The sequence below is a fragment of the Ylistrum balloti genome, unplaced genomic scaffold (assembly GCF_031769215.1).
Source record: "Ylistrum balloti isolate Yb309-2 unplaced genomic scaffold, AGI_CSIRO_Ybal_v1 Utg370594, whole genome shotgun sequence".
Classification (NCBI taxonomy): Eukaryota; Metazoa; Mollusca; class Bivalvia; order Pectinida; family Pectinidae; genus Ylistrum; species Ylistrum balloti.
The window spans coordinates 268857-390000 of record NW_026782368.1 but is presented as its reverse complement, the minus strand read 5'-3'; the positions used below and the strand labels follow the sequence as shown (position 1 = coordinate 390000).

Here is a 121144-nt window from a genome sequence, read left to right as displayed (position 1 = left end):
TGGTTCACCATGACCTTAAAAGCAGTGGTGAACAGACGATCATCTCAATGGTTCACCATGACCTTAAAAACAGTGGTGAACAGACGATCATCTCAATGGTTCACCATGACCTTTAAAACAGTGGTGAACAGACGGTCATCTCAATGGTTCACCATGACCTTAAAAACAGTGGTGAACAGACGATCATCTCAATGGTTCACCATGACCTTAAAAGCAGTGGTGAACAGACGATCATCTCAATGGTTCACCATGACCTTAAAAACAGTGGTGAACAGACGATCATCTCAATGGTTCACCATGACCTTTAAAACAGTGGTGAACAGACGGTCATCTCAATGGTTCACCATGACCTTAAAAACAGTGGTGAACAGACGACGATCATCTCAATGGTTCACCATGACCTTAAAAGCAGTGGTGAACAGACGATCATCTCAATGGTTCACCATGACCTTAAAAACAGTGGTGAACAGACGATCATCTCAATGGTTCACCATGACCTTTAAAACAGTGGTGAACAGACGGTCATCTCAATGGTTCACCATGACCTTAAAAACAGTGGTGAACAGACGATCATCTCAATGGTTCACCATGACCTTAAAAACAGTGGTGAACAGACGATCATCTCAATGGTTCACCATGACCTTTAAAACAGTGGTGAACAGACGGTCATCTCAATGGTTCACCATGACCTTAAAAACAGTGGTGAACAGACGATCATCTCAATGGTTCACCATGACCTTAAAAACAGTGGTGAACAGACGATCATCTCAATGGTTCACCATGACCTTTAAAACAGTGGTGAACAGACGATCATCTCAATGGTTCACCATGACCTTAAAAACAGTGGTGAACAGACGGTCATCTCAATGGTTCACCATGACCTTAAAAACAGTGGTGAACAGATGATCATCTCAATGGTTCACCATGACCTTAAAAACAGTGGTGAACAGACGATCATCTCAATGGTTCACCATGACCTTAAAAGCAGTGGTGAACAGACGATCATCTCAATGGTTCACCATGACCTTAAAAACAGTGGTGAACAGACGATCATCTCAATGGTTCACCATGACCTAAAAAGCAGAGGTGAACAGACGATCATCTCAATGGTTCACCATGCCCTTAAAACAGTGGTGAACAGACGGTCATCTCAATGGTTCACCATGACCTTAAAAACAGTGGTGAACAGACGATCATCTCAATGGTTCACCATGACCTTAAAAACAGTGGTGAACAGACGATCATCTCAATGGTTCACCATGACCTTTAAAACAGTGGTGAACAGACGGTCATCTCAATGGTTCACCATGACCTTAAAAACAGTGGTGAACAGACGATCATCTCAATGGTTCACCATGACCTTAAAAACAGTGGTGAACAGACGATCATCTCAATGGTTCACCATGACCTTCCCACCAAGTTAAATCACGATAAATTTATGAGTCATATTTTCGGTTATACCGCTTTTATTGTAGTGAAAACGTCCCGGAAATTAGACATTGTAATGTTCATCGCCCGATAAATATCAGATAAAGTTTTCTGGGAGAGAATGTCCATTTCATGCTGCCGATCATGTGATCTGGAAAAACAATCCGGGCCTTCTCCACAGCCACCTGCACCAGATGTCACGTGACCAGGATGTACCATCCATTCACATGTTATCACTTGATCCTTCGAACATACACATTCTGTGACGTCATATACTTCAGAAAGACATGATGTCACCTTGTCGATTGTCATATTGGAACCCATGGTTCTCAAACCTATAAAGTCATCACAACTCCTGAAAGATCAAAAAGGAAATGTGAATCTTTGAGGTGTAACATTGTGTTAAATTATAAAACAAGGAAATGTCATGAAGGTCCCATAAGTGTTTGATGAATTAGCAAAGCTGTCAAATGTGACCTTTGACCCTTTAACCTTGACCAGTAAATATTTGTTTAGATGTTCACACATAACATTGGCTTTGAACGGGACGCCGCGATAGGGAAGGGCGGGCATATGTAACATTAATATTCTCATATCCCCATATAATGGTGGGGCATTACAGTTAATCTTTACAAAATACCGTCTATAAAATGTCTGATTGGTAGTTGTTGTATTTGCTAGCGATCATTCTCATCAGTAATATTCCAGTTATTTTAACAAGATCAAAAACTGTATTTTACTCTCAATATGCTTTGACTATTGTATCAGACATAGATTTATCCAATGGGCTTAAAAAGAGAGTCCGGGACAACAGGCGTCGAGTCAATATCGACGTACCACAATTTGTGTGTGGTGAACACCTTGCTGGCAGATTCGGCATGAATTACAACCTCTTTCATGAATTCGGCCTGTTCGGGCGTGGCCCAGACCTCTGCGACCACGCCACTTTCCTTTGGTAGACGGGTTACTTTCACGCCGTTCTCACTTAAAACTGCCGCGAATGTCTCCGCGACACCTGTAAACTCAAACCACATATTAATTAATCATGATAGGAAAATATAGATATATGAACGTTAAGTCTTTGGCAATACAAAAGGCCAAGGTCGGACCAACGACGAGAAGTTTGACATATGACCTTTACGAGTGACTTTGGCTATGAATTCATGCACGTGCTGTAGTTGTGTAATCCTAGACTTCTTTTATTAAATTACAACCCGAACAAGAAAAAAACTTCATCCTTTTTCGCGACATCGAAATAAAAGGGAAAACCATTTTATTGATTAGAAACAAACGCTTTCTGCGTAAGGAACAGCGTATTAGAGCTTCAGTTTCTTAATTAGATAGAGAACCTATAATTATATCGATACAGATAATTAAAAAGTCCCTCGAATATTACTGAATCCTCCCCGGCTGTTCTGTTGTTTTACATTTAATAGTGGTACATAACTGTGGTTTCTAACTTCGGGTTTAAAACATTGCCTTGCTAGTGCTGATAAGAGTATGTATTTGTGTGTTCGTCTGAATGTAAATATGTAATATTACCGGGTATCACATGTATATGCTGGTGTCCGTCTGCATGGTAGGGTATTTCTCCCGTCAGCTCCCGGTACCTATCTATCTGAACCTGGATCTCACGCCGAACCTGTCGAGCAAACGGTTCATTACACGTGTCAGTTTTGGCAGAATTACAAATCTCGTATTTCAGTCTCGTTCATTCAGTTAACTTGGACGAAGTAATATCTTTGAAATACCTAACAGTAACGGACGTTTTAATCTCGATTTCGTTTCGGCCTAAAGTTGAAATATTTACTTTATCATTTACACGCTGGAGGTCGACAGAGGCTATATCAGCATTCCCCATATCTTATGTCATAAAACATCTGAGTGGGATGTACTTGTCCTTGTAATAATTCTTGTATCCAATATGCAGACAAGTTACAACATTGCGATGGAAGCATGCAAAAACTAGGAATTTTCAATTCAACTGGCATGGAAAAAAACAGTCTGATTATTTGAAAATCATGTCTTGATCTACTCCTGTATGGTGCCTCGGGAGTGTTGTTTACTGAACTGGGAAGAAATTCGACACTGTCCGAGACCCATGCATTTAAACTGCCTATACGTTATATGCATTACAACAAAGAGATCATAGGGCGTTATGTTAAAGAGACAATAGGGCGTTATGTAGCCTGCTACATGTGAACCTCTGCGATGTCAAGCGTCCTCTCCTTGACTGCCTTCCGGAAACCGAATTTTCCTAGGAGACATCCGTTCCGAGTCAGTGTGGTGTACCCCTGCCCTATGGCATGGCCTTCCGTCAGGTTCACGTGCAGACCTAAGTACGCATACACACACAAGAAAACTTGATATTATTTATGTACACTAGATTCCATCATTACAAGTTTAAAAGTCTAAGAAAAAAAAAACCCATTGCAAAATAGAATTTAATACTTAATTTCAAAATGTCAGTAATAAATTGTGAAGACGACCGTACAGCACGAGTTTTTTTTTTCAACTGACAATCCCATAGGATCGTCACCGGGTAATATCCCCTAAAGATTCCTTATAAATAAGGACAGGAACCGTTGGCCCCGCGTTGCTCTATCCAAATATTCAAATTGCAATATTTTGTTTTTAGTTTTTTTGCTCGTATACATATTATGATTTATCATTTTATCGCTGCAAATTAATAGACATCAATGAATCTTAAGCATAAAATTACACTCCAGGCAGCTAGCTATTAAATCAATATCTAGGTTATAATGTATTCTCCATCTTGATGTGGGAGAAGAGTTCAAAGGTCACCTGATGCGATGTTGTATCGTTTGGCTAGTTTGACCGCACCCTCAGCATGGACGCCATTAACCAATAGCGATACGCTACTGATATAACCGTTCCGATAACACTCCACGATCCCAGTGTCTCTCTCGTCGCTGTAGCCGAAATCATCAGCGTTAACCACCAACAATATTTTCTTCATATTCGTCGTGGCGTTTCATCCCGCTTATCAGTGATCATATTAACTTAGAGTTATTCCCCTTTAACCTGCGTTCTACATCAAGTGAACGCCAGTCAGTTAAATTTATTTCTTCATTTCTCACTTGTATTATAATCATAATTAGAAAATATATATACCCCTTCGGGCTAAAACTGGATATAGGAAATTAACAGTATCGCAGGGCAATACAGATTAGCGATAAAAAATCAACCCGAAATATAGCATTGAAAAGCATTGCACCTTGGATATTGCTATAAAATTCAAATGTCTGAATTATTGGCTTTTTGCAATTTAAGACGACATATAAAATCAATCAGTATCAAATGTTTCAATACTGGCTTAGAATAGCATGTATTGAAGTATAGTATGTACATGCCACTCAGCGACTGTGACCTTATTCTGTAACAATGCAACATTGTCTTTATGTTTAAGGGCACGTGTTCTTGGTTTCGACGTAATTGTATCTAATTGTATCACGTTTTCATGTAAATTTTAATAAATCAATTCCAATGGTAAAGCTTTCATTTTGAAAACGACCCACCCCCAAGTGTCCGATTCTTTCAAAATGCAGGAATTTCCACCATGATCATTTCTATTAAATAAAGAGAACTGAAGTTTAAAAAATGAATGTTAAACTTCCAACGCACTTCCTGAGAAAGTTTATTCAACAATGGCTTTTCATGAAAAAATGATTTGATACTGGAACATAACTTTGCCAAAATTGCATAAAATCTTACCAACTGTTTTTATTCCACAATTCTTTGATAAAATCAATCTTTTGAAATATATATCTGGATGGCAATTTCAAATTAGAATTCAAAAACATCCAAAATATCTTAAGAATTTGAAAAAATGTACAACATGACCATTTCATTAACAACATCAACAGAGTAAATGAATTTATTTCTATTTTTGGCATCATGAAGTTTCTCTCATAACGTAAAGGCAATTGCCTCACACACCAAACAAACACCTATAATATCTTATTATCGATCTTTCCTCCAAACACCCATACTATCTTATTCTCGATCTTTCCTCCAAACAGCTATAATATCTTATTCTCGATCTTTCCTCCAAACACCCATACTATCTTATTCTCGATCTTTCCTCCAAACACCTATAATATCTTATTCTCGATCTTTCCTCCAAACACCTATAATATCTTATTCTCGATCTTTCCTCCAAACACCTATAATATCTTATTCCCGATCTTTCCTCCAAACACCTATAATATCTTATTCCCGATCTTTCCTCCAAACACCTATAATATCTTATTATCGATCTTTCCTCCAAACACCTATAATATCTTATTCTCGATCTTTCCTCCAAACACCTATAATATCTTATTATCGATCTTTCCTCCAAACATCTATAATATCTTATTATCGATCTTTCCTCCAAACACCTATAATATCTTATTCTCGATCTTTCCTCCAAACACCTATAATATCTTATTATCGATCTTTCCTCCAAACATCTATAATATCTTATTCTCGATCTTTCCTCCAAACACCTATAATATCTTATTATCGATCTTTCCTCCAAACACCTATAATATCTTATTCTCGATCTTTCCTCCAAACACCTATAATATCTTATTCTCGATCTTTCCTCCAAACACCTATAATATCTAATTCACGATCTTTCCTCCAAACACCTATAATATCTTATTCTCGATCTTTCCTCCAAACATCTATCTTAATCTTTCCTCCATCTATAATATCTTATTCTCGATCTTTCCTCCAAACACCTATAATATCTTATTCTCGATCTTTCCTCCAAACACCTATAATATCTTATTCTCGACCTTTCCTCCAAACACCTATATCTAATTCACGATCTTTCCTCCAAACATCTATAATATCTTATTCTCGATCTTTCCTCCAAACACCTATAATATCTTATTCTCGATCTTTCCTCCAAACACCTATAATATCTTATTCTCGATCTTTCCTCCAAACACCTGTAATATCTTATTATCGATCTTTCCTCCAAACACCTATAATATCTAATTCACGATCTTTCCTCCAAACACCTATAATATCTAATTCACGATCTTTCCTCCAAACACCTATATCTAATTCACGATCTTTCCTCCAAACACCTATAATACCTTATTCTCGATCTTTCTTTCAATCTTTCGTCCATTATTTTAGACCCTGATACGAAGAATTCATCTCTCTTCATCAGCCGCTCATATTATTCTCATATAACATACATGAGGCCACTTTAGCCTGTCTCTAGTGCATTTTGACTTTACTATGCGCTGTCATCTTTCAACTCTCTTTCACAAAGCTGCCTGGGCTGGCCATTCTACGGTTGGATTTGACTTAATGTTATATAAATGTAATAAAGCGATATAAATCACGCGATTCTGTACAAATATTATTGATAACAAAAATATTAATTAAAGGCTGTAACAAAATTAGAAAAACCCGTATCAATATGCAATATAATCACAATTTCATTTTCCCTTATCACATTAGGTCAGGTAGTGTCTAAGTCCGAACTGGATTAAGTAGATATTGAAGCATCGGACTCGAGGAGCCTGGTTTCCAGAACTGTATATTCTGGTACACTGCTAGCTCATATCATTATTAGAGTCCAGTTAACTTCAGGTTCGTTACAAGTCATAGCTTTACCTTTTGATGTATTATAACGTTTGTTTTTATTATTATTATTATCATTATTTCAATTAACAGAATAGGATAAATCAGCAGACAGGAAGTCGTTGTCTGTTGGCTCCACACGGTCATCATCTACTTCCGACTGCGCATTCGCCTGTTCTGTTAAAACATATAGGTAGGTCAAATTAAAACAACAGAATCACAAAATATTACACTACGGAAATATTTAGAACATTTTGAATATATTTTTAAAGTTATCTAATCTCAACGGTGTAAAATACGGAAGGTTTTGTTTACACCGTCAACGACACTGAAGATAGGCCGATCCCCAGACTCTGTAATGAAGGCGGAGTGGTCAAAGAGCCGAAATAATATAGTTCCGTATGTTATCATTAATGTTAATCTTATGAAGTAGTTTTACCACAAATTTCCTGTTGTTATCTAATGAAAATTGACTCTCAACAACACTAAAGTGGTCGACGTGATCATGTTGTGTATCTACATAACTGTCGGATCCACGTCCAGAAGTACGCTGGTAAACTGAGAATCTATTATGTCATAGTGCTAATAAAGATTTTTTGACAAATTACTTGTATAACAATCAATTTCTTCTATCAAAATTCCAGAGCTTCGTCAAATTACAAGTTATATGTTGATCAGTTTTCTTTATTTCAAGTCCTCTTATTTTAGTCTCACAACTAAGTTAGAGTGACTGGCGGCCCGTTTTGTTTTACATGTATTCCTACATAGACAGAACTATACAGTCTCACATACTACAATTTAGTATACTATGACCTACAGGCAAAAGCAACAAAGAAATCGTATATGACTATATACAGTAGATGAGGGATACACAAACAAGCATGTTTATAATAAGTACAACTGCACTCATGGAATATGACAGAAAACCTAAAAGCCTTCAAAGAAAACAAATGTGATGCAGAGATAATATTAAGATGTTTGAAGCATCCAAACAGAAGGAACAAGCTCATTTATGTCGGAAGAATGGTAGTCAAAGCCATTCAATTTTCTAGTTGAAAAAGCATTGTGCCAGTAGATAAAGGTATTCACGTCTATTTTACTCTGACATCACAACTATCATCCGTTAAATATTGTTTTGTATAACATACAAGCCACACTAAAGCAGCGGGACTAAGTACAGGCTTAACTAACCTGATCCCAATGGAAGAGATGTCTGAAGTACAATCAAAGAAACATGACGAGAACACCGTGTCGAGAAATTGAATTAAATCATCTAGAACTTAGCACCGGTCTTTGTAATACGGTTCGCTTGTCACATGGCCATTTAAATATTTTGAAAATCGAAACTTGTTTCTTTATTATCGTCTTCATGATTTATTCTCACTTCGCTAATTTAAACATCTGTAGTTTCATATTTGAATACTGCAGCAATGTTTGATTAACCGATAGGCTATAGGTACCCAGCGAGCCAAAAATTGAGTATTGTGAGAAAATGAAGTGGGGAACCTAGTTACGATTGTAAACCGAAATATTCATATAAAGATGTTAATTCTTTACAATAAAATATACCAGTTGTTCAAATCCTATAAATTACCTACTCAGAGATAGCTTAAGTGTACCTCTGCGTCTGCGTGCTTTTACATATGTATATACATATACACAATGCATAACATTAAATATATATATAATCTAGTAAGTAGTATCGACGGTAAGGTGAAATATTGGTACTGGATCATAACAAATAAATGTTCGTTGGATGCGTATTACTGGCAACAGATATATGATCAATGAAGTAATAACGAGAGTAAGTGAATTGTCAAATTTTCGAGACAATCTGCCCCTAATTTGACAATTCACTTGTCCGTACTGTCGTTACTACTACAATGATGATGACATATATATTGTTCTGTAGTCTGTAAACCCTATTGCTAGTGACCCCCTGAAATAATGCATGACGTTCTGACTTCAACTTTTTTTTCGAGAAAGGAATAAAACCAAGAAAAAAATTCTTCTTAAATAAAATTAGAAGAGAAAGCGAAAGTTCATTAGTTCATCATATCCGTATTTTTTTATATTTATTTACACTTTTTGTTAAAATTCTGAATCAATAAACACACTTTCTACAGCAGTGTAATCATCAAACCTTGAAACAAAAGAGGATTCGTTCATCACTCAAGACAATGGAACCCTAATCCCGGGTAAGTAAGTTTGGTTAATACAATTACCGATACTTACCTGTGATATGTTTGGCAGTCTCGCGATCCTGTACCACGAACAGTGAAGCGGCCAGAAAGAAACTGCCTCCTAACACACTAACGAAGGGAGTGACGTACAACGCCACCTGTAGGGTAGCAAACTGAACAGACGGTGTGGTGGCCGGGTGGCTGTAACCTTTGGCCAGGGCGTCAGATACCTTGCAACAGACATAAGTATATCACAAATAAGTTAAAGGTGTGTTTATACATCATGTAATTGTGTTCATTCAAAACGAAAATTCAGGAAATAAATATAACATACAGTAGATCAATAAAAAAACCATATCAAGCAGTGCCCTACAAAGACGTACGTTACGATTTACCGATTTATTAACCAAGAGAGACTACAATATGAAAAGATCTCCAAAATTGTGCAGTCGCCTCTAAACATCGGACCAGCATTTCAACGACATCAACATCATCGCCAGCCAACCCATACGTACATGAACCGGGAAACATTTTTGTGGTACCTTACAGAATCGGCAGGTTTTCTCATTAACTTCTTCTAAGGGGACTCCGAGAATTGGTAAAGAATGATCTGCTGTCCTCATTACAACACTTGGGATCTTTTCTTTTTATTGCTATGCCTGCCAACTATGCATTGTACCTTGCAGTGTCTTTCTTCCTTGTCAGTGTCCCCCTAGATACCTGTCCTTATATGATTCTAGCTATCAATGTCACCCTCGACACCGTCTATATATGATTCTAGCTGTTGGTGTCACCCTAGACACCGTCTACATATGACTCTAGCTGTTGGTGTCACCCTAGACACCGTCTACATATGACTCTAGCTGTCGGTGTCACCCTCGACACCGTCTATATATGACTGTAGCTGTCGGTGTCACCCTCGACACCGTCTATATATGACTAGCTGTCGGTGTCACCCTAGACACCGTCTATATATGACTAGCTGTCGGTGTCACCCTAGACACCGTCTATATATGACTAGCTGTCGGTGTCACCCTAGACACCGTCTATATATGACTAGCTGTTGGTGTCACCCTTGACACCGTCTATATATGACTCTAGCTGTTGGTGTCACCCTTGACACCGTCTATATATGACTCTAGCTGTTGCGAGGACGTAAAATCCAAACAAATACTAGTAATCATTTCCTTATACAATCTCATCGTAATCTTTTGCTTAATAAACGGATAGTTATATCTTGAATGTAACAAACAATTGTGGTCCAAGCATGACGCCTAAATATTTACATGAAAAGGTTATTCCAGACAATGATAATGAACAAGTCAATTCACCAAGACCAACTGCTGATACGTACCAGACCGATGATGTAAGGACTTCCTGCGTCCCCGAGGGCGTGGCAGAGGAAAATCTGACCAGCTGCGGCCAGCGCACGTCTAGTTGGGATCACAACGTACTGGGGAAACAAATATTTATAGGGTAACTTATAAACAAGGAAAACAAAAAACTTGATATATATAAATATATATATAAGCTATTCAATGAAAATAGTAAGTTCCCACCGCGGGTTGCAATGCACTGGTAGGATCTGCAAACCAATATCGTAGATGACACGCTCTTTCATGAAGAGAGTACAAGAAAAATACACTTTTATGAACAAGTACTCGAAGAAACTGAATACAAAATATGGTCGACGAGGTACAATACATCACAAAGAGATGAAGTTAAGAATCAATACATTCTAAACAATGAGTATATTATCTAACGGCCTGGCATAGAGAATATGTGGAATGTATGTTGCTTGTGTGTTCTATGACCAGAATAAACAATTACAAATCTGGAAAGAATATTGAATATGGAACAAATACGACACACACCATCCTCGATACTCAAAGGGTTACGCTCACTATCGCTCTCTGCACCCCTGCAACATGTCATGGCAAAGCTGAATGCTTAAACGAAGTATCGGTAATCTGAATTGTAAAGAGCGGGATCCGGGAGAAAAAAACTGACCAATCACAGGCTGATACCGTCACCCAACAACAAAGCCGTTACAACATACCGCTACGAGACCTCGAGATTCGTTTGATGTACACCAAAAGATCAAACTAGTCTTGTTCACATGGTGTCCCACATGAAACCTTCAATCTTGCCATGACACTTTCCTGGGGAGCGATGGTGAGCGTAATCCCTGGAGTATCCAGGATAGGCAGACACTAACAGGAACTTACAATCGGCACAGAAATACTGGAACATTATTTTATGCTTTGAAATTCTCAAAGACATCTACAAAATAAAGAAGATCGTTATGCAGCTAGGATTGACCAGGAAGTATATTTCTGGCTAACTTACCAGTAGTATATCATTGACAATTGACCAATTAATGCATACTGCTGTCTCTCCAAGGAAGATGAGGACCTTCAAAATAAAACCAAATACACAGAACATCAACACCAGTAAATGCCCAAGTCAACAATACACAATACCGCTTATCTTATCAGGATTGTCCTCATATCAGCACTAGGGGTTTAAATTTATACTTTGGCTTACACAAACATTTACCATGAAATGCTCTCTCTATTGTATAAAACAAGTTCAGAGTCCATCTCATGTTTGGGATTATTTCTCTGTAAACTTCGTGTGTCCATATTCAGAATGACAGTATTTTTGATAATCAGTTTGTTGGTAATCGGTAAAGCCTCGGGATAATTTTGAAGGTATAAACCCTTCGTAAAAAGAATTCGATATTAGAAAATTATGGCTGGAATTAGAATTAAAAAAAAAACACCAGGATTAAATCTGAAGTAAGTGATGAACAGTATACCCAGGCGATAGTCGTGCTGTAAGGCGACACGTAGAGGGCGAAGAAGAGAAATGGTGTTCCAACTAGCATTCCAACGGCACATATGATGGGGTCGGCCCGGGGGTACCTGCCCTTAAGTCTCCGGGAGGTTTCCCCACCTATAGCCACGCCTGTCAGGCCCGCAACAACCGTGAGTACACCGAATATCAGACTAACACTGTATACCAAACAAAATGTAGTTTTTAAGAGATATTCCTGACAAAAGGCAAACTTCTGCATGTTCCGATTAAGACCAATTTGAAAGTATTCTCATCAATAAATACTTTGCAGCAGTCAGTTACCACAACGAAATCGTTAATTATCTAGGGTCAAGGGTTAACTTGTCCAATACTTCATGAAACAGTACAACACTGACTTGTGCCAGTGAGAGTCATGTCCGTTATGTTTAATCGATTCCCAAAACGGGTAACACTACATCAGGTCTTCTCTACTTATATACTAAAATTCAACAGTTATGATATCATACCTAGATTGATCCCCTTCTCTCCCCTGGACTTTGATGGAGTCAAGGATAAAAATTGGGGACCACAGAGCCAGTGTCCCGGTCACGAAGGCCACACAGGTAAACCCAAAGGATGACAGAACTAACGTCTTACTATAAAACATAACATATACACACAAATCAATGACGTCATATACTACAATATACAGCGATTCCTCCCCTAGAATGCATTTCGCCCCCGGAACACTGCACAAACTTGTGAGAGATTGCAAATCTACAGAACAAAATCACTTGTTACTAGCACAAAGACGCAACACCCTATGACCTGTGATTGTCGTACCAACTAATTTAAATATCTTGCTTTCAAATATGTGAAACTTTTGTTATCAAATTACATAATATTTTCAAGTAACTGACCTTATCGTATCCAAACTATGTCACACTTTTAATGGATAAGTTAGAAAAATTGATAAACGGTTCACAAGTATGATTATAGTTTCATCCCAACCTGTATTACTTATAACATGTTACTTTTTGTCATTAATTACGTCTGAGTGTTGTAAAATACCAGCTGGAACATATCCATAATTAATTGAAATCAGTTTGTGAAACTGCAGGTTAATATCTGTAAGGAGAACGAACCTAGGAACAACGATTTGCTAATCATCACATCCCGCATTTCATACATGTAAAAAATGTATTTTGAAATCAAGTGATAAACAATCATTCTTATCATGATGGAAACCCTGGGTGTTAACTGTGATGGCCGAAATGTAATGCTATCAATACAAATAACGAAAAGTTGTCAAAATATATTTAGAGAAATCTATTCTAACAACACATTTCAAAGAACAATTTAACAAACCTTTACGTATTTACAGCAGCAATACAGATACAAAAAAATCTCACTTTGTCAATAGTTCTTTAAGGTCACGAAGGAAAGACGTGTTGCTGAGATTGGTCCCTCCGTCTGCTGACCCGCGAGTGGGCTCGGGGAGAATTAGTATCAGTATGACACAGATAACGCCAAACCCTGGGGTCACCTACAAGACAATAAATGTCAAAGGTCAAGTCCATCTAGGGTTATTCTTTTTTGAACAAAGACTGTACATTAGAATGTTTTCGACTTACCCGTAATGCCCACTGCCAGGCGCCGAACAACTTGGCTACATTAGACCCGACAATATATCCAAGTCCACTGAAACAGCATATTATAATGAGAATTTATAAAGCTTATTAATCACGGTAGGGAAATTTAGTAGAAGACTACGTTTTTGGTATTGATAGATAATCACATTATCCTTAACGACCACCCATGATTTTCTAAGTGAAATACTTGGACTTAATTGTACAAAAGGACACAGTTTGAAAAAAATCTATATTTGCTAAAACGCCTTTTGAACTTTCTTCTTTATCCTTTTCAATGCTTTTTCCTTTAACGTATTTTCCATCTTGTTGCAATTTACCTTCCACATGGAACAGCCACATTGAATACGATAAGCATTTTTGTACGCATTCTGTCATGGAAAAGGTCACCAATTATGGTAGTTGAGACTGTGACATAGCTAGCCTCTCCTACACCTACCAGGGCGCGCAGCATCAGAAAAACCCAGAAGTGCTGTAGAAAATTGATAAATGATATTCTATGAAAATTATTCACGAATTGAAAGGTATCAGGGACATATGAAAACAAAATATCGAAGTGCAAGATTTCCAATTCGTTTCGTATAATTTGTAATTTTCATTTTCAACAGATACATTTCTTATACAGATATAACGGAATTCGGCTTTGAATAAATCACAAGTTATCAATTATGAAATATAATTTTATATAATAAAATATGCAGACAAAAATGATTACACTTAACTTACGTTTTTATCAATGAAAGAACCAGTAAGCGTGACACCAGACCAGAAAAGGATGCCTCCTGCCATGAGGTACTTCCGGGGGTATCGGTCGCCAAGGTAACCGAAAACCGGAGAGAAAATCATATAGGTAACGACAAATACAGTTTGTAGCAGTCCGTCTTGGGAATTGTCCAAACCATAGTACGTTTGAACCTGATCCAAAACACCTGAACAAATACGAATTTGTTATTTAGAACCGGTGTGAGGTGATAATGTCATCAAGCATGTATATATTTATCAGACTATGAATTAATCATGTAACAAGTGATTCATGTAAAGCTATGTGTTTAAAGAAAAGAAAATACGTTTTTGATACACATGTGCCGACCACCAAACATTTGGCGAGACTGAGTTGACGTGTTTGAAAATACTGTAACACACTGAAACAAAACAACTACTAGTGTTAAAAGTGCCAGTCTTGTTGCAGTCCGTTCATATATCTAATGTTTTCAAATCCTTTATATATCCGTTCAAAAACTCTCCTATTTACCCGCGATGTCGCTAAAGCCCACTATAAAAAAAACTATGGTCGAATAGGCCCAAAATTCGTCAACTTGCTCACAGAAAAATCTACTGCTGGAGTAGAATTAATAAACGGTGCCAGGAACGAAAGTACACGTAGCGATTAAATTAAAAGTGCGATAAATGTAGAAAGTGAGTTTAAAATTTAAAAAAAAAATAAGGGAGGTGATACTATACTAGTTGCCACAGTGGTAGCTCGACCTACCGACCGCCGATATGTCTGATATGCACAACATTCTTTTTGTCTGTACACTGTGTAAAAATATTCATGTTAAGATTTTTGAGTGTTATTATACAATTAATACGCATTTAGACTACATACTGCTATCTTGGTCATACATCTTTGGACACGATAATAACTTTGAATGCAATTTCCTTAAGCTTATTCAACAGTGGGCATTGCGTAATCTTTTCGGAATGACCTCTGGATGTTGCTTCCGTGTTCAATGTGAACAGATTAATTTTGTCACACTGACATTTTTATCATTAATATTATCCTTATTTGTATGGCTAAAAGTTTTCCTGATAATCAACATTTATTTGCGTTAGCTTTATTGGGTAAAACTGTCATTTACACCTCAATTACCGATAGCTTTATTGGGTAAAACTACCATTTACATCTCAATCACCGATAGCTTTATTGGGTAAAACTACCATTTACATCTCAATCAACGATAGCTTTATTGGGTAAAACTGCCATTTACATCTCAATCAACGATAGCTTTATTGGGTAAAACTACCATTTACATCTCAATCAACGATAGCTTTATTGGGTAAAACTGTCATTTACACCTCCATTACCGAGAGCTTTATTGGGTAAAACTACCATTTACACCTCCATTACCGATAGCTTTATTGGGTAAAACTACCATTTACATCTCAATCAACGATAGCTTTATTGGGTAAAACTACCATTTACACCTCAATCAACGATAGCTTTATTGGGTAAAACTGTCATTTACATCTCAATCAACGAGAGCTTTATTGGGTAAAACAACCGTTTACATCTCAAACACTAATAGCTTTATTGGGTAAAACTACCATTTACACCTCCATTACCGATAGCTTTATTGGGTAAAACTACCATTTACACCTCCATTACCGATAGCTTTATTGGGTAAAACTGTCATTTACATCTCAATCAACGACAGCTTTATTGGGTAAAACAACCATTTACATCTCAAACACTAATAACTTTATTGGGTAAAACTGTCATTTACATCTCAATCAACGAGAGCTTTATTGGGTAAAACAACCATTTACATCTCAAGCACTAATAGCTTTATTGGGTAAAACTACCATTTACACCTCAAACACGGATAGCTTTATTGGGTAAAACTACCATTTACACCTCCATTACCGATAGCTTTATTGGGTAAAACTACCATTTACACCTCCATTACCGATAGCTTTATTGGGTAAAACTGTCATTTACATCTCAATCAACGACAGCTTTATTGGGTAAAACTACCATTTACATCTCAAACACTAATAACTTTATTGGGTAAAACTACCATTTACATATCAATCACCGATAGCTTCATTGGGTAAAACTATAATTTACATCTCAATCACCGATAGCTTTATTGGGTAAAACTACCATTTACACCTCAATCACCGATAGCTTTATTGGGTAAAACTGTCATTTACATCTCAATCAACGACAGCTTTATTGGGTAAAACAACCATTTACATCTCAAACACTAATAGCTTTATTGGGTAAAACTACCATTTACACCTCCATTACCGATAGCTTTATTGGGTAAAACTACCATTTACACCTCCATTACCGATAGCTTTATTGGGTAAAACTGTCATTTACATCTCAATCAACGAGAGCTTTATTGGGTAAAACAACCATTTACATCTCAAACACTAATAACTTTATTGGGTAAAACTACCATTTACATATCAATCACCGATAGCTTTATTGGGTAAAACTACCATTTACACCTCAATCACCGATAGCTTTATTGGGTAAAACTATAATTTACATCTCAAACACCGATAGCTTGATTGGGTAAAACTACCATTTACATCTCAATCAACGATAGCTTTATTGGGTAAAACTACCATTTACACCTCCATTACCGATAGCTTTATTGGGTAAAACTACCATTTACATCTCTATCAATTGGGTAAAACTACCATTTACATCTCAATCTTTATTGGGTAAAACTACCATTTACATTTCAATCACCGATAGCTTTATTGGGTAAAACTACCATTTATACCTCAATCACCGATAGCTTTATTGGGTAAAACTACCATTTACATCTCAATCACCGATAGCTTGATTGGGTAAAACTACCATTTACATCTCAATCACCGATAGCTTTATTGGGTAAAACTACCATTTACATCTCAATTACCGATAGCTTTATTGGGTAAAACTATAATTTACATCTCAATCAACGACAGCTTTATTGGGTAAAACTACCATTTACATCTCAAACACTAATAACTTTATTGGGTAAAACTACCATTTACATATCAATCACCGATAGCTTTATTGGGTAAAACTACCATTTACACCTCAATCACCGATAGCTTTATTGGGTAAAACTACCATTTACATCTCAATCACCGATAGCTTTATTGGGTAAAACTACCATTTACATCTCAATCAACGATAGCTTTATTGGGTAAAACTACCATTTACACCTCAATTACCGATAGCTTTATTGGGTAAAACTACCATTTACATCTCAATCAACGATAGCTTTATTGGGTAAAACTATAATTTACACCTCAATCACCGATAGCTTTATTGGGTAAAACTATCATCTACATCTCAATCAACGATAGCTTTATTGGGTAAAACTACCATTTACATCTCAATCACCGATAGCTTTATTGGGTAAAACTACCATTTACATCTCAATCAACGATAGCTTTATTGGGTAAAACTACCATTTACATCTCAATCACCGATAGCTTTATTGGGTAAAACTACCATTTACATCTCAATCACCGATAGCTTTATTGGGTAAAACTACCATTTACACCTCAATCACCGATAGCTTTATTGGGTAAAACTATCATCTACATCTCAATCAACGATAGCTTTATTGGGTAAAACTATAATTTACATATCAATTACCGATAGCTTTATTGGGTAAAACTGTCATTTACATCTCAATCAACGACAGCTTTATTGGGTAAAACTACCATTTACACCTCAATCACCGATAGCTTTATTGGGTAAAACTACCATTTACATCTCAATCACCGATAGCTTTATTGGGTAAAACTACCATTTACATCTCAATCAACGATAGCTTTATTGGGTAAAACTATAATTTACATCTCAATCAACGATAGCTTTATTGGGTAAAACTATAATTTACATCTCAATCACCGATAGCTTTATTGGGTAAAACTACCATTTACATCTCAATCAACGATAGCTTTATTGGGTAAAACTGCCATTTACATCTCAATCAACGATAGCTTTATTGGGTAAAACTACCATTTACACCTCAATTACCGATAGCTTTATTGGGTAAAACTATAATTTACATCTCAATCACCGATAGCTTTATTGGGTAAAACTATAATTTACATATCAATTACCGATAGCTTTATTGGGTAAAACTGTCATTTACATCTCAATCAACGATAGCTTTATTGGGTAAAATTACCATTTACATCTCAATCACCGATAGCTTTATTGGGTAAAACTACCATTTACATCTCAATCAACGATAGCTTTATTGGGTAAAACTATCATCTACATCTCAATCAACGATAGCTTTATTGGGTAAAACTATCATCTACATCTCAATCACCGATAGCTTTATTGGGTAAAACTACCATTTACATCTTAATTACCGATAGCTTTATTGGGTAAAACTACCATTTACATCTTAATTACCGATAGCTTTATTGGGTAAAACTATCATCTACATCTCAATCAACGATAGCTTTATTGGGTAAAACTATCATCTACATCTCAATCAACGATAGCTTTATTGGGTAAAACTACCATTTACACCTCAATCAACGATAGCTTTATTGGGTAAAACTGCCATTTACATCTCAATCAACGATAGCTTTATTGGGTAAAACTACCATTTACATCTCAATCAACGATAGCTTTATTGGGTAAAACTACCATTTACACCTCAATCAACGATAGCTTTATTGGGTAAAACTACCATTTACACCTCAATCACCGATAGCTTTATTGGGTAAAACTACCATTTACATCTCAATTACCGATAGCTTTATTGGGTAAAACTATAATTTACATCTCAATCAACGATAGCTTTATTGGGTAAAACTACCATTTACATCTCAATTACCGATAGCTTTATTGGGTAAAACTATAATTTACATCTCAATCAACGATAGCTTTATTGGGTAAAACTACCATTTATACCTCAATCACCGATAGCTTTACTGGGTAAAACTACCATTTACATCTCAAACACCGATAGCTTTATTGGGTAAAACTATAATTTACATCTCAATCACCGATAGCTTTATTGGGTAAAACTATAATTTACATATCAATTACCGATAGCTTTATTGGGTAAAACTATCATCTACATCTCAATCACCGATTGCTTTATTGGGTAAAACTATCATTTACACCTTAATCACCGATAGCTTTATTGGGTAAAACTATAATTTACATCTCAATCACCGATAGCTTTATTGGGTAAAACTATAATCTACATCTCAATCACCGATAGCTTTATTGGGTAAAACTACCATTTACATATCAATCACCGATAGCTTTATTGGGTAAAACTACCATTTACATTTCAATCACCGACAGCTTTATTGGGTAAAACTACCATTTACACCTCAATCACCGATAGCTTTATTGGGTAAAACTACCATTTACATTTCAATCACCGATAGCTTTATTGGGTAAAACTACCATTTACATCTTAATTACCGATAGCTTTATTGGGTAAAACTATCATTTACATCTTAATTACCGGTATAATTATTAGATAAAACAATATATATATATATCTATCAATCAGTGACGGTTTTATTGGGTAAAACTTATTTATACCACTCAGAATAAAATTTGTGTAGAGAAACGCCTCCGTCTGCATGCAAGCGCACCACCCAACCATATACTACTTGGTAAGACCTAAAGACGTTCGTACGTTCATGTTGACAAAAGGAGTGCGTTTGTACTTAAATATTATCGTGTAAATAGTGTAATCGGCTAGGGAAATGTCGTAGCATTATACGTCTCATAATATACCTACTGAAACTAGATAGTGTTGACTCGGTTCACTAACCTGCAAGGGTATAGCGGTCCATGTAGTTGATAAGATTGACCACAAACAAGAGACCTACGATGAAGTATGAAGTCCTGCGGGATACCCTCCTCTGTCCTTCCCCTTCCCCGACTCTCTGGTCATCGTCGTTTTCCAAGAGGGGGGATGTATCAGAAAAGTCTTCCGACTTCAGCATGGCTCCTCGGGGTACTACTTCTGGCAATGTAATCTGTTGCGTATATCTCGTCACGTTACGTCAGCCATTTTATATCACGAGGAGGTTTGAACTTCCATTTGTGTTCCAGTTTAGTCTGTATACCGTTATAGGAACCGCATCGGATCACAAACGAAACATCACCTCAAAAACACTACTACATCCGGTACGAGTGTCGACTCTCGCTTTGTTATTTCTATATCTGCGTGAACTTTGTTATCGTTTGACCCGACGTTAGAGACGCATGGTTAGCTTTTTGTATGAAGGTAGACAGTATTTCTATGTAAATTCAAAAAGGCGTTACAGACAAATTGAAATAAATATCATTAAATTATATGAAATCTTTATATGACCCTCTGCCTATTAATATCATGGGCGTATGTATGTCCTGGTAAATATTCAATGCTTATCTCTACAATTATATTCCTCACTTAAGCTTACAGCGCTTTGTGTTGAGTTGTTTGTCTCAACACTAATACACGGAGCACCGGTGACGGACCGTCACGGGGTTCATCTGATGTTATTGTCAGATAGTGTTCACACACCATCAGATTATCGCTAAATAAGAACAGATTTTCTCTCATTCTGAAAGTTATTAATAACTTGTAACAATAAAATAAAATTGTTTCGTGACAATATAACGACTGATAACTCCCGTTTTGTTCGAATTTCACATAACTATCAATCATTTATTCTCAGATCTGTTATCATAACACCATATTGACGTCAGTCACATTGACATCAGAACACCACATAGACGTCTGTTTATAGTAGCAACAGAACACAACATTCTTTGCTTATAGTGACATCAGAATAGCACATAGACGTTTGTTCAGTTTGTTCAGTGACATCAGAACAACACATTAACGTCCGCTAGTGACATCAGAACACATTGACGTCCGCTAGAGTGACACCAGAACAACAAAACCATTGACGTCCGTCACATTGACATCAGAACACCACATAGACGTCTGTTTATAGTAGCAACAGAACACAACATTCTTTGCTTATAGTGACATCAGAATAGCACATAGACGTTTGTTCAGTTTGTTCAGTGACATCAGAACAACACATTAACGTCCGCTAGTGACATCAGAACACATTGACGTCCGCTAGAGTGACACCAGAACAACAAAACCATTGACGTCCGCTAAAGTGACATCAGAACAACACATTTACGTCCGCTAGAGTGACATCAGAACAACACATTGACGTCCGCTAGAGTGACATCAGAACAACACATTGACGTCCGCTAACGACTGATAAATCCGTTTTGTTCGAATTTCACATAACTATCAATCATTTATTCTCAGATTTGTTATCATAACACCACATTGACGTCCGTCACATTGACATCAGAACACCACATAGACGTCTGTTTATAGTAGCAACAGAACACAACATTCTTTGCTTATAGTGACATCAGAATAGCACATAGACGTTTGTTCAGTTTGTTCAGTGACATCAGAACAACACATTAACGTCCGCTAGTGACATCAGAACACATTGACGTCCGCTAGAGTGACACCAGAACAACAAAACCATTGACGTCCGCTAAAGTGACATCAGAACAACACATTTACGTCCGCTAGAGTGACATCAGAACAACACATTGACGTCCGCTAGAGTGACATCAGAACAACACATTGACGTCCGCTAGAGTGACATCAAAACAACACATTAACGTCCGCTAGAATGACATCAGAACAACACATTGACGTCCGCTAGTGAGACATCAGAATATCACATAGACCTTTGTTCAGGGACATCAGAACAACACATTAACGTCCGCTAGTGACATCAGAACACATTGACGTCCGCTAGAGTGACATCAGAACAACAAAACCATTGACGTCCGCTAGAGTGACATCAGAACAACACATTGACGTCCGCTAGAGTGACATCAGAACAACACATTGACGTCCGCTAACGACTGATAACTCCGTTTTGTTCGAATTTCACATAACTATCAATCATTTATTCTCAGATCTGTTATCATAACACCACATTGACGTCCGTCACATTGACATCAGAACACCACATAGACGTCTGTTTATAGTAGCAACAGAACACAACATTCTTTGCTTATAGTGACATCAGAATAGCACATAGACGTTTGTTCAGTTTGTTCAGTGACATCAGAACAACACATTAACGTCCGCTAGTGACATCAGAACACATTAACGTCCGCTAGAGTGACACCAGAACAACAAAACCATTGACGTCCGCTAAAGTGACATCAGAACAACACATTTACGTCCGCTAGAGTGACATCAGAACAACACATTGACGTCCGCTAGAGTGACATCAGAACAACACATTGACGTCCGCTAGAGTGACATCAGAACAACACATTGACGTCCGCTAGAGTGACATCAAAACAACACATTAACGTCCGCTAGAATGACATCAGAACAACACATTGACGTCCGCTAGTGAGACATCAGAATATCACATAGACCTTTGTTCAGGGACATCAGAACAACACATTAACGTCCGCTAGAGTGACATCAGAACAACACATTGACGTCCGCTAGAGTGACATCAGAATATCGCATAGACCTTTGTTTAGTGACATCAGAACAACACATGAACGTTTGTTTAGTGACATCAGAACAACACATTGACGTCCGCTAGAGTGACACCAGAACAACACATTGACGTCCGCTAGAGTGACACCAGAACAAGACACTGACGTCCGCTAGAGTGACATCAGAACAACACATTATCGTCCGCTAGAGTGACACCAGAACAACACATTGACGTCCGCTAGAGTGACATCAGAATATCGCATAGACCTTGTTTAGTGACATCAGAACAACACATTAACGTTTGTTTAGTGACATCAGAACAACACATTGACGTCCGCTTGAGTGACACCAGAACAACACATTGACGTCCGCTAGAGTGACATCAGAACAACACATTAACGTCCGCTAGAGTGACACCAGAACAACACATTGACGTCCGCTAGAGTGACATCAGAACAACACATTATCGTCCGCTAGAGTGACATCAGAACAACACATTGACGTCCGCTAGAGTGACATCAGAACAACACATTAACGTCCGCTAGAGTGACACCAGAACAACACATTGACGTCCGCTAGAGTGACATCAAAACAACACATTGACGTTTGTTTAGTGATATCAGAACATCAGTGATGTCCGTTACAGTGACATCAAAACACCACATTGACGTTTTACTTTTGTGCACGAAAAATCTCTCACGTGGAAATCTTCAAAACGTTGGCAAATAGGAGATAGACAAAACCTTCTGACCATTGGCGAATTTGTATTCCTTCTCGATGTTCAATCAGATTATGTGGTATAAGTGTACTACTCAAACTCTCGACTTTTCAAATCCACGCTTTCACCCTGGCCTGCTTGCATGCAATATCGCACCTAATCGTTCAGAACTTAATACCAACGTTGGAAAATCTTCATGAACAAATCGGTTAAAAATAATAGAAAATATCAAAAGCACTTCCATTTTTATTCATTATTTTAAAATATTCATAAATATCATACTATAAAACACATTAATGACCATCCATAATGGTAAGGTATGTGATTCCCCATCCTCGATATTCCAGGGGTTAATGTCGTTCTGCACCCCTAAAACACTCCAGGGCACTTGTGGATAAGATGAGAAGACTAGTTTGATATTTTTATGTATAACAAACCAATCTCGTGTTTGTATAACGTTTTGAACTGGATTTTAAGTTGAGTGTCGCTCCTTTGTAATCGTCAAAGGAGTATAGAAGTTTGAGATTGGTCAAGTTTTTTATGCCCCCCGGATCAAAAGATCGGGGGCAAATGGTTTCTGTGTTGTCTGTTTGTGTGTCTGTTGTCGAATTTAACCTTGCCCATAACTATTACACCGTATGAGGTAGAGCTTTTTGTATTTGTGAAAAGACGTTTCCAGTGGAACCAAAATGTTTTCACCGGCCAAAGTTACTGAACTGAAACTGTCAAATCATTACCACAATGAAGACAGAAGTGTTTGACAAAGGTGTGTATGCAATTAGCACAAGCCTTACACAGCACAGTTTAAGTGTCCAACTTAAGAATTTTGTCGCAACTGGGGGCATAGTGTTTCATAAAAAGTCTTATTTCTCCTATAGACCAATCAAATCACTGTTTGTGCCTTTGATTTTGTCATCAAATGTTTCGAGGATGAAGAGAGGATAGTGGGAGTAACCCCTGGAGTATGGAGGCTGTTTATTTCCCGTGTATTTTGTTCTCTATCGTTTGCTCTGATATCCCAGTATTAACCTGATACATTTATAGACCTGTACGGACCATGTTTTTTTTAACATCTGTTGTGTGGTTATGTTGTACATTACAAAGTGATAACATCATACATATGCCTTTCAATGGTAGAAGAGTGTGAGGCTAAACCGAGAAGTCCTGTGAGAGTTAAATGTGTAATCCAACAATGGTATGATATAAGTGATTAAAGCTGTGTTATAAAACTTTAAAGTCTTACTTCATTACTGGAGAAACTGTACATGAACATTACAACATGGGGTGACAGGTATGCATGTCCTTCTCACCAATGTTGTGTTTGGATAAATGTTTTACACAGAAATTACTTTTTATAAAGGAAGATTTTTCTATTTCCCTAGTTATATTCACTATAAATCTACAAACTAATCTCATTTTACAATGTATTCCCAATGTTTTTTAAAACTTTAAACATACAAAAAATGAGATTAAGACAGTTTTATCTTCCTAATAAAACAATTCAAATAAAACATCATATACCATAACTTCCCAAACAAGCCCCTATCTCCTAACACAACCTCTTAAACATTCCTTTTATTGGTCCAAAGGTCCCATCATAGTTTACAAAATAGCTTGAGTAAAAGCCCAATTTTTCATAATGTTGGGAGATTCTGCCAAATTTTCAATTTCCACAAACCTTTAATAATATTAAAGTTTTCATCCACAAGAATCAAATTCATACAGTTGATTATAGAGAAACTCATTGTGAGACAGCTGAAAGTTTGCTTCACCCAAGTTACAAATTACACTGGGTACAAACTATACAGATTGTAATTTTTTTCCAGAAAGAGAGAAAAAACATACCATTGTGTTTTTACAGGTCATTGAGTATAAAAGAAGCTGCCACCAAGTTTATAACACACTGACCCCAGTGAATTGTTCTACTGCCATATAAAAAGTGGATGACACAGTGACATGTCATTAAAATTGACTGGAAATAGCAAGACAATATAAAATAATCTCATTTAACAACACAAGGTTCAAACTCACAGGTGTATACTGTCATTCTGCTTCATTCTTTCATTCCATCTTATTTCCAATTACAAAATTAATTTCTGTTACAATATAAATACCTTACTAGCAGAATTACTTTCCCTTCTTTTGCATCCTCCATTTTCTCTGAAAATTCTCAAATTTTTTATCACACACAATTTTTTTATTGTCTATTACACGAGATCATTCAAGCAACCAATCTATCACTCATCATAAATACATAGGATGTATAGACTCTCTCGAGCACTTTTAAAATGCTATTTAAAATACATAACAAAACTGAATCCACAACAAATGTGAATCACACAAACTGTGTTAGTTAAAGAAAGGTCTTCCACTGGTGTTATTTACATCAGAACTAGGTCACGCTGACCGACATTGAGTTACCTCCCCTAAATAGAATAAATAGAGACTACATACAAGAGGTTGTGGCATATGGTATTTCTTTCACCCAAATTAGTTATTTTTCAAATGTTACAAAAAAATATGAGCTTTAGGGAGTGTTGCTTAAACTTTTGAAAAATAAGCAGCTTGAATGAAAGAAATACCTTATATAACAACTGGGATTTTGTGTGACCTGTGTCTACACAATAAAAATACTATTCTGAAGTTGAATGGACCTGTTCCGTATTCATGTCTATTCTAGTTATGTCATCTGTTGGGGCGTATTGCTATGACCTTTCATACCATGCTGCTAAATAATAGGCAAAACTGACAATATCAGAAATACATGGTAATATTGTAACTCATTATAAATTGTAACTAGAAATAAAAAGGTTTGTTTTCTTCAAGGCAAAAAAAAAAAAAAAAACAGTCTAGAAATCCATATAAAAATCAAATTACCAGGTATTACAATACAACTGTTAACTACTTATTGCATATTCAAATTCCTGTAAGTGTGTGAAGCACATTTTCATTTAAACATGCTAAACATGGTATAACATACAAACCAGTAGAAATGATTGATGTGTCAAAAATGGATTAAATCCACCTGTTGTGGTAGAAAAATGTATAATTTTCAAGTTTCCTTTAAATTAAAGATTTTTTTGTAAATGAGATTTATTAATCAAATCTCAAGTTCTATCATCACATTTACTGTTTTTCTTTCCCTATAAATGTTGGTTTAGGAATAATCATATTTACAACTATTGCATGGTTTTTTGTCAAACCCATTGCAACATTCAGTTATGGAGCACTCTTGTAAAAATAAAAAAAACACTTAAATATTTTATGATTGGCTTTAACTATAGGGAATCCTGCATGTGTTTATATTACTATCACAGGAGACCAGGTAGGCATAAAAAAAATCATTGAGAGTATTGACAACTGTTTGAATTCTTTTCAAAGACAAAATCAAGACTCCCTCAGTTTTCTAATGTGTATATTCTTTTTCATCCTGCAACTGGCGCTGCCGTTGTCAGAACACACCTGGTACATATATTTTTGCTGTATTCGACAATGGCAGAAAACATGTCTGTATTTTAGCACATGCAATAATTCAACAAAATTACTCTCTGAATCTACTTTAATATTATGTTTAGAAATATCAATGGTTTTTGAAGTAGGTGATTTTACATTTTACATTTTGTAATGCACGTGTTGATTTATGAAAATTCATAAAACTGCTGTTATATCTGATGAAAATTAGAACTTTGTTTCTCACGGAGCAATTATTTCTGAATCCGTCATCACGCAAAATTCAGCGTAACGTCAATGTCAGGTAAACACAGATTAAACAACAAATCTGTTTATTTCAATAGTCTGATTTTCAGTCAATGTTGCAGGATAAATAGAATACATGGTCAGTGTCTTAAAATACAAGCTGTATTTTGGCTTGCTAATTTGGTCTTTCTTTACGCTCACCAAAATACAGCTATTTTAAGACAGTTTTACACATCATATATGACAGCAATGAAGATGATATTGTAAATGAACAATTCTTTCCTTCATGCAACTGTTATAAACCGTACAATTTGATTTCGTAAAAACAGTTGTAAAACTATTAAGATAATATAGATGTTGATTTGTATGCATAATGTACAAATGAATGAACAACAAACAATGTATTTGGTGTACAGTTTGAAACACAATTTGAAACACAAACAAAAGAATATCTACTCCTTTGTGTAGTTTAGTGTCTATAAATTTTCACTTACTTTTGCAAATTTCCAAATCTTAGAACATTTATTACATGGAAGCTAAATAATGAGACAGACCTAAACATTTGTAATATTGATTAACAACTCCTATTTCCTCCCAAATATAACAGAGTCAAAAGCAGCATTACACTATCTTTAATATCATTATCTGATACTATCAAAACCATGTTAACAAACTCTCTATGATGTTAATAAACTCCCCATGTAATGAAATGCCTTACCACCTTAGCTAGACATCTCATGCCAAACCAAATACATTAATATGGGACACAATAACAAGCATTTCATGAGCACTGTCTTGTCCTCCAATCTGATACAAATTTTGTTGCATAATATGAATTTCTTTTAGAAAGTTTCCTGAAGTGAATTTTATGTAATAAATTCAACTAAATATTTCAAATATTCCACACTTCTAGACTCAGTTAAAATATTTGAAAGTATTGAAAGAATTCCATATCATTTGTTTATTTTTGGCAATTCAGTAAAACAAAATTCTTAAAATTTCAGGATAGGTAAAATATCGCATAAAAGATTTCAAAATTGTTTTTGGTAGAAAATGAAAATTGTGCACTGAATCCTGGAATGGTCATGAAATGAAAGGATTTCAATTGTCCACAAAAACATTTCTAAGAAATCAATTTTTGTGGCATAATACCAAATTACAATACCTGCATATCTATGCTGGTGAAAATGAAGTTCAGAAATTGGCAAATGATTCAAATTATTAGGTACTCATATTTAGAGTATATAGGATTTTGCAGCCTGGTGTCATCTGTATATCACAGCTCGTACACAGAACTAGATGGTCAGGAGTAGTCAATATTATCCAGTCCTTGGTAGATGTAACCAACGGTTGCTGACGTCCTCGTCAAATGAAACGGACGGTCTTGGTCAGTGATGGATGTCTGCGGAGACATGGTCCACTGATTTACAGACAAATCCATAGTGATGACTAGTAACTAGTGGTCACCTTAATGAAGGTTCAAACTACCAATAAAGACTAGTGACTTTAGTATGAATTATGATAAAGCTTTCTGATAAGGATCACTTTCTTGTGAAAACTTGCGTCAAAATTGTTACATTGACAGTGGTCTAAAACATGGCCCCTAGCAACACTTCAAAGTCTACTAACAAGCTTCAGTAGTTGGATTTTTCATGGATGACTTAGTAGTAAAGACTATCGACCTTGGTGTGTACATTGGCTCTATGTGGATACAATAGCCCTCAAATCCCTGTTCGTCCATTGGCTGCGAAATCATAGTCAACATCATCTCTTGCGATTGCCTTCAGAGAAATGTCTCCATTTGTTGATTTCTCCTTATTCATAGCTGCAAAATAAAACACTATCAAAGTAACAAAATCAGGTCATTACATCTTTACATCACAACAAATAACATCATATCACATTTCCATCTTCTATGCTACGTTTTCTACAAACAACATGAATGCAATTATATACCGGTATTACTATCCTCAGTATGTAAGCAACAGCATTCTACTTCTGACACCAAACATCTGACAAAAGATGACTTTTAACAAGAAATAGCACTATCTAAGTTTTTGTATATGTTTTACACGACCTTTTGTATTTAAGAAGAAATCAATGTGTGATGTCATGGCTACACATCTGCCATTGTGTGATGTCATGGCTACACACTGACCATTGTGTGATGTCATGGATACACATTGACCATTGTGTGATGTCATGGTTACACATCTGCCATTGTGTGATGTCATGACTACCAATTGGCCATTGTGTGATGTCATGGCTACACATTGACCATTGTGTGATGTCATGGTTACACATCAGCCATTGTGTGATGTCATGGCTAACCATTGACCATTGTGTGATGTCATGGTTACACATCTGCCATTGTGTGATGTCATGGCTACCAATTGGCCATTATGTGATGCCATGGCTACACCTTGACCATTGTGTGATGTCATGGTTACACATTGACCATTGTGTGATGTCATGGTTACACATTGACCATTGTGTGATGTCATGGTTACACATCTGCCATTGTGTGATGTCATGGCTACACAGCAGCCACTGTGTGATGTCATGGCTACACATCGGCCACTGTGTGATGTCATGGCTACACATCAGCCATTGTGAGATGTCATGGCTACACATCCACCATTGTGTGATGTAATGACTACACATCAGCCACTGTGTGATGTCATGGCTACACATCGAGCATTGTGTGATGTCATGGCTACACATCAGCCATAATGAGATGTCATGGCTACACATCCAGCATTGTGTGATGTCATGACTACACATCAAGCATTGTGTGATGTCATGGCTACACATCAGCCACTGTGAGATGTCATGGCTACACATCCACCATTGTGTGATGTCATGGCTACACATCAGCCATTGCGTGATATTATGACTTCACATCAGCCAATGTGTGATGTCATGGCTATACATCAAGCATTGTGTGATGTAATGGCTACACATCAGCCATTGTGTGATGTTATCACTACACATCCAGCATTGTGTGATGTCATGGCTACACACTGACCATTGTGTGATGTCATGGCAACACATCCACCATTGTGTGATGTTATGACTACACATCAGGCATTGTGTGATGTCATGGCTACACATCAGCCATTGTGTGATGTCATGGCTACACATCTACCATTGTGTGATGTCATGGCTATACATCCACCATTGTGTGATGTCATGACTATACATCGAGCATTGTGTGATGTCATGGCTACACATCAGCCATTTTGTGATGTTATCACTACACATCATCCATGGTGTGATGTCATGGCAACACAATAACCATGGTGTGATTTCATAGCTACACATCAGCCATTGTGTGATGTCATGGCTACACAGTAGCCACTGTGTGATGTCATGGCTACACATCAGCCACTGTGTGATGTCATGGCTACACATCAGCCACTGTGTGATGTCATGGCTACACATCAGCCACTGTGTGATGTTATGACTACACATCAGCCTTGGTGTAATATCACCACTACATATGAAACACATTGTTAATGATGCCATGAATGAACTACATCAACTTGCTACAACATTTTCAAATACATGTGTATTACATCAACCAAACATCTGCTTACGTATTTTTATTATCTTCAGTAACTGTCCAAATTTTACATTCAATAAATTTATCAATATACAAAGATCAAATACATCAGGCAGTTACAATAACAGGCTATACTTGAGTTATTATGTGTGTTATACAAGTCAAATCAAACATGCAGCTAAAAAGAATTGTCAGTAGAGGCTGAAACACTGAAAACTGATGTTAATAAAAGCTGAAACAGAGTTAATAACTCAAATTAAATAAACGAAGTGAGTAGCAACGCCCATAGATAATAACCCAAAGATAATAGCCTTCACTCCATGGTTTTTCTAATCTTACAATATCTGTTCAAACTTTTATGAGATATCTTTTACAGGAGCTTTCATTTCAAAAGTGGCCAAGGGTGACCTTTAACCTTTAATCTGATCCAGAACTTGATGGTATGATGTTACGGTGTAAAAAAACTGTTGATAGGTTGACAAGATGCCTTGTATAAACACAAACTTCCATTTTAAAAGTGGTCAAAAGTGACATTTGACCTTTAATCTTGACCTATTACCACCCCAAATCTATCCATGAAAATGTTCCTATTAAATTAATATATCAAATTACCTTATGCCTTTTAATAAGCCAGCCTACATTTTAATATAGAAAATAGGAAAAATACCAAGAACTATTCACTGCCCTTAATATACCTTGGGTTAATGTCAGATAAATATCATAAGCTTTCCCTTCTAACAACCATTCAACATAAAGCACTCATGCAACAAAATGCCCCACATTCAAAAAGGGAAGTAGATCTCTTCTAACAGGAACTACAAGATGAATATTTTCAGACCATAATTATACCTGTCATGCTAAACTGAAGTCAAATTCTCATCAGTGTTACCACATTAAGATTTCATGTATATCCCTCTGCTGTTTGTTCTGATCAAGTGCAGTACAGAAGTATAACAATTGTAATCTGGACTTCATGATTATCACTGTATTCATGATTGATTTAATATTCCTCATATGAAAATCGCATTTAATCTGTCTGATTAGTACAGGTCAGCATGACAGGTTGTTTTGGTCTAACAATCATATGAATAAAATGATAAAAAGCCAAATAAAAATACAAAATGTTGCAGTTAGTACACCAATGACACAGAGAGGTGAAGGAGCACAAGTCATATTAGGCCTAGGGGAATCTACAATGCAAAAATATATATTACATGTAGATGTTAGTGGCATACACTTGCTTGCTATGCCAAAGGATCAAGTCGCTCTGCCTCTCCAGACCTTAGAATGATGGGGTCATCGTAACTATCTGTGTCACCAGCTTCCTGTACAGGGGCCTGGCCTGTTACATTGACAGAGACAGATATCACAATACAAGTGACAGGATATCATGTACAAAACTTAAGTATTACACTCTACCAGTCAGTGTCTTAGAAATCAGATATCAGACATTGTATTGTACAGTAATATAATGTTCCACTCTTTACAAACCAGTATTCTACAAAGTGGACAACAGACCTTATTTTACAACAAATTGCTATTGCTATGACATCGAACTGATCCCCAAATTTACTGAAATAATGAAATTATAACTTCTCTAAATTGTTATGATCTATTTTATAACTCTCCCAGAAACACATGCATACCTTGTGTGATTTTCATGGCATTGCTCTTATCCTTTTCTATAAAGAGTGCTGTGGCTAAGAAGAATCCCCCACCAAGGACACAAATAAATGGTGTGACATAGAGGGCTAGCTGTAACGTCTTGTACTGTACATATGCAGAACGGGGAGGAGCATTGTAGTTCTTAGCTAGAGCCTGTGACACCTAAAAATAAAAAATATATCTTCATTAACATAAATGTCAATCCTGATAAAATCGAAGGGGTGTAAGAATTTACTATTCACAGCTGGCCATTTAGTTAGTTTAGTAAGTAAGTTTGAAGCAGTTTTCTGGAAACATTGAAACGATACCAAATATATTACAAAATACATCATTAATTTGCTTCGTACTAGCACATGGAATAACATTTCTACTGGAAGAATGGCTTTATGAATTATATAAAACTGTTTGGCTGTCAGTAGTTTGGTTTATTATTTGTTTGTACTAATGATGTCTCAGAATGCATTCATGATATCAGGTTGATACAACAGTGTAACATATGGAAGTAGATCAATGTTAGTTCACTATCATGGACAGAATTTGAATTCTTCAGTTTATTTTCACTTTTAATGTTACCATATACATTGTTATTACTTTGTTGATCATATACCAGTAATACACATCCCATGAACATTTTTTAGTTAGGATCTAGCACCAATATTGGACCATACCTTCCATATTACCTACCAGATTATATATATATATGTAATGCAGACCTACACTAAAAATACATTGCTATGAGGCCCTAACTAATGTGTTAATACTGTTCTGATCAAATTCAATCCCCTGATGTTTACAATATCCATTTCTGAATTATCCAACTTTTTGTCTGGCTACCACATTACATAATATTCATTAATTACTAACTCCAGGCCCTATTGTGGTGAAGAAGCTTTCTCCAATAGAGTGATCCCTACACTACAACCCCAAAACTACAAAGGTCATTGTAATTTGTATCAGTAATATCACTTCATCACTTTATATAATAACATGTTCTAAGATACATACCATTTTTTGAGGGTTAATAGAACAGTCCCTTTTTCCTTTAACTATATCACATGAACCAGAAAGTAAAATATACCAGCAATCATTTCTTATCCGTGTTGCTATACCAACTCACCAATCCGACGATGTATGGACTACCCGCATCACCGAAAGCATGCGAAACCAAAATCTGTACAGATTCAGCGGTCGACCGCCGTGTGGGTATCACAACATACTGAAAACAAAATTCCAGGTTATTTATATCACAAAAGGCACGAGATAATTCTATAGAGGTAGTTACTGTTAACATAATTATTTCGGAGCAATCAAATTTTAGCACGATTTCGAGCAAATAAGTGCTATAGTAAAATTTGCACATTCACAAAATATGTTACATTAAGGACATACAGAAACTGCACAATCAAATCTAATGAAAATATCTTTATAGCAAAAAAAGTTTCAATATGATTATTGCTAAATTATGTCTGTTTACAGTATCCTAGTGATGAAAAATCCATTTTCGTATATGTACTTCAATTAAATCATCACTTTAAACTTGTAGTAAACATGTCTATAGATTAAATGCACTCTATTTGTGCAAATATTTAGGTATATGTGTATTTGTTAGCTGCAAAAGACAGTACATTGTAGTTGTAATTAACCATTAAGTCCATTTGTGATTCCCTGCATTCGAAATGTATATGCCAGGCAATATCCCCAAAAAGAATTATTGATATTTAGTAACATTACCAAAAATTAATTCAATGATCTGTAATAAGCTCTCCTCTTGACTTTGATTCAGAGGCCAAGTACTTTTGTAGAATAAATACAGTCATCAAAATTCCAAATATGTCATGTTAGCATGTGTTTGGTGTGTGATGAGCTTACCAATAACATGTCAGCTATAATAGACCAGTTCAAACATAACATTGTCTCCCCAAGGAAAATCAGGATCTGCAATAAATAACAATGCTTGTATACCTCCATCATCAATTCTTTTCATGAGAACAAAATCAGTTTGATTTTCTGTATGAATAGTGATGCCTGCTTGAAGGAGTCATTCCAATTGTTTTCTTTTAATTTCTACTTAATATTTTCTGAGGTACAAGTAAAATTTTTTCAACAGAATTTATCCCTTTTCTAAGGTGCTGTTAAAACATTTCAACAAAATGTATTTAACAAAATGTATTCCTTTTCTGATGTGCAGGTAAAAACATTTCAAAAAATTTATCGCAAGATTAAAAATGTCTTAATCTAGATATTCTTATTACATTCTATCAACATACAGCAGTTTGAGGATCAAAATTACAACTCATGAAATTACTGATGTCTTTTAAAGCAACTGAATATTTCAAAGTTAAATAGTTATATAGAAAAAAATGTAACATAGATTATATCAGAAATACGACTGTATAAGAAAGGAGTCAATCAATATTGTTTGACATGGACATAGAGGAAATTAATGATTGTATCCATTAATAATCATTAAAACTACATCATTAATAACAACATCTAATAAAATCTGAATCCATTAAAAACATTCTACATAATAGCTACAATTATAAATAACAATAGCTATATCCATTGATTGCTATGTTAATTAATGATATGTCTAAAAAATGACTAAATTCATCAATAATTTGATCCATTGATAAAATTCATTAATGACTTCATCCATTACAAGAAGGCCGTGGGCCTTCACAGTCGTCTGACTACAAAATTTTTCAGCAGGGAGAAGGGTTATTTTTCTCTTCTTTGAATGAAATCTTACTAAGAAGATGTTTTCCATGATGCAGATGGTAGTTTTGGTGAGGAGTAGCTAACTGTAACAAGTGTTACCTATTTTTTGACAGTAAAGTTGAAGCTCAATCCAACGGGTTAAGAAGTTTGAAAAAGGTGTTAACAGGAATCATGTTACAAAATGGCCTTCCTGGCTACCATGTCAAAGATTTGACGATGTTGGAAAATAACAACACCTTGTTTGCTACCTTTCCTTAACATTCCCATTAATTTTCAGCTCAATGGCACCAGTGAAACTGGAGAAGAAGTTTAAAATATGTTTTTCAAGATGGCAACCATCATGGATTTCAGACATATCAGAAAAGTAACAACACTTGGTCAGGACCATTTCATACAAGTCTGAACTCAATCCCACTGGTGGAACTTGAGAAGAAGTTTAAAATGTCAAATGTTTATGCAAGACGCACAACGATGGCAAAGCACAATGACTTTAGGTCATCAGATGACTTAAAAAACTAAGTATAACATGTTATATGATTAGGATAAGAATATCAACACACTTCTGACAAAAAATTTATATATACATATACTTACATAAGTTGGCACTGTGTACCACTGAGATAATACAAGAGCAAAGAAAAGGAACGGCACACATGTCAGCAGGCCAAAGGCACACACCAGGGGATCTGCACGTGGATTTATTTTCTTGTAGCGCCGTGAAATCTCAGCACCCAATGCAACACCCACAAATCCAGCTAGCACCGTGATTATTCCAAAGGTGAATGCCACACTGAAAACAGAAATTAGTAAGAAAGGATGAAATATATGATAAGTAGTACTGAATACTCAATGAAAGTGAAAAAAAAACAATGAGAAATTACTTCTGTTAACAAATATGATAAAGAGATTGGAAACACGAGGTGCACATAATAATCTAGCATTTTACAAGATTTTCATTTTTTTAAGAGAGTGGTGAACTAATTCCAAGAGCCAGAGGGTCAGTAAAATGGAAAATGGACATCAAATTTCATTAACTACTTAAAAGGAAATACAAACAAATTTAAAGTCAACTTAACAATGGATCAATTTTGTTCTTTTTTTTTTCTTTTTTGGTTAAACAAAAAGAAAAAAGAAAACCAAGTTATTACACTATTCTGCCTTATAAATCAGTAACTACATATATAATCATTCATATGCAATGCAGAAACTATAAAATTTCACTTAAATCATAGCAACATAGCCAAACCATCTATTCACTAGTGAGGAGCTAAAAACATATGATTGTTATTCTTTTTCAATTCAAGTTCACCAGATCAATATTTACCATGCAAATCTATGGTAAAAATTTAGACATTGGCAAAAAATCTAGTATACAGTAGGATCACTTGAAAGCTGTGATCCCAACACATAATCAGAAGACTTCTGGTCTGAATATCCAGCGGTTTATAACAAATATCCAAATGTATTCTTACTGAAGTGAAGGACAAAGATCTCAACTTTCTCTGATTCCTCACATGAACCTGCAGACAAAGTATGATCCCACAACAGCCTCTATAACAATTTTAGTAAGTCTGAATTTTTAACAGAAGTGGTCTACTGGTAGATAAAGAGATAATACAAAAGCATTCCAGCTGTGTTATCATTTTGTAGCCAGTCAGCTAGTAAACAAAACTGAAAGAAAACCTACACTGCATTAGTTAAAGAGAAAGGCAATGAGGCAACTACTCTATCTTAATTACAATAGAAAAGGTAAACTGGGCAACTTATAGTCAAGAAAACTTATACAGAAAACTGCCACCGTCCAATGGTTGTGGTACCAATAAGAAAAGTAGCATTGTCAAAATACATCCAAAAATAAAGGGTTTAATTACTACCACCAATATGTACCAATAACTTTAACACTTTATTCATTTACGTGTATCATCAAAAGTATCCTTTTGTCTTTCTCTCTTAGATAAAAAATACTAAATATAGCACCATGCAATACTTTATCAATAAGTAATGATGAAGAAGTAAATGTCATGCACATATTACTGAGATTATCATCATATCATAACAAAAGTCAAATAATTACAATTTCCCAAACCCTCTCCCTCTAAATAAAAAATACAGCATGCACAACCAAATCTGTGTTTTTCAATACTTTTTTTGTAAACTTATAAAAAAAAACATCTATAAAGCAGAAAAAAAACCCATTAAAATTACAAATTGTGCATATTCTTTGGTATGCAAGGCTTAAAAACACCAGGGTTTTAACATAAAGCTGGAAAAAAAACTTGGCTGCCTCAAATCATACTTACCAAACCTTTAGAGGTTCTCCAGCACATAAATAGTTAGGCCTACCAAAGGATGAGCAAGGAAGTTAAAGTAGGAGTGGCCATGGCTACTATCAGTAAACAAGGTTTAGGTTCAGTATGAATGTTAAAAGATCAGTAACCAAGGTTAGTATCAGTAACTAAGGTTTAGGTTCAATATGAACATGATAAGATCCGTTACTAAGGTCAAGTATCAGTAACCAAGGTTAGTATCAGTAAACAAGGTTATGGTTTAGTAATTGTTAACACATCAGTTTCCAAAGTATCATTAACCAAGATTAAGGTTCATTATGAAGCTTAATTTATTGATAGCCAGAGTTAAGTACTAGAAACTAAGTTAGTTTCGGTAACCAAGGTAAAGAATCAGTATAAATGTTAAATGATCAGTAATGAATCTTTAGGTTCAGTATGAACGTTAAATGATCAATGATCATGGTTAAGTATCAATAACTAAAGTTTAGAATCAGTATGAACTTTAACTGATCAGAAAACACAATTAAGTGTCAGTAACCAAGGTTAATACCATTAACCAAAGTTAATATCAGTAACCAAGGTTATGTATCAGTAACCAAGCATAAGTATAAGTAACCAAGGTTACATATTAGTCATCAATATTAAGAATCAATAACCAAAGTTAAGTTTTAGTAAGCAAGGTTTAGCATTGGTGACCAATGTTTAGGTACAGAACAAAGGTTCAATATCAAATGGTTAGTTACCGTATTTAAAAAATGGTAAGTAAAGTTAAGTATCAGTACCAAAGATTAAGTATTAATAACAATACTAGTATTGGTACAAAAACAGGGTAGTTACCGGTATATATCAAGATTATGTTGGCAGCAACCATAATTGATCAGTGTCAAACTCAAGGTAAATAAATCATTGCTTTAGGTCAGAAGGGCAGTTACCAAAAATAACCAGCCAAATTACTGGAGTTAAAAAGACTGTAACCAAATGTGAGTAACAACGCACTATGTTCGATCAGAAACTTCTGTTCTTGATATGTAATTGTGAATAAGTAGCCTTATTTACGAAAATGTTATTATTTCAGTAATTTCTTCAATTTAATGGACAACACAAAACCATTTCAAGTGTGTTAGATCTTTCCATCACACTATCTATAACTTAATTATAGAATTAATTTTAACGAATACTACTTCCTTTTTTCATTTCAAAAAAGCAAAATGAAGAAAAAAAACTTGCTTTGTTCATGCAGTTTGCCTAACTAATTGATTAAATGTTTAAAAATGTTGAATTGATTATTATATCAATATATGACTGATGACTGACAATATTAAGCTATGAGACACATCATTGCGTTAACATATCTAGTAATATTATCCTCAATCTATCAGGTATATTTTGCATTGTGCCTGCCCTGTCATGTGGTGTCTGCCCTGTTGTGTGGTGTCTGTCCTGTTGTGTGGTGTCTGTCCTGGTGGAAAGTGTCTGTCCTGGTGGGTGGTGTCTGTCCTGTTTGGTGGTACCTGTAGTGTACCTTAAGTGCCGTGTACTTACCCAGCTTGAGATGCTTCTTTTCCCTGAGCCTTAATGGAGTCATACATAAAAAGAGGAGCCCACAGTGCCAGGGCACCTGTGGTAAACGTCACACAGGTAAATCCTATGGTTGCCAACACAAAACTGGGACTGTAAACAAAACAAAATAACAAGAGAATATGAACACTAAATCTCAGCAATTTTAGAGAAGATTCTAATGTAAGGCTTTCAGTAAAGTGGTTAACATAGCTTTCAGAAACTGTTTCATGAAACATTTTTTTTTCCTAGTTTCTTTTACTTTTTTTGAAGTTCAATATTGTGAGCTGAGATTTACAAACTTTTTCATCTGTACAGTCTTTTTTTAACACTGAGATTTTCTTCAAATATTGAATAAATTACTTACCCAGAATAAACTCAAGTATGATGCTTTTCTGATTTAGAATAAAACTGAACTCTATAAAAAAAAATTCCAAAAGTTTACAAAAATTTCTGTTTTGAAAAGACAGGCTTAATAACATGACAATTTCATCGATTGATAATTCTCGGGTCAGACATGAATCTGTAATGAATGTCAAACCACACATGGATGATACTTACATCTTCATGACCTCCTTGAGGTCTGTGAGGTAACTTGTATTGTGGAGTGTAACTCCTCCTTCAGACATCCCTCGCTTGGGCTCCTTGAGGACAACAAGGATCAAGATTACACACACCACACCAAGAACTGGAGTTACCTGGCAAAACAAATTACATCTTACAAAACCAAATTTCATCAGGATAATATTTATATCAACCAGGTATGTTAAAATTTGTAAATGCCAAACCAAAACCAGTACAACACAACAGAGTCCTAATGTAGATCTTGAATTCTATCCAAGAATGCATTAATACTACCAGAAATGTTTGAAGACAAGAATATTTGGCAAAGAACAATGAGAGCCTTAAGTCTCATGAAACCATGTCTTAGTAGCTTGAATGAAAATATTCAAAGTTGATAAAGCTATGAAAATGTGATGAAGAATACTGGTCCTTACCCGTAAAGCCCATTGCCAGGCTCCTAAAGCTTTAGCTATATTAGAACCCACGATGTAACCCAGGCCACTGTAATAAAGCACAAGCAAGTATAGATAAGACAGTATGGGGTAGTGTATCATATCTCCACAGTAATATGAAAACAAGTGCAATGCATGCTACACAAAATAGAGGTAACACTTGACCTTTTTTCAAGGGATTAATGTTTCAAGACATCCACATACAATTTCAAAAGAAAAGAATGATAAAAGATTGAATGGAAAAGGCATGTTTTAGAAGTGTTGTAGCAGATTTCTTTTGTTACTTTATTGCATCTTTTCACTATCCAACAGAAAGTTCAGTGCCCCAGACACCTCAAAAAAACTCAGGAGATAGACATATTACAAGATAATGAAATAACATTGTTTTTTTACCATGAAAAGCTGACTGTTTGTAGTCTCTTTAAAGTCTCTTGTGAGTCCCCTTACTGCCCATTGGAAGTCTTTTAATAGCCCTTAGAAAGCTCCTGTACAGGGTCTTTTGTGGCCGATTATAATAACATGTTACAGACTACAATAGGCAACCTTATACAGATGTACCTAGGAAACAGTGTAAAGAGATACAAACCTTCCAACAGGAATGGCGAAGTAAAATATCATGAGCATTCTGGACCTCATGCTTCCAGTAAAAAGGTCTGCTATGATGGTTGGGGCAATGGTGGAGTAACTTGCCTCTCCTACACCAACCAAGGCTCGCATTAATGCAAATGCATAAAAATGCTGCAATAAAACAGAGATTTAATACTTAAAATCATTGAATTAAAAACAAGTACTCATGGAGTTTTGTGCCTTGCCATCCAGCTTGGCTCCTTAAATGAAACATTATGTACTAGAAAAAAGTCTCCCTCACATAAAATTCAATGTTTTCATCTAATAGTATAACAGTATTATAAACATGAAAGCTTGTACGTCAATGCAAGCAATGTTAAACCCTGTAGACAAGAAGACAAAGTAGGTGAGGGTCAAACTGCAATGAAAGTTCCACATATACAGCAAATTTATATGTTGCAATTATGTGCAGTTTTAAGAACCTACACCAGGTAATACTCTTGAAATATTGTTCAATTTTCTTTTCATTAATTTTAACATCACATTAATATGAAGGCAAATGGAAAATAGGTGCATTTTTGAGTTTGTGAAATTAATTGCAATATATGTTACCAATTTAACTTTTAACAACTGATCTTTGGTAATCCATTTAAAATTTTGTCAAATGAATTTTTGAAGAGATCTGTTTGTAAAAGTTATGAAAATTTTCTATAGTTTGTCTATTATTCATAAATATTGCTTATCGGAATCTTGCAGGAAACTAAATAAATTATCTACCTGGGGTAATATAGGATTATTTTTGAAAACTTATAATAATGAAACCCTCATTAAATAGGTCAGATCAGCATACGTAATTACACATGACTGATCAACAAGCTGAAGTGATAAACAACAAGCTGAAGTGGTAAATCATAAGACATGCTTTATTGATACTGTATTTTCAATCTATCTCAAGGCCTGTTGTTAGTAAAACCGTGGGTACCGTACATTCTTCCCCTATCAATGTATCTATATTGAATAGCGTTTGAAAACTAGTGGTACAAGTTGAAACCTTATTTAAACGTACTGGGAAACACTGTATTGTATAATATAATATTCCAACCACATCATTTTTGTACTGAATTTCTATTTTAAATGGCAAGTATCCATTCCATTTGTAAATAAGAGCTACTAATCAAAATCATTCCTAATAAATTACGGACATGTTTGAAATTTAGATAAAAATGTGAAAATGACATCTTAAGAAACTAGTTCTGCAGAAATTAATGATATATATGGCAATTGAGCTTTGAACAGTAAATCTTTGAAGATACACTGCAGTAACACATGTCTACTACAAACACTTACATCTCTTGGTATCATTGATCCCAAAAACGTAACAGCTGACCAGAACAATATACCAGCAGCCATTAAGTATTTTCTCGTAAATCTATCACCAAGGAAACCAAATATAGGAGAAAACACCATGTATGTTATTACAAAAACTGTCTGTATAAGGCCATCTTCTGAGTTCTCTAATTGGTAGTAGTCTTGGATATCTTTAAGTACACCTGTTGATAGATAAGAGACACATCATGATTATGTTATCAGAGTCCAGACATGATATCAACAAGTGATGAATTTTCATGGTAATCTGATTTACTTACAAATTATTAATACCTATATGTAAATATTATACAATTACTGACCCATTTTCAGGTGAATATGAGAATTTATAAGCCCCAGGTGATATATCTCTACTCACTAGTGAAGATGATGTAAGAACAGTTTGTGAAATCAAACCAAGCAGCAAGGCTCTAAGAAATATCTCCGATATCTTATATGTAATCTGATACAGCAATGTGATGGTTAGATTTGATATGAAAGCATTTATATAAAGTACAGTACAAAAATACTACCAAGTCAAATCCTGACATTGTTTGTACATTAAGGTAATAACATTCGAGAATGGAAACCAACATTAGTCCTCTAGAGTCATCAATCCTGAATTGTAGTCTGGACATGAAAAATAACATAAAACAAGATATCCAACTATTGATTTTTTCAAAAACTTTTCCAATACAATGTAAAGAAATGAGACATTTGTATACCATATTGAATTAATTCATCACAAATTATAAAGTATCTGTGTCTGGCATTTCTAGACCAACATATTAATCTGGCAATTCACACATGTGTCTTAATAAACCCAGCATTATATAGAGCTATTCCAAAAATTGCACACCAGTGTTCTTTGATTGTCCTGTAAGAAGTCTAGATCTGCTCCTAGACTTTGTATCAGAAGTATTGCCTTGTATTTCACCTTATATGTAGTGATAGAAAATCAGCTGAATTCGGATAGACTTAAGACGTTATTAATCCAGTACATAATCAGCTGGCTGTGTATTTAATAGTGCATTCTCTGCTGTAGTTACATTTTTATATTTTGTAACTGTAACCTGAAGTACCTCACTTACCTAGAATTTGCACAATATTAATATTACTGTCAATAGCCATCTTTTATTATGCATAATACAAATTTTGTTTTTGCTTTAACACAAAACATAATGCAATACTAATGATCAAGTATGAAAAATTATAATCACATTAAATGAAGTTAAGTTATTAGATGATTCTATCTGATCATGGTCCTATCACTACTAATTAGCCAAGGCTCTCGATCTGTCAGATTTGTGACTGAATCCTAATGCAAAATGGTATCTTTTTTTCCCAATTTAGACTCCAAGTTTTCCCAATTCTAAGGAAAACGCTGCTATTTTTCCCAATTCTAAGGGCCACGGGCCCCAGTTCAAAAATAGGGTGTGAGAGCCCTGTTTGCATACTGTGTGCTTACAATAGCATTAAAGGAGCGTGCTTAATAAACATAATTATCACATAAAAAATGAAACTTGGGTAATAGTAATTGACACTGTTTTGTCATTAATGTCTGATAGTATAAAGTTGACAAACCCTGAGACAGTTATATAATTGTAGACGTTGGGGATATCATCACTATGATTTATTGTTACAAATTTCATCTGAATAACCAAAAAATAAGATGTATATAATATATATAGTCTATATCTAAGGCCATCAAAGTGAAACCAATGAAATTAACCTGTTTTTAAAAACAGAGTAAATCACATTCATGCCAAGCACCAGACAGGAATCAATCAAACATAAGTCTCTGTGGCTTGACAAATTAGATAAATAAAGCAACACCGAATTTCTCCTTTTATCCTACCCCTCCCAACTTCCTTCCTGTTTTTCATGATATTTAATTCCCCTGTCTGTCTTTCTACTCAACCTGTATTATTTCTTTTAAGTGTGGATGTGAAAGAATAGGAAAAATAAACCAAAGCACTTTAATGTATAATGTCTCTTTTTCAGAGAAAGAAAATGTGATTTAAAGATTTAAGATTTAATCCCTGAATCTCTCTTATTACACAATCTGTGTTATTTCTTTTAGAATGGATATGAAACAATGGAAAAAAATACATTGCTGCTGAGACAAAGCCACAGGCCACACCAACCCAATTCTTTTACAGTATTACCAGAACTATTCATAAACAGCAGCACTTTAAGGTATAATGTCTCTTTTTCAGAGAAAAAAAATGTCTGCACATGTTGTCAAAGATAATAAGTTCAAGTGCTTTCTCTCAAACACTAGATTGTTCCCATCTTGAAAGAATAAAAACGGAAATAAAAGGAGTGTTTTGTTGAAAAGATAATAGGATTATAGCTAATAAGTCGAACAATAAAGAACATCGGTGCTGTTTTTGCACCAACATAATCAAAAGCAACAGAAAACATGCATCTCTCAGTATACAAATTATCACAGGCAGCTATAACACATATTTAATACGAGCAGAGATTAAAGTTTATAAATAATAATCTAGTGCTATATGGTTGGAATTTTTCTTCACCTGCTACTGTATATCTGTCCATGTAGTTGAGAAGATTGATGCACAAAAGAATTGCGACTGATGCATATGCTGTAGCTCTCGATATGGAATCGTTATTTTCTGATGCCACAACGACATGGTCGGGAACTTCAATCTCCGGTCGTCGTTGATTGCCATCGTCATCAACGATTGGGGCAGTATCTGAAAAATCAACAGGCATATCATCCAGTTGAACGGTGTCGTCGAACGGAGGGATGAATTTTCTCATTTGTCCTGCGTAAACATATCACATGGGCAAAGTCGGCGGAACACTGACTGTCAGTCACAAGTGTGTTGTAACCTTAGTAATCAAGTGCTTATCAACGAGTCTTCAAGTCCTACTCAAACGCGTTTCGAGAATCTTTAATGTTTGTTACCGGAAGTAGCGTGATTCAGGAAGCAGACGCGCTACGCTGAATTTTAATCCTCGTTGAGCCGTGGGCATGTCCGTTTATGATGACGAACTGGTTTGTCGAATATTAAATGTAACATTACAGACAGAAATCGATACAGGCATCGAAAGACTTTTTAAGGCGCGTCAGAAAAACAAATAAGCATAAGGTCTGCGACGTTTACTGAGCACTGTTTTGTGAAACCGATACACGAATGTCGCTTTTGTTCTTTATCAAAATCTTTTTCTTAAAAATTCGCGATAATTCGCTTAGACAATGCATGATATATGACATCACAGACAATAGTATATCTATGCCACAATGACATTTTTCAGTTACGCGTTCATGGGTTTTGTATGTGTGTTTGTGTGTCATCACTTTAGATAATTGAATGATCACCTATTCACAGATTTTGAAATTATAAATCTTATTCATAATAAACGTACAATTTCTTCGCGTGTCGGTGTCGGGTCAGACTTGGCATGCGCATAGTGTTGGAAACAAAGCGTGATTGTCTAGGTACTTCTTTACACTTTAGACAAATTTTACTTCCATACATAAACTGGCATTAGTAACAAATTACAGGCTACATCACTGAAGCCTTTTCTCTAGAAAAGAAATTAAGCTTACAATTTTTTCCAGTGCAGCCTCGCACATAAAACTATACAACATTCAAATAAATTTGGCGCGGCAAAGACAATTCGTATTGTTATGAAGATGCTAATACTGAGCCCGGCCTTTCCTCAACAATACGACAACAAGATGTAAACACCAGACGATACGCGAGTAGATAAATAATTGACAAGTGCGTTCACAAGGACACGGACAGACAGAGATACGATAACTGAGTATGCATGAGTATTTATACATTCTTATGACCTTGTTATTTTCCAAATCCAGAGACAAAATTCAGAGAACAAAGCCAATACATTTTTTTTCGTTGTTGAATACACCAGTCTTTGTTAAAACTGAAACATCTTCCATGTATCTAATATAACTAATGTCTATATTTCTTACAGAAGTGATATATAATCACTTCTGGCATTCATCAGATAATATTGATATCAAATAACACAAACTCGTACGTTTAAGCGTATTTCGACATGGCTTAGTATTCAGTCATGTCATCCGGCTGTTGGAATTTAACAAATTCATGCTGAATATATTTTCTTTTAATATTTATCGGCACTAAGTGAAATTAATTTAGTCGGAACCCTCAATGTAGGTCTTTGATTTTCTCTAATGCCTTGCTATTTTAAAAGCCTTATCAAAGGCTTCAATAAATTTGGCTTGGCTAAGACAATTCGTATTGTAATTACGATGTTTATACTAAGCCCAATGTTAATACTAAGCCTTTTCCCGGCAATACGACAACAAGATGTAAACACCAGATGATACGCGAGTAATAACACGTATCAGCTCAAAACAGCAAAAAGGTACAGTAAAATATAGCAGTAGATGTGTTTGGCTGGCTTCACCAGAGACTTCAATAACGTCTGTTTTATGTTGGAACGGCATGAAAGCTCTCGCAGGTAACCAATAAGAGTTCATTGGAGTTAGCCTTTTGAGTTGTACTTACATTTTTATATGTTTACTCGTTTGTTAGCCGGGAATTAATATATACTTCGATACTCCAGGGGTTACCGTCATTTTGCTCCAGCACTGCGCTCCTGGAACATTTCATGGCTAAATTGACATCCTCGTTACTCTGGGGGTTACGCTCAATGTTGCCTAACAGGGATGCACAGAGCTTAGCAAGGATGCACAGAGCGAAAGTGATCGTAACCCATGCAATATTGAGAATTGAAAATTGAAGACAAATGCACATGATTTTATTGGTCTAGAGCGTGGTCCAGGCGGGAAAACCTGACCAATCACAGATTGATACGCTCCTTTGACGATTAGAAAGGAATGACACCAATCTTCAAAGGCATTAAAGAATACACTACCCTACTCGTCTTATCTGCAAGGCGCCGCACATGGAACCTTAATTGTTTCCATGGAATTTCCTAGGAGTGCAGAGAGCAGTAGTGAGCGTGAGTATCGAGGATGTAGTGATCGTTCCCCCTGGAGTATCGGGGGTGCAGTGTGTGTTATATCCGGAGTATCGAGGGTGTAGTGTACGTTATATCTGGAGTATCGAGGTTGTAGTGATGGTAACACTGAAGTATTAAGGATGTAGTGATGGTAACCCCTGGAGTATTGAGGATGGACTGGCTGTAATCCCTGGAGTATCGAGGATGTAGTGATGATAACCCTGAAGTATTGAGGATGGACTGCCTGTAACCCCTGAAATATTGAGGATGAACTGCCTGTAACCCCTGAAGTATCGAGAATGTAGTGTGTATAACTCCTGGAGTATTGAGGATGTAGTGAGTGTAACCCTTGGAGTATAGAGGATGTAGTGAGTGTAACCACTGGGGTATCGAGGATGTAGTGAGTGTAACCACTGGGGTATCGAGGATGTAGTGAGTGTAACCCTTGGGGTATCGAGGATGTAGTGAGTGTAACCACTGGGGTATCGAGGATGTAGTGAGTGTAACCCTTGGAGTATCGAGGATGTAGTGAGTGTAACCACTGGGGTATCGAGGATGTAGTGAGTGTAACCACTGGGGTATCGAGGATGTAGTGAGTGTAACCCTTGGAGTATCGAGGATGTTGTGAGTATAACCCCTGGAGTATCGAGGATGTAGTGAGTGTAACCACTGGTGTATCGAGGTGTAGTGAGTGTAACCACTGGAGTATCGAGGATGTAGTGAGTGTAACCACTTGAGTATCGAGGATGGGCCAAGGGTTTTGACTGTATAGGAACCAGCCAGATGACTTCACACTGTTACGAAAGGACAGTTATTATTGGCTGTGTGTGCAGAATAGCAAGCGGGCAAATTAGTTTCCCCATCCAAACAAATGCGTCATTTGATTATTATTTCTACCATTTTAATTCTTAATCGAACCCAAAGTGTTGCTACGAATCTTTGGATCAGATGACCTGAAAATACTAGATCTAAACATGAACAAATTAATCTGGCGAGGATATATTTTGTAACCCATTTGTAGCCCATGTCATGACAAGCCACTTCCTCTTTCATGTTGTTAGAGATTTAGAAATAAAATCGCAGATATACGAGCGGAATTTATAGTAAATAAATTAAAATGAAATTGGAGGTCTGCCATACATATCTAATCAGAAGGACCTGAAATAGGTATGTAGGTTCTATGTTAAAGAATCTGAAATCAGATTAGAAATAGGTATGTATATTCTATGTTAAAAAATCTTAAATAAAATTAGAAATAGGTCTGAAGATTCTATGTTAGAGAATCTGGAATAAAATCATCGGAGTGGTGTCAGTAGAATCTACGGTTGAGAATCTGAACTATAATTTGCCATGAAAATGACAATATTAAGAGAAACAAAAGCACAGTTTGCCAATATGAACACTTAAGAGACACAAAAACAAGACTTGCAAATACATCGTAAATAAAAGGGTCCAAGATTTCACTATTTAGATTTTTAAACTTCCCATGACAATTAGACAAGGTTGTCCACTTTTGGTCATACTTTTCTGCCGAACATTCTGAAAATTATCACTCTCCATTTTCGGTCATCCACGGTATGCGTATACAGGTCAGATGAAGTAAATGTGGTCCATCGAAACTGACTTTGATAAAATTCATAATCTAGAGTCTCTCGTGATAACTTACTGCATCGTTTATCTGATATCTCCATAACCGAGGACGATAACGAGAACCTTTTAAGTTTGAGAAAAACAAATCACCAATTGCATTGTAGGAACATTCCTGTGAGATGCTACAATAGACATTTTATTTCATTACGAAGATCTTAGAAAGGAGTTATAGGCCTCGGTGTACAGTTTCCACGACATCACATGATGCGAATAAACGACCTTTCGATTTGCCGAATGGAGCAACACAATAGACTTATAACCCGTTTTATCATTAATTGATAAGACGAAAAATGACAATATCTCGATAACATATAACTAGTGGTCTTTACATATTAGTCTTTTTATATACTCGCTTTATAAACAAAATTTACAATGGCGTCAATGACGTCACAATATACCTTTTAAAATGAAAGCGTCTGCAGATAAATTACGCGGTTACACTTCATTGAATAACAAGTGGCAGTTAACTAGTTATACGATATAATAGAAATGAATGGGTATATAGCATTAATACATGTACATACTGCTAGTTTGAGTAACCTATATTCCAGGCTAACTTAATTTTAGTATCAAAGGTATGTCTATGGGTTTGTTTATTTCTTCATTCTCTTGCGCGTATACACACACGAAAATCAAATCATGCTTTTGTTTTATTTTTCCACTGAAGGGAAAATGATTGAAAAAAATAGAAATTGGAAAAGGGCTAGCTGTAATTGGCTATAATGTGTTTGTAAATATGGTTTTAAAGCCATGTGGTTCAATCATCGTGTATTGTTTACCAATATTCACAAACACTTGTGTGACATTAGTAATGTTTACTTTCGATTGTGACTCCTCGATATATCTGTGTTCGTGTTATCAGTTGATGTATCCCACAGACAACCGACTCGCTCTACTATACTGACAGGGTTAGTAGTTTGTTCTAAATTGCTTGTTATGACCTACATATAGACGTTCATTATGAGACATTAGACGAGCCTTATTTGGTAAATCTAATTAGATAGTTTGGATTAACTTTAGTTTATTGAATAAAAAATATCAGAGAAAATCTGTATGTGATTCTATTTGTATGTTAAACGTGCCGTGTTCTCCTATCTTAAGGTGTATTTTGTTAACAAGAGGGACAACAGATCTCAGATCCATTTTTATTGGACATAACAACACGTAAAAAAATCTAAATATAAAGGACCTGATACAAATTTAATTTGATACGATAGTAATACAACAGGCCTGTGTTTAATTCATTTTAGATAGACAGTTGACAGCTAAGTCGATGAAATATTGTTAATCACATTTTAAAATGCATCTAGCAAGTATGCGAAAAATTGTTTTTTTTACAGATTAATGAGGTGTTGGTACTGTGTATATTTACGTATTTTGATTTGACGTCACATTGCATTCGACCCCGTGTGCTTATGACGTCACAGCAGGTCTCTTTGACGATATCTCGGTTACATGATAAGAAATCTTATTTTGAAAATAAGTTTAAGGATTGGCATGGAAAATTAGCGTTACACTTGTCAACAATTTGATTATTTTAGCCCTATGACCTCCGTCCTTCAACTCGTTTCAAGTCTCAGAAGATGATATAGAAACCCGCATACCATGTGGTTCGGAAAAACCAAAAAGACTAAAGACAAAAGATAAAAAACTACCTGAAATAATTTTGATTAAGCATTGGACTGTCATTGCACAGCATTTCTGGCTGTACAAATGAAAGAGATCTGCAGGAAAACGCCATAAAGCACACCAGCAACAACTTGCCTGCAATGTCTTGTCATTTATATCGGCTGTAAATGTCGTAACAAAACGAGTAAAAGATTATCCCCTACACGCGCTGCTACTAATATAATTAATAATCAGTAAATGTAATGTGTCAAACGGGCCAGTCATTTTGACGGCGCGCCGTTGCTGTTTACATTAAAATGATCGCGAGATTTTCTGGTTACTTTGATTTATAGTTGTCAGACTACGTAAACGTGTAGCTAGGACACAAAATAACCCTTGTTCGGTTTTTTTATAAATGTGCTGTTACAGACTACAATATCATGTATGATGCTTTCTTATCTTTCATATCGTAGAAAAGTTGCTGTCGTTTTGAACAAAATTTTTCACTGCTATTTTATAATCATAATAATCTCTTTTACACATGAAGTTATTAAAAAATACAGATCCGGATATCTGGAACAAAGACATCATTCCTTATTCAAAAGTATGAACAAAATCATTTTGTATGTCAATTCAAAATTCTTTGTATTATCAACAATGACGTGGTCAATCGTGGTTGTCGTTTCTCCACTCCACGTGGTACCAGGGACCACGCGTGTACACGTGTGCTGTCTGATCGTACGATATTCCTAATATCCTATATTCTTAAGATCACCATCTAGTTTTCATTCATGATCACCACTGTTCATGCTCTCATCCTATCTGTGTCCTTGTCAACAATCTGTTCAATGCTGTTACTTTTATTTTGAAATTCGTAAAACAGAACCTCTCTTATGATTTGGCATATAGTAATAAGGCTTCCTGACAACCACGTGTTGTGTTGCCAGATAAATGTGTTACATGCTGTAAGGTAAAATACTCACTCTTCTCCTCCCCGAGTTTTACCTCCTCCAACTCTAGCCCCTTGTTAACAAAGCCGCCGTTCTCAACGCCAGAATGTTCTTGCACCATCTTCAAAGTTGGCGTAATTGTTCAAGATATTATCACCTTTCGTGGAACATTTGTATTTTTTCCCAATATTAAAATGCTGTGACCACATTGGTCCGCTCGGTAACTCCCACCGCTACAGGTAAATCTTATCAGACTGTTGGTATATAGAGAGCGTGTGTGTACGCCGATCCGACGTATTCACAAAGATAACGTAAAGCACGAGTTACAACGATAGGCCCACAACAATGATGAGATATAAATCCACCCTTTGTACGGGCTATATATATATAACCGATATCAGCATCATTTGTTGAGTACATGATATTGTTATTTTGCCATATATATATATTTATATCTTTTCAATAGATTGTAATTTGTTTATAGATCACCAATAGTGAAATCGATATTCTGATCTCCTAGATTTCAATAATACATATAGTTCGTGTAAAATATAAATTATATGATGACGTGAGTCGATCTATATACAAATTATTGTGAGAAACTGCATTCATATTGGTTATGCACCAACAACTTTAAAATAGAAAGTTTCGCACTCAGTATTAACCGTAAAACATACAATCATATAATTATGACGTAAAAAGCGTGCCGTGACAATGCCCAGAATGTCACGCTCCATCTATTCCATTCGGATGATTGATGGGGTCTCGTAATACATCAGATCTAGTTTAGTATATAATTTTCAGTTAAAGCCAAATTGCAATTCTAAATCGACAATTCGGAATTGACCTTGCGAAAATAACTCAACGCGAAACATCAGAACTATGAAGGTTAGTTACGGTCGAATGAAATTAAAACATAATCTCGCTCTCTCGACCCAAAGCAATTAATGAGAACATGTAAAAAACGGCGAAAAGTGAAAACAGATATAATTCCCCAATCCATTGTTATATGGTATTGTTGTCGTGTTTGTCACATCCTCGAGTAAGGAAACTGTACACAGTAGGATGGTATACAGTAAATTAGACAATCAAGTACCGAGTTCAGTCATTAATTGATCAGACAATCGATTGGGTTTTATATAACTGGATCCCTTCATAAAATATGTTGCACCAGATTTTAAAAACGTTCGTATCTAAAATTCTGTAGATATTAACACATTTTATGGTTTGTGGAGATGTAGGAAGGTATCTGTTGAGTGTAAAAAAAATTCGTATGGTTGCATTTTGGGCAAAAATGATAGACAATTTGAGTAACAAATTGAAATGTCTGGGATAAACTTTATCTATTTTATAACAATTGCACAGAAAAGAGCTTTTAACTTATATCAAACACCCTTGTTCTGGTAGGGAGCATGGACAGGAAAATCATAGTATACAGGTTAATAAATTGTACCATAAGAAAACTTTATCTTATCCGTCAAACTCTATCCAAGTGAAGGTATCAGAAAGCCGTACGCATAATACAAGATACTTATCTAATTTACTCTCAATTAATTGTAGAACTCAGTTTACAAAGGCTCGTTTTTAAATTCCTCGGTACCATTCTGGAATGAATTACCAGTAGATATTTGTGAAAATCAGTTTCTCATTATATTTTTTTTTTTTTTTTTTACATATTTCTATATCGGAAGAAGATATATTCAAATTTGATATACACAATTAAGACTTAAAGAAGGGAATCTAAACAACATTTATAAGAAAATGGAGGAAAAGTCCGTGATGTTACCATGAGTTGGCTGTAGGTACCCACCATATTTGACTAAAACCAACTTACAATCGCCACCACAGAGATAGAGAATAGACTAAAGAATCACAACCTTGCACGAGTTTCCATTTGATACGCGAGTTTTTAATCGATAATTGATATTTAATCCGACAAATATTGTAGAAACTATATCTATGGTGCTGACTAGCCTGTGTCCTTTTTCAAGACACTTTTTTAGCATGCGACTTACCTCCCGTATGTTGTTCATGGAGGTAGCCACTCGCCATACACGAGGATCCCGCCTCAATCACGGGACAGTAAACCAAACAATCACCCCCATTTTCACGTCACACAATGTGATACATTTTGTGAGTTTATGCTGTCATTTCATGATCCATATCTTTTGTCCAAATAGATAATTTTTACACATTTGTAATACGCATGTTTTTTATATTGCTAACAAGGCCATTTGGTATGTAATTTAATGAAACGATCTTTAAGCATTTCCATAAGTTTAGCGAGCCTTTGGTGTGATACAATGAAAAAAAAAATCCGCAATGAGCATTTATCAAGCAAATGTGATACAAAATGGACATTTGTTCGTTAAACTTCAATCATGTATATGTATATGGTCGCCTTTGTTTATACGTCACAATGCTGTCTGCGAATGTGTGACGTCATTTGATGATCTCAGTAAAATGACGTCACAATAACCTCTTGTATACCCTTGTAATACGCAAAAAATATGACATGGATGCATTCACTAAATAACAAAACAATCACGTGATAAAAGTAAATATATGTATGTTTATAGACAATTCTGCAGCAGACGACAATAAAAATGTCGAATCCTTCTGGCTATTGTTCTAGTGGTAGGAAAGTATCGTCTATGAAATAATGGCATCCCTGTGAAGTGCATTTCGCCACAACATTAGAAAGAATATTAAGTTTTTATGTATCGGACCTTCGGAGTAACGGACCTTTATTGCCAAGTATGTAAAATACAATAGTCGGTATGTATATTGACGATAACAGTGTACCTAGATATGTACCCTAGTCTTTAATTTATCTTTATATGGTCACATAAAGATATATAAAAGGCCAGAATTAGTTGGAGATATCTTATCATATATATGTTACAGTGTTTCAAATATTTATTTCAGATAGAAAGAAAATATATAGAATGCATTAGATTTCAGTTTAACTTACCCAAACACAATTTAAGTACAAAAGATACATCAGAAGCATACTATCTCTAACAAATAAAAATCTGAAGATTTAATTACCTGTACTCCCATGCTGAAAAAAATATTATTATGAAAATTTATCAAATTGGAAGTGATGTCATTGATGTGAGGCTTTACCATATATGGTTAATTCCCAGTTAGCACTACGCATGCGTCGATAATAATAACACAAGAAACATGGCGGTCGCAGGTCCTTCAGAGGGTTAGTCGAGGGATATTAGTCTTGATGATGGCGACCCAGAAACCCGGAGAATGGGTGCAGTCCCTCATCAATCGATTTGATGCACAGGTAAGATTGGCAGGCTGTATTTCGGAAGACAAAAGCGGGAACTGAGCTCGAACTGCCCAGCTGCATCGCGAGCCTATCCTGTGAAAATTTATGAATGAATGTCACTTACCTTCGACGCGGTCACGTGGTAAAACTACATTGTTGGTCACAATTTTTCGACATGTTTCTCGAGAGTTAGACAGTATTAGTGATTTCCAGAGTTCATTGATGGGGTTTAGATATGCGTTTTTATGATGGCTGTCCTGCGAGTCATGACATTGTAGGGGAATATAGAACGGCGTGCGTGGGTGGGAGCCAAACCTCCGTTAGCACTGTACTTCCAGTAGGTCAAACTTATCAATGGGATAAATGCGATCGTGGTGTTTATATTGTGGCCACGCTCTACCGCCCACAAACTACACCTCGCCATGTGTATTATTGACTACGTTTTTATGCATGACCTAGCAGTTTCCGACTGATATTTTAAAAACGATTTTTGCGTTTTCGTAGCCAGTGCAAATATCGGTCATTATGATAATGATGTTTTTGTCAAAGGCTCTACACAGTGGTACTGATGCTGAGTGAACAACAGATGCTGCGATTCAATATTGTCATGGTTACAAACATATCGACGTGTCAACCAGCTCAGCTGTTTGGAATCATTTTCAAAGCTCAAAATATTAAAGCAGCACAGGAAATTTGAGCTTCATTGATAATCCAATGCTGGCTATAGTCTATGTCAAGGCAGCTATCATTTGCATAATTTCTGTCCCTTGTCATCGGAGCTGATCAGAATACATCTGTTTATCATAATGCAAAATCCTTAGCAGAATTTCTGACTTTCTTATATTATAAAAGAATGATAAAGCAAAGAAGATTTATATGTTGCATAGTATTACAACTTACAATGTGCAGCAAAGATATGTGTATATTACATGTTTGCCAGCAAAGTATATATAGAGAAATATCATACTGTTAAAAGTGTGAAAAATAACACATTTTTGTGATTAGAGTCCATACCCAAAAAAAACACAAAATGAGAAACCTGGAAGTGTTGCTTACTAGTAATACAGTCTTCAATTCCATGGTAGACATTCATTTCCATGGAAGTCGGCAAACATTGCAAGCCAGTTACTCAAATTACCTTATCAGCAGTAAAACTTTTTCCGTAACCTAACATTTTGAAATTGGAGCTAGTTATTTCAAGAGGATTCATGTCACCGACAGCATATTTTCAGCTGCAAATTTATTTAATATGTTTTTGTATTTTGCATGAGTGCGCAGAGATACTAAAATATCAGACATATTTGTGAAATACATTTGTTTTTACTGAAGACACTATTAGATATCCTTTAGTTATTTTGCATAATTGTTTTCAAAAATATGTTTTTTCTTTGAATCTCATTTTGCAGGATGGAGATGAAGATTTGAAATAAGTAGTATCTGTTTCACCAATGTGTAGATTTACTGAATTGTTGCCTTAAACCTTAACATACATGTCAGTGTTAGTAGATCAGGAGGTAAAAATTAATTTTATACAATCACATAAGGAAGTATATGCGAATTGTATATATGTGCACAGCATATATTCATCAATTGACAAAAGCAGATAAAACACAGGAAATCATCTGATTTATTTAAACATAATTACATCATCATTGGTATAAGGAAAGTGGCTTTTTGTGGTGAGTTAAGTTTATGTACATGTTTTAGGCCTATATTTGCTTGTTCTTGTTTAACTTTGGCATTGTAATGAGGTTGCATTTACTATCAATATGAATGCAGTCTAGGTGACTGATAAACAGAATGTTAGACACCATGATTATTTACCAGTCGTCCAGATAGAAATCATACTGGAAATCAACACAATCTGATGACAACTCAATAGTAAACAGTGTCAGTTTAACAAGAAATAATTCAACAATTCTCAAAGAGAAATTAATTCTCTGAAATGTTACATATCGTTCTTCTATAATCATATACTTTACATACATTCTTGTCATATCTAAACAAATTAAATAATTCAGTATTAGATAAAAATATTTGATATATCGTGTGAGATATATGATTAACAAGATTTCAAGATCCAATCTAACTTTATTTTACTACTTTGACACACTTAAGTAACAGTACAGGTTTTCAGGTGGTACCATAGATAACAGGTATAGACTTATTGATGTTCCCAAATCTGCAACTCATTCAATAGGGTAGTCATAAAAAGATACTTTGTTGCCATGTCAACATTCAAATGATGTCACATTGTTTAAAATATTGTGTAGTATGCATTGGATAGCATTTTAGTTTATTTAAGTGTTTTTGATAAATACAACTTTTACATGAATGATAAATTTACCACAGATACTTAACTTTTGTAGCTTGTGGTGTATCAGCACCAACACTGGATGGTTCGATAGACTAGTAAAATCTGTTCCTGGAGTTGATTATTATATTCAGTAATTACATAGAAATAAGTGAAATAAATTTGCTGTACACAGATGCTCCTTTTGTGAAATGTTTATTAGCTGCTTTTGCACTGGAGTAAATAAAGAACACAAAAGGGTTTCAGAATCCAGGAGCAGAATTGATAAAACATGGCACTTTGCTTTGTTATTTTCTTGAATAAGTAAAAGTAAATGGGACGCTTGAATGGAAACTGCATTCAATAAAATGAATTATGATATGTAGGATCAGTTTTGGAATCATATGTACTAAGGTATTCTGTAAAGTTGTGTTTATTTGGTGAATAATGTACATGTGCCCTAATTAGAAATAAAGCTGATAACTATGTGAATAACTTGAGAAATTAGATTCCTCCCACACAAAGGCAATAGGAATCAGGTTGAATTTACTGGAAAATGTTGCACTGATGAACTGTAGGTAATGCAGCTCCATTTTGAAGTCATTTGATCCATTATATATTGTATACAGATCATTTAAAACAGTGTAGCATTGCAAGCTATGTAGATTGTAGGCATGACCGTTTTTTCCAAATAACATTATTAATAATGTCATTTACACCAATGCAGACATTCTCCTTTTATAAATAATTTATCAAATCATATTATTTGGGCACTCTCAAGGCTCAGCATTAACTTTTCTCTCACTTGTCCATTAAATGGATTTAAAAACCACTTGTCTGATTATTAAATGCACTTGTCAAAAGGTTAATCTCCATTGTAGCCAAAGAGAACATCAGTTTAAAAAAACTACAACAATCATGATGTGAGATTTTTTTAATGTTTCTAAAACCTTTATAACAAATTGTTAAAGCTAAAACTCACTTGTCCAGTCCGACAAGTGCATGTCATGAAGTGCTAGTACAGACAAGTTTGTTACAATGTTGAGACCTGACTCTAAATCTGGTCTGTGGTTACTTCACATTTCTAGATCTGCACACTACTCACCTGGCCAATAATAAAGTATTAGTCATTGATATAGTATTAATAAAACATTTCTTCACAATTGTTTGAAGTAAGTGATAAAAAATGTGTTTTAAAATTTATGATAAAACAAGGGGGAAAACATAGAGAATTTAATTCATTAGAAAGCAGGCTGAATATCTCGGTCAGTTATAAATACTTCCATATATGGTTGTGAAAATTATTTAGCATTTGTAATGAAGAAAATCTTTGTTTGAATTGCCTCCTTTCATCAATAATTTGTTAAATCATATGATTTTGGTACTTTGGATCCCTGCAGTCAATTCACACCTCTTTACACTGCTGACTTTACCTATAAGCTTAAGGGTTATTGATATGTGATAAAACATTTGTTCATATTTGAAGAAAATAACAAAGTGTTTTGAAATTAATATAGATTAAACAAGGGGGAAAATGGAGAATTGAAAGACAAAGAAAACGTACAAAAGGTAGAACTAAAAAGGAAAGAATTTGCTTCATTGATACTGAAACAATTAAAATCTTTGTGGAATTAATGTATTGTTATGTGGAGTTATATTGATAACGACGGAGTTATGATAATGGATCCACTATAGAACAATGAACATACCTAAATAAATTGTTATCTCGGATGTATATACAGTAAATATGTATATTAATTAACCTGACTTATTCTTGACATGTAGAAGACAGCACACCCTAATTTCTGAAATAAAAAAAATCTTGAAGGTTTTCCCCATTTCATGATATTGGAGTGTTAAGATATAAAATGGAATTTGATTAAATCTTCTATTAAAAGCGATGACTACACACACATTTAATGTACCTTGTTTTAAATATATAGGACATATGTTGTCATTATGATAAGTAACCTGAAAATAACAGAGTTTCGTATATTGTACAAAATGATATCTGTGATATAAGTAACAAAGTGTTATTAGCAAAGTTTTCTAGCAGCCCATACTTGTAAAAAATATACATTTGAAAATAAATCTCATATTTTTATGAAATTGGAAAAGTTGTCTTGAATTTTTCTTTATTTTAAGGAAATAAACATTTGAGCTTGAGGAAACAGCCTGTATATAACTGCAGAATAGGACAAAACATCTTGTGAAAAAATCTGTTTATGGACCAGACAGGTGGTGTAGTTGACAGCCAATTACTTATTGTGATCATTAGGGCACTGATCATGAAGGAGTACTGATTACTACTGAGTTTTTGTTTTATTTGAAAAACAAGTTTTAAGAATTTCTTATTTTACTGGGCCTCCGACAAGGTAAAACAAAATCCAGTAAGAAATGGAAGAAAATGTAAGATTCTGTTTATCACATATCTTGGATCCTTCTGTAATTATTCCTGAAAACATTATTTTATCAGATCAATAGGATATCTTAACTGGCATTACTCTTATACCATATCACCATTTGCTGACATAACTATACAGATGATGCTATGTTATTAAGTAACAATCAAACCATGTGAACCTGCAGCTGGTCCAATAGATATTAGTATGTAATTATTGTATTCTAAATAATTAATTAGAGATTTTTTTAGGTAGTTGGAAAGATCACTGGTTATGCTTTCTATTTCATTTCTTTGTAGCTTCCTATAAAAACTGGGCTTCATTCAACACAGTCCATGCAAAATGTAGAACAGAACAAGGAATGCCTGATAAATGTGAGCCGCCACAAGTTCCGAGAAGTCATCAACGGACTGACTAAAACTCTGGGGTCAGTCTCTAGTACAGTAAGTAATGGCCTTTGATATATATGTTGCTGACACAACTTCTGAGAAGTCATCAATGGACTGACTAAAACTCTGGGGTCAGTCTCTAATACAGTAAATAATGGCCTTTAATGACTGTCATATACAAGTTCTGTGAAGTCATCAATGGACTGACTAAAGTGTTGTTGCCTGTCTCCATCATGGTAAGTATCAGTCTTCGATGGCTGCCACAAGCTCTGTGAGGTTATCAATGGACTAACTAAAACATGATTGTAATTCTTCGGTACAGTAAGTAATGATCTTCGATAGCTGAAACAAGTCTCCATTTTGCTAAGCTGTGGCCTTTGATGGTTGCCACAAATAATGGACTTACTAAAACATTAGGGCCAGTCTCCACTACGGTTAGTAATTTTCTTTCATAGCATTATAAACGACAGCTTACTTTATGTCACAGTCACATTTTCTAAATTAAGACACAAAAATAACAGGAAACATTAGCAAGCATGTAACTTTGACTAATCAACAGGGAAATAGAACATTTTCCAATGAGATCATCTGTATGATGATAATAAAAAGTTGTACTTAAGCCTGATCTGAAACTCTATATTAGTAATACAAAATTTCTTAATTGATTATTATATGTACATCTCTTTCTTTCCAGTCTCTCTAGATATAATGGTAGCTATTTGTAGTGATTGAATTAGGAAATTGGTATGAATGTCAAATATATTTTCTTTTCTAATCACCAGCTATGAAATAGGTATGAATGTCAAATACATTTTCTTTTCTAATCACCAGCTATGAAATTGGTGTGAATGTCAAATATATTTTCTTTTCTAATCACCAGCGTATCCATGGCCCTGAAGCGGAGAGGAACTACTATGAGTCTCAGCTCATCATTCTTGATACACTGGAGAAAGTGCTCACCTCAGTAAGTGTTTTGTCAAGAGCTGTCAAGGCAGGGACAGGCTTGTCTCCTGGTCATTTACATACATAGTAGTAGCTGTACTGCAGATGCACTACTGACTACATACATGTATTTACACTTGAATGTAGGGGTATGTTTTCAAGTGCTGACTAAGTAGTAACTATTGAAGAAGTATTTTATCTCTTGTGAAATTCATCTTGATTGCTTTGGTTCAGTTTGTGGTGTCATTTTCAGTTTTGTTTGTAATGACTATGTTTCTCTTAATGAATTAAAATGTTTCCAAAATCAATGATATTGTTAGCTCACCTGGCCCATATTTAAGGTCACAGGGGTCTAATCTGTTAAAAGCTTCAAACAAATTCTTCTGATTAATGGAAATACTTTGTAGCATGATAATTTGGCAATATGTTTCTTGGATGAGGCCTGCAAAGTTTTTCAAAGAGAAATGTTCTTGACCAATATCTAAAGTCACAGGAGTACCATTTGTTAAAACCTTTAAATGATTTTATTCTGAATAACCAACAGGTCTGGAAGCATGATACTTAGCTGAACAGATTCCTAGGATGCAACAAAGTTTGTGAAAAAAATTACTATGACCTATATTTAAAGTCACAGGGGTAAAATTGATTTAAAAAATTCCAGTGTTTTCTAATTAATTGAAAGGTCTAGAAAGATGAAATTTGACTGGTGGGTTGCTAGGATGGAGCCCAATATTTGAGGTTGCAAACTTTCAACTGAATTCTTATGCAGACATTGTGTGTGAAAAGTAATTACCCAGATCAATATTCTAGGTTAAGAGGTCAAATTTGTAGAAACATTTAAACATTTACCAACCAGAAGAAGTTTTGAAGTTTTGCTGGTAAGGTAATGTCAGAAATGTAAAATAATGATGTATTTGTGGGAAACATTGAATGGCAGGTGTTCAGTGAAGGCCCATTGGGCCTTTTATTTACATATGGATACTAAAATATTTTAGTGAACATTGTTGTTGTTTTACTGAATATTAGTGATACTTGTATTCTGCAGCAACCCAAAGACACGTCACGACTTGATGAGGCCATCTATGTTAAATTGTTGTTACCTGAAATATGTAAGGTAAAGTATCACCATATCCTTGTTCCACTAATAAAATGTCATACTGGGAAAATGTTAAATTGTCTGATGAAGTTGAACACCTTAAGTTTAAAATGAAGGTAAATTATTTGATACACATCCTATTCATCTTGCCTACAGTGACAAGTCATTGCTCAAAAACTTGTGAGTTTTGAATGTATTATAAATTTTTGAGAAATTGTTCTAGAATATAACAGAATAGGTATGAATATATTCTACAGCTGTAAAAATTCTAAGGTATTAATTATGGTTAATAATGCTACCCAAGAGAGGATATACTCTTGATGGTGCTTGTACGAAGATAATGTGTCAATCAGTCCAGATATCTAGTGTTTTGTAAGTGATGGTTAATGCAGGGGACAATACCTGCAAATTATTGAATTATCATATCTATGTCAGATCCATTTAATGACAAACTTTAGTGTCATTGGAATTGCGTTTATTGACATAGCTCTTTGGATCATTGAGAAAATTAGTTTTTATAGTGTTCATCAATATACATGTTAAGTAATGTCATTCTTCATTTTTTTTTTTTTTTTTTTTTAAGTTCCTCAACCAACAAAATGAAAATACCTTAATTTCAAATCTCAAGATTTTGGCATCAAAGGTCCTGTTTGCTTTAAGTCTAAACAACTTTACAGCAGTGTTCAATAGGATATCAGCCAAGTAAGTATATCTATACATACCCAGTCTAATTGATGTGGAATCTCACACCAGCACTTTCTGTAGAGGTTGTGTTAGGCCAAATATGTACCCAATGATATGGCCAAATACCCAAAATATGTAGTTATTTCATTTCCAACTGTTAAATTTTCATCCCAGTATATGATTAACAGCAAGTATGAAAATGTTCTGTCTTGTTTCGGATGGTAAAATTCGTTTTTTTTCTGCAGCAATAGAAAATTGAACACACCTGCAAGCTGATGTTGCAAACAAAGTATTTTGATATTTTTTATGATGGCTATATAACTTTGACAAAATGTTATGAAAAAAATTCAAATTAAGCATTGAAAATATTGTAACTGTAACATTGTTTAACATTATCTTGCCGTTTGCTACATTTATAGCCCACAATCTAATGGGCTATTCATCCATGGTTGGTGGTCTATCTGTCTGCCCATCTGTGAAAAATACATGCTAATTTTTGAGAAATAATGACTGGATCTATCTCAAATTCCATATGTAGATTCCCTGGCCTGGTTTGACTTTTGAACATATCAGAAAAACAAAATGGATGACAAGTTGCCATCTTGTATTTTGAAATAAGATTATTATTGTGATATTTTAGAGTTTAAAGATGAGACAGGTTTTTTAAATACTGGTTATAATCTGTAGTAAGTAATGTTGCTATGATGTGATATTGCAGGCTGATGACACTGTCTGGTTGTAGTGATGATCAGTCTGACCTCTCTGACCTTGAACTTATCCAACACATCAACGTGGACATCCATCGACTCATTAAACTTATCATTGGTCAGTAAGATTTGTCTCTTATATCTTCAGAAATATCACAGAAAAATTATTTGATTTGTATTCAATTATTGAAGCATGAAAAAAAAAATTACCGACGGGAACCTATATCTTGGTTATTGTTTAAAGAATTGGTTCTATTTTTTTTTTCATCAGCTAAAAGATACTTGTCTGCATCTTTTTTTTTCCTGTTTCTCAAGTTTGATTACAATTACCAATGCTTTTACTTTTGACATCTTCAGAGGTTGTGTCCAAATTCAAATTACTCAAGTCCAAGCAAGTTATTATGACGCTAGCCTCAAATCTAGAAAAGGTCAGTATACAGGACTACAATAGAATGATGTATGTTTGAATCCTGGCCCCGTTACTCAAAGTTCAGTTAATCAGTGGTTAGTGAAAATTCTAGAATATGAATTTAACAAAATCATAAACATTCTTTATCATGTTACAGATTTTTATTGTTTCAATGTCAGTTTTGCTTAGAAAGTTCTTGTTGGCAAGAATTCATATTTTTTCATATCCACTGTGCAACAGAGGGGATTATTTATTACAATGTCTTCGCTAGTATTCTTACACAGAGTATCAGGCTGACTAGTCTTACACTCAACTGATCCAGTTAAGGAGAATTTCTTTCTAGCCAATTAGTATATTGTGGCCAGTATTTACCAGGGTAATAATTGGTTAACTTTAACCAAAATTTGAGTAACTTGAGCCTGAGACCTGATTGTTAGAAATTTTAATCATACTGGTATTGTTTCAGTTCCTTTCAGATTGTAGTAATATAAACTGGTGGTCTTGAAAAATCATGTTGAAGAATGATTTCTGTGTTATAATTGTAGGGACAGTGTAGAAAAAAGTAACAGTAAAACCTTGTCTGTTTTGTTGCCAACTCATTTCTCACTTTTTCTTTTAACTCGTGTATGAATAACTTCATTTTAAGGCGATATGGAATTGGATGGATAATTACCCAGAGGAATTCACCGATTTACAGAAGAAACCAAATGAAGATTTACAAGGTATATACTTTATTATACACCTGGAGATTGTACAAGTTTTTAGATACTTTCATTATTCATGTGTGACCTGTTTTGTTTTGTTCAGTATCCTCATAATAGCTTAAGTCATATGGGGTGGTCAGGACTATATTCAGGCATTGAGATGTTTGACACCAGAACTAACAGATTTATGGTAGATGTAAATCTGTGTTTCTCATCAGTGGATTAAGGATAATACTGTGTGAACTTGTACTTTTGTTCACGCTTTCTTTAAGTGTATGATGAAAGATAAACTTTTACATTTCATTTACATTTCATCAAACTATCATGAACTCACTGGATCTTGTTTTATAAAGAACTGTATGTAATATATCTTCTAATGAATGTATATTGGGAGCTATTTTGAAAACTTGAAATAATTCAAGAAATGACTAAAATTATCATTTATAATTAATGAATTGTCTGATTTTGCCAATTATCGATAGCTTGTTAAAAGTAGGGTCATTTGATGACATATTTTTTGTCCCCATTATCCTAGCTTGGTAAATTTGTTTTCCAGACTGCTGTGATAAACTCTTTGAGCATTTCAATACATGTATGGAGAGTTCAAAGAAAAAGGCAGCAGCCAATTGGCCGCTACAGATGATGTTACTTGTGCTGTGTCCAGTAAGTAATGACTTTGTGATGACCTCACTTCAAATGATGTTAATTGTGTTGTGTCCAGTAAGTAATGACCTTGTGATGACCTTACTACAAGTGATATTATTTGTGTTGCGTCCAGTAAGTACTGACCTTGAGGTTATTCCGGGTACGACCTTTTATTTTGACCGTTACATTGTGGTAGGTTGTAAATATATGTGTTGACCATAGTTGCCTGATTGTCCCAATCCTCTGTGAGTGATGACTCAATGTAAAAAACAGCCAACACCTTTGATAAGTCACGACTTACATTTCTATTAATTGGTAAACGTGTTTGGATGAACGATTTTTATTTATATTGTCTCTGCTATTGTATATATCATCTTCTATTTCAGAAAATTTTGGAAGAAATCAACAATGCTGATGCTGGGGCTCCCTGCTCTCCCCAACATGTGAAAAAGGTGACTCATTTAGTAGAGCTTTGGGTCCTTATATGTTCTTGAGACTTCATGAAGCTATGATTATTGTCTTTGATATATAGTCAATGAATGATTCATAACAGTCTAAAACTGAATTCAAAATAAAAAATTTAATTTAGAGAATATACTTCCATTGTACATCTAAGATCAAATTTCTTTAAATTATTTAAATAATTAAATTGGTGATATGTTGAATTTTGCAAAATTTTATTCCAGAAACAATTCATAGACGATGTAAAGAAAGCAATTTCGCCACACCATGGTGGTAGTAAACAACTGGCAGAGGGTGCTGCTGTGACCTGTGTGCGTCTGTGTAAAGCCTCCACATACATCAGTATCAATGACAGGCTCAATGTCCTCTTCTCGCTTGTACAGTCTGTCATCAGTGACCTAAAGGTTAGATCCCTCGCATCCTTACAACTCTCAAGAGACAATCATGTACATAGATATCAACTTCGCGAGATTCTGAAATGATATCTTTGATTGAAAATCAATCTGTATGTAAATGATTCTGATTTGAAAGCTTTTTACTTTTTATCGGTAAAACAAGATGCTTGAGATTTATTAAGCTTTTTTATGTGTAATATGTTCATGTTTATTCAGCTGTTTTATTAACTGAATATTTATGTTTGTTTTTTTTTTATCTTTATTCAGACATTGCTGTTTAACCCACCTCCAAATAGTAAGCCGTTTTCTCGCAGTCAGAGCAGCATTGGCCTTGACCTAGATCTATATATAGACTGCTTTGTGTCCTGTTTCCGTGTGACTCCACACAACAACGATGTGCTGAAAGTGTGTCTGAACCCATTGTCTCCTCCTGTCTATCACTGCGTGTTGGTCAACGCTCTCCACCGTATCATTACACAGGTTAGTAATGTATAGACAGGGTCATGTGTCAGAGGTCACTAGTAGGAAGGTCATTGGTGTTAAAGGTCACCTGGAGGCCAATAGATGTATGGGGTTAGTTTCAATGTGACTTCTCACGTGGCATGATTATGAAGCTAGATGAGGTTATAAGGTCTGCATTGGTGCGAGTCTTTTTTTTGTGAGAGGTCAGTTTTCTCCGAGAGACTTTTATATTGATAAGTATTTCCTCAACACTATCTATAGGAATGCATTTTTAGACAACTTTACATAGAAGTCCTGTCTTAAATCTAACTGATTCTTCGTTTTAATGTTGATTGAAAATAGTGACATGTTATAAAGATCTTCTCACACACCTGTTCTATCACATGTTTATTTTGTAGCCACGATTGCCGTGGTGGCCCAACATCAACATCATCTATAGCAAGGCTGCTGAGCTGAGGAGTATGTTTACTGATACACTCAACAAAGTCACCCAGGGAATGGCTAGTCATACTGCACCTAAAGTCACCACCCTCCCATATGTACATGTAAGTCACCCTCCAAACTCACACCTACACAACTACTCTGTCACACCCAACTACAAGTCTCCCATTTTGTGTGTAATAATTCCAGGATGTCTGCATCTTGAGCAGATAGATAAAGCATAATTAGGGAAAGGACGAAGTATAGGGTAATATCCCTTCTCATTCAACTTCAGTACATGTGCACTTGATAGTGAATTTCAACAAAATTGATATCTTAGTTGGCCCAATATATGTTGAAGTAAATGTAAGTTGAAATAATAGTCCAATGATAGCTTTATGATGTTGAATATCTCAGCAGGATTTGATGTTTAATTTCAGAACATTACAAAACTAACCCTTTACAAGTTAAATAAGCCAACAGATGAGACCGTGACGACATGCCGCTGTCTTTTGTTGTGGATCGTCCGCCTGATCCATGCTGATCCTCACCTAATGCTCCACGTATGTATCAGGGTCATATGTCAACAGATAATTCTCTTTACACCAGGGTAGTGTGATAATGGGGTAGTTATTTCTGATTTAGGTAAACAGTCCTCAACATTAGTGATATATGGACAGGGTCACTCCAGCACAAAAACTGGAAATCATTATATAAATATATATGATGCAAATTTATATTGTCAAGTTCATGTTCCATACCAAATAATAAAAAGATTGAAATTTATAAAATATGTACAAAATGTGTGGCCCTGGTTTTCCTATCGCCACAAAAGAGAACCAAGTACTTGTTTTGATCCTTTTAACATGATGCATGTTTTCACCCAGAATCAGGGTAAGCCCGGTCACGAGATACAAAGTAGTACACTAGAACTAATGAATGGCCTCGTGTCACTGGTCCACCAACAATGGATGCCTGATGTATCTAAGGAGGCCATGGAGGTAAGGATGTTTCTGATCTATAAATAAGTATTGTTCAATTAATAAAGATCAGCACATTACCTTTGGTTAGCAATGTTGAATGTTCGTAGAATTTTCAGGATTTGTTTCAGCACAAATCTCAAACATCTGTTCTTGTATATCATGGTTATGACATTATAGAGAGTTTCGAAAGGGGAGGTTATAACTTTGGTATCAATTACAATATGGTATCATGTCACTAAATTAAATTTCATTTACATGTAATGCTCAGTCAAATAATTTTACACTAAATTGTTTAAAAAGCTACTGTTAAAGACTCCATACTTAATTTATGAAATGATTTTTGAGCTGATCATTAGTTTCAGTTACCAATGCAGAATTATGTTAATGATGTATATTACTATATAATGGTTTCTGAATTGCTTTTAGGCCCTACTTTGTCTCCATCAGCCTGAGAATATTGAACTCTGGAATCCAGAGTCACCTATCAACACATTCTGGGATGTCAGGTATCTATGCCTCTTGAATACATGATTTTAGAATTTACTTTACCATATTTATCTTACAATAAGCCAAAGGGCATCTGATCAATTTATCTTTATAATAGGGAGATGGACTCATTACAAGACAATAGAAAAGTTTCTACCATTAACTTGATAAATCTGGATGATGGGCTTATTATCAGACATGGGATTATTACTTTGTAAATAAATTATTCCATGATTACATATATTTCATTTCCTATTTAGAAATGTAGTAATAGAATATATGCAGTTTCGGTTAAATAATGTTTTTTTTTCTGTGTTCCAGTTCCCAGGTATTATTTTCCATATCCCAGAAGCTTATTCAGAGGCAACTTGTTAACTACACTGAGATCTTGAAGTGGCTGCGAGAAATTCTAGTCTGTCGGAACAGCTTTCTTCAAAAAAACAGTGCAAATGCCAGTGTTGGAAACAACAAAACTATTTGTATACATATCAAGCTAGAGGTATGTTATTGAAGAAATATTACGACATATGTTACCTGTTATAATTTCACATGTGAAAAACAAGTTTTTGTTTGTATTGTATAAGATTAGTCCTTGCTACTTTACCATACTTAAATTCTTTGAAAGAGGATGTATTTTTAACATTCAGCATATGATGACCACATGTTAAACATGTTTAAAATATTGCTCTTGAAATTACTAAGGATTAAAGGAAGTTCTTTTGATATCTTGTTTTAATACGATAGTCCAATCTGACGGAGGATGTGTCATTCTAGTGTTCCTAGCAGTTTTTGTTGTCTTCTTTAAGGTTGTGTTCTTCATGTACCTGTGGAGTATCGATATAGACGCGGTCCTCACAGGAATGTCATGTTTCCACTTACTATGTGAGGAGGCAGATATAAGGTGTGGGGCAGATGAAATGGCTGTGACTCAGCTCCTCCCAAACTACAATGTATATGCTGAGCTGGCCCAGGCTAGCACTGTGCTTACTACAGGTAAAGGACACCTCTATAGTGACATTGTTGGAGTTACCTTGTTTATATATCTACATCACAAAAGAGAGCATAGTCTTTCCCTAGTTGTTAGTTTGGTCCATAGTTGGCTCCTCTGTCCCTTGCCTGGATACTCAAAGGTATGCAGGGGGTTGATGATTTAGGGAGGAATCAGAACAGGTAAAAACAAAAAACAAAAAAAAACAGGTAAATCAATCACAACAGGTTCAGGTTGTTTGTTTACACTGTAAAATACATCTACCAGTTTCACCCAACAATGATATACTGCAGTTTTAATATGCTAGAAATACAGTAATATGTACATAATCTGATGGTGACATTCATCAATGGACATCCTTTAAAGAACTCTTACACCTAACTGAAGTATATATGTAGGATACACTGTAAAATCGGTATAAATTCTGTATTGAGATGTCTTTTTTGTTTGTAGGTAAGGTAGCATTACAGAAGCGGATAATGGCTCTACTGAGGAAAATCGACCAACATACATCAGGCAACTCTCAGGTATGTTTAATTTGCTCATGAAAAAGTTTAATTGGCTTTACTAGATTTTGAATTGTTTATGAAATGTTGACAAGCTTACATGGTTATGAAAAAATATATTTCTCTAAGATTCATTATGATTCATTAGGCTGTTCTGTTATGAATTAACAGAGGATACACAAGTAAACAGCATCTTTGAATTTTAATTTCGTAGTAGATACACAATTTTATTGTAAGCCATTCTTTAAGTAATATTTGATCTCTTTTTTGTTAATAAATAAAAACCAGTGACAAAATGAAATGAGATGATATGAATTTAAGAATAGAATTGAATCCTCTTTTCAATTGTTTTCCTAAAACATTTTTTTGATGTACAACTTGGCTAAAACGATACATCAATTAAAGATGAGATAAAATGATATCAGTATGAAAAAATTGTAAAAGTCACAGGAACATTTGTTACAGCGATGACAGTGTCATCACACACTAATATATCACTTTGATCACATTTAGGCTTGGGATGACACATTCAGGAACTGGGAAGTTGTGACCCAGTATCTGGAGACTTATCCAAAGGACCCCAAGGTCAAAGTTGAAGAAGGCAGTACAGCAGGGTTGGGAGACACAATTAAAATGAAACGAAAACCTCCTCACCATGCCAACACAGAACATGAGCTAGAGGTGAGAAGAGATTGGAAAAAAAAGAACAAACACAAGTGTGGATGAAATGTCAACTATTTATCACACTTTAAATATCTTACATTTGGATATTGTAGTGTTGTAGTTTGTTGAAGTTAGAACTAAGACTTTCAAATAATTCAATAAGTTGACAAAACGAGGACACGTGTGATTCTGTAACTATGGAGAGAGATGAATTTTTGGGTGTAAATAAGGAGTTACAATGTGTTCTCTAAACATGTTGCTTGATGTTGATTCTTGGTGTTTGTAGGACCAGTTAAATGAATGGGCCAACATGACGGGCTTCCTGTGTGCCCTAGGTGGTGTTCGTCTACAGAACCGACTCAGGATAAGGTGAGCAGTCATGTCATTTACAACAACATGGAATCAGCATTTCACATCTACAGAATTATTATTGTATCAAAGATTTCAAGCGAGAAGTTGAAATTGATAAGATTTTTATTAATTGAAAACATGAGGGCAACTTTCTGATGAAATGGTACTGGTTTATTTTTAGTGCTATACCAGCAGGACTGGATTCGAGGAAGAGTAGCCTAATGCAGAGCTGTGCTGCTGATACTCAATACTGCCCTGTCACACAGTAAGTTGATCCTTACAAGGGCACACCGGGGTTGCCAATATCGTAAAGGTTCACATCTTGCCTCTAAAACATTAGATAATTCATACACAGACTTTCAAGAAAACCACAACAATGAACCACAAGTAGTCCAATTAAACAGAGTAATACAACAATATAGGCATTTTCTTTTCGAGTTCCAAAACAAAATATTTGAATCACAAAAATGTTCAGAAATTGAATTTTGGATTGTTTCTTTGGGAAAATTTATTTACAGCTGGAAGACCTGAGTTTATTGTCATATTGGCCTTATTTACAATGATTACAATTTAAAACTCAGAAAGAACTTGTTGAATGATCTTCTGACACATAATTTCATAAAATCAACCCATGATGAAGACAACAAAATAGTTAAATACTGTTGTGTTTGTATAATATGAGATATTCGAAAGTTACAATTTAAAGTTTGTGAACTTGTTAACAGGCTCTATTTTCTCTCCTCAGATTTATCAGTAACCTGTTGAAACTGCTGATATGTCAAAACGAGAAGTTTGGTGCTCAGATACAGAAACATGTTAAGGATTTAGTGGGCCATGAACTTAACCCAGCCCTCTACCCCATACTGTTCGATCAGATCAAAATATGTGTGGACAAGTTCTTTGATCCCTCTGGTCAGGTATACACAGTGATTATTTTTATTTATTTGAGATGTAAAAGAGCAAATGATGGGTCAATTCAAGTAATTTTTGTACTTACAATCCAGGTGATAGTGACCGACCCTAAATTGGTTTTTGTAAATACAGGTGATAGTGACTGACCCTAAATTGGTTTTGTAAATACAGGTGATAGTGACCGACCCTAAATTGGTTTTTGTAAATACAGGTGATAGTGACTGACCCTAAGATGGTTTTTGTAAATATACGTGATAGTGACCAAACTTTACAGCCAAGCTGTAGATAATGTATTATTTTTTGTGTAAATTCCTCTTTGGTTTTTTAAATACAGGTGATTGTGACGGACCTTAACACCCAGTTTATAGAGAATGTAATATTCATTATGAGGAACATCTTGGAAATGAAGCAGGACCAACCATGCGAACACCTTGGGGTGACCAGTATAGAGTCTCTCATGCTAGCTGTAGTAAGGTCAGTCAGATTTGTTTATCAGGTTAGACTAGCTCCATGGTCTGGTTCTTATTGAGAGAACATCATTTCCTTCAAGATGATTGAGAAAGATTTGTCATTGAGACCTCCATTTTAATAATATCTGCAAAATAAAAAATAAAATGTTGTTGTTGACAAAAAGAATTTAGAGAATTTAATATCAACAGCCGAGATAGATGTATATGTGGTAAAGCCTAATCTGTACTTACCTTCAGATATGTACGACACCTGGATTCTACCGTGCATGCCATTCAAATCAAGATCAAACTCTGTCAGCTAGTGGAGGCCATGATGGTTCGCCGTGACGACCTCACATTCCGACAGGAGATGAAATTCAGGAACAAACTGGTGGAATATCTGACAGACTGGATCATGGGTAACTCACATCAAGTGAACATCGGTGACATCTGTAGTATGTCCAGGTACTTTTACAGTGTTTACTGTCAGGGTCCAGTACTATCTGTTCTGTTACTAATGATTTGTGACTTTGTGCATTAAGATCTTGTTGATTTAAACATGTTTGAGATGAGGTTTGAAAATTTTGTTATTTTGTTTTTATCAAAAGTTGCTCATATGGTACATGTGATTGAGTGGTTGCGGGCCTCTCATTAGGAATGTATATCTGATGGTTATATATAAGTCTATAACTTAAGACACGTGTTTATAACAACATGTATAGTGTGTTATTTTGACAGAAAATATTTCTGAGCTGTTTGAACTATTCTTAGTGGTACATATTTAATTTATGAACTATAGAGACTTACTGATATTTTTTTGGTTCTGACATCAAGTCTTGGTTAAGACTTTAAGTGACTGTGCAGGCCTGTTACTTTTTTTAGGACTGATATGTTATATTTAAGATATAGATGAAAGAGCTGGTCAGCACAAACAAACAAGCATATGGTTTTAATTGTCATAGTTCATATCTTCATTTGTGAGAACAGTCTTTATTGTCCAGGGGCCACAACTAAAGATTTGAAAAAAAAATTTATTGTCAGGGGGTCACAACTTCAGCTGTGAGAACAGTCTTTATGGTCAGAGAGCCACAATTAAAGCTGTGAGAACAATATTTGTTGTCAGGGTCCACAACTTCAGCTGTGAGAATAGTATTTTGTCTGGAACACAACCAAAGTTGTGAAATCAGTATGGAGTGTTAGGAGATATATCTGTAGTTATTATATATATAGCCCTTGATGTTAGTTTACTATGAACTTTGTCTGTTTGCTTTTTCCATTTAACAATCTATTTCAACAGATAGTTTCTTAATTAGGTGTTAAAGTTTTCTTAACTTTCAGTTCCCGTGAGTAGATGTACAATGGGGATTAAAAAAATTATCAAGATTAAGAGCTCTGTTTGTAATCGTTAGACATACCCAAGTATTAGTGATATAGAAGAACAGGCATACACTAGAACTTAGGTGACCTGGCATTCCACATATAGATGTTAGTAAAACCTTGAAGGAGACTTTTAAGTGATTGTAAGAGACACCCAATTATTGTCACAAGAGTACAGACATACAGTTTGTGACTTGTCATTCTACATATAGATTTTCTAGTTTGTTAGTAACACTTGAAGGAGATTTTTAAGTGATTGTAACAGACAGTTAATATCGCAGGAATATTTGTATTTAATTTAATGTTTATTCTTTAATCTAGTGATGTTATTTTGTTTTCATTTATTCCTTTTTTCTCTACATGAAACATCTTTGATATGTGCCTTGGATCTCTATATCTGTCATTCTTAATGAAAACATTTTCCACTATATCTCTGTAAAGCTTTTATTTGTGTGGTTTGTTAAGTTTGGCTTTTTATCTGTGATGCTGATATCTAGACTATCAAGAGGTAATACTTTAACATACCTCATACAGTATTGTTTATTCTAGCACTAGGACTGTAAAAGTACTTATTTTCATGCTGCATTTAAACAATTAAGATTTTCTGAACATCATTATTTCGATTCAGTTTACAAATACTAAATTTGAATAGCTTCAAAATTTTATTTTGTAAAAGAGGAAGAATTAGTTTTCAGAATTTAGATATATTATCAGTTCAAAGTTAATGTTAATAAATGTATGTTTGAAGCTGTTTTTCAGTCTGCTTTGATGACTTCTGTATATATTTAATCAGAGTAATAAGATGATAAATTTAAATGAGGGTCAGAGTGGTAAAACATTTACCTTACACCTAGGACATAAAAGGTATAAAGGGCACCTGCCTGACCATATTAATTATAGCTGAGTATTCTGCATTCCTCCCACAACAAGACCTTTCATTTCCTTTGTTGGGGCCAACAAGAGCAGTAAACACGAGATGATATAACTTGTTTCTCAATTTAAGCGAAATAGATTCAGTTCATGGTCGAATATAAATGATGTGTGGAAAATGAAAAAATAATAACTATTTCAAACAGCAGAAAAAATGAGACAGACTCTCTTCTACATTTAATCTTTGTGAAAAAGTTCACAAAATATGAAATCATGAAGTTTTAAACCTGTGAAAATAAGCATGCACTAATGTTTGGTATATTTACATGTATCATTTAGCTTAATATTTCTCTCCAATTTACTGGAAAACTGTTAAACATATGAACCCAATGACCACCAAATTGTTGGTAAAATTGACATAGAACTCCACTGGCCCATATCATAGATGAGTTTTCGTGACAGTATTTGGTGTTATTGTGTTATATATTACTGTGTGTGGCTTTATTTCAGCTTTTTATGATTTCATTGCGGTATTAGTTGGCAATGTATTGTTTTTCATTGTTTGCTTTGGGGTTCTCTATTATAGCCTATTCGTTTGGCAAAGAGATTGATAATGGTTTGGTTTGGATAGCATTTTAATGCACCTGCAACATTTTTTTGTTCTAATTTATAATGTAAAAAAAAATAGGATAAAAGGTAATTTTTTTTTATTGATATGTTTTACTGAAGGTGTTGTTTTGTTATTCATTGTTCACACATATTTAAAGGCTTATAGATAGATACTTGATTGGAAAACATACATGTATACTACAAGGTTAAGTGATTCGTTAAAGGGTGAACAGTGAGGGGCTCTATAAGTTTTAACAGTGAGGGACTCAATTTAAGATTTTACACTGAGGTATTCAGCTTAAGTTTTAACAGTAAGGGATTCTGTGGAACTTTAACAGTGGGGACTCAATTGAAGTTTTTCACAATGAGAAACGCTACAGAAGCTCTAACATTGAGGGATTCAGTGTAAATTTTCACAGTCAGGGACTCAATATCAGTCAAATGAGGGTTATTAGAAAGGAGTTCAATATCAGGATTTGAAATGTAGGACACAGTGTTAGATTCTACAGTGATGAGTTATAACTTAAAGATAAGTATTACTAGTGATGGAGTCAACTTCAGAGTTAAAAGTGATAGACTCTGAGAAGATTTATCAATAAGGAGCTCAATTTTGGGATTAATAGAGAGAAACTCCATACCGGAGTTAACATTGATAGATTCAATAGAAGATTTATCAGCAGAGAGGTCAGTTTTTGGGTTAATATTGAGGGACTCGGTAGAAAGGTTTAATAGTGAGGAACCTTATATAAGCAATTTGATTTAAGGTTCATCAGTGGTGAGCTCAATATTGGGGTCATCATAAGGGTTAACAATAATTGGCTCAATATAATGGTTTAATAATGAGGGACGCAATATGAGAGAGTGAGGATTGATAAAGAGGAACTGAAGTTAAGGATTAAAGTGAGGGACCCAATATAAGGATTAACAGTAAGGGACTCAATATAAAATTTAACAGTGAAGAATTCTGAAGAAAGGCTTATAATGAGGAATTCAATAGAAGAGTTAACAGTAAGGAAGTTGACCATAAGGGATTGAATATAAGGGATTTTGCATTTTGTTTAAAGGAAACACGAAAAGAATATCTCTGTGCGATCGTCGGGATTACAGCGTTATATACACCCCACTCAGTCCTCCTCATCGAGTCAGTGCTCCACTAAGGCACTGTCCGTGCCTAGTCCTACTCCACTCTTTCTCCAAACCCAGCCCGTCGTGTGAGTATACCCCGGGCTTTCTGCCCCGGCCCCTCTCGTATACTCTGGGGGGTCGTAGGATGCTTATCATTATCATCTACTGTAACTGCTGCACTGTCTCCCAGCTTCTCTGTCATTCTGTTGGAATGTGCATGGTCACTCCGAACTAGGAATCAATCTGCTGGTCTAGAAATTAAAGGCTTCAAGCATATTATGGTGCAAGAACCAAAAGCTGGCTGAATTTTGTCTTCAAAATTATTTTCCATTTATTTTCTTCTAAAAAGAGTTTAATAGAAATTTTCAAACACTTGAAACAAATTATGCTGTGGTATCAGAATCTAGTGTTGTGTTTTTGTGGGAACCAATGTATACTGCACTGCATTCTGTAAACACAAAATAAATGGTGAAAGTAATATGATGTCCAGCTATACATTTGACAGTGTTTGGACTAAAGAAGCTGAGAGACCTTGTACTGACTCACTAATGCTCAGTTCATCTATCATTATCTACAAACTGCTTATTCTGACTCGCACTCAAAATCTTGTAACTCAAACTTGCTCAGCATCACATAAGTCCGACTCACTCAACTTCTTGTGACTAAAGCTCACTCAAAATCTTGTGAATCCAGCTCACACAACACCTCATAACTCAAGCTCACTCAACATCTTGTGACTCAAGCTCACACCACATTTGTGATTCAAATTCACTCAACATTTTGTGACACAAGCTTACTCAACACCTAATCTCAAGCTCACTGAAAATCTTGTAACTCAGACTCACTCAACACTTACTAACTAGAGTTCACTCAATACTTTGTAATGCAAGCTATTTCAACACTATGTATCTCAAATTCAGCGAACATTTACAGTCACTCCAACTTTTTTGAGGCTACTAAAATTCTTCAACAATTACACATTATTATTTCTGGTCACCATTCAGGATTAAAATCACCTATCACTTAACATATCAGTTTGAGACACTCCACATTTTGAAACTTTAGTCATTCAAACATGTTTTTCAACATGAGCTTAGCTCAGGACTCAATGCTTTACATTGAACTCAATATCTCTAAAGTCAATCTAGGTCCGCTAATTCAATAACTACCTGAAGGTCTCGCAGCAATCAACGTCTTGAAATTTGTGATAGTCACGATCAAAGATCAAAGTAACATATCACTTCACTTTCTTTTTGTAAGATTTTCAAAAATCAATTGACTACAAAAAAGAAAACAGCTTTGAGAATGAGTGTTCTTCCTCTGATGTTTTTTGGGTGTTATGGTTGCTGTTTTCCCAAATGAATTCTAGCGAATCCCTTCAAATTTTTAATGATTTGAGTCAAAGGAGCAAATGTGTTAAAATAACAGCAACTTCTTAAATGAATGGCCGGTGTGTACTGTCTTGAATTTTACTTACTTTAAATAAATACAATTCATCAACGATTAATTCCATATAACAGAATGCGAGTTCATGTATACATTTATCATGTGTCACTACTGGATTATGATGCTATCATATTATGTTAAAATGGCCTGTTTGAAGGTAGAACACACATTTACAATTATTTCTACCAAGGGAAATACAAAATGAAAATTATAAGTAAACTGCTAACAGGTGTAGAAGATTTTTCTGAATTTTCACTGCACCCTTTGTCCCTTTATACAAATATAATCGTCACATTCTCTGTAGTGAAGTAAATTCACAACACTTCAGAACATGACATCAGGCACATCTTTCATCATGATGGTGATGCTATCATAGAAACTGTACTCATTAATCTACTAACAAAAAGCACTAATATGGAAAAACAGCCCAAATAACTAACAGCATATCATGTAGGATATTATAGCCAATCAATAGCAAGGTAATAAGTTTAACAGCCAATCACTAGCAGTATAACAAAAAGGATAGCCAACCACTAACATTGTAACAAATATATTAGCTAATCATTAGCATTATAACAAGTAGATTAGCCCATCACTAACATTATGAATAGCGAATTACTTCTGGTTACGAACAAGGAGATTGTAGCTTGTCACACTCAATGGTCATTTCTATATAAAAGTAGAACAATGCATTTTACTAAGTTATATCACCCTCATACAATTTTGTCATATACCAGAAACTACATTCATCTTATATATCGGTATACATACTGCTGGTGTAAACTAAAATTGCATGCCATATGGTTTTAATTTGCCAAAATGTCCGATTCATCAATTTAATGACCTTGACCCAATTTGATGGTCACAGTTATGAGATATCTTCCTACAGCATGTTGTAATCTGTTACAGGCTCAATAAACATTATATTTCTTGTCTTTAGGATAGAAAAGCTGTTTGTTTTATAGATAAAAAAAAGTAATGAAATTTGAATAAATTATTGGAATGTATTTAAAACAGGATTTGTGCCATAATATAGTGAATTTATCTTTACAAAATGATAATGATTTTGTAATCCTTTTTTGTTCTGTACATCAGTAATAGATTATAGACAATCTTGTGATGGGGAGATTGCAGTTAAATTTTGGAAATACCGGTAATGTTTTCTTAGTATGTATTTTCGTACATCATCTAAAAATACATTCTGTAGAAAGTTTTTTAATATTTAGCAAAAAAGGAATGAAACTTGTCAAGTTAGGGTATATTTTACATAGTGTGTCTTTTATAAAATTTTATCCTTAATCGTACACTTTCTACAAAAGCTATTTTACCATTTACTGTGTATAACATTTTTAAAACAATCATTTTAAAGAGATTCATTGTCCATAAATATTCGTTAATAAACATCCACCTCATCCATCAACTCCTTGTTTCCTGAGCCAATCCACTATCTATCTATCCTATGACCATCCCTGTTGGGTGCTCCACAAGGCCACGGGGAAATGTTTGACTTCAACCCAGGAGTGACTTGCAACTGCTCTGCTCTACTACTGCAAGCCTGCACCTGCAAGTATAAGGCCAAGTTCCTAAAAGCAAGGTCTTTGCTAATAAATCATAAATAGTAAATTATGATTTATTGTTTTTAATAAATCATTAAAATTAATAAACCTTTAAAATCAGCATACATTTTTTATGAATCTGAAGCATTAAGATATGGAACATTTATCTTGTGCTAAATTAACTCATTAATAAACTCATTAATTAACTCATTAATTAACTCATTATTCAGTAAATTAGAACAGTATTAAGTTTATACTTGTGAAAATGTTTCCAAGTATCATTCTTGAATAGCTATAATTTAACTAATGTATTACTGAGACTGCTTTTGTTCTTTTGAAGTATTCAATCTCTTTAGATATACAAATGTTCTATCTTATGGAATCTGTTCCAAATTTATTCTGTAACTTATAAGGAAATTCTTCAACTTATAGTGCATTACAGTTTTTAAGGGAATAAACCATTAGTATGATTTTTGTCATTTAAACGGAAGTTACCAAATTTTCTTCGTCAGTTCGTGGAAACTATGAAACTTGTGCTAGGATACTGAGATTAAAGTGCTTTAATTGATTGTAATTTTTTGACATGAAACTTTCAAAAGTTTACTTACAAAAATCTTAAAAATACTTTCCTATCCTGAATTTCAATCTTTAAATCATTCACAAAAATGGCTGTATACTAATTAATGACTGAGTTTTTACTGTTAAATACTCTTTGAATTGATGGTATAGAAGAGATTTGTATAAAACTGCACCATAGAAAATACTTCCTTCACAATGAAACTGGATAAATCTGCAAACTTTGAACTCTGAGATGACCTTGCTTTGGAGAACTGGTGTGCTGCATGGCATTAGAATGTACAGCTTCATTTATTTAGTTCAGCCTTAACCTCAGTATTAAATGCCTGACTTTGCATGTATTTCTTATGTATTTAGTTAACACAGATACTAGTAACATCACTTAATGTTTGTAAAAAAAACAATGTTTTTATCCTTTCTCAAGTTTTGGTATGCATGTTTTCATAGACATTAACTGAAATAACAAATTTTATCAATTCAAATTTTTATTTTCTCCATGCACTTTAATAGTGTTTAAAGTTTTCTTGTCGTATATGTGAATTGGTTAGTTAATCAATGTCGTAAATTGATGTTTTAATTAATGTTTTAAGTGTGATATATGTGAGGCTAAATTTCTTCCATAAAATGTTTTAATTTTTGAAGCAATCAGATTAAAGTGAATTTTATGTAGAAAAATGAAATGAGTGCTTTTTACCTGTGGGGTGTAAACATGTATTGATACAGGTGTGTTCTTGAAAGTGATTCTTACCTGTGGGGTGTAAACATGTATTGATACAGGTGTGTTCTTGAAAGTGATTCTTACCTGTGGGGTGTAAACATGTATTGATACAGGTGTGTTCTTGAAAGTGATTCTTACCTGTGGGGTGTAAACATGTATTGATACAGGTGTGTTCTTGAAAGTGATTCTTACCTGTGGGGTGTAAACATGTATTGATACAGGTGTGTTCTTGAAAGTGATTCTTACCTGTGTGGTGTAAATGTATATTTTTACCTGTGTATTTTTGAGAGTGATTCTTATTGTGTGGGATGTAAATATATATTTGTAGCCGTTTTTTCTTCGGAGCGATTCTTAATTGTGCACTGTAAACAGTGTTTGTACACCTGTATTCTTGGGAGTAACCAGCACATGTATTAAAGGAGTAGAACTGTGCTATGTAATAATTTGTTTTTGATAATAATAAGTTTATCATATGAACAACATTGTGTTTAAATAATCCAGATTTTGACTGTTCTCTACAGAGACCTTGACCAAGCCAGTATGGAAGCTGTAGCAGCCTTGCTGGCCGGACTTCCTCTCCAGCCAGAGGAGAGTGACCGTGGTGATCTGATGGAGGCCAAATCTCAACTCTTTCTCAAGTATGTTGTACCCTGACTCTGTTTTATGCTTGATTGATGTTTTGATGGAGGTAAATGTTACCTAAGGGAGATCACTTAAAGTTGTCAGATACATTATATATTGTTCTGACCAGCTGGACTCTAGATGTTGGTTTATGAAATAAGGATAGATCACTGATTCTATCAGATACTTGTATTTCTTAAATGAAAGGGAATGTTGATGTGTGTGTGTGTTATTAACTGCAAAAAATTTTCGCTGGAGTTTTGACTTTTGGATTAAATGAGAAATCTAATCATCCTTAAATGTACAAAGAGTGGATTGATAAATTCAGCAAATACGATGTGAAAATTATTCAGATTTTCTTCCCATTAAGTTATTTTTCTGAAATCTCCTATATAAATATTACTATTGGCTTCAGATAAAAATATTCCTGCAGGCAATATATTTGGGTAATTCTTTTCCATTGATGGGATTTCTACTTGAAAATTTTGCACATTAAGAAAAACTGAAAAAGGAAAATATCATCTTTTTTTTAAAGCTAATTTTTAGGATCTTAACACTAACATTGAGCTGTTGCATTCCAGATACTTGACCTTGTTCATGAACCTCCTGAATGACTGTTCAGAGGAGGAACAAGACACGGCCATGGACCCGAACAGGAAGCGGAGTACATCTAATCTGAGTGCACTGAGGAACTGTACTGTACAGGCCATGTCTAATCTACTCAATGCCAACATAGACAGTGGTCTGATGCATTCCATAGGTAACGTTTGGTTATACACGTTTGACTTGTGCATTCTATAGGTAACCTTTGGTTACACTTGTTTGACTTGTGCATTCTATAGGTAACCTATGTTTACACTTGTTTTACTTAGTTTAAATACATTAAATGTTGTTGTGATTCAAATTTCGAATGTTTGATTGAAAGCAACAAGAATGCAACTTTCACAAAAGTCATTAACAAGACCAGTAATTTTTTGTTTTTTTTTTCTTATCTACTTTTGAGTTTTCATGCCATCCTGGGAAAAAAATGGAAAGTATCATCTTATGGAAATATAAATTCCACAGTATCACAGAGAAAAATTTTACAGTATCACAAAGGAAAATTTTACAGTATCACAAAGGAAAATTTTACAGTATCACAAAGGAAAATTTTACAGTATCACAGAGGATTATTTGTGGTATTCAGACAACAAAGGTGATGCAGTGTGATTTATGCTTAAAATGTTGTTGTTATCTGTTGACAGCCCTTGGCTACCACAAAGACCCCCAGACCAGAGCAGCCTTCATGGAGGTGCTTACGAAGATTCTGCAGCAGGGCACAGAGTTTGAGACACTGGCAGAAACTGCTCTTGCAGATCGCTTTGAACGTCTGGTAGAACTTGTCACCATGATAGGAGACAAAGGAGAGCTGCCTATTGCCATGGCACTGGCTACTGTAGTACCCACTCAACAAATGGTTAGTCTAGATAGAGGTAAAAGGTTAGGGGCACTTTCTCACAACAGGTAACATGTCAGAATAGGTCAAAGGTCAGGGATATTCTTCCTATAGCAAGTGATATGACCAAGTAAGTCAAAGGCCAAGGTAATCTTCTGACATCAAGGTCAAAGGTCAGAGCATACTCTTTTTACAACAGGCAGTATCTTGGAGTATGTCAAAGGTCAGGGTGATATTCTCACAACAAGTAGTATATCTTAGTGATTCAAAGGTTAGGGGGATACTTTTCTAATCATAGTTTGATTAGGTCATAGTGCTAGGGTTACTCTTTATAAAACGTCAGAGGTCATAGGAGATTGTAACTCTGAAGTAAATGAGTATTTGAATGTCTTGTTCAAAGAAGTCTTATTATTCTGAATTAAGGTTATTTTACCCAAAGCTGAGAATTATGTTTGGTACTCAGTTGACTATCTATATAATCTTCATTTCAATAAGAACATATTCAAGTAGTTTACTCACTTAAATTGGTGGATGACATATGTCTGAAAGGAATGTGTGATAATAGATAAATGTAACACCAAACAAGTGATGATTTTGTGATATTGAGTGATAATATGTGATAACTTCGTGATAATTTTGTGATAATAGGATACAATATGTGATAATTTTGTGGTAATATGAAACATTATGTGATAATTTTGTGATAATAGGAAACTATGTGATAATTTTGTGGTAATGAGGAACACGTGATTATTTTGTGGTAATGATGAACAAGTTGTGATAATTTTGTGGTAATGAGGAACACGTGATTTTGTGGTAATCAGAAACTTGATGATTTGCCATGTTGGTGGGTTTCAGGATGAATTGGCTCGTGTATTTGTGAACCTGTTTGACGCCAAGCACCTGTTGTACCAACTGTTATGGAATATGTTTTCCAAAGAGGTATGTCCTTTACTCTCTCTGCATGTGTGTTAACCCGTCACTGCATGTCACCTCTCTCTCTTCAGCACATTCTCAATCACACACAAACAGCTTGTCTTCTTTTAGCTCACCTCAATCACTTTTTTGACATTCTCCCCCCAAAAATATAAATGAATTATTTTCATAGCTTTTGTTAAAATGGTTTATGCCATCAAAATTCACCAAAATGTGACACCATATCATCAGTTTGTTACTAAAACATAGTTTATAGTCATTAATAATATGTGGCTTTTTTCGCTTACCAACTAAGTCTTCTTTAAAATTTGTTTTGAAGATCCAACTATATTTTGATAAAATTTGTTTTGAAGATCCAACTATATTTTGATAAAATTTGTTTTGAAGATCCAACTATATTTTGATAAAATTTGTTTTGAAGATCCAACTATATTTTGATTAAATCTAAAAATCATTTAAATCAATAGAATTCTGCATTTTTTCTGATCTGACTTGTCATTATTTTAAAGAAATTAAATTGGAAAAAGCATGTGTTACAAGGAGTTGTCTTGTAGTGAAAAAAATAGCAAATGGTGTGTGGTTAATGTTTAATTACTACTGAAGTCTTTGTTCAAAATTTAGGCACATTTTAAACGCTTGATGAAGCTCTATACATCTGAATGCCTAGAAGATGAAAGAATACCATTTTGTTCTATATCCTTGTGGCATAAATATCTAATTCTAATCTGGAATGTTATTAGATTGAATTTCACTGATAATTGCAATTAGACCTTTTGTGGTGGATTGTACATTATTTTACAAAAGTACCTTCAAGAAGCTTTTGAAGACTACTACTCATTACATCATAGGATGGATCAGCACATATGTTACAGCCATGATCATTGGATGGATCAGCACATGTAACTGTCATGGTTATTGGCTGGATCAACACATGTAACTGTCATGATCATTGGCTGGATCAGCACATGTAACTGTCTTGGTTATTGGCTGGATCAGCACATTGTCATGATCATTGGCTGGATCAGCACATGTAACTGTCTTGGTTATTGGCTGGACCAACACATTAAAGTCTTGTTCAATGGTTCTATTGCAAGTGTGTGATTTAAAAAACATGAGAACATTGTTAACATGCACAAAGGGTCTGGTGAGCTTATGCTGTGGTTTGGCATCCGTTCAGCATTTGATCATTGTCAACTTTTCCATTTGAACAACTTCTTCATAATAACCAACAGACTAAATGTCATGGTATTTGGTTGATGGGTTTCTGGAATGAAGCCTGAGAAAGTTTGCGAAAAGAAATAACCTTGACCCATGTTGAAAGCCACAGGGTCATATTTTTTAAAATTTGAAACAACCTTTGGTGCTAAACCAAAAAGGCACACATGTATGCTATTTTTTTGATAGGTTAGTTAATAGGATATTAGGTTGAAGCCCAATAAAGATTGCAAAAGTGATAAAGGTCACAGGGGTCAAATTGTTAATTGTAAAAAACTTACTGTGGTAAACTGCAAATGTCCCAGAGGCAGGATATTTGATGGAGAGTGTTTCTAGGTGAAAGTCCAACAAATTTTGAGAACACAAAATGACATTTACCTCTAATCCAAGTCATAGCTATTTGTGTTAAGGGTTGAGTATTAGAAGCTGTTTTGCAGATTGGTTAAACTTGATTGGATGTGCCCACTTTGAATGCAAATGATAAAAACCAACTTCATTTTATGAGCATTGAATAACAGTTTCAGGCCCATTGGGTTTCTTGCTACGTTTACCACATAAAAATAAACAAAGATCATTTTTTTATGACATGGTTTTAGTTTGCATGGTAGATTTTATTGCGGAAACATAAAGTAGGGGAGATCACTCATGGCAGAATATTATTTTACTTGGTCATGCATTATCATGTGTATTATTCTATCCAAATTGTAGATAGATAGTGCTAAGTAAGGGAAAATGTAATGAAAACTTCATTTTCTTTAATTTTCCTAGGATAACCAACACTGTTTATGCTAGTATATTAAATGCATATTAACTGCAGAAATTCAAAGTGTTTGTAAAAAGTTCAAAACAAAGGTTTGCTTATACGAATTGACTGGATTTTCATCATTCAAATCAACATATTTTTTAATCACTTTTCTCATCCTTGTCGTCAACCATACATGTGATATTTCCTCATGTATCCCACTATTTCAATCCTTTATTTTGAGGCAACAATATATTTTCCTAGCTTGATGGGATAAAAAGCATTTGAGCTACATGTGTATGACATAATCATTATCTACTCAAACACCCGAAAAAAGATCAACAAAATACTCATAATGTGAAAAAAAGGGGAATTTTTTTGTGAAATGTAGTTATCGTGGGTTTGGATTAAATTTACATGAAACAAAACATGAAACAGAGAAAAAGCTCATTATTATTATTTTTTTCCATTTTTAGAACGTTGTTGTGTTTATATAACCATACAAAATTGATATTGTAAGTAGCTTGAAATGGTATTGTGGAATGCTGAGGAGCGAAAGTTAATTAAATGTCGCGTGTGCTGACTTGAATCTCCCTCATTTCAGGGACAAATCTCCCTCATTTGTGAGCAGGACATATCACATGTACCGGTATGTAAAAAGTCATTTGTTTTTACAAACCTTTGTTCTTTTTACCATATTATTTTTATTATTATGTATGATTTTTGTTTGGTATCATTCCCATCAGTTAGTATGAATGGTAGATTTAGACTCTAGTGAGCATTAGAACAGGCATTTGCTTATGACATAAAGAGCTGTATATAGTCGTGGACATGCTTGTCCTGTTTCTCCCTTTTCTTATTCAAGGCAGCATGGAAGGAGAACTGAAGGAAGGACCTTGTATTGAGACCAAGACCATTTCCTTATATTGAATATGTTTCATGTTGTCATAACTGCTATCTCTCTCTTTCTCTCTCTATATTTATATGAAGTGATAATGACTATATATATGTGATCCACTGACAGTATGGATAATTAAATTTCAAAGGCAATCTACCTCTCTATCACGGCACAAAATGTTACAAAAAAATACATCACATGTTTAAACATTAAATAAAGACAAATGATCTATTCCAGTAATACACTCTACCAGTATTTGATATGCTGTCGATATTACTTACTAGATTCTATATATATAATCTGTTGCTATGGTAGTTGTGCTGACTACTACATGTTTTTATGACAAATTGATCGTGATTGATTGTGTTGTGATGTTAAACAGATAGCCAAGCTGTTGCCCTGGTAACTAGTTTACCCTTTCCCATTCTGTATGTGATTCATACAACAAAATCCTCATGAATTACAAATTGAAATATGAAACCATCAACAAATAGGATTCTTTTGTCAATTTCTTTACACCAACCCAATCATCGAAAAGGAAATTCATGTTCTTGGAACATAACAACTCACTGCCTTTGAACTAATTTAAAACTTTTCGGTAGACGACTCTTATCTTTGTGATACAATGTATTAACACTGGGGGTCAGAATGTGAAATTCACTATGGCATAACACGCATCAAAAAGTCAAACTAAGCATGAAGGGACTAAATATTTGCTTGTAACCTTGGATTTCTTGCCTGTCCCTGTCTAATTTTCATAGGAAGAATAAGCTTCACCCTTGACAGGCAATAGTAAATTGACAGTCGGATTCTTTATGTGGGTTAATAATTGTACTTATATATTCACTGTCATCATACCAGTCTACATATAGGTTGCAGTGGGTTGTATTTACTCTTTGTTGTTTCTGTGTTGGCATGACAACCGTATCCTTTTCACCTTGAGAGATTTGTTGTCTTGTCCTATAACATGTGGAATCAGGATTATCCAAATAAAGGCACCCGACACCTATTTATAGAATTGTAATCATGTGACGCCCATATTTCATGTATTTTGTTGTGGTATTTGTATGAGTGTGGTATGCCTGTCAACCTGTGTAGTAGTTAACCTGTATTGACCTAAATGTTGATTGGTCCTTCAGTGACAAGTATCAGACCTATTAGACTATTTCTAAATCCATCTAGCCAATGAATGGTCAGTATTTTAATATGAAAGGTAACTGTGGAACAAGAGTGTTCATGATAAAACTAAATTTACCCATTCCTAATGTGCCATGGAAAATGTTTGCTCCAATAGAATGCAGTAAATCTGCAATGGTAAATCAGTAACTGCTTTCAGAATTGGTGTTTTTTCTAATGTTTTTGTGCCAGGATGCATTACCATATTGATTTCATTATACATATTAAAATCTAGTGGTTGGTAGAAAGTACTCACATGATTTTGATCATTTTATGTATATCCTGATCTCTAGACAAATGAACATTTCTGTTTTCTGATACAAAAATTCTTTATCTCGGACTTTATTGTATATACACAGTATCACTGAGTTGTGATGTCACTGTGTAGGCTCAACTATTTCATACAAATGGACAAACCAGTGTATTAGATTCCTGTAAAGGAACATTAGGTTTCATTGGATTAGCATGGCACTTAACGACAAGTCTAGATCACAGACACACTGTGCTACTGTTTACAGAGAACATTTCCTTAGGTCTTCTTTTGCTCATGTATAACTATTCATTTTCACCCCATTTTAAATTTGTCCTAAAGTTCTTAAAAAAGCAGTAACATATATTTCTGCTTGATAAGCAATCTTTAACCTTCATCTTATCTTTTCTTTCTATTTGTCAAAAGGCAGTTTCCTTGTATGCAATGGTTCTTTCTCCAGGAAACCTTGTAGTTTATGATACAAATTAAGTCTATAGTCAATATTGTTGTTCTAGAAAAGTAAATTACAGAAAAAAAGTTTCAGTAAGCGAGGAAGAACAGGTATGGCTGTATCCAGAAGTTCTGTGATATATTTAACTCATTAAATTTAGGTGGAGATAGCAGATTGTATGCAGACCTTGTTCCGTGGAAACAGCCTAGCTAGTAAGATCATGGCATACTGTTTCCGGTTTTATGGACAGAACTATCTTCGAGAGCTCCTTAATCCTCTCATCATGGAAATGTTCCAGTTGGAGCGACAACAGAAGGTCTCTTATGAAATTGACTCCGCAAGGTAAAATACTTCTCAACTTTTGATTGGTGGCCTGTCAGATAAATGTAGTCACATAAGCAAATGCTGTATTTCCTAATTCATGTGTATAGCCATATTGTTTTCAACTAAATTTTGCATTATGAAGGTTATTATGACCAACGTTACAAAAGAACCACCTTGTCTGATCTGATAGTTAAAAACCATGCATGGGTTCTGGTTCAATTCCAAGTTGGTATCAAACTTGTAACACTTTGAACTTTTTGAAACTCCTACATGTTTTATGATGTATATAGAATATGTAAAAGTACTCTATAGAGTTAGATCATTGATAAGTGTGTGTACAATACATTTTGTTAAATATCAAAGTGTTGAAAACTTGCATTCCAATGAAATTAATTTTGGTAAGAAATATTTTGTTCTATTTTTACTTTGATGAAATGAAAGAAAGTGTGAATATACATATATGTTGATAGTAATAACAAAACTTGTTTATTTTAGACTGGAAACTGGCGAGAGTATAGAGGACAACAAGAAATACCTAATGATAATCACCCAGAAAGTCTTCAATGTAGTGGTGGGATCTGCCCAGCAGTAGGTTTTATTCTTCTGTCTTACCATTCTTACCAATTTTTTTACTTATTTTATAATATAACAAAATAAGTCAACAATTTTTTTTTCCTTTTCTCAAAGATGATGATTTGTGTTGTTGGAGTCATCATTTCGTCATTGTTTGTGATAACAAACTCTTTAACAGTACATGTTTTTAGACCATTTCTGATGAAAGTGTAGGTTTTGAAAATGTATTTGATTTTGATATTTCAGTTTATATTTTTTTTCTTGAAACAAGCATTTCTACCGGTTAATAATATATGTCGTCACATAACATTAGCCAATGACATGTTGATGGTTATGTCATTTTTGATTGGCTTGCATACCAGTGTAATAATTGATTACGGAATAGAGTCTGTAAAAGTGGGGGTGGGGGAACTTGTGTGACAATATAGTGTTTTGATTAATGATGCGATGACCAGATGCTCAGAACATGGTTTGTATACTGCTGCCTGGTATAACATATGTGGTTTGTATCAATACTGACATCCGACGATGTGGGACATCATTTATATACAGCAGGTTTCCGTCCAAGCTGCGTGTGATGTGCCATTGTGTATACCAGGTGATCAGCCTGAGGTTCCCCCACCACAGTATCCTAGCAACAGGCACTGTTATCTTTCTCCGATTTTTCAATCCAGCATTAGGTAAAGACGGTTGGAGACAACACCCCTGCATCGTCCATGCGTCCCCAGCCTGTTGCCATGGGGACCAAACTTATACACAGCCCTACATATATCATATGCTGCTTCATACTTAAGGAGTTGAGAACGAAGGGTTGCTCTGAGCTATTCAGAAAGTTTTAACTGAAATCTTAAACAAATTTTTGTAGAGAGAACTGTTTTCACTTTTGAGCGAAACTCTTTAAAAAAATTAAAATCAATGGGAAACAAAGAGGAAAGTGTTGAACAAAAGTATTTTATAAGACAGCTTTGTGATTGCAGAGATGTGCTCAGAGCCAACCCTGTGTTATAGAAACGTGGTGACATTACTAATGTTATTGAATTAACTAGAGAAGAAAACCAGCTGGTTTACCTGTAATATCAGCTCTCTCTCTTAACATTACTGTCGCCATGTTTTTAAACGAACATTAATGTTCATTTGTTAGAATCCAAAATAAGCTTAACTGCAATTACCTTATAAGGCAGTCTTTTTTACTAATATGCCATCTGTACTATTTCCGGTTCGATCTAAGGGCCACATTCCAATATGGCTGACATTCAAACGTTCGCTTCAAACAAAATGCTTTATAAAATTCAGTCACCTACCTTTCTTTATATTGTTTGTGAGTACCCATCAAATTATTTAGGTAAAGAACATATTACCGCAGCTAAGGGTTTATTAAGAACACACATATTTATACTAGCTTCATGTTACATATATCATGGCAGCTCCCATGCCCAGTAATGTTATGGGTGCACATGCGTGAACATTATCACATTTACATCTGTAAGACGGTTTACAGGATTGGGTAGGATACATGTGCAAAAAATGTATATATTTATTTTTCTTTCCATTTGCCGATAATTTGTGATGTTTCATGTTTGACCAAAAAACTTATATTCACCATTGAAACTATTCTTCTCTTTCTTGATCCTGTAAATTGTTGCCCGATCCTGTAAATAGTTAAATCCCATTTGGAGCAATACATTAGACCCTATAATCCCTTGCTTCACACCAGTTCTAAAATGAACATTTCACTTTCATTTCAAAATCTTCCTGGATGATTTTAATTGTTTTTTTATTATTTTTCTATGTATGACACATTTCACAATAGACTGCGATCAGCTGTCTTAACCGAGGACCGATGCAATTTGCAAATAGTCTTGCATGTTCTCACAGCGGCTTTACATTGATCATTTTAATGCAATTCCAGATTTTAAAATAATGTTTTTTAACAACAATTGTTTAAAAGATTCTTTTCCGTAGCAATTAATTTGAAGTTAGTTTACAAATTTCCTAGACCACATGAAAACACTGAAAATGATAAATACTTTGTGAAAATTGTATCATCAGAAAGTAGTATGCGTAGAGTCATACTCATCTGTCAAAATAGGCAACCCCTCGGACATTGTGTTTTATAAAAACTAAAATTTATCAGGTCTATGCCTTTTTTTACATTTTTATTTAACAAGGCTTGCATTAATTGTCACCATTTTGTTTTTCTGCCATAAGTTTTATTCGTGCAATTAAGTTCATTTGTGTCGCGCCAAAGATCGGATACCAGGTAGTCTATCTCTGTCTAGAAAGAACATTTGTGTACATAGTCGCGCCAGAGATCGGATACCAGGTAGTCTATCTCTGTCTAGAAAGAACATTTGTGTACATAGTCGCGCCAGAGATCGGATACCAGGTAGTCTATCTCTGTCTAGAAAGAACATTTGTGTACATAGTCGGGCCAGAGATCGGATACCAGGTAGTCTATCTCTGTCTAGAAAGAACATTTGTGTACATAGTCTTACCAGATCTCTGATCGAACATTTGTGTACATAGATAGTCTATCTCTGTCTAGAAAGAACATTTGTGTAAATAGTCTTCTCTGTCCATTTGTGTACATATCGCGCCAATGCCAGATAGTCTATCTCTGTCTAGAAAGAACATTTGTGTACATAGTCGCGCCAGAGATCCAATACCAGGTAGTCTATCTCTGTCTAGAAAGAACATTTGTGTACATAGTCGCGCCAGAGATCCAATACCAGGTAGTCTATCTCTGTCTAGAAAGAACATTTGTGTAAATAGTCTTACCAGAGATCGAATGCCAGATAGTCTATCTCTGTCTAGAAAGAACATTTGTGTACATAGTCGCGCCAGAGATCCAATACCAGGTAGTCTATCTCTGTCTAGAAAGAATATTCCCGGTTTTTTACTCACAGGTGTAAGAATTTTATACTTATTCCATATAATCTGTTGAGTAACAAGTGTAATGTTAATGATGTTTTAAAAAATATGGAAGTTGTGAAATTAAGTTCTTAGCTCTGGAAATAAATGCACCAAAGTTTAGGCTAATTTAAATCAAAATAAAATATCACAAGTGATGATTAAACTTAATCCTATTTTACTTATCATATCAATAACTTATCACCATTCATTGTAACAATAATTTCAATTAAAAATGTCCAGTGTCCACTTCCATCACAAATCATCGAGGATCAAATACAAGTATAATCTACATGAATGTGTTTGTTGAGGAATTATTCACATTCACATTGAAACTTATAAATTTGCATACATATTTGATATATGTATATTCAAAATCATTAATACAGATTCTTTGTAATGTGTCCCTGGAAAGCAAGGCATTTTGTTCCTCAATATTTTGACACACAACTATTCAATATTAACTTTTGTATCTAATCATAATAGTGTATCTCACAAAGTTATTTTATGAGTGTAGTTGTTATAAATCTATGTAAACAATAGATCAGGTATTCAAAATGAAAAGCACTTCAAATAGATATTCTGACATTATGCCAACAATTATATTAATTGGTCTGGATTGACTGACTATACTGTAACTACAAGTTGATAGAACATCTATTATTTATAGAACATGACTCAGACGAATATACAGATTGCAGTAAAAGAAACAAAATGTAATTGAATTATGGACCTGACCTTTGTAACTGATGAAGTACAAGTGCATCACCTATAAAACAACTAGCTACTGATAGACATTGGTATCCTGTTTTGGCCCGTTATAAGTGTAATAACCTATCAATTCTTACTTTATTTGAATAAAAATTTAAACAAAAATAACATGATCTAGATATGTTGTAATTAAGTTTGAAAAGACAGAGTGCTGTAGGAGGTAAATTATTCCAAATTAGTGACAGTAAATTCCTAAAATAGTTCTACCACAGACAGAACTCATGAGATGGATTCTACCTGAAAAACTAAGATTGTAGACCAGTCACCTTCTAGCAATCCTCTAGGGTTGTCAACATTATACATTCCAAATTTCTTTTCCACCTCCTCTTTTATGGGATTTAGTTGTAACTTGCCTGGAGTGGCCCTAAGATGATGCCTACCAGTAATATCATGTAAATTTTTTCGAAAATCACTGTTTTGTACATTGTCTGATGGAGACATTTAATGATTGTGGCATGTAAACAATCAAACAGGTATATAGGATTGTTAGGTCACCTGAGGCGAAGTATAGGTTACGAGGGTAAATATGCTAAAATCTTCAAATTGCATTTTCTCAATAACCAGGAGGTGCATGGACTTGATCAACTGGCTCTGTAGCTTACAGAGACTTAGAGACCTGATATTTGGTCTCTAACATTGTGGGATGAAGGGCAACCAAGTTTGTTCAAATGAATCACCTTGACCTTTATTCATGGTCATAGGTGTCAAGTATATGAAAATAATTTGAACAATTCTTCTCTATAACCATGAGGCCTGCCTCTGCCTGGAGACTTGATTTTTAGCTGGAAATATATAAAGATAAAGAGCCACCAGGTTTGTTGAAATTAATAACCGTGACATTTACTCAGTGTTATAGGGGTCAAGTATGGGAAAACCTTAAAACAACTTCTTTTTTTAATAAATCCAAGAAGCCCAGGGACCCAATATTGAGTCTGCAGCATGTAAGGGTGAAAAGCTTGGTGAACTGATAAGTCAAATTGACTGAAATTTAAAAAAATTTCTTCTCGGTACCGAGATAATATAGAACCAAATACTCTGCATGGATGGAGGTGTCTTGCGGTGCTTTATAAAAACTGTAAATTTCATGACCCCAGGGTCTCCCATTTCCTATTGGGGAGGGAGTAAAAATTACTTTATATTATATAGAAAAATTACAAGCATAATTTGTTTATTTTCTTTCAGAAAAAGTTTGAACTTGATAAGAATTTTTTTTCATTAGTATAAGCTGTTTGATGAGATGCACATATTGACCTTTACTGACTCCTTGGGGCTGATGGGCGGGGCTAAAAGTGGGTCAAACTGACTGAAATTTTAAAGATGTTCCGCTGCTCCTGCATGGAAGATTTTATACAGAAAAATTCAAATATTGAGTGAAATTTCTTTTAATTCAAACTTGATGAGAAGCCTTAAGTTAGATTTCTTTCTTTTTTTGTTTTGTTACAAGAACCGTTGTAACTTAGGTGACCGTTAAGGCCCTTGGGCCTCTTGTTATATAAAAGAGCATGAGCTTCATTGATTAAATCTACTACATATTATGAAATTCCTAATTAAACATATGATTGTACTTTTCATTAATGTTTGTTTACTGTACTTCCAACACTTTGATTTAATCATGTGGTTGATCATTTGTTATTATCGCAGATACCACGATGTTTTCCCATTCTGGAGAAATAATTTTTTTTAATTGATAGACCCTTAAAAAGAATGTTTTAATACAAGTTTGTTTGTTCTATTAAACATTAACACATCTTTAATGAACAAATACTTCTAATGTAGACCAAAAACTTCCAATATGACATGAACCATTGGAGAACACAGCTGCGGCACGTTATCTAAGACATCACAGCTCTTTACATTAGGTGATGTTATGTAAAAAAAAAATATGGGTGGGCAGATGAACAGATGTTTGGAAAGTTTGTTGATGGATTTCGGCAAATACTTATTTTTGAATATCTGGAATTGATGTGAATGCATGCTGGTCCAGTCAGACCAGAGCTTCACCTTTTAATCTTTGGCACTAAAGCTACTGCTCTCTTTCGACCTTTATGCTTTACCTAAACCTCAGTCCATCAGAATAGACTTTGACTCAAATACTTTGTATTGCTCTTTGACCTGAACAACCTATATAGGACTGTGTATATGTGTCCCAGCTGGATTCCTACTTCAAGGTCACCTATGAACTATACACAGTAGCTTTTGACCTATTGACCCCAGAACTTTGACCTCTGATGTTTGATATGTGGATATATACCTAACTAAATCCCTTGGTATGTCAAACTAGATCACTGTCACATATATAACCCATATACCTTTTACTTCCCCTACTGTAACCTTTGACCTGTGTAACCATTGGATCTCTCCTCCTGTCAGGTTTCCGACCAAGCTGCGGAGTATGTGCCATTGCCTGCATCAAGTTGTCACACAGCGTTTTCAGCAAAACAGTGCAGACGCTGTATGGACAGTCATCGGAACTGTCATCTTCTTACGCTTCATCAACCCTGCCATAGGTAACTCTGAACGACCTTGACATTCACTAGTGGATATGTGTAGTCACTAAAATATTTGATTGTGTGTGTAATGGCTAATCCTATAGATCTATAGAGAAGCACCTAGTTTGTAGATACCCAGGTACAAAATGTAGGTCACTGTGACAGGATTCTTCTGGTGAAAAAAAAGTAGGCATATCTTTGTTGAAGTGTACTCCTTTGTTTCAACATTTTGGAGAAGATCATGTAGGCCGTCTTGTAGTAGTAGTAGTAGTCTCCCTTGTCGGCACCAAGTTATTTATGTCTAGTAAAGATATCCAGTATATCGCATATGTAGATACCTGCCGTTATACTTTCTTAAAATAGATGTTCAAACAGACTCTTGAGATATACTAACAGATGACACTGTTATTTCTATTTATCAAGTGCAAAGTTTATAATTCTGTGATTTCTATCTATATAGTTGTAGATACAATGTAGGTCTAGTTGCTGTGATATGACATAAGGACAGAGGAATGATTAAGATATCGAAATAGAAATGATATATACTATAAATTAGCAATCTTTAGGCCTAGCTACAGTATGGTACAGTTCTATTTCCATAACGATACAGTAGACAATCTGAGTTACAATGGTCAAAAATTAAACATTTAAAAAACTTGTTTCCCTGACTATAGACAAAGCATGGAATTAAGATATATCGTTTTCACAAAAGGTTTTAATTCTGAAGGAAAGTGCCTCACAGACATATTTTGTTATACAATGTTATACACTTACAGTGTAGTGATGCCACTGAAGTCCAAACTTTATACACAGTGTCCACTCTATATACAATAGCCATACCTTTACCGTATATAGTTCAGGTGTAAAGTTGGGGATGTCCCACCAGTGGAGAACCACCCTCTTAATTCTCCAGAGCTCTCGGTGTGTTTAGATGTTAAATAGTAAACACTGAATAATGTGACATAGCAAAGTAAATCCTTGTAACATATATCAGGAACAAATAAGTGAAGAATGCCCCTAGATACATGACAGTAAGTCAAGAATTCCCCTAGATACCTGACAGAACCTGTTGGTCATGTTGTGAGCTAGTCTTCAGCTGTAAAGCCATAGGCCCTTTACTTCTTATGTACTGATGAGAAATATATTTACTAGCAATTAAATTCAATTCAATTAAAAAGTGACAACAACTGGTCACAGATAAGAGTATTTATAATGGGTTATATATATTATTGTGATGTAAGGCTGCCCTATTCCTTACTGGCTGGTGACAACATAGTCTTCAGTCTGGAATGAATTAGCTGATTAAAGCATATTTTAAATCTAAATCTACGAACTCCAACTTAACATGTTAGATATGTTGCTAACTACCACCTGTCAGTTTCTGATGCCTATCAGCTGTAGACAAGTAGACATATATATCAAGCATGTTACCATGGTATGCATTCACTAGTAGGGAATGACAGTCTATAACTCAATGTTTACTTCTTTCTATACGAAACAACATAGCATGGTGCATGAACTTTTATAACTTGTCTTTTCTTAATATTATGGACCATTTTTTTTCTAAATTTCCAAAATTGAAAACAAGATTAGTGTTAAATCTTTGAGGGAATTCATCTCCAATTTAATTCAACTTGGGCCATGTTCAACTCAGAGTTGGTTTATTATTGAGAACCTGCCTCAAAATAATTCTGGCTGTTTACTGAGTGACAAACTCAACAAACAAAGGAATATTATCTAGAATGTTAGTATCTGAAAGTTGTTATTCCAATGGAATACTGGTAAACATACTGTGTCTATACCTATCATTATTCCAATGGAATACTGTTAAACATACTGTGTCTATACCTATCATTATTCCAATGGAATACTGTTAAACATACTGTGTCTATACCTATCATTATTCCAATGGAATACTGTTAAACATACTGTGTCTATACCTATCATTATTCCAATGGAATACTGGTAAACATACTGTGTCTATACCTATCATTATTCCAATGGAATACTGGTAAACATACTGTGTCTATACCTATCATTATTCCAATGGAATACTGTTAAACATACTGTGTCTATACCTATCCCATTGTCGAACCTGTAGTATATTATTCAATATCAAGTAGGGGTCTGATATATATATATATACTGATATCACATTCAAACAACTTCTTAGGGTAAAAATTTTAGGTTTGCCTCATAAATGATTTTAGAGTATTTGAGAGAAAAGTAAAAATTTTATGAAATTTTCATCCTTACTTTAGTTAAAACCAAAGGTTAGAATATCTGTGATTATCTATCCTATCTTCTCTAATGTAAAAACAACTGATATACTGATGTGTATGTTGCTCTGTCTTTCTGATTCAATATGGTGTGACTTGTACTAATATTTCAGTTTCGCCATATGAATCTGGGATAATTGATGAAGAGCCGACACCAAAGATTAAACGAGGTCTCACACTCATGTGTAAGATCATGCAGAACATTGCCAACCACCTTTTGTTCACTAAGGAGAACCACATGAGAACCTTCAATGACTTTCTCAAGACCAATTTTGAGGCTGGTAGAAGGTTGGTAGACCTTTTTAGATTTTAACACCTTGCAGATATTCCTTGTTCAATCTTTAGTTATTAAGTGCACTGGGTACTGATCAAAGCACATGTGGAGAGTGTTTAATAAAGCAGTCTAGAAAAAGGTCAATTAGTAGAGAATCGGACTCGTGGAAACAGGTGAAAATCCCAGGTGTGTAACTCAGTCTCCACCCACACTGGTTTGTGTTTCTCGGTCTCATTCATCATGGCATCATGTTTATATCCTGGGGCTAGACACCTAATCCTCATTGCTCTTGATGAAAATGGACCTCCCGCATGATGCTCAGTGAGGTAGTCATCATCTACAGAGAGATCCTGCCTTCAAATGCCAAATAAACAAAGTACTTTATAAAACTACTTACATAGAATAGTTTCCACTCGCAATAGTTGAAAAGACTTGAAACATTTGACACAGCCAATACAATTTGAATTAGTAATGTGAATGGGAGGCAAAGAATTAAAATGGCTGAATGTTGTGTCAGTAGGTCCTGGTAAAATGGTTGAATATTGTATCAGTAGGTCCTGGTAAAATGACTGAATATTGTATCAGTAGGTCCTGGTAAAATGACTGAATATTGTATCAGTAGGTCCTGGTAAAATGACTGAATATTGTATCAGTAGGTCCTGGTAAAATGACTGAATATTGTATCAGTAGGTCCTGGTAAAATGACTGAATATTGTATCAGTGGGTCCTGGTAAAATTGTTGAATATTGTATCAGTAGGTCCTGGTAAAATGGCTTAATATTGTATCAGTGGGTCCTGGTAAAATGACTGAATATTGTATCAGTAGGTCCTGGTAAAATGACTGAATATTGTATCAGTTAAAATGACTGAATATTGTATCAGTAGGTCCTGGTAAAATGACTGAATATTGTATCAGTAGGTCCTGGTAAAATGGCTGAATATTGTATCAGTAGGTCCTGGTAAAATGACTGAATATTGTATCAGTGGGTCCTGGTAAAATTGTTGAATATTGTATCAGTAGGTCCTGGTAAAATGACTGAATATTGTATCAGTAGGTCCTGGTAAAATGGCTTAATATTGTATCAGTGGGTCCTGGTAAAATGACTGAATATTGTATCAGTGGGTCCTGGTAAAATTGTTGAATATTGTATCAGTAGGTCCTGGTTTGAATTAGAATAACTGATTCTCATTCCCATCGAAGTAAAAAGGTTTTAAAAAGGGGTACTTATTGAGGCAGTTTTACCTTTCAGGTCCATTGCAGTATAAATGCATCTCAAAAATTAATTATTCCAAAAATTCATCTTTCCATCACTCTAAGTGTTTTTGTTATGTTTTATAACTAATATTTTAACACAGGTTTTTCACGGAGATAGCATCAGACTGTGATATTCCTGACCAAGGGAACCACAGTCTCTCTTTCATCAATGATGCCAATGTATTAGCCCTACATCGACTGTTATGGAACAACCAAGAGAAGATAGGAGACTACTTGTCCAGTAGCAGGTTAGACCTTAAGAATTTTACAAGGCTATATATTGATTGTAACTAAGATAACATTTGAGCTGTTGGTTTCCATAGAAATATCAAAACCTGCTCTAGATCCTCAATATTCCTTAGCTGAATTGAATACACAGAGGTTTTCTTGAGTTAGCAATGTTGTCCCTATGAGGATATATGAATTTGGAAATAAAAGGTTTTTGTTCATGAAATCTAAATTTGTCTGAAGAATGATATGAAATAAATCCCAGAGCTATTTTATATCTTAATCATTGAATCAATGCATTTAGTTGAGATTGAAAAAAAAAACAATTTGCCAGATAGTTCTTAAAAGCTATAAATGTAAATGAAATGTTAAATTTTTTCACAGAGATCACAAGGCAGTTGGTAGACGGCCATTTGACAAGATGGCAACCTTGTTAGCATATCTAGGACCTCCAGAGCATAGACCACTTGATTCTCAGTAAGTACAAGTCATATCAGGAAGAATATGATGAGTTACATGATGCTCATTTTAAATTTCTGCAGACTTGAGGGACCATGGGTTCAATTCCCAGAATGACTGTTAAAAGGTATGGGGGTCACCTGCCCGACCACGTGTTTTTTTCTGGGTACTCCAGTTTCCTCCCTCATTAAGACCCCGCATGCGCTTCCATCTGAGCCAACAAGAGTGATTGATATAAGTTGTGAAATAAATAAAGTTTATTATTGAAAAAAGAGACCTTGGGTGAATTTCTGAAGACTTTCCAAAGCCTTGTGTATCTCCAGAAGCCTATTTGACTTGGTCTGTAGCTGTGTTACACCTTCTCTTATTAGGCTTGTAGTGCACAAAAATCACCTCAGAAAAATTTCATATTTAAATTTTCACATGTAATCATTGAATTGGTTTTACTTTCCCCGAAAAAAAATTATGGTATCATTAAGATACCTTGAAATAATTGTCCCTAGTTATTTCTGTGCAGTGCTAACAATGTTTGATGTGATTTATCTCATAGAATTATTTCTCCTTTTTTGCAGTGTTGGAATATTTGCCACCAGATGGAGCAGTATGGACATGACAAGTACAAAATTTGAAGAAATCATGTCAAAACACAACATGCATGAAAAGGATGAATTCAAATCACTTAAAAATCTACACATATTTTACCAGGCTGGTACCAGTAAAGCGGGCAATCCAGTATTTTATTATATAGCAAGACGATATAAGTAAGTTCTTGTCTTATTCTTAGTGTCAAATTCATTCTAGCATATTTAGCAGAAACTGCAGTTAGTGAAGACATGATTTAGATATTTTCAACTTGAAAACCTTTATATTATTATGATTACTTTGATATCTGTATGGAAAAGTGCCAGGTAACGTAATATTGTCAGAGGGTCATCATTGATCGTAAGTATTTATAACCAAGTTGGAAAAAAATGTAAATTGGTGTTTGAGATGAGTACTGATAACTTCAATCTCAGATTCTGGACATCTTTAGATAAAAGACAAGTGTAAAAATTGTTTCTTTTATAGGGTTGGAGAAATTAATGGAGATCTGCTGATATATCATGTCCTTCTGACGTTAAAACCTTTCTACAACAAACCATTTGAGCTGGTCATAGATTTCACACACACCTGTGCTGAGAACCGTTTTAGAGTAAGTACTGTAAGTACTTATACATTGATTTATTTGTGTAAATATGTTGTATATGTGTAGGTGTTGTTTGTAAGTCTTGTTTTGTAAACATGTGATGTATTAAGATTTTTTTTAATAGTTTTTTTGTATATTTGTATCTAGATATGAATTAAACGTGTAAACTCTGTATTGTAAATGTATTTAAAAATATATTATATAGACATTGTATAATTGTGGATTTCTGACACCTAGAAATATACATCTTTGTATATATATGGACTGTAGAGTACATGGGTACAAGTGTAAATATGTAAGATATATTTATACACATTGTATAATTGTAGATTTCTGACACCTAGACAGTTGTATGTAATGTAGAGTGCATGTGTACCTGTGTTTATTTGTATATGTAATATACTGTATTCAACCTAATCAGCACACTGTCTGTGAAAAATACAAATGAGGTGTACTTTATCAATACTCTGTCCTCTAGACATATTTCATCGTAATAGAAAACACTGTTTTAATTGAAATAAAAATATTTTAGTCAGTCACTTGACTGATTATGTCGGAGGCAAAGAGTTCAAAGGTTATGTATGGTATTAGTAGATCAAATGATGTAAACAGTCTTTTCATAGACTTCCAATGAACCTTTCCAGTGGGGTGTGATTGGCTTACCAAGTCAGGTGTGCTAATTAGGTCAAGTGTAATATATGTACAGCTTGTATAAACATAGACATGTTTGTTTGTAAATGTAGGATAGGTATGTTTACATGTAAATTTGTATATCTTTGTTTATAAATGGGTTTTATTCAAACTGTATATTGGTAAATATATGTGATTTATTTGTACCAGATAATATGAAATGGAAATTATATATAGGTATGAGTTATTTCTAGCATGAGGTATATCTGTAGGCTAAGGTTGTGTATATTTGTCATTGTTTTGTGATTTGTTGAAATATGTTTGTCTTAGCTTTAGTTGATATTATGACTAAACTTTCAATTGAAAAATTTTATTTTGCACATCATTAAGTTTGATTCAGTACATTCTGACTTAGTGTAATGTAAACATATTGATAAAGAGGAAAACTTACTGGTATGCCTTAATATGGTCTTGAAATGAAAATTAGAATAAATTTACTTATTAATTTTATCAATGACCAATGTTTTAAATGAGATGAAATTTGACCAGATATAGAAAATGTTAAATGAAAATACAAATTTGGTTGATGGGTAAGTAATACACACAGTTAGCTGAGGAGGTTTTGTTTAGAGGTGTGCTATGTTACTTTTCCAGACTGATTTCCTGTCCAAATGGTTTGTGGTGATGCCAGAGGTTGTGTACCAGAACATCGTGGCATGTTATATATATAACTGTAACTCCTGGGTGAGAGAGTATACCAAATACCATGATCGGATACTCACCCCTCTAAAGGTGAGTTCCTAATCACCAAGGTCATTATACCTCAAAGTCATAACACATACAGCAAGGTCTTACATATACCTCAAGGTCAAAACACATACCTCAAGGTCATAACACATTCAGCAATGTCTTACATACACCTCAAGGTCATAACACATACAGCAAGGTCTTACATACACCACAAGGTCATAACACTTACAGCAAGGTCATACATATACCTCAAGGTCATAACACATACAGCAAGGTCTTACATATATGTCAAGGTCATAACATACCAATGTCATAACATATATTTCAAGGTCATAACATCAAGTTAATAACATGTACACCAAGATTATCAAACTACCAAGGTCAGTACATATATCTCAAGGTCATTACACAAACCACTGAGGTCTTTACATGTGTAGACCTTCTAAACACTAATATAAGATCAATACCTGATGTATGTACTTTTGTATTCATAGCTGAATTCGTTGTATAACACAATAAGGAACACTTTACCAATTCCTTTCTTTGATTGTTCTCGTTTGCTGAAGTGTTTAGATAAAACACTAGACATTGTATAGGAATGTCAGACCATACTGTAAGAATTCTATAATTCACATAACGAGCTTCTGAAATGTAGCAAAACCCATTTAAGATTTTTAACATTTGTCTTTTACCTTTTGGTTTGTTTAGTGTTATTTCCTTTTGGATCGCTGTGTGTTTTACCAGTTGATGGCCCTAATGACCTTTTATGTGTTGACAGGCCGTTAAGAATGTCATAATAATAATAATAACATTGTCACATTTCAGGGAAATAGAAAGTTGTTTTTTATCGACCATCCTGCACGACTTAATGAGTATATAGATCCTGACCAACAGAAGTTACCTGGCTCCACAGTGTCACTCGAGGAGGATCTCAAAATCTCCAACAATGCCCTCAAACTATCCCACAAGGACACCAAGGTCACAATCAAGGTTAGTGTTAGGTCACAATCAGTTGAGAATGATGTCATATTCAAGGTAAGTTTATAAAAATGAACTAGGTCAGTATTGGCTCACCTTACTAGCATACTGAAAAGTTCATCCTATGGTCATCAATCAGAAATGATGTTTGATTAGTGAAAAATTGAATATTATCAATTTTTTTGCAGTAGTTGTTGGCACAGTGCTAACAGAAATCTTTCTTCATCTCCCTTTATGGAGCAAGGTTATTTGTCCCTTAGTTAACCAGCGTGCCTTTCCCATTGCTTGTGGTGGGAGGGCACCGTAGTAATGTATAAGCAGTCATACTTTGTAATATTCAGTATTTAACAAGCTACTTTTGACATGTTTTGTCTCTGGTAAGATACATATATCACAGATTTCAGGGTGATAATTGCATCATATTTATACTAAATACAACTCATCATGGTCAGTAAGATATGTTTTTTTTGTTTCAGGTGGGTCCAAATGCCATCCAGATCACTTCAGCAGAGAAGCTGAGAGTTCTTGGACATCAGGTGTTACTTAATGATGTCTATTATGCTTCAGAAATAGAGGAGGTAAATATACAGGGAGAAAATTAGGGTGTCATAAAGTAAGAGTAAGTTTAATTAGATACCACAACCATCTATTATGTTTAATTCAACATCACAAGCAGCTAGTGTGTTTAATTTGACATCCAAACGCAGCTGATTTTGTTTAATTCGACATCACAGGCAGCTAGTGTGTTTAATTAGACATGACAGGTGGCTAGTGTGTTTAATTCGACATCACAAGCAGCTAGTGTGTTTAAGAAAACATCAAAAATGGCTAGTGTATTTAATTAGACATGACAGGTGGCTAGTGTGTTAAATTAGACATCACAAGCAGCTAGTGTGTTTAATTAGACATCACAAGCAGCTAGTGTGTTTAATTAGACATCACAAGCAGCTAGTGTGTTTAATTAGACATCACAAGCAGCTAGGGTGTTTAATTAGATATCACCAGCAGCTAGTGTGTTTAATTAGACATCACAAGCAGCTAGTGAGTTTAATTAGACATCACAAGCTGCTAGTGTGTTTAATTAGATATCACAAGCAGCTAGTGTGTTTAATTAGATATCACATGCAGCTAGTGTGTTTAATTAGACATCACAACCGGCTAGTGTGTTTAATTAGACATCACAACCGGCTAGTGTGTTTAATTAGACATCACAAGCTGCTAGTGTGTTTAATTAGAAATCACAAGTGGCTAGATAATGTGAATAATGGTTATTAGAAGATAAGTTGATTCTAACCCTTGGAATTAAATTGATTTAATGGTACAGTAAACCTTTTATTGGTTCCTTGTCATTATTCATGTTTATTGTGCCATCACCATTTCGCAGAGGGCTTATTGTTACCTGTGTTCATCCGTCAATCTCCTCATGTTCTGTTCCAAATCATTGTCACATTTTGAGAAAACTTAGAGATTTGGTTCATATTAATTACTACTGATATCCCATGTGATCATTACATCAAATTCTGCAAATGCTGATCAGATGTTAGTTTACAGCGAAGTTTAGACATACATGTTGTATAGATTCTATACAGAACCATAAAATTAGTAACAGAAAGTGTAATCTACAGACTTTTATAATCTAGTTATGATTTTGATAAAGTTGTATATATATTTTTTCTGGTTGAAGGTCTGCCTTGTTGACGATAACCAATTCACCCTAACGATATCCAATGAGAGTGGACCTCTGTCTTTTATCCACAATGACTGTGATAACATTGTACATGACATCATCCATATCAGAACAAGATGGGAGCTTTCACAGCCGGTAGGTGTTGAGTACTTATGTTCCAGCAAGAATATGGTTTAGGGATTGTATCACAGCCAGTGGTCAGTGAAAAAGTATTTATATTGATACAAGTATACTTAATAACAAATATTGACATGACAGTGTATTTATAAATGTTTTAAATATGAAGACAATATACAATTACTATAATTAAAACAATAGATAGTACTTTCGTCGGAGAAAGTGAAATCTGTACAAGTAACGGCTAGGAATGAGTTGAATATGTGAAATAAACTTGGAACTATATTTGACAGGACACTGTGACAGTCCATACCAAGATACGACCTAAAGATGTCCCTGGTACCTTGCTCAATGTGGTAAGTATCAATTTGTACTCGTCCTGTGTTAACAAAATTAAATATTATAAGATGATTTGTGAAAAATTATTGTTTTGTGTTCCTTAATTGCTCTTTAATGACATTCAGATGGCCTGTGATCTGAGGGCTTTTCTGACAATCTTAGCAGACATTTTAAAACTATGTATTAATTGTTGATCATCAAAAGGTATTGTCTTTAAAGTAAACATTGATTAATGTCCTGATCAGATGTTAGTTTACATACCTGTGTTCTATGTGGTCAGGTGTTATCAATAAGGGAGACAACTATGTTAATGTATAGTAAACATTGATTAATGTAAAGGTGTACATGTGTTCTATGTGGTCAGGTGTTATCAATAAGGGAGACAACTATGCTAATATATAGTAAACATTGATTAATGTAAAGGTGTACATGTGGCCTATGTGGTCAGGTGTTATCAATAAGGGAGACAACTATGTTAATGTATAGTAAACATTGATTAATGTAAAGGTGTACATGTGTTCTATGTGGTCAGGTGTTATCAATAAGGGAGACAACTATGCTAATATATAGTAAACATTGATTAATGTAAAGGTGTACATGTGTTCTATGTGTTAAATATAAGTGATGTACATTATTTGCATAGTTTCTTTCTTTTTGATGATATTGCACATCCTGGTGTAACAGTAAGAGGAAAACCATTGTATGTGTACAACTTCCATTGTAGGCTCTGCTCAACTTAGGTAGCTCTGATCCCAGTCTACGATCTGCTGCCTACAATTTACTGTGTGCCCTCACACAGACATTTGACCTCAAGATTGAAGGTCAGCTACTGGAAACAACAGGTAAGTGGCTTGGATTTGATATTTTATAAAATATGGTGAATTCTAATTAAATATCATTGTGATTATTTTATAAGGGAAACTCTGTAATTGTAGGACTCTTTCAGTAGGACAATGAGAAGGAGCAACATTTCCATATATTATGCTTAAGTTATATCACAAATTTTGACGTTACATTGACTTTATAACAGCGCAATGAAGAAAGTATTTACTGTGTACAGCAGAAAGATGATCACCACAAAGAATGCTCCCTTCATAAGATCATCTTTAAAACGTCTCTCATTTCATAAAGCAATGATATGTATGATTTATCACTAGGTTTGTGTATCCCGGCCAACAACACCATATTCATTAAGTCCATTAGTGAAACCCTAGCAGCCAATGAGCCTCATCTCACACTAGAATTCCTGGAAGAGTGTATTCAGGGTTTTGGTAACTCCAACATAGAGATGAAGCATTTGTGCCTAGAGTACATCACACCGTGGCTGCCAAATCTTACAAGGTATGGGGAGATAACTTCAACTATGAGACAAATTAAGTTCAAATCTATTGTGATAAATTTTCCTTTAACAGGTATTTTGCGATCTTATTGCTTCTTGATAACAATAAACTTAGTTTGATTTTATTTTTTTCCATGTTTGGATTTTTTTCTGTAACTGTTTTCTGTAAGAAAATACTTTTTTAAATGAGAGTCTGTTTGATCTTTTAGGTTCTGTAAACACTCAGATGAAAACAAAAGACAGAAAGTGGCACTAATTCTGGACAAACTCATAACTATGACAATAGAAGAAGTGGAGGTAAATATTTATGGATAAATTTAAAATATATTTAATAATACAAGTTACTTGTTACTACTGTAAAATAGTTTTTACTGACTAAAAATTGTGCAGGTTTTCAAAAGATGCTGCTTTGATGGCACTTGATTTCATGGGAAAATGTTACAAGTCTTATTTCTTGGACATATGAATTAACCAATTTAGATTGAGAGGAAATTGTTATTGATTGATTTTTGGTTATCATCAGAACAACATTTAAGTATTAAAACTATTTGTGGTACATATATGCTAATACAAAGAGTTCTCTCCCTTGTAGATGTATCCTTCAATACAAGCCAAGATATGGGGCAACATTGGTCAGGTGGCTGACCTACTGGACATGGTCCTGGACAGCTTTATTAAGGTATTGAACAAACATCTAAAATGTACAGTTTTGAGCACGTAATAGACTTTCTGTATTTGTGCTAGATATAAACAAATAGATATATGTGTGTTGCTGCTCTACTGAAGTATGATATGCAGTAGTTTCATGCTGCTGAGAAGACAAAATTATTTTTGGTTGTGAAGTTCAAACATGTCTTCTAAAAAGTCATTTTGCTGAAAATTTGTTGTGCAATTTCATAGAAATGGTTAATTTTCACACCCACAAGGACAGTCTACTGGGGAAATCTTAGATAATATTATATATACAGATATATGTTAAAAATGAAATGTCTTTGTGTAAAGAAGTCAAGGAATATTTCAAATTCTTAACCTACATCATAAAATATAGATATTATATTGTGCAAATATATGTTACAGCGAAGTGTAACGGGAGGACTAGGCTCTATACAGGCAGAAATAATGGCTGACACTGCTGTGGCCTTGACCTCCGCTAATGTACAACTTGTATCACGGAAGGTCATAGGTCGTCTATGTAGGGTGAGGATCACTTTTATTGTTAAATTGTAACTGAGATGTATTTCCTTGTTTTTTTAGAATTTTTGGTTCCTCTGTAGACATAAATATGGTAGCTGGTAACTTTATGATATATTTTTGTTCAAATAAGAAATAGGAAATATACTCAGGAGTTAGTTTTACAGAAACTATGCTAAAATATTTTTATTTGGTTTAAATAGACGAAGTGAATATTTTTTTTACAATGGAAAGATCATTTAGATTCTGTAAGAACTGATTTCCATAATATCCAGCTGCACTCTTTAACTTTTATCAACTTTAACTGTAACTATGTGATATACGTTGTAGCTGATAGACAAGACTTGTACCTCCCCAACACCAACATTAGAACAACATTTGATGTGGGATGATATTGCCATCCTGGCCAGATACCTGCTCATGTTGTCCTTCAACAATTCACTGGATGGTAAGAATCTCAATTTGACGTTCAACAATATGTAGGACCTAAAGATGACTTCAGTGATCCTATTTTATTTTGATACCTGTACCTCAGAAGTCTCAACCAGCTTTGGCATTAAGAAGTTATAATTGTCAACATATGTTTGCTGAAATTTAGAAATGCTTTTAATAGTAACCCCTATTTGATAAAATCATATTTCAAAAAATACCAATAGCTGAGAACATTTCAAAAAGGAAAAAAGTGACTTTCACAAATTACATGATGTAGAGATCTGTTGATTTTAGAAGTGAGCACTAAAGTTAAGTTAAAGTAAATATTAAGTGAAACCCTGTCTCTGAAGTAGGGAGACTTAATTGGACGGTTGCATGTCCATGCATATGATGTGAAAAGTACTGATTTCCTGGTGTTCAAAAAAATGAAACTTTCTTCCTAATATTCACTCAGCTTTAACTCTGCTTGAAGAAACCTTTTCACAGTTTATCTTATGTGTGAAATGGATGCATATATTTCTGTTACAGTGGCAAGTCATCTTCCGTTTCTGTTTCACATTGTTACTCTACTCGTGTGTACTGGACCGCTGTCACTGCGAGCATCAACACATGGACTTGTCATCAATATCATCCATTCCTTGTGCACATGCTCTCAGCTCAGTTTCAGCGGTGAGTAATAAGGGAAGACATCTGGAGACGAATGTTTGGTATAATGTCTTCTTATTATTTCATCGGCTTCTAAAATGTCTTCACATGTGGGGAAAATCTATAGAACAGGCTGTTGTAATTTCGGATGCAAGGCTTTATGAATCTGTTATCTAAGAAGCTCCCTTCTCTAGTGTAAAGTTTAATTTTAGAGTTTAGAGAGGGTCTATTTGTGAACTACATTAGCTTACTGTTTTAGAATTGATGATTGTGCAAAACTGAGTAAGGGGGCTTATTTGTGGGCAGAGACTGGCTTGTGGATAGTATGTTACATACAGACAAGAAGGATACATTCTGATGGCATTAAAAGATATTATAACAAATTTAGAAGTATTGATTCATCTCAGCATGAAGCTGGTCGAGAGCACACGCACAAGGTACAAATTAAGCAGTAATGTCGATGGTGACTTATGTCTGGCCCCGTCTTTGTTAACTCACTGATTATAAATAACTTCTCTTGGATTTGGTCTGGCACCCCAAAACTTAAATGTTTCTGCAGTAAGTTTTTGAAGGTATTGAAGTTCTTTGGCGGACATTCCATATCCCTCTTATTTGTATTAGGTTTCCGAGATTTGTGTTACAGGAATTTAATGCAGATTTTTTATGACCCCCACCATTTTTGGAAAAGGGGTATAGAGTGTTTCCCATTTTGGTTCATATTTAACACTTAGTATCATAACATCGTGTTCTTCACATGTTAAAGGGGTCATCAGCTAGGTCAGAGGACACATATGACAGTATACATTCTATATCCCTTCTATTCTGCATATACATTAACTGAGTATTTTGCAATGGCTGCTATCTGTAAGCTTAGCAATCATTGATTAACTTGTTCTTTGTCCACAGCTGAGTCGACACTGAAAGTCCTGAAGCTGAGCCTGGCTGAGTTCTCCCTGCCAAAGTTTTATCAGCTGTTTGGAATCAGCAAGGTGAAGTCTGCAGCTGTCAGTGCGTTTCGCACAAGCTACAGGCCTGGTGACCGATCATTTACAATGGCTGCTCCAGAACACGAGAAGATGTCTCTCAGCTCCTTAGAGACAATAGTAGATGCCTTACTAGAAATTATGGAGGTATAGTTACTTTTCTCATTAGATTCTGAAGATATAAGAAGAGTGATGAACAGCTTTACAAATTACCATGACAACTATTTACTCTTTCCACGGCAACTGCATGTACTGTTACTATGACAACTGCATTTACTGTTATTATGACAACTGTGTTTACTGTTACTTTGTTAAGTGTGTTTACTGTTGTTTATTGAGTGATGAACAGCTTTACAAATTACCATGACAACTATTTACTCTTTCCATGGCAACTGCATGTACTGTTAATATGACAACTGCATTTACTGTTACTATGTTAAGTGTGTTTACTGTTATTATGACAACTGCATTTGCTGTTACTATGACAACTGCATTTATTGTTATTATGATAACTGTATTTACTGTTACTTTGTCAAGTGTGTTTACTGTTGTTTATTTACGACTATTACAGGCATGTATGAAGGACATTCCTAACTGTGATTGGCTACAGCAGTGGACAGATCTGTCCAGAAGGTAAGAGTGTTTGTTGTAGGAAAACAAGGGATAATATTCCTCTTAGTCTTACTCGGAATCTTTTTGCTTATTATCAAATAATGAATTTGAAAGTGGTGAAGTAATTGTGAATTTGATGCTCATATTTTTTGCCAATATCTTATTCCTACAAAATAATTTTGTAATTATATTGAGTTCATGTTGTTACACAGTGTGAGTATTGCAGCCAGAAGACAAAGTAAGAGGTAGCAAAAAGGATAAAAAACAATAATGAAATCTTTCTCAATGTTTTTAACCATCTACAGAACTTTAATTGTATGATAATGGTTGGTGATTTACTAAGAAGTAGTAGGGTATAGCCGTATTGTTTCCTTTTTTTCTTACAGATTTGCATTCCAGTATAATCCTGCCCTCCAGCCCAGGGCTATCATTGTGTTTGGTTGTATTAGTAAAACTGTCACTGACTCCGAGATCAAACAGCTTCTAAAGATCATGATGAAGGTAAGGACTAGTCTCTCAAGCTTATAATCTGGATACGTTATTTTACTATAATTAGTGATTATTTTGCTCCTAAATGAAGCCATTGGTTCTGACTTTGTATTGAAACATGTTGTAATTGAAATAATTTCACTTGTCATCTTTATTTCAGGCTTTAGAATCGTTTAACGATTTGACTTTGATTGAAGCTATTGTGATGTGTCTGACCCGACTTCAACCCCTACTTAGATCTGTAAGTACATCTGTTTTATATTGTCAGAAACAATCTATTTCCAATATGCTCTGTTGTAAAAAAAAAATCAATGATTTTCTAACACAGCTGATGATATAAAAGTAGTGATATTTAGATTAGGTTTTTATTTTGTGTATCTTGAAGAAATTACTTGTAGTACAGTTAATCAATTGTATTTCTGTAAACCTGGAGATTTTCACCCCCTGTTTAACTTTCACCCATTTTATCCATGAGGGAGAGCAAATTTAAGAGGAGGGCAAATCAAAAATATGTTACACTTAATCATTGAGAGGGAACATAGGCATAGCCCTGATTGGTTGACAAATGGTTACGTCTTAATCCATTTTCTAAGATGTTAATTTTGTTGAACGCCTCATCTCTTTGATTAATTAATGTCATTGTTTAATTTGAATTTCCAGGATTCTTCCATCCATAAGTTTCTGTTCTGGACGGCCATATCTGTCCTTCAGCTTGACGAGGTATCTCTGTATGCTGCTGGACTGGCTCTACTAGAACAGAATCTCCATACCCTTGATATCATGGGCTTGTTTGACCGAGAGGTAGGTCAGAGGTCATGATTACTCTTGACTGATAACAAATTTTTCGATTATGACAAATATAATTTTTTTGTGTTGGATTGATTATTTCAAGAAGATCAAACAAAATATGTGATTTTATATCAGTACTATATCATACCATTCTTGTTGGTTTATAATTGTGAACTTGTATGTCATGTGTAACAGACATTGGAGGTCATCATGATGGAGACTAGGGAACCCCTTGAATGGGACTTCAAACAGCTGGACCATGCCATGGGGCTGAGCTTTAAAGATAATTTTAACTTTGCTCTGGTTGGACACCTACTAAAAGGTACATTTTCTAACTCTGTCTCAGTATACTTCTCACTGGCAGATTAACATAGCCTTTGTTTATGGTCAGTATCACTGTCCCTGCCTGAGGGACGTTGTTTTATCAGTAGTATTATAATGGACTGTGTTCAATATATAATATATGTTTTCTGTAACTGTTACTTACATTATGACAAAATGATGAAAGCATTCTATTTTGATAAGAATTAATAATAAAAGACATAATGTACAATACCTCGTTTCAATTTTGTTTGATTTACAGCTAGTCACTGTTTAATATATAATATTGTTTATATTGGCAGGGTTCCGACATCCAACCCCAACCACTGTATCCAGAACAATTCGAGTCCTCAATCAGCTTTTATCCATTACAGTCAAATCTACAAACAGGTAAGAACATCATGTCCCTTATCCTTTGGTTGGTGTTTCTGAGCCAAAGTTTCCTTATCTTTCCTTATTTGTACCTATAAATGAACCAAGTTGTTGGTTACTGAGATTTAAACTGTCAGGGCGTCATTGATTCATTGAAATTTTTTTTTTCTTCTTTTCCAAAATTGTGCTTATCTTGTCTTTAATAACAAGATATCACTTGACTTTTCTGCAGTCAGTTTAACAAATTGTATTAAATTGAGTTATTCACACACTTGATAATACTTAAAAAAACTGTCATTAACTTGGTTTTTATTGTCTTATTTGTGATGTCGTAACAGATACCATATAGTAGCAAGGACTTTCACTATAATGCCACAGATGTCTTATATATCAATTGAGCATTAGAAAATATCCTTCTCTATAAAAATTCACAGGATATCTTTTCTGATAAATAGAATCTTCTGTGAGTTTTTCTTTTACAACATTTTTGTCACTCATCACTAAAGGAATTTTCTTTACAACTCCCACATGCTTGCTAAAGTAAAAATCATTAGATTTGTTCGAAAAAATCATCAATTACACATTACAAAGAAACTGATTATAGATCTTCTAAGGATCGTTTAATGTCTGCAGATGAGAAAGATTTTATTCAGTTTTTAGAGGAAATCCTTACATTTTGATATACATATTCAAATACCCTTAAAGATAATTTGTCAGAACTATGTACAACACTTAATATTCTACTGAATTTCAGGGATAAATTTGAGGTGACGCCTCAGACAGTTCCTTACCTGGCAGGTAAATATATTCTTTAATCTATACATATGTTACAAATTGTCAATTCTGAATGATCATGCTCATTAATAAGTTTCATTTGTATTTCCTGTGTACTTAATGTTGCTAACGTGTAAGTCTTTTTCTAAATTGAAAAGATCTGGGATATTGTTGAACCAGAATATATCAAAGATTTTAGAATACCAATGCTTCTAGGAATACCTGTTTAAACATTGGTGAAGAATACCTGTTTAAACATCAGTGAAATCAACATTAAATGACTCTGCTAATACCAGAAATAACCACGGACCGATGTCCTGTTTCAGCTCTGGTGTTTGTATCTGAGGAGGTAAGAAGTAGGTGTCACCTAAAACACCGTACCAGTCAATACATGATGACAGAGTCGCCCTCTAGTGACAGTCTCAGTGCTGAACTTGCCCAGCAGACAACACCAGGGAGCAGCAGCAGTTCTGGAAGCTCAGCTATGGGAGCCCCACCGCCAGCTCTACCCACGACCATACCTTCAACACAGATAGTGCCCGCCCCACCCTGCCAGCCTCCTACCACCCAAAGCAGCACACCACCTATAAACACTCCTATCACACGAAGGCAAAAAAGTTGTGATCTCCTCGACCAGAATGCCATGAACAATGCATGTCGTACCTCCAAAGTCACTCATCTACAACAAGCACAGGTAAGACTTAAAACTTAATCCAGATGTGCTGTGGGAATAATGAGGGTTTTCCATTTAAGGAGGAAAATTTGTAGTGTTAAAGTTCAACAAATTGTAAATTTGTATATATATACAACATGAAACAAAATAAAATATACGATATACCATGCCCACAGCAAACATGCAACTTCTGCCCATTTACTGATAATACTGGAAATTTTATAGTACAAAGCTTGAAAGTATGACATAATCTTAAAAAGAAATTGTTGAGATAAGGGACTTTCTGCAATGTGTATGTGACCCCTATATATCCTTACAGCAGGCAAGTAGTCCAAAAGGCTGGCGGAGTCTGGACATTGAGCCACAGAGACCACCTCTTTACAAAACTAGGAGCAGCTCAATGCCCATTCCTGGCTCAAAAAAGGAAGCTGGCAAATCTGGCATGACTCAGCCTCGGAGTGGGCGTGGCTCTGTTTCTAATGAAAATAATGTGCTTCTTGACTCTGAAGTGTTGACAGACTACCCCACCCAAGTTTTAGTTCTTACAGTTCTGGTAAGATGTGTTGGATATTAATTACAAAAGTATATCATACAGTTTATATAGTGAGTTGTGTTTAATATTGAGAATGACCATGCTGGAAAGAATTTTATGTAAATGACATTCAAATTTGATAAGGAAAAGTATTGTTATTCAAGCCAATCACAGTGCTGTCTTTATTTTGTACTGTTTTTCTGATGGGAAGAAATTAGATTTAGATCGATATAAAAATATGTATTGCAAATTCAAATTTTTTGCTTAATTATGATTTCATACCAAGCAACCTAACTATATGAAATAAGTAAAGCATTCTCTACAATTATATCAACAGAAAAGGACAAAATCAGGACTCCAATTTTACAAAAAAAACACTTCGTATTTTCAGGCAACACTTGTCCGAAATACGACGGATGAGAATGAGGCAAGAATTATCTATGAATATTTAGCTGAAGCGTCTGTGGTCTTCCCCAAAGTGTTCCCTGTCATGTAAGTTACAGATATACATACTTGTGTTTAGTAGCATCTTTCCTATCTTACTGCCACTGTAAACTACATCAGATCAGTCTTTTTTTTGTGATTTTGAAATAAGTCTTTTCATAAGAAGTTAATTTTCTATGTATTGCCATGTTATGAATGTTTATAGTCTTAATTTTGAAGGAAATTTATATACTTAGATGGTGGACTATTCAAATTGCCCTTCGTCCGTATTCTGTGGGCCATCATCTGTCGATCCATTAACAAATTTTGTTATCACTATTTCTTGAGAAGAACTGGCTGGACTTGATCAAATGCTATAGCTAATTATAGCCTATTATTTGACATGTTGGGTGTTCTGAAACCATTACCATGGAAACACTTTGGAGGCTTCTGATTGGTTGAAATTAGGAAATTATCTGATTAAGTTGAAAATTGGTATATTGGATTGAAAATGTGTTGGTGATAAAAACAATGTCAGAGGCATAAAAGGAGCTATACATATAGATCTGTCACCATGGTGTTGTGGTATAGATATGTTACTATACTTAACAATGTCTTTATTACAGACACAGCCTGTTGGACGCTAAAATCAACAATGTACTGTTATTATGTCATGATCAGGCAATCCTCAATGCTGTCCAAAGTATTATTCAAAATATGATAGCTGCTGAGGACCCCTCTCAGCAGCAGCTGTCCTACCTACAAAGTAAGTTATATCTACTGTCCTGCCTACAAACTTAGTTATATCTACTGTCCTACCTACAAAGTAAGTTATATCTACTGTCCTACCTACAAAGTAAGTTATATCTACTGTCCTACCTACAAAGTAAGTTATATCTACTGTCCTACCTACAAAGTAAGTTATATCTACTGTCCTACCTACAAAGTAAGTTATATCTACTGTCCTACCTACAAAGTAAGTTATATCTACTGTCCTACCTACAAACAACCAAACACCTACTTTTCTACCTAGGAAGACTAGGTAATATATGTAAGTATATATACTTTCTCATTAACAGGTATTGGATTTGGAGGGCTCTGGAGATTTGCTGGTACATTTGCCAAAGTAAGTCAACAAAAACAGTTTAACCTGCCTGCAATGATCATCTTATATATGAGCCCCTAAAGTAATAATGTAATATAGGAGCTTTATTAAGAACCCTACAATATTATAACCAGATATAAGAATACTATTAGGGCCCTATAATAATTACCAAATACATGAGCTCTGTTTTGGCCCCTATAATTATCCCTTATTAACGGAGCTCTGAGGAGCTTTATGTAGGCCTCAACAATAATCACTTACTAAAGAAGCTCAGAGAAGCTCTATGTATGCCCCAACAATAATCAATTATTAAAGAAGCTCTAACTTTGCTCTCTGTTTTAGTGTGCCCAAAGTAACGACACTGCTGAGCTACTGGTTAACTGTTTGGAGGCAATGATGGTGGAAAACTGTCTACCTGGCGATGACCTTGACATCCTTAACCCTTACCCCAGCTCCCTAGGGATCTCATCCAATCTGAACTTGTCCAGTTCCATGTCCAGCCTCAGTGTAAGCAGTATGCACTCCCCCACTGATAAAGATAATGCAGAGAAAAATGGTGCCACTGCGGCCAGTAATCGTATGAGGCATGGCTCTGCTAACACCATCCAAACCAAGAACCGGGCAGGAAGTTTCAAACGCAAAGACAGTAAAAAGAAGCTGGAACCCATTGAATGAAGGATTGTTTTTTTAACCAGAGCTTCAATTATTTTGTGGTGTATTTTGAATACCAAAGTTACTGTCTCACCTAGTTATTAAATTATTAGTAAAGTTTTGACATATAAACTTTTGTAGACTTCACCAGCCACTTGAAGTACCAAATACTATAGAATTGCCATAAGCACTCTAAAATGGAAGTGTATAGATCTGGCTACTATGTTATGTAGTAGTTATAGACAGCTGCTGGGTATGTAGCCATAGTAAGATGCTAGTAGTGCTGGCAACAGATGGTAAGATATTTAGTAACTATGGTTACCATGGTGATGTCTGAGGAAGTGTTTTCATGGCTGAACGAGCATTTCCTGGGATTTATTGTGTACACAACTGTAATTCTAACGAGATGTTTCTGCCTGTTGTGGATCTAGTCAACTGTAGAAAACGAGAGACTGATAAAAACATTGTGTTTATCTCGGTAATTATTATCCTAAAAACCAGATTCTGTAGACATGCTGACACAGAGACCAGGCACCAGTTTTATCAAACATCTTCAGTTTTCTGAACTTTGAGACCTTTTTCATGTTGCTCAAAACATTTCCCTCATTTGGAAATGTGTCATGCATGTGTTACCAGAGATATAAAGGATATTGTATGTAAGTTTTCAAGATTTAACATAAAAGTTTCAGTTTTAGAAGACTGATATGTTGGTCTTGTGTGTCAAAAGACACAGAATTTCAGGTAAAACTGCAATTGTTTGGTTATCAGTGTAGCACTAGGTATGTCAAGTAGGACCATTGAATGATCACAGTTATATATTTCTGTTGTAAGTGCTTTTAAATTTCATTGTTAATTTGTGTATGTTACTTTTCATAAGTTTGCTTTCTGAGAGGCCCATGTTTAGGATTTGTATATTCATTCTGTACCTATTGTTTTACTTAAAATACCTCATTTGTTATTATTTTTTCATAGAATGACATACTGGGGAATAGTGCTGATCTCATTAACATTTTCTGTTGATCACTGAATATTACATTTACTCAGGATCAGGGGTTTGGTTTACAATTAGAATTGCACACTAAATATGTAATCAAGAATACTCATCACCTCAATGTAAAGTCTAATCTATAGTTGATTGGTTTAAAATGATATTTCTGAAATCCAAAAAATTTTGAGAAAATTCTGAACATGAAATGAAAATTAATTACCTTCCACACCTGGAAGAAACCTCCATGAAATTTTCTTAATTCTGTTTCTTGTATGGAAAATTTCGCTATAATGCTGTGGCAGTGTTCTGGTACCACTGATAGGTGACATCAGACCTCTCTTGCGATAGTGTTCTGGTACCACTGATAGGTGACATCAGACCTCTCTAGCGATAGTGTTCTGGTACCACTGATAGGTGATTTCAGATCTCTCTTGCGATAGTGGTCTGGTACCACTGATAGGTGACATCAGACCTCTCTTGCGATAGTGTTCTGGTACCACTGATAGGTGACATCAGACCTCTCTAGCGATAGTGTTCTGGTACCACTGATAGGTGATGTCAGACCTCTCTAGCGATAGTGTTCTGGTACCACTGATAGGTGACATCAGACCTCTCTAGCGATAGTGTTCTGGTACCACTGATAGGTGACATCAGACCTCTCTAGAGTCAGTGTTCTGGTACCACTGATAGGTGAGACCAGACCATGCTAATGTTTTTGGGTGACACAGAAAGTTTACAGAGTGAGCACTGTGTAGATACTCCCAGCATCTTACCATATGTGTTCAGTTTGCTCTGTGCAATTTTGTCACTTTTTACATATATTGTGTTACAGTAGGTTTGTTAGTGTTTTATACTATAGTTCTATAAATAATATTAATATGTTACTTTCTGCTGTTGAACAGCAAAGAACATCACTCTTTATATCTGTTTGATACTGATGTTTAAAATGAAATTTTGTTCATAGATTCGAAATGTGTAATGTTCTCACCTGTCAAAGAATACTACAGGTGAGCATTGTGTTTAACTAAAGTTAGTTCTGCCATGTTGAATTGAACTGATCTGTTTGATGTGTACAGTGACCCAACAAGCACTTTCATTCAGTGTTAGGAAACTGAAGTTGATAAACCATGTGATAGGGCATATGGCTCCATACTCTAATTAACACACAGGAAGTCAAGCTCTTGCCCTGATGGCTCTGTCATATCTCCATCGAAGAAAAGATTCGTTATCTTTTACTGTTTTCTTAATTTGACTTAATTGCATGTTTTTGCAACTAAGGAATTATGCTCAATAGATCTAGATGTATTACTGCTTTCTCTCAAAATTCTTAACACATTGGGTCATTGATCTACAGCTCTGATGATTATTGACAGTTCAATATCTACTGTGCTGCTGATATTGTTTTAATTTGATAATGTTTTGATGCAATATTTTTTGGAAATAATTTCGCAGATATTCTTTGTATGAACGTCTGCATCAATATGTAAACTGATCAGGAAATTGAACGAGGTACCTTACAGTATAAAAGAGATACATGTAGGTTAATTAACTAATATTATGTATACACCTCTATATCGGTGTATTTAATGTCTCTTCTTTCCATCATGTGCTGTGTTGTATTGGTGACAGAATCTATGACCGTATATACAGTCCATACTATTCCTAGATTTTAGACGAGATAACAGTATACCTACCACAGTGTCCTCTAGTCAAAACTAACCAAAGATAATTATGTACAGTTACACTGATTGGTGATTGATTCAACATCATGTTTACATGTTTGGTTGACAAGTTTATGTCACATAAATAGATTGAATAAATGACTATTTCAATGAATTGCATTATAAGAAAACAATCGTTAGCATATAAGATTATATATGACAATGAATTGAATTTGTTTTAATCAGAAATTATAACCAAAAATGATAACATGATTTTGTAAACAATGGACACCAACACACTGGAAAGTATTTATTAATATTTATATCAGTATATTTGTAGTCAATATGTAGTAATCAGTATTTGTACAGAGATTGTAATGTATTTCATTTTCAACTTTCTTTGTCTAAACAAGGTCACATGATCTGAGCTTTTCATTATGTCATAAGATCTGAGGTATACACTTAATCACATGATCTGAGGTGTACACTTAATCACATGATCTGAGGTGTACCTTTTTATCACTCAATTTGAGGTGTACACTTTGTCACATGAACTGCAGTGTACACATGTCACATGATCTGAGATGTACACTTAATCACATGATCTGAGGTGTATGCTATCTACATGATGTAGGTTGTATGTTGTCACATGATCTGAGATGTACACTTAATCACATGATCTGAGATGTACACTTAATCACATGATCTGAGGTGTACACTTTGTCACATGATCAGAGATGTAAACTTAATCACATGAACTGAGATGTACACTTAATCACATGATCTGAGGTGTATGCTATCCTACATGATGTGGGTTGTATGTTGTCACATGATCTGGGTGTACATTGTCACATGGTCTTAGGAATACACTATGTAATATTATCTAAGGTGTACCCTAACAGGTCACGTGACATGAACAATAACCATGCTACTTCAGTACTTTATCAGAGAAATTTTCACTTTCATATTAAAATTTATTTATCGTGTACAAGGAAGTGTCCATTAACGTGCCATTTAAATATCTTTCATCAAAAGAACCTATTTAGGCTTTATCTTCATTTGAGGCCAAAATAACTAGCATGCTGAGAACTATATGCTGAAGATGTCTATTGTCTTGGTAATGGGCACACAGATCTGTATGCTGAAAATGTCTGTTATCTTGGTAATGGGCACACAGATGTGTATGCTGAAGATGTTTCATGTTCTTTCGGGTAATTGGTGTAAGTTTGGACACTTCTGAAATGCTATAGAATAACTGTTATATCAACTGTTCAACATGATGATATATTTCCAATGAAATTTTTAAGTAAAAATTTTTACCATTTTACAGTGAATGCTTGTTGGCTAATCAGTCACTCTTGTTTTCTATTGATGACATCAAAGATTTATTTACATGTCCACTCTGTGTCACAATAACCTATTTAACCTTTAATCTAAGGAGCAAAAGATTTGAAAAACAATCATGGTTCTGATTTTTTTAACAATGTATACACGTAACAATATATTCTAGGTTTGTGTACCATGTATGATGCCTAGTAATAAGTCTGTATTAGTGTCCTGCTGCCAGAAATGAATTTGTATTGGTATGCTTACTAACATTTAAATAATTAATTAATTAGATCATATGTAATTAGCGTGTACTATTCGTTGATAGATGAAATTGTAAATATTGATATCATTTCAAATGAAATAAATTTTGTATATATGTATTTTATCATTAGAGAAGATATAGAAAATGGTCTTTGTATATACAATTTTAATACAAATATAAGGTGTTATAGAGCCTGGTGTGTACATATAAATGCAAAATTTCCACTGTTATACAGAGATATTGTGGTACGTCTATATTGTATATATTGTTGTTGGCAGATATTTGACATATTGTATGTTGCTCCATTAGCTGTAAATTTCACCCTTGTAAATATCGCAATATTGTCTATAAAAAAATATTGTCAAACAAATAGCTTTATTTAAATGTATATACTGT

The 121144-nt window shown here is 34.7% G+C and overlaps 4 protein-coding genes across 6 annotated transcripts; 1 reads left to right on the top strand and 3 right to left on the bottom strand.

Moving 5' to 3' along the window:
* Nucleotides 1-1286: 1286 nt before the first annotated feature.
* LOC132556860 (carbohydrate deacetylase-like) lies at nt 1287-4418 on the bottom strand. The gene is made up of 5 exons (XM_060221302.1): nt 4234-4418; nt 3633-3763; nt 2971-3070; nt 2266-2443; nt 1287-1783 (listed from the first exon to the last, which is right to left on the bottom strand). Exons 1-5 carry the CDS (start codon nt 4406-4408, stop codon nt 1456-1458), a joined length of 912 nt encoding a protein of 303 aa, XP_060077285.1. The 5' UTR covers nt 4409-4418; the 3' UTR covers nt 1287-1455.
* Nucleotides 4419-6526: 2108 nt separating this feature from the next.
* On the bottom strand, nt 6527-20548 carry LOC132556857 (protein spinster homolog 1-like). Its single transcript, XM_060221298.1, has 11 exons — nt 20218-20548; nt 14393-14595; nt 13987-14138; nt 13652-13718; nt 13430-13563; nt 12545-12673; nt 12040-12235; nt 11568-11633; nt 10573-10671; nt 9271-9448; nt 6527-7212 (listed from the first exon to the last, which is right to left on the bottom strand). Exons 1-11 carry the CDS (start codon nt 20390-20392, stop codon nt 7118-7120), a joined length of 1494 nt encoding a protein of 497 aa, XP_060077281.1. The 5' UTR covers nt 20393-20548; the 3' UTR covers nt 6527-7117.
* A 7713-nt stretch (nt 20549-28261) lies between these two features.
* Nucleotides 28262-44905, bottom strand: LOC132556852 (protein spinster homolog 1-like). Of its 3 annotated transcripts, none has more exons than XM_060221288.1 (13): nt 44640-44905; nt 42082-42284; nt 40754-40905; nt 40150-40216; nt 39713-39849; nt 39137-39265; nt 37607-37645; nt 35901-36096; nt 34455-34520; nt 33703-33801; nt 32567-32747; nt 32135-32262; nt 28262-29180 (listed from the first exon to the last, which is right to left on the bottom strand). In XM_060221288.1, the coding sequence occupies exons 1-12, from the start codon at nt 44884-44886 to the stop codon at nt 32165-32167; spliced, it is 1614 nt and encodes a 537-aa protein (XP_060077271.1). In that variant the 5' UTR covers nt 44887-44905; the 3' UTR covers nt 28262-29180; nt 32135-32164. The 3 variants fall into 3 exon arrangements, with proteins under 3 accessions (XP_060077271.1, XP_060077272.1, XP_060077273.1); XM_060221289.1 differs by having other exon boundaries at nt 32202-32262; XM_060221290.1 differs by lacking the exon at nt 37607-37645.
* A 9629-nt stretch (nt 44906-54534) lies between these two features.
* LOC132556842 (neurofibromin-like) lies at nt 54535-117149 on the top strand. Its single transcript, XM_060221279.1, has 64 exons — nt 54535-54594; nt 59574-59717; nt 60544-60627; nt 61651-61719; nt 62285-62403; nt 63104-63210; nt 63450-63520; nt 64148-64223; nt 64762-64868; nt 65237-65302; nt 65537-65716; nt 65975-66187; nt 66568-66714; nt 67030-67152; nt 67477-67590; nt 67999-68078; nt 68380-68557; nt 68865-69051; nt 69500-69573; nt 70066-70233; nt 70502-70584; nt 70748-70831; nt 71312-71483; nt 71813-71952; nt 72186-72392; nt 75848-75994; nt 80726-80842; nt 81407-81585; nt 82070-82281; nt 83119-83202; nt 88089-88270; nt 88748-88840; nt 94877-95013; nt 97388-97562; nt 98905-99051; nt 99416-99508; nt 100063-100251; nt 100559-100682; nt 101961-102098; nt 102882-103046; nt 103511-103612; nt 104719-104856; nt 105132-105194; nt 105902-106019; nt 106335-106518; nt 106726-106813; nt 107109-107195; nt 107594-107713; nt 108038-108155; nt 108668-108808; nt 109691-109914; nt 110339-110400; nt 110766-110880; nt 111029-111109; nt 111529-111669; nt 111853-111979; nt 112281-112368; nt 113105-113148; nt 113451-113818; nt 114117-114350; nt 114721-114821; nt 115379-115518; nt 115832-115878; nt 116200-117149. Exons 1-64 carry the CDS (start codon nt 54535-54537, stop codon nt 116530-116532), a joined length of 8499 nt encoding a protein of 2832 aa, XP_060077262.1. The 3' UTR covers nt 116533-117149.
* The last annotated feature ends 3995 nt before the right edge of the window (nt 117150-121144 follow it).

Excerpts from the sequence above, each read along its gene's own strand:
- LOC132556857 (XM_060221298.1), bottom strand. The coding sequence starts at position 20,392 with ATGCTGAAGTCGGAAGACTTTTCTGATACATCCCCCCTCTTGGAAAAC. Across the intron at positions 14,596-20,217 it reads GGACCGCTATACCCTTGCAG|GTGTTTTGGATCAGGTTCAA; the intron begins GTTAGTGAACCG and ends GTATTTGTTCAG. Across the intron at positions 11,634-12,039 it reads ACAGCACGACTATCGCCTGG|GTCCTCATCTTCCTTGGAGA; the intron begins GTATACTGTTCA and ends TTTATTTTGAAG.
- LOC132556842 (XM_060221279.1), top strand. The coding sequence starts at position 54,535 with ATGGCGACCCAGAAACCCGGAGAATGGGTGCAGTCCCTCATCAATCGA. Across the intron at positions 95,014-97,387 it reads CTTCATCAACCCTGCCATAG|TTTCGCCATATGAATCTGGG; the intron begins GTAACTCTGAAC and ends CTAATATTTCAG. Across the intron at positions 114,822-115,378 it reads CCCAAAGTGTTCCCTGTCAT|ACACAGCCTGTTGGACGCTA; the intron begins GTAAGTTACAGA and ends TCTTTATTACAG.
- LOC132556860 (XM_060221302.1), bottom strand. The coding sequence starts at position 4,408 with ATGAAGAAAATATTGTTGGTGGTTAACGCTGATGATTTCGGCTACAGC. Across the intron at positions 3,764-4,233 it reads ACGATACAACATCGCATCAG|GTCTGCACGTGAACCTGACG; the intron begins GTGACCTTTGAA and ends ATGCGTACTTAG. Across the intron at positions 3,071-3,632 it reads GGACGCTTGACATCGCAGAG|GTTCGGCGTGAGATCCAGGT; the intron begins GTTCACATGTAG and ends TTTGCTCGACAG.
- LOC132556852 (XM_060221288.1), bottom strand. The coding sequence starts at position 44,886 with ATGAGAAAATTCATCCCTCCGTTCGACGACACCGTTCAACTGGATGAT. Across the intron at positions 40,217-40,753 it reads TTCGCCATTCCTGTTGGAAG|TGGCCTGGGTTACATCGTGG; the intron begins GTTTGTATCTCT and ends GCTTTATTACAG. Across the intron at positions 34,521-35,900 it reads GGTACACAGTGCCAACTTAT|ATCCTGATTTTCCTTGGGGA; the intron begins GTAAGTATATGT and ends TATTTATTGCAG.